The sequence below is a fragment of the Miscanthus floridulus genome, chromosome 8 (genome assembly GCF_019320115.1).
Source record: "Miscanthus floridulus cultivar M001 chromosome 8, ASM1932011v1, whole genome shotgun sequence".
Lineage (NCBI taxonomy): Eukaryota > Viridiplantae > Streptophyta > Magnoliopsida > Poales > Poaceae > Miscanthus > Miscanthus floridulus.
The window spans coordinates 17,374,135-17,518,313 of NC_089587.1; the positions used below are offsets into that span (position 1 = coordinate 17,374,135).

A 144,179-nucleotide genomic window follows, 5' to 3' on the forward strand; every position below is an offset into this window, starting at 1 on the left:
TTTGTATGACTTTGTTCGGAGCGCCTTAATAGGATTTGCCGAGTTGCTGGCTACTCTGCTTCCTTGCTTCTATGGCCTGCTTTGCTTGTATCTGCCTGCTCCATCGCTTCATTTAGTGTCTCTGTCTGCCTTTGATTGTCCTTGATGCCTGCGCTGCTGTCGTCTTGGTACCAAGGTCAAGCTGCTGCGGCCGTCGTGTACTGTTCCTTGTGTCTTTTTCTCTGAGTGCTTTAATGAAGGTTGGCCAGACTACTGGAGCGCCGTCCCTCCTTCACCCACTGCTTGCCCATTTCCCTGCTCCACCACATGTTTTCCTCTGCTTGTTCGCACTGCCATTTCCCGTTCCCCACACCGTGCCCCGCAGAGCTCCTCGGCCGCGACGGCCATGCTCTACCCGGTGGCCACACCACCGCACCCCTATCGTGCCTCACTAGGCCTTGCGTAGCTCCACTGCCAAGCCGTAGTCGTGCCCATGTGCCTTGCAGCACCGGCTAGGCCACGCCCACCGTCATCCAGCTTTCCTCACGCAGCGCGTCAGAGCCTACGCTATCCCGCGCCCCATTCACGCCGGTACTCTGCCCCTAGCGTTCGCGCCTCTCGTGTGGCCATGCCATGGCTGCTGCTCCAGACGTCCGTTCCCATGCCGCGTGAGCACAGGTGTCCCACTGCCGCAGTACCACGCCGCGTCCATGACCCACGCCGCGTCCATGACCCACGCCCGAGCCGTCGTGGCCATGCCACCGCCAGGCCGATGCGCCGCGTCCGTGCACCCGCATTCCCGTCCTCGCCGTGTCCGGTCTGTGGTCGCCTGAGCCTCCAGCGATGGTGCCCTCCCTCTGCTGGCTTTGCCAAGCCCTCGGCGCGCCCGGCCAGACCGTAGCGTTGGACCACGGCGGCCATGGCTGCGTTGCCGTCCGCACGTGTGAGCTTCCATGCCCACGTGCCTGGGCTGCCTCTCCAGCCGCGACCCCTGCCCTAGGTCTACGCCGTTCCCCACGCGTGTCGTATTGTGCATGACTGGCTCATTTTTGTCCTAGAGTTTGGTCTGCACTATGGCTTCTTGTTCTGCGTTTGTCGTGGTTCACGCCTGTCCTGACACACGTCTCCCCATACCCCTTTTCTGCATTCTTGTCGAACCCTTACCCTATAGTCGTACTAGTCAGTAATGTCCTCGCATGTCGCTCGCCTCAAACACGTGAAATTTGGTCGATTCGTCGTAGTGATCTCACGCGGGAACCTTGGTGAACCACGCCAGGACCACTGAGCGCTCCGCCTTTATAAGCAGAGCCTGACTTAGTCATTGGCACCACCACTCGGCACACTTTAGCTCACTTAGCTTTTCCTTGAGCTAGCTTTTCGCTCAGCCTTCCTTGCAACCACCGCCAGAGGCTAGAGATGGCAGGGGCCTGGGTTAGTACCTACTGCCTAAACGTTGAGGGTTTTCCTAGATTCCTGCATGCCACCTTGCAAAAGCTCAGAGTCAAAGATCATCTCGAGTATGAGGGCCGTGAGTATGAGGAGCATGGCACTGAGCGGTGTGAGGTTACCGTCTACATCGGGAAAAGTGAGGAGTTCCCCGACATCACTAAAGCCTGGAGTGTGACCACGACTGGGTTTTGCTTCATCGACACCTACCTGGTTATGGCCCGCAAAGCCTTGCGGTACCTCTGCCAGATCTATGAGGAGCCCATTACCTGAACCCCCATGCGGTTCTTTCCTCCTTTGGACAAGAATCGGTAGGCATGGAGGGCCCGCATGGAGGCTTTGCCAGGACGAGATGTGCAAGAGGACAGTCCCACCATGGTGCACTTGACCACATATCTGCTCACTCTAGATGAGCAGTATGACCATCAAGCCTTGGAACTAGGGGCGTGCCTTCAACGCACCGAGGAAGCCGAGATCTTCAACCGGATGCTCTAGGTGCAGCTCGCCAAAGCGCATACCAGCGCTGCAGCTGCTGAGAGCCGAGAGGCTGCCATGGAGGAAGTTCTAAAGGAGGCCGAAGATCAACATGTTCATCAGCTGCGGGTGGCCTATCTTGTCACCAGGGCCGAGCGGAGGACGCTGGCTGCTGAAAGGCAGGATGCCCCAATTTTGGAAGGGATCCCTATCCACCCGCCAGAAAGAAGAAGAACTGGTATTGCAGAACCGTCAGCACCTCCACCCTCAGAAGTGTCAGAAGTCAAGCCCTTGATTCCTCTCACTCAACCATTGCCATGAGAAGATGTAGATTAGTTGCCTTGGGATGTTGTACCTGTAGTAATAGTGTTTTTTGTCGATGTCCTTCGTATTATACTCTTGCCATTGTTGTTCATCCGTAGTTGTTGAGATCGTCCGCTAGTTGGGAAGGTGAATGTTGTATCGTGCATGGGAGCCTGAATGCCTATATGATGTACCCATATAAGACCGTTGGAACATGCATTTTATTTAGTTCACTATGTTTATTGCGTTCATCTATCCTCAGTTCGTTAGACGTGCTTAAAGTTTTCTAGGGTGATATTAAGCGAGTTACAAGAGAAGTTGACATTCAGATGCCAATAAATCAGCCGTGATGGGATAATATTGGACACTATATCAACTAATTGTGGATGTCCTAGTAGAACACTTGAATCTCTTTAAAACAAATCCATCGTTGGATTTGAATTCCTTGTCCCTTATTGTGAAGGGACCCCTTGTTTGAATTTTCCCTTGCAATACTCCCCTTACTCTGTGATCTATGACCCCACCGCCTTCATGGTGTGTAAGTTGGTGATAGTTGCCTGGTTAAAAGCTTATGTTGCCACGACGAAACCGAGGGCTCCCTATGGAACAGCTGCCACATGGTGACGCTGCTCGGCACGCGCTGGTATCATTGTTGTTAACCAAGTACCTTTACCAAGTTACACCGCCATACCGCTTTGTTTTTAAAAAAATTCTCCTTGGAAATGTTCAGGTGTTCAAAAGGGAAATCCACAATGGGTTGATGCAGAAGTGTTCCCTCTAGTAACAAAGAGGAGTAGTAAGGAAAGTTAACAGTGGATAGTCGAGAGTAATAGAAAAGTCTGAGTGGACGTCATGTCCCAAGTCCTATGTTTAGTTGACCATGCAATGTATGTCGGGTTATTTCGCTGTGTGCCCTATGAACGCTCCCCGTTTTTGCGTGGCCGCAGCATTGTGTCGTGCTCACTGTCTTTATGCATAGCGCGTTTCTCCTTTTCCTAGCATCCGGTCGGCTCTCGACTCTCATGCCTCATCCCTCGTACTAGACCCCCTGTTTCCCTCTTCTTTCTTTCTTCTTTTGGTGACACGATCGCCCGCACGCCTCCCTCGTCGAGCGCATCCGCTTATCTTCCCTCCTTTATTTTCCATCTGCTTGTTTGTGTAGGGAGCGCACCATGGCCGTATCTTTTTCCCCCTATGTGAACTGTCTGTGTATCCCATCCCCGCCGCATCCACTTCCTAGGTGTTGCGTCTCCCCACCGTGCTCCACTATAAAATCATCTTGGTCCTTGCTCTTCTTCTCCATCCCTTTCCCTCGCATTTTGAGTAGAGCTACAAAATCCAGTCGATGTTGTGAAGCTAGGTTTGTCAGTCTGAGGTGATGGTGTAATCTGAAGAGAAGGAAGGATCTGGTTTGTCGAAGAAGTCAAGTTTCCCTTTTGGTAGTCAATCTTAGGGTTCACAATGTTTTACTTCTCAGTCGACTGTTTCTGGATCTGTTGGTGCTACGCCATGTTTTGGATAATCATCTTCTTGTTGATTCTCCATTGTCCTCATCTATCCCAACTTTGGGAGTAGGTCTTGGTTGTATCAAGTTCCTCTTAACCAGGTATCCCTAGATCCCTGTGTGGTTTAGTGTTCGAAGTCGTGTAATCTTTCGTGTAATCCCTGATCTACGAAATGTAATCGCGTTTTTCCCTTTTCTGGTTCTAGCTTTGAATCTTGGGATGAGATTCTTTTTAAGGGGGGTTGGTTGTAACACCCTTGGTGTTATGAGCTTATTTAGCACCGATGTTTAGGCCTAAGAAAATTTTTCAAAACGAGTTTATCAGGTTTTTAGTTTAAATCGTATTTGAGGTGATAAGCGAGTCCGGTGTGCTTTAGTTTTGTGGACTCAAATAAACGCTTAACTTAAATCATGCCATGTCCTCGCTCTGCCGTGCAGTGCTGAGTAACCATTGCCTTTGGTGTCCCGTCTAACTGCTAACCTTGTCGCGCTGCCTCTGTCTCTGATTGTGTTTGCTTGCCCCGCGTGTCCCTTCTCTGATTGGCATTGCTGTTGTACTGGACGCGTAGTAAGCCACGGGTGCCTGCTTTCGTACGACTTTGTTCAGAGCGCCTTAATGGGATTTGCCAAGTCGCTGGCCGCTCTGCTTCCTTGCTTCTATGGCCTGCTTTGCTTGTATCTGCCAGTGTCGCTTCATTCAGTGTCTCTGTCTGCCTTTGATTGTCCTTGATGCCTATGCTGCTGTCGTCTCGGTACCAAGGTCAAGCTGCTACGGCTGTCGTGTACTCTTGCGTCTTTTTCTCTGAGTGCTTTAATGAAGGTTGGCCAGACTGCTGGAGCACCATCCCTCCTTCACCCACTGCTTGCCCATTTCCCTGCTCCACCGCATGTTTTCCTCTGCTTGTTCGCACCGCCATTTCCCGTTCCCCACAACGTGCCCCGCGGAGCTCCTCGGCCGCGACGGCCGTGCTCTGCCCGGTGGCCACACCACCACGCCCCTGTCGTGCCTTGCCGGGCCTTGCGCAGCTCCACTACCAAGCCGTAGTCGTGCCCGTGTGCCTTGTAGCATCGGCTAGGCCACGCCCGTTGTTGTCCAGCTTTCCTCGCGCAGCGCGTCAGAGCCTACGCTGTCCCGTGCCCTGTTCGCACCGATACTCTGCCCCCAGCATCCGCGCCTCTCATGTGTCCATGCCGTGGCTGCTGCTCCAGATGTCCATTCCCACGCTGCGCGAGCACAGGTGTCCCGCTGCCATAATACCACGCCGCGTCCACGACCCGCGCCCGAGCCGTCGTGGCCGCGCCACCGCCGGGCCGACGCGCCATGTTCGTGCACCCGCGTTCCTGTCCTCGTCGTGTCTGGACCATGGTCGCCTGAGCCTCCAGCGTCGGTGCCCTCCCTCTGCTGGCTTTGCCAAGCCCTCGACGCGCCCGGCCGGACCACAGCGTTGGACCACGGCGGCCATGGCTGCGCCGCCGTCCGTGCGCGCGAGCTTCCGTGCCCACGTGCCCAAGCCGCATCTCTAGCCATGGCCCCTACCCTGGGTCTACGCCGTGCGGCGTGTGCGGCTAGTCCGCTGTGCCCACCACTACGCTGTTTAGCCTCCTCGTCATCATCAACGAGCGTGTGGCCGGGTTTTGCCACCGACCGGTGGCTCTGCTCCATGCGCTCTGTTCTGAGATTGAAGAAGCAAGGTGAGGAGGGCATATATCCAAGCAAAAGAATTATACGGGGGTCCTTTTTGCTAAATACATGACTCAACTTAATAGTGTCCGTGGGCCTTGAGTGGAATAGAGGTAAATGTAGGGATGTTTTTGCATAATCGCTGGCCGATTTGGGCAAAACTCGGCGCTAGGCCGGCCTGTTGCTGGCTATTGAGCTTGCTGGGCCGTGCCACTGCGCACCTGGGCCGTCCGAGCCACTGCATGTGCCTGGGCCGGCCTGGTGCCTCTTGGGCCACTGCCGCGCGCCCGCTGGCCGGCCGCGGGCCGCACTGCTGGGCCACCGGTTGCGTTGGCCGCTGGGCCGGCTGGTGCTGCCGCCTGGGCTACTTGCTCGCTGGGCTAGGCCGAGCTGGGCCGTTTTAATGACCGACGGCCTTCTTTAGTTTGTAGAGTATTTGATAATTTAGATTATAAAGTAAGCTTGTAAAATTTGTAGAAAATCATAGAAAAATCATAAAAATGCCAAACCAGTTTTGTTAGTCTCCTAAAATCATGATCTACCTATTAGTATAGTTGGTTCACATAGTGTGATATTATTCTTGGAAGCTATATAATTAATTTAAGATACCTAATGTTGTAAAATATAAACTTGTAGGAATTCCCGTGATAAATTGGTAATAGTATTGGGTCTGGAATCTTTACAGTAGGTTTCTAGCAATTTTAGCTACTCACTGTAATTTTGGTAGCTCCAGAATAATTAGTTTGCTAGATAGATAATAATGCCCTATTTCAAATAATGATTAAATCGATAGGGCGAAATAAAGAAACACCTTGGTTTGTATAACTAAAATATTGTTGGGAAATAACGTCTTATCCGACAACGTGTATATGTAGCCAAGTACGGTCGTCGTTAGAACTAGCTCGTTCACTTGAGAGACGTAGAGCGTAATTACACGAGTCACGATTGTAGTTGATTAATTACGCCTTTGCATTGCACCGCATTGCATATCATATAGGTACGATGATGGATCAACAGATCGATCGAAGGACAATTGGGAATCCGATAATGAGGCAATGGGCTTCCTATTCAGTTGATGGTGGATGATCGGAAGATGCAGATACTAACTTTTAATATATATCTTACCCAGGCAAGCCCCGGTGCATAACCCCTACTTTTCCGCAGTTTAAATTATATATGTGCATTAAGTTTTAAGGAGTTGAATGCAACCCACTTGCATATATATCTTTATCCTATGAGTCTTACTAGTATGATAGGATCGGGTAGATTGCTATGCTACAGGACTCCGGTAGAAGTCGAGTGGTTGCCTATCACTCACGAGATATAGGAAATATGTTACTATATGATTATCACTTGGAATATATAAAATGGTGGAAAGGAAATTGGTGACCGGGTGGGGATATGGTTTGGGTATTGGTGGGTGTAAGAGGTTGTGTCGCTGTGGACATGGGGCATAGCTTAGTTACACTGCTTTCCCCGTCTGGTAAGTTAAGGACCGTTCATTGCATAAGATTCTAGGTAGGTCACAGACTTATTATCCCGAGCACATACTTGTGTATGGGCGCTTGGAAGACTTGTTGCTCGCTTGTTGTGGATCCGGCTCTTTCCGGACCGACTGTTAGGGTTTCTTTTTGGTGGAGGAGGTCCTTGCACCGCACTGAGTCCGAGACTTAGAGGCGGGGGCTTGGAGTCCCAGTTTGGATGGGGACCTGGACACCCAGGATAGGAGAGTGATGGGTTGGTCCTGCTTATGCCTAGGGCACAAGCGGGGCGTGTGTTTTCAGGGTACCCAGCTGGGGGCATTGATTCATGAATCGTTGGATGATCCGGTATGGCTTGTCTATGGTTTAGCATCGTAGTAAGAACTAAAAGAGAAAAGATGGAAGATGGACAAAGGAAATTTGATTGCTTACCACCTGCTTGAAAGTAGCACAGGTGCTTACATAGAATGGTTAGTTAATGAACCAACGCAGCTATTAATAAAAATCGAACATAAGGACGCACGCTTAGTAATGCTTCCTGCAAATGCAATAAACCCACAAGCCAGATAGCCTTGCATATCCTTGGAGTCTTTTCTTTTCTCCTATCGGGTAAGTCTTGCTGAGTACAATTGAGTACTCAGGGTTTTGTTCCCCCTATTGCAGGTAACAGGTGGAGGCTTGAGCTGACCATTGTGTGTGGAGTCCTCCTAGTGGGCTCAGAGAGGATTTCCTTTACGCTGCGATCGTAGTTGTTATTTACAACTCTCACCAAATACTTTTATAAACGAAAGTTTCATAATCTGTTGTCGTAGTCTATATATCAATACTTCATCATGTCATTAATAGATGTTTATTTCTGTTGTAACTCTGTTCGCATGTTTCTATTCCGCTATTCAATTAAATTGTTTATAACTCTGATAACATGATTTCATTTCGCTGTTATGTTAATAAATATTATACTCTGATGTTGTATTAAAAGTGATGTAAGAAATGGTTACGAATGATGTAAGCTTTATTCTCTCATTTGTGATCCTGAGGGCAAAAATGTGGATTTTTGGGTTCTCCCCTAGGGTGTGCCCGACGGAACTGAGTAATTTAGTGTTCTCCCTCGAGTGCTTAGTGTCTAATGGAAGACAAATACTCCTGTGAGGCATTAAATTAGGCGGTTCTACCATAGGTGGTATCAGAGCGCAAATGAGGAAATAAGACTTCGAAAACCTTTTCTAAACAAAAATTTGACAACCCATTTTTGCAAAAAGTTAGGACGTTTCCATGCGAAGTATATAAGTAAGCCCTATTACTATGGTTATGTAGCCAGGATAGATGGCACTCTGCTGACTTAGATAGGATTAATCAAGTTTTTCTACAGGTACATTGACTCATGCATAGTCCGATAGTATCGACTAGCTACAGGGAGAGAACGATGTGCCAAAAATCTGAGAACGGTTGCCCTATATGTTGGCAACAGTGAAAGGATGTATAGGACGTGCATTCATGCATATCCCGTTTGTGCATTGTAGCACTCGTATTGCTGGTAGATACGCCATCCCAACATCACCGACGTCGAGGCCATCGCTGCCTTCACCAAAGGTCTCCAACATGAGCAGCTCCATGGAAAGCTATACCGCTAGAGGCCCACAACCATCGATGAACTGATACAAATAGAAAACGGGTACGCTAACACGAAAGAAGCTGAACGGGCTACCTGCTCCGCCCACCACCAGCGCCACAACGATGATCGACGTGAAGACATACGCTATGACAACCATGACTGCTGCCATGATGATCATGACCGCCGCGATGGCCACGACTGCTGCCAAGATGATCGCGATCTCTGGCATGATGACCGCCCAGAGAGCTCTTGCCAAGTTCATGGCCATGTCGCACTATATGTACCTAGTGCTGAAGATGCCAACAGAGCAGGGGGTCCTCTCCCTGCGTGACAACCTTGATGTCGCCTACAAATATGAGAAGGAAAACTTAAAAAATACCCAAAAAACTATTTTCAGAGAAATTGTTTATGGACTACAGCATAGTAAACAATTAGTTAGTTAGATCTCACTTATTGCTATATAGGCTTAGCAGAATTATTAAGACATTGAAGTAATAAAGGAATTGTACATAGTGTAATAGCTGAACTTGGTACATAAAGTAGCCGAACCTGAATCAGAAACACTTTTGAATTCAAGTGCCTCTAATCATACATTGCTATAACCTCTAATCATACTTTTGAATTCCAGAGGATAGCTTGGCCCTTGGCCACTTGGATTGAAGGAAATGCAATGGCTTGTTTTTTACAATGACACTCCCTTGCCTTTTATAGGCAAAGGGGACTTCCACTTGCTACAACATATTCTAACCACTAAAGTGGATGCTGATAATATTTCTAACACTAGGCTTGGAAGCCAAGGAAAGTAAAAGTGTAGGAAAAGTAAGATACAAGTGCTTTAGCACTAGGCTTATCTATCAATTCTCCCCCCAAGCCTTGTGCCGAGCACTGGAGGTGATCTGCTGTAACCCAATCCTCCCCCTCATCTCCTGGAATTTGGACTTCCCTAGCAACTTGGTGAGAATGTCAGCCAGCGATCAGTAGTGGCAATGTGGCTTGCCTTGATGCTCCCGTCCTCCGAGCAATCTCTGATGAAGTGGTACTTGATGTAAATGTGCTTGCTTCTCTCATGGAAGACAGGGTTCTTGGCCAGAGCTAGAGCAGACTTGTTGTCCACCTTTAGCTCAAGCATATCTACCTTCTTGCTAAGGAGCTCTGCCAGCATCCTTGACAGCCATAGTGCCTGAGTTGCTGCAGTGGTGGTGGCAATGAACTCTGCTTTACAGCTCGAGAGGGCCACCACCTTCTGCTTGAGGGACTGCCAGCTGACTAAGCAATCACCGAGGAAGAACATTGTCTCGGTTGTGCTCTTGCTGGTATCCACATTGCTGGCGAGGTCCCTGTCGTAGTAGCCGATGAATCACACCATGTCGGGGGCCTTTCGTAGTGGAGACCATAGTTGAGGGTGCCCGCCATGTAGCGCAGGATTCACTTGATGGCCTACAGATGCTCCATCGTTGGTTGCTCCATGAACCGACTCATGTACCCGACGACAAACACAATATTCGGCCAGGTATGGACCAGGTAGCGCAAGCTCCCGATCAGCCACCATTAATAGGTTGGATCAACCTCCTCTGCTGTGCTTTCCTAACTTAGCTTGAGCTTCTCCATCGGGGTGTGGGCAGGATTGCAGCCTGTCATGCCGCCGAGCACGAGGATGCACTTGGCGTAGTGGGTTTGGTAGAGGGCGATCCCGTTGGTGTCCTGGCGCACTTCAACGCCGAGGTAGAAGCAGAGGAGGCCGAGGTCACTCATGTCAAACACCTTCTTCATCTGTGCCTTGAACACCTCCACCTTCTGCTATTTAGTGCCGGTGATGATGAGGTCGTTGACGTAGACACCGACCAGTAGAACGTTGCGTTCGCTGCGCCACCGGTACACCGCCGCCTCATACGCGCTCTACTTGAAGCCCATCTTCTTGTGTGTGGCATCGAGCTTCGTGTTCTAGGTGCGCAGTGCCTGGCGCAGGCCATAGAGTGCCTTACGTAGGCAGTACACCTTCCCCACTTCTCCGGCGACGGCGTAGCTAGGTGGCTGGCACACGTACACCTCCTCCTTGAGGTCGTCGTTAAGGAAAGCGGACTTGACGTCCATGTGGTGGACTTGCAACCCCTCTTGAGCTGCCAGCGTCAAGAGGACACGGACCGACTCCATGCACGCCACGGGGGCGAAAGCGTCATCGTAGTCAATCCCCTCCTGCTAGACAAAACCGTGGGCTACCAGCCACGCCTTGTGCTTGATCACCACGCCCAGCTAGTCCTTATTGAGCTTGAATACCCACTTCAGGGTGATGGGGCGGTCGCCGTCAAGCAGTGGCACCAGCTCCTAGGTGCGGTTCTGCTTGACGGACTTGAGCTCCTGCTCCATCGCCGCCCGCCATGCCGGATCACCCTGTGCCTCAGCATAAGTGGTCGGCTCACCGACGTGCGTCAGATGTAGCTGAGCGAAGAACCTCTCGGGCTAGTCCGGTGGAGACTGCTCTCCGAGGATGTTTGCCACCGTGCGGTACCGGAGGGGCTCATCGTCGTAGTATGCGTCCAGGCGGTCTTCATCATCCTCCAGTGGCGTCGCGTACTCGACCCCTGGCTGCCATGCATGCGCTGGTGTCGTAGGTAGCGAGCGAGGTAGAAGATGCCGAGGAGGTCGGCTACGGTGCTGGAGAGGTCAGAGCTGCTGCCGATGGACTGTCGACCACCGCTGATGGGCTGCCGAGCACCGCCGATGGGCTGCTGAGCTCCCCCGGATTTGGTGATGGAGAACGCGGCGGAGCTAATGAAGAGGTCGGCGCTGGTGATGAAGACGCAGACGTTGACGAGGATGCACCTTGTGCTCCCTCAGCACCGCCCACCCACGCGTACTCGATGGTGAAGTCGTGGAGCGCGGCCGCCGACCCGTCATCCACCGTCTTGCTCCATGCCCAGCCACATCCTTCATCGAACACGACGTCGCGCGCCACGCGCATGCGCCGTGACGCGGGGTCGAGCACGCGGTAGGCCTTAGCCCCCTCTACGTAGCCCAAATAGATCTCAGATTCAGATTTGGGAACTATCAGAGGATAGCTTAGCCTTTGGCCGCTTGGATTGAAGAAAATGCAATGGCTCGTTTTTTACAATGACACTCTCTTACCCTTTATAGGCAAAGAGGACTTCCACTTGCTATAGTATATTCTAACCATTAAAGTGGATGCTGAGCATATTCCTAACGCTAGGCTTAGAAGCAAAAAAAAAAAAAAAAAAAAAGTGCAGAAAAAATAAGATATAAGTGCTTCACCAGTGGACTTATCGATCATACTATCGTTGAAATGTCTTCAGCCAACTGAGATGTCAACTGTCAGCGATAAAGCCTGAGATGTCAACTGAGTAGAATTCCGACGACCCTGCAGCAGACGGCGATTAAAAAAACAAGTGTTAAAAATTAAATAAGTCAAAGCATGTGAACTATATACAGTAAGAAGTATGCTACTATTTACTACTAAATCAATGACCAAATTGCTCGACTTGCTTTAATTGGAACTTGTACAGGAATAATGGGCGAACTCTCATTGCAGTACCCCAAGCAACACACTCATGATCGAAACTTCAACTATCACTGCATTTTGTGAACAGAGAATAAAAAGCAAAAGGACAATACTTAGCACAGCAGTCAGAATGGAATCCGAGAAATGGATCAGTCACCTTGCGGAAAATTGCTACTGCAGTGAATTCACTGCACTACCCAAGCAACTCAGAAAAGGTGAAAAACGAACTTCCAAAATTACTCAACTTCAAGCACAGCACAGAACTGAAAAAGAATCCGAAATCACCAAAAGAAAACAATGCGTGAACACTGAAGTCCAAGTTCCGTAGAGAACATAAGCAAGGACAGACGACAAATTCTAGGCTGACACTATGCCTGCTCAACAGCAAGAACATACAGCTTGGTTGAGCCCACATGAAGCACCCAAACATCAACTCTTGGCTGGCAATAAGCTGAAATGGTTGTAAGAGAAGAAGTGGCCTAGGTGATGAAAGAAATGTGTGGAGTACCCGACAAGTTCTGGTGTGTGCATGGACCATGGAGTCGATAGCGTGCATTCTGAAAACTCTTCACAAAATGTCCTCTTCAGGTGTCAAACATCATTTATGAATCTATAATTCTAGTTGACGAGCATCAACCTAATTCTAAAAGTTCTGCGGCTGATTGATTTAGAAGAAGCCAAGTTCAGCACTACAATCGTCTGGAAAAATGATTTAAGTTCACAAAGCCAGCAGCATGGCAGGTGATCTAAAACCAGTTTCAGGGTTTTGGCAGAATTTGATATAATATAGGGAAATATGACCCCCCCCCCCCCTAAAAATGCTTTTCGTAACAGTGATCGTGTGTGATATAACATAGGCATGTTGACTTTAAGGGCAAAGATTTTGAGCTTTACACCACTTGGATCCGTCTCCAGGGTTTGACATTGCGGAACATGCTCTCTGCACTCCAATACCACTTTGACAAGTGTGCAATAATTGAGAAAACACGAGAAAAAAAAATTCAGAAAGTGTGCTAGAATACACACCAACATAACAAGACCAGGGTAGGAGAAGACATTTTTAACCTCTGTACCCTTTCTTTGCTGCTGACAGTAATGATCCATAATACAATAGCCAGCTGATGACACACTTCTTCAAGCACTCAAAAAGAAAAAAAAGAATATTTATATCTAGCAACACAACCATCATCCTTTTAACCAAAGCTGAACAATCTTTTTTTTCCTTTTGGTGATGCCCCATCCATGAACCAAAAGAACATAAAGAAATCTGAGCCTCAAAAGGAAAAAGGAAGGTAACAATTTCAGCTGCATCATTCCAATTGACATGCATAATATTCATGATACAGACATATGTTCAGTTATGATGCTATGGTTCCACAGCATCCTTCATTTGAGCACCAGCAACGAGCTCTTCTGTCAAAGAAAATAGCCCAACAATCTCCTTTTTAGCTTCAAGAATCACATTAATTTTCCTTTGTGGTTCCATTTTAGAAGCACCTTCACTAATGTTTGAATTTTGAGATACTACCAAATTGGTACCAGAATCAGTTCTACCACTTCTCAAGAATTCCTTAGTCACATTCGCAAGCTTCTTCAACAAAGTGCTAGCAGCTAGTGCCTCAGCCTCCACAGATTCCAATTCATGCTTTTGGAGCTCCACTTCTCCCACAATGTTGTCTTTTGTTGCCTCATCAGCAACGCTAGACAGTCCCCTGATGTCATAGGGGTCTACGGATAACTCTTCCAACTTGTCTAGTTCCTTGTCCCTAACATCTAACCTTCCAACTACTGCCTTCAACTCTCGATCTTTGGCGTCAAGCGCTTTATAAGCAGCACTCAGATCCATGTCCTTTTGTCGTAAGGATTCTTTTAACATGTCTATGTCAGACTTCAATTGGCTATGTTTATGCAAATTGGACTCAAGTGCTGTACTTGTGCTTAAAATTTCATCATCCAGCAAGCTATAAATGTCAACTTCTTCAATTTCGACAGAACCTATAAGATTGCCAGTAAGCTCAACTATCTTTTGCACCACAGATTCAGCTTGTGAGCGTCCTAATCTCATCTTATCCAATTCATCTTGCATTAATTGTATGCATTGCTCTTTATCCTGTAATTCAGTTCTAACTTGAACCAGTTGATCCTCCTTGCTATTTATCAGCTGCTGAAGTTCAATAACCTCACTGTTAACTCCATCAAGTTTTCTTTGTGTCTCCAGAAGCTCCAAATCCTTCTCTTGAACAGAAAATTGTATGGAATCCACCTTCAATTTCATATCTTCGACTTCATGTCTGGCCTCTAACAACTCAGTCTCTTTTGTTTCAACAAGCTTTTGTGAATTGAAGTAATCCTTCTCCTTCTGAACTAGCTCCTCTTGAAGCAAGTCTACTTCCTTAGTTTTCCATTCCAAGCTCTCCCTTTCTTTGGTTAACATAGCCTCTAGGGACTCAACCTTCTTCGTTTCCTCGAGTAACTGAGATTCAAGTTCACTACAGCGAGATTGTACAGCAGTGAGCTCATTTGTCTTTCCTTGAATCTCCAGCTGAGCAGCTTCCAAATTCCGGGTATAAGAAATAATTAATGCCTTTTGGTCTGTGAGTTCCTGCACTTGGTTACTCAACTGTGCTGCTTGATCTTTGACTTGTTTGCGCGAGAAGGTGAGAGCCTCTTTCGAAGCTATTAGTTCAGAACGCACAGCATCTAGCAAAGACCTCACCCGTTTGAAGTCACTGATTGTATTCTTGATATTATCCTTATCCTTGGATGCCATTTGCGCCAGTTCCTTTAACTCTTGCTGTGCTGCAATCCATCCTGAATTCTGCTTCTCAAGTTCCTGTTCTGCAACTTTCAGTTTCTCTTCATTAGCTTTCATCAATTCATTTAATCTCTCAATCTCAGTTTCCTTTCGTTTAATTTCACTTTGAAGCTCCCTAATTGTTGCTTCTTGACGTGCAATGGCCTGATTAGCTACAAGAAGCTCTTGTTCCTTGGATTCGATTTCTGAACGCATCAAGGCTGCTTCATCATTCTTCTTCAGCATCTCTTGTTTAAGCTTATCCATTTCAATAACCTTCTTAGAAAGTGCATCTTGTGAACTAACAATTTTTTTGTCTTGTTCCTCGACCAGAACCTTAAGATTATTGATCTGTCGAACTTGTAGAGTCAAATCCCTACTCGCCTTCATCAGTGCTTTCTCCATTTCATGTTGCCTCGAATATGCTTTGATGATGTCTTCCTCCCTCTGATCGAGGTCCTGCTTCGTCTGGTTCAACCTTGACCTATCCACAGAGACTTTCTTCTCTGCATCACGAAGATCCCTTTCTTTCTTCTTTAGGATTGATATGGCAGCCTCAAATTCAGTCTTCAGGACCTCAATGCTCATGCTCAGCTCCCCATCCTGAGAAGCGCTTGGATCTAGACTCTTTGTCTTGGCGAACAGACGCTCCAATAGTTCTCTTGCGGGCTCAGTTGTTCCATTGTCACCGTCATTGATATCTAATCTAGAACTTTTTACAATAGATCTGATCAAATGAGGTGAGCATTTCGCACGTTGAGCCTGGAATGCCGCCAGAAAGCCCAGCTTCTGCCTGAACAAAACCTGAGAGTTTGCAGGAAACAACGCATGGGAGGACTATCAGGATAATGCACATGAATTGCCCTTTAAGTAGAAGAGTTCAAACGGACTACAGAAAAATCCACAAGGACCACAACTATCTTTACTCGACGAATTTTGGTAATGGATTTGATTAATCTGAAATGCACACGAACCTACCACCATAAAATCGACTCCGGAAAAGATAAAGATACCAAAAGAGTACGAGTTAGGAATCCGAAATTCATCTTTTATCTTTAGTTAAACATAACTAAACAAGTACTACACGAAACCGCAATTTGGAAGGCATCCAAGAACACAATCGCCACTGAGCTCAGCAACCAAATACCATGACACATCATGAAAATTGATAAGAAACAGTGAAGATAAACGAATGCTCACGTGGGTGGCGGCGCGGAGAGGCGGCGAAGCGGTGCGGACTGCGGCGGCGGCGGCCGCCCCCGTCGCCGGCGAGGAGGTGGAGGAGAGGGGCATGGCCGCGGAACATGGGGGAGGGGATCGCGGCTGCCCGGGCGCGATCAGACGGGTGGCGACGCGCGCGCTCGCGGACTGCGGCCGAGGCGACAGGAGAGAGCGGCGGCTGCAGAGGGATGAGGTGGTGGAACCGGGCGAGCTCCCGGCCGCTTGTGGAGTGCACAGCGCCAGCGCAGCGTGGATGATGCGATCACGCGAGGAGCACGAGAGACGTGTTTTTCATTTTATAAACGAGAAATTGTTTTTTCTCATTTCCCCCCTTTCTTTGAGAAAAGAAAATGGAAAGGCTAGCGTCCCGAGGGACGCACCTCCCGCGCTCCGCCCGCATCGCATCTCATGTCTCCTCAGGTCCATCCCACGCCAGCTTCCCGTGTTCCGGATATAGCACCGCCGCCCACCCAGCTTCCCATCCTGCTCCAACACCACCGAGCTCTACGTCCAAGTTGAGCTCAAACTAGCACGGCGAGATTGAGGGAAGGCAAGGGAAACAGAGAAAAGGGCGAGGCGTGCCAAGCAAGGTAGGAACCGAAGCCCTACGGTAGGTTCTAATTTTTTTCAATTTAGTCTTTTTTCAAAGAAAATTTACGTTTAGCTCACTGAACGACGTAAACTGAATTTTAGACCCTAAGGGTCGGCGCCGTGTCCTATGGTGCTGAGGTAACATGTCTCGGCGTCGTAGATCTTAGCGCCGAGATGCCTGCGCGGCAACATCGGGTCATCCACATGTTGCTGATGTGGCAGGTAGCTCGGCACCACAGACCTCGACGCCGAGGTCTGTGGCGCCAAGGTCTTATACCTACACCTCCGGCCAGCTTCCTCTTCCTCTTCCTCCTCTCGACTCTAGGCCGTCGGCGCTCTCTCTCTCTCTCTCTCTCTCTCTCTCTCTCTCTCTCTCTCACGTCCCTGCCGCCGCCGTGAGAGCAATTCCGGCCGCCCGCGCCACCGTAGCAGGCCGCGCCTCCGAGCTCCGTGCCCCTATCCGCTCCCTCGGCAGCCCTCGTCGCCCCATCCTCCTTCGCGCGCACCAGTGGCGAGGGCGGCCCCCGCCTCTCCCCGGTGTCCCCGTCGGCCTTGCCTGGCGGGGCCCCCCCCCCCCCCCCACCACCACCACCACCGTCCTCCCTGTGAGGCCTCGGTCGGCCATAAGCTAGGTAAGGATTTTCTTTTTTCTGTAATTTTGTTTTACAATTTAGTTAGTTTAGATAGCTAATTTAATTATATAGTAATGTAATTTAGTTAGTTAATTTAGGTATTTAGTGAGACAATTTAGTTACGTAGAAGTTATATCTTTAGCTAATTTAGATAGATTGTTTGATTGTTAGTTATTTATGTACTTTTGTAGGTAGTTAATTTAGTTATTTAGTTTATTTGTAAGTTAGATAGTTAGGTAATTAAGTTATATATATAGGTAGTACTTGTAGTTAGTAAAATTACTTATATAGTTAGATAGATAGCTAGGTAGTTTAGATACTTATTTATTTAGATAGATAGTGGGATACTTAATTATGTATGTAATTTAGTTATATCCTTATTAGTTAAACCCGTATTTACTTTGATGTTATGCATACCAATTAGATGGATAACGTAGTCACCCTGTATCATGGAGGAAGTGTGGAGGAAGATGAGTTTGGGAATGTCAGTTTTGTTGGAATGAAAAGGGTGACTATGATATTCGATGATCGGCCGTTGTTCTGTGAGTTGTTTGGTAGGGCTCGTGATAAGCTTCAATGCAATTCAAATGATGATGCCATCTCAGTTGAGGGGGTACTTCACTATGGTAAATCGGCCCGTATTGCATCGGAGTCTCAATGGGACAAATATGTAACACTGTGATGAAGAATGAGTTTCAATGTTTAGATTTGGTTGTGCGAAAGTTGTCCAATAATCACACCCCTCATGGGTATTCACCCCCTAATGTGTATTCACCATCTTGTGTGTTCTCGCCAGAACCGGAGAATCCGGCAGCCTTTGAGCCTCTGTTACCCAACTGCGAGGTGGATGTAGAAGATGTGGTTGTGGTGCTTGATGCTCAATCCGCCCCGAATGAGGTTGGAGTATGTCCTGATGTTTGTGCAGAATGTCGGACTGATGATGTTGTTACTGCCCCTCAGGAGATCCCTTTGACCTAGAATCATCGTAGTAAGTGACGTAGTAACACTTTGGTTTTTCTTATTCTTCCTTCATTCCATTCATTTGTCTCAATTATTTCAATATTTTTGTTTCAAATGCAGGAGACAATCCTGATGGTTGTCCTGTTCCTCCATCAACCAACATGGACCCAGGGTTTATAGCCTCTAACAGTGTGGGTGTTGATATTGATGATGATGAGGAACATTATGGCACAACAAGGGCCATTGATTCTGATGATGACCACCCAGTTGTAGTTTTGAGCGAACAAAAAATGGAGCTGATAAGACGTTTATGTCCTGATCGTGATGCACTAGTTCATAAATTCAGCGACCTCAGTCATTCTCAACATGGTTATAGAGAAGGAAGAGACGACGAGCTGCTAGAGGCTCCTAAAGCTGGTGACAGTATGGAAATTCAGAAGGGCATGGTCTTCAAGAACTTGCCCACCTTGAGAAGGTGGTTACAGGAATATTCCGTGCGACGTAAAAGACCATTCAAGGTGAGGCACTCTTACGTGGAGCGCCGTTACATAGTAGTGTGCGAGAATGCTGATTGCAATTGGAGGGTTTTGTGTCCAGACATATATGAAACAGAAGCTCTACCTTTATTGTCAGAAGGTTGTACGCAACATTGATGCCGGGCTTTGTGACTCAGTCAAGTTGATGCCTTGGTTCGTCCCTAGAGGCGATCTGACTGACTGAATGAGCATGTGTCAATAGTTGAAATATTTGGCATTTCTCGCTTTTGACAAGATCAGGGTTCAAGAACGTGCTACACTGTTGTGACAGTGGAATTCATACAGTAACTGTGCTTGGCACTAGCTTCTAGTAGTTGTGCTCTCTGGTGGCGGTGTGGGGTGATGGTTTGAGTCTGGTACAGGGAGTGATGCGGTCGGCAGATTGTAAAATGAAAATATATTCTGATGAGAAAACAGCATTACAGAAAAAAATGAACATCTATAGCCATTGGTGAGAATAATAAGTTTGCGATTTGAGGTGTCGGGAAACAATTGCTTCTCAATAGAATAAGTTAAAAATATCTACTCTTATCAAAACAACTTGGTTTAGCCGCCAACCAGGCTGTCCACGGTAGCAAAAAAAAAAAAAAAAAAAAAAAATTGTCCGTTTGATCGCAGCTTTCACGGCCAGATTCTTGTTACCTCCGTACACACGTGGCTAAAAATATCTACCGGGGCCGCCGTCTTCTCGCCCCTTCCTCTCCCTCTCCCCCCCCTCTCTCTTTCTCTCCCTCCCTCCCTCCATCCAGATTTGGCGGCGCACCGGCCGGCCCGGCGCGGCGGCCGTCCTCTGGTGTACCGGAGCTGCCAGGCCTCAGCGCTGGGCGCAGCCGCTGGCCTGCGGCCGATGTCCTCTCCCGCGCGGCGCACGCATCTCTCTCTCTCTCTCTCTCGCCTTTGGTCCCGACATGGCGGCGTGCCGCCAGTGGATCCCCACGCTGCGATCGGGCGTGGAGACTGCGCCCCCACCCCTGTGCGGCACAGCGGCGCGAGCGCACCCACCGGTCGGTGGCCCCCCGGCAAGGGACCTCCGCATAGCACGGCGCCGCTGGCGCAGCATGCCCACCGACGTCGGCCACGGCTCCTCCCCACCCCCGCTCCGTGCGGGCTGCTGCAGGTGCCTCACGCGGCTCCGTTGTTCCTCGTGTAATAGGCTCGCCTGTTCGCTCCACCTACCCTTCTCTCTCTCCTTACCTCAGTGCGGTGATGTTGCTCCCTTGCATTATTTTTTACTGCATGTGACATTTGGAGGGGGGATCTTGGTGAAAGGAGGCAAATGAACAAGGCAAGGTCAGTTTCACCATAGATCTATTGTTGTTCTCAACAAACAATATATGTTAATACAAACTGTTTTGCGTTGTGTAGGGAGTGGCCTACTCGGTTCGGTGGGTCTTGAGAGCAGGCAACTGTTGTGCCATGGATCTGAGCATGTGACGCTGTCGATGGTATTTGTTTCAGGTTTCAGTGTACGATAAAAAAATGAGACTATCTATACTACGTTCCTGGTGATTTCTGGTTTACTCTTTGCATTTTGGTCACTTGCAATGATGAATACACTTTTCTCTTCCCGTGACATTTTACTTTGAGGGAATGGGCTGCTGCTGTGATGATTACACCATAAATTATGTTCAGTATTTGATGCAATGATTGCTCTTCCTTTCTTTTATACATGACGTATGAGGCAATGATCATGAGCTCTAAATTCTATTTTTGTCATCTCTTTGTCCCTGTTCCATAATAGTTGGGGTGATGGTCAATTGGTTGTTCCTTTTTTGGCATCTCTTCTTATCTATTCTAAGTTTGGAGGTACCAGTGAGAGTGATGATTTCATCCTTTCTGTACTCTCATGATTTCATTTTGTTTTCCACTCACACTTGCTTATGATCATTGCCTACGATGTCAATAAACACATAATTGTGTTGTCTGAGGTTGTGTTTACTGCCTGAGAAGTGATAGATATATTCTTGTTCATTCTGGCCTTGTGATCATTGTCTATGATCGTTGGTTGTGATGACAGATTATATATTGTTAGTTCTGAGCGCATGCACTATTCCCAACGATTACGTTCTTAGGCTTTTGGCTCTCCTGTTTGTTTGAGTTTTTGGTTCAATTATGTGCATTGGTCCTCTTTCAACTCAATTAATTGGAGTACCTGCAGCTGCAAGCCTAAGGAAGAAATACAACAAAGGTTAGTGTTTTCTTGCTTTGGAAGTTTATCTAATCTTAGGTTTATTGTATGTGGCTGGTAATGTCATTCGTCCCTCATTTCGAATTGGAGCAACCAGACTACTACTCACGAGAGTTCGTTATTGCATATAGAGGTTGATGATGAAGCAAGTGATGTATCCAAATTCACTCAGCCGGTTAGCCCATCTTGAAGCTATTGGGACATGTTAAAGTAGACATGCTCAGATGGTCTCTCCATAATACAAACAGGTACTCAGTCAAATAAAGGAATATGCAACAAAATGCCTAAATTTACTTGATATTCTATAATATGTATATTGTTTATGCCATCTAGTTCTATGCATGTAGTACTACCTGCTATTATGGGTTATTCCTTTTGATGGCCATATCTATTGTTCCTGTCCTACGGCTATAGATACATATCCGTCTGCACATGTATGCCCATCTTCCTTCTGTTATTTAGCTATAGATTTGCTCATCCTCCAGAGCTCATTACTATTTCTTCTCTAATAAATTACACGGTGCTAACCTTACATGCTGCTCTAGGTCATTTGTTAGGATGCTAAACCATGCATGCTAGCTTCTAAACCTGAACTTGAACATGAATCTTAGTGTTAGTTTTCCCTTATATGTCAAGGGCCTCTTTTTACCGTCTGTATTGGTTTCAAGCATCAATGCTTCAGCCTAGGTTTTTTGGGCGTTTCAGAATGCCTTATGACCAGACTTTTGAATTATTAGTTGATACCTCTACCATTAATTTGGTGTATTGCTTCCAAAATATTCTGTGGTTGCGTTGAAAGCCTTACGGGAGTATGTTAGTTTCCTTCAAAGTTTTGCATCTTGTGCTTATAGGCTGCTACAATTCAGATACTTTGTCTCTAATTGCCTTGGCGTGCTAGCTTTGCGTGGCTATTTACATTCATGGAGGTCTGTGTGTACGGGCTGCTGAAGCATTGTCATTTTCATAGCTCATGTTGTCGCTTGCCTTATGCAACAGAACATGCTCTTCCTACGTTCTGCTAAAAGTTTTAAGCTATATCGCCATTCCTGTTGCCAAAACTAGACTAAAACCTTAGCTATCTGATTAGCAGTGCCATTTAACCCTACAAAACGGTTGGAGTTGCCGGCTTTCGAGGCTATCCAAATAGAAACTGGGTATATATAAACTGTTGTCTCACATGTAATGTATGTATAAACTACCAAACAAAAAAATCTTCAGATGTGCCTTTTAACAATAGTAATTGTCTTCATTTTTTCGTGTACTATTATCTCAAATGGATTTTGTTCTCAGCACACTCCTATATATGGCTCACAATTTTTATAATTTGACTGTCACTAATCTCATTAGCACCAACTTTATGCACTCTGAATGTTGCTTTTTACTTACAGATCGATCCAAAAAATATGCCACTTCATGAAGTGTAGATAGCTAACGTTGGGGAACACATCATTTACCAGGTGCATGGTCGTACCATGCTTGCTGGAAAAAACAACACCACCTCATTTCAATTTCAAGGTTCGCTGCAATAAGGTAATAACCTGAACATCGTCAGTTGTTATTTTTGTGGCTTATTAGTGAATAGAGGGGCAAAGAAACTAAATATTTTTTACTGAAATGTCAGCTTATTGTATAAGAACAGGCTTTTGTCACAGTATACAAGTTTTAACATGTCATTTATCTTCCGGCATTTGATATGCCAATTTCCTGTAGGTTGTCTTTTGCCTATGCATATCCTATCTATTAATGCTATGAGACTTCTGAGCTCAACAAACTAGAGATTGAGCAGCTCATAGTTTGGTGTCACTATTCTAAGGTGTTTCAGTAAATTATGTGGTTGCAATATTGACTTACATGAACAATCTGCTAGATTTTAGTTTTGTTTGTTGTGCCTATGATTTAAGTTGCCCTATTGACATTTTTTAAGAGTGTGTCCTCTTGTTGCAGGCTACCGTTTTACTTGGAAGCAAAGCTGATGTTCTCTATATAATTATGGTACCCTAAGACAAATGTGCTTAGTTTGTCCTTTGCTTCTATCTTACAGTTTCTTTTAAGCATAGGGCTGATGCGTGCTTTCGGTATAGGGAACTACATCTATTTATGGGTTTTCCTTTAAGCCAGATATTTATCAGCATGACAATGAAATCGACTGGGGCCTCCTTCAGTTGACAGCTCGAGCCACTGATATGGTCATCATTTATTTCCAGAAGGCTGCTTCCGTACGACAGAAACACTCTTTTTATCCTTTTACAATCTTTTACCTATACAATATATTTTACATGCAGACAAACTGGCTTTTCCTAAATTTTAATATCCCATTACAAGTAGGTCAAAAAAAATGTTGAGCGCATCCGCACAGAGCAATTTGAAGATAATACTGAAACTGGCAAGGTAAACCAATGTCCTATCCCTATTCAGCTGTATTTATAGTCTCTGCAGGATTTGAGAACTCACTATTGTTGACACTGTTGAGACCATACATCCAAAATATAATTCCGTCTTTAAACTAAAGCAAAAATAAATGATTTTCCATGCCAAACTTACTTCCTCAGCTAGCATCTATGTTTCATTTTATTTTTTAACGGACAGATCTATTTGCTTCGTGCACTTTGGGTTTTCTTACATAAATAAAATTGTACCAGTTACTTGTACTACCCTTTTACTTTTTCCACTATCAGTGCAGAACATATAGCGCCAATCACTTCAGTCAAAAACTTTCAGAATTTGTTGACAGAAGCGGTCCATTTCAGATATGTTCGGAGGCCTGATCATTTATCTAAACCCATACTACCTATGATACCAAATCTTTTTTCTGCTACTATGACAGATTTAATAAGTGTCTTGCATACTCCTCGTACTACTAACCATTTTCCTTATCCTACAGGTATATGAAACAGTGACATGGATCTGGCATTTTGTGACATGAACAAGTTTATGCTCAGTGCATACAACAAGTCCATGTTCACTTTCCTATATCTAGCCTATGTATGTAATAGTGCCTCCTAGATGGCAGCCTGTTTACATACTTCAAGACACTACTGTCCACTGTATATTATGTGCTGAGTTGGATACTTAGAACTACCTGTACTCATCTATATAGACCTATCTTTTGCGCATCTAGCATAGAAAATGCTAAAGTTTCTGCTTCAGGAGCGCAATCTGCGATGTTTAATTGTTTTGTAACCAGAATTTATGTTGTCTGAACAGACTACGTCTAACTAACGACTTCCTATTGCTGACTACCTTGTGTTTTTCTCTTGTAGGATCTCCAATATTTGGCAAAAGGTATGGCAGCTTGTTCCAACCGTTTATAGCCAGCTCAGGTTAGTGTCCGTTGTTACGCTCCTCTTATCTATGTTTTGACTGTGCCTATTCTGGGTTTGCCTTTTAGCTTACATGACGACTGCGTTTGTTTACTGATGAAATTAGCATACTTAGTGATTCATGCTTCTCCCTACCGCTGCATGTTCTATGGAGTGAATTTAGCTACTACTGAAATTTGTGCCACCATGTCTGCAGTTAGGTTGCCTCCTATTGTCATCTATAGTCTTTAGACCATCTAGACTATAATTTGTGATTTTTATAAAAAATCCGGTTACAGTGTTGTTCATACCGTCCTACGGCCCTGGACGACATCCATTTTTTGTCATCTATAGTCTTTAGACCTTCTAGACTCTGATTTATGATTTTTTATAAAAAAAAATCCGGTTACAGTGTTGTTCATACCGTCCTATGGCCCTGGACGACATCCATTTTTTGATCCGATTTTTTTAGTTCGCATTTTTTTCTTTACCTAACTTGGCCCCCGGGCGGACGTGCACTTTTTTTCTTTACCTAACTTGCCCTTCTATCTGTTAAGTCACGCTTTGCCTCATTGTACTGCTATTTCCAAAAAAGAATTTGAAGTATTATCTACAAAATTATTTTTCTAAACAATTATTTTCCTAAACATTTCGCTGACCAACATCATTTAGATAACAAGCTTTGTACTATGTGAATAGCGTACAACACGTCTTGATGCAGTATGATAATGCTTAGTCATGCTCCAGTAACCAAATGTGTTTCAGATTCCATGTGTTCTTGTTCGCATACAAATAGCAATGTGAAGTGCTCCTGCTAAGCATCATATCCATCTCGTTGACTTTTAGGTTCCTAATTGAATTGACTGAAGCACATTTGCTAAGCATCATATCCATCTCGTTGCCTTTTAGGTTCCTAATTGAATTGACTGAAGCACATCTTTACTCACGGTAAATTGTTTTGCACATGCACACATCATATATTCATCTTTTTGTTGATAGACTGAATAGATCTACCATATTCAAATGTATCACCAGATTCACCCATCAAGCAGAGTTCAATGTCTTTCAGCAACAACCTTTCCAATCGTGGACAAAGATTACTAAAACACATCCCTTTGACATCTCAAGATGAAAGGATCAAACATCCAGAGGCGTAGTTAACACTTAGCTTGCTACCTTCCCAGGCATCTAGAATAGTGCTATCACTGATTTGTGTTGTCAAATATGTACAAAAAATACGTACTGCCCCATGTACAAAAAAACTGAAGTGTTCGAGTTTATCTGTATAAAATGTCTATATTAATCTCCTTTGCCTAATTCTCTTTCCATACAAAGATTAAACGTGTATTTTTCATTTACCAGCTAATTCACGTCGTGCGCCAGGTATTACAGTGCCAAGTATTTATCGTGTCCATGCTCTGATCTTATAAAAATATATACACACCTTCAGATCTACGATTGCATTTCCAACTGACTACCGACGCGCGTGAAAGAAGCAAGCGCTGGTAAAAATCCTAGCCCGGCCAGCTTTCAGTGGTCTATGGTATATTATATTTTCAATAAGTTTTAAATATACACATCCAGTATAGACAGTGCATGCTTGACATAATTATCTTCAAGTTGACCTAAAGAAATATGTTTGGTATTTAAGCACTAAATCATTTTCTACTCCACTCTGCCAAAATTTTGAAAAATTGATTTACATTCTACCATCGGGTTATAAATATTCAGAAGTTTGTTTCTTGGAATTCAAAAATGCTGACATCCATTTATATTTACCTACAGGATCGATCGTCAAAAGCAGAAGAAAGTGACGGACTTTGTGACCTTGCATTATGACTACATCAACCAGTGGGAAAACTTTCATGACAACCTGTACAAGAATGACCAGCCCCACATGAATGCCAACTTCAGAGCGTACCTAGCTTGGTACAGACGTGCAACAAGGACAAAGCTGAAGGTGCAATGGACCCAAGCAGACTACGCCGATATTGAGTCCTCCGATGATGAATACACATCTTACGACCTTGCGACGAGGGCAGGGACACAGGTGGAGGCTGCACCGATCTTGGACCGAGTGGTAATGTCAACTCTAACCCCATTATTTAAATACCATGGTAGCTAAATTTTTAGACATTCAGAACCTAGTGGTAAATACCATGGTAGCTAAATTATGTATGTGTCAATATTTGGAGGTTAGTTGATTAAGAATTTTAAGTTTGCATTAACATCCAGAAAAACCCTCCTATTCACATATATGCATGAAACTGAATTGACTGCTTTGTCTTCAACAAATGCTTGACTGCTTTACATATCTTTTACATTTCCTATCTTTTACAATGGCTTGAGAACTCAAAAATCCATATATTTGGCGATCCTTTTCTGCCAAGCTTTAGTGCTCTCAACTGCACATAGTTCTTTTCCCTAGTAGTGTGCATAATGTTAAATAGTAAGAGATAATATATAACGACCATGGTTTCTCTAATTTTAGTGGTGTAATTGTTAATGCCGTTGTTTGCAGGGCAACACTTTGAAACAGTCCGTGCTTGACATTGAACATTTCTCAATAACAGGCGTACACGACAGGACAATGACACAGAACTTTCTTACAGTAAGCTTTCATGACAACATTGACTAGTTTGAGATGCAAACCCTATTGAACTGTTTTTGACTAAAAAATTTGCAACTACAGAGGTTAGCACATCGGCTAAGCCGTGCCGCTGCTCGTTGTGGTTGCGGGACTAGCGTGGCGATGGACGTACACGCGCCGCCCACAGGACTCTCTGACACAAGTGTATGTCTTGGTACTTCTTCTCATGGAGGTACTGCTTCTAGAGGCCAGAGCTCGTCCCGCGCCACTATGGATACTTTTCAGGGGCTCAGAGACGAGGATGAGGACGAGGATGAGAACGAGGGTGGTTATGAGGAGCTTGGACCGTCTCAGCTACTGAATGCTCCTTCGACTCAACCTACACAACCTGATGGCACTAGGCGACGCCATCCGCCTGACCCTTACACTCCAGGCACCTGGGCTCTTGGCCACAAGGGTAAGGGTAAGACTAGGAGACAGCGAGGGCTTGTGGTAGACTTTCTGGTAGATGTTATTACGGACTATTATGGACTTTGCAAACTGTTATTATGGACTGTTATGTATTGTATGGACTATTATTATGGACTGTACGGACTCTATGCACTTTTAATATGCTCATGGATATGGTTTGAGATAAATGTGGTATATATTTGTGTATCTATACATGTTGTATTGTGGTCATATATTCATGTCATATTTGTGTAAGGATTGCATCAAAAAATAGGAGAATGCCAAAATTTTCTGGCTAAAGTACATTTGTGCAATACACGAAAATCATGTAGCCTTTTCAGTGATTGATTATGTCACCATCGTATCGTACACAGACTTTTACAGATGAATTGATTGATCGCAAGAATCTAGCCTTTTCAGTTGATTTTTCAAATAGGCTTTTCAGTCTAACTTGAAATAGTAATTCCACTATGGTTTCAAATAGGCTTTTCAGTAATCGAATCTAGCCTTTTTTAGTGTCCTTCAAAATAGGATTTTTAGTGATACCTAGTAGGCTTTTTAGGACCATTTATGCCATAATACAATGGCTACTAAATCTCAGGCTACCTATATATACGCAGTGCTGGATGCGTTGCTACTCACTTCAAACGAGTGCTGGATGGCATTGATTAAGAGACTAGTATGGATATGAACTTGAATAATGATGCTTACAATTACACCAATTGTTTATAGCAGGGATAAGAATGATATGATCAAGATAATGGACACACACATTTAGCATTCCTCAAAGGACAAAATAGAAAAGAAAGGATAAAATAATAATCCTAAGTTGAGTAGGCATTGATCTAATATAGTCATACATAGATTCATGAATAATCATACAAGTTACATAATTAGTCCTAGAGCTTAGTGTAAAGCAGGTCGGGAGGCCACTGAGTACTGGTCTGCCAGCAACCTCATGTGACAATTTAGACTCCTACACCCTAGTCGAACATGGGGGAATACAAGGGACAGACAGGGCTATCACCACCTGCCGCCTACCCCACTATCATGGAAAGGGACAATGCATTCACCTGTTCCTCCATACCCAAGCACCACGCTTGCGTATACAGAAACTATCCAAATCCCCCTGGGTCCCTGACCCTACAGATCGACGGGTAAAGAACTTCGGTACACCTGACGTCATGATGAACCGCCACCTCAACTTTACTCTAGTTCTATTTATATAATTTACATGATTGGTTAAGCATAAAGTTAAGTGTGCTACTCTCATGACACATAAACTTTGCACTAGTTCATATATCATGATCATAACATAATAACCATACTCTAGTTCATAAGCATGACTATAAATGTAATGTGAGAGCATAGCTTTGGAAGAACTCATAATTCTATTAATACCCAAAGGTCTCTTCTTCCAAGGAGTCAAGCTCTCCATGGCAGCTTTGCCTTGCTCTAAAACAACTAAGAAAGTAAAGCTACTACTAAAGAATAGAGTGGGTGAGAGGCAATGCTCAAGTGGTGTGTGTGTGTTATGAGAGGGGGGGGTACCCCCTTATTTATACACGGAGGTATGGTGGTGCTCTGGCTATATTTGGCGTGAAACCCTAGGATGCACTGCCATAGCATGAAGCCATGTTGCCGCTAGTCAAAGGAGAGGTGGAGAGGAGCCAGCAGGGGGCCGGCCGCCCCCTAGGACTAGCCGCCCCTTGACTGTGCTGCCTCGCCACCGCCTTCACGTGGTAGGCCTTGGGTTGACCATGGATCCTTGTTCCGTGGGTTTTTGCCCAATTGGACTTGGTTTGGTGGGCGTCTCCTTTGATCCTTTGCGCAAATCTATGTCGAAAAGCGCCTTTTGATAATTTCTTTCATGTATTTGTGTTTATGACCTACAAAATAATGTTCTCCAAATACATGTGGAACTTGGTTGGTAGTAAAAGCATATGTGATCAAGTTTGCTAATTTCTCCTCTTTTTGTTGCTTAATTGGTGGTCGGATTTGATCAGTAATGACTGCCAACAAGCTCCCCCAAGCTTAACCTTTGCTCGTCCCGAGCAAATAGCTAAGTTGTTTCGTTGTTGATCAGTAGTTGCTACGATGACAATTATAATTCATAAGTGCCATGCCTATAACAAAGTATTCTTCCTTGATTTAAATAAGTTTGGCATTATATCCTCCCTTTTAACTTAATCCTATGGGGCTTATTGCTTTTCCAAATCTTAGGCGGTTGCAAGATAGAACGGATATAGAATTACAAATCATTCATTCTTTGATCAACCTTCTATCCGAAGGTTTTACGAATTTTGTAAAATAAAATATAAGTTCCTCAAATGATTCACTCAATCGCTCAATGTGTATGATCCTTACCAAGGCATTTGTTTTGCCTTCTTTTCATCCTATCTCTAAAAGGTAGGTATGAACAAGAGGCATACTTACATCACATATATTGTTAAGTCAAAAACCGAATCCAAAGAGATGCAAGTCATACACTTTGATCAAGGTGTGCAAGTGTGTGGAATATTTTTCTAATCCTAATATTTTTGGTACTCCTTTGATCATGACTTTCTCTCTTTTTGATAATTGCCTTTAGAAGTATGGACTATCTCTTTTTTCAATACTTTGGAACCTTCATGTGTTCCATTCTTTTTCTTCTTTTCTTTTGCTTATTTTGAGAGCTTCATATGTCTCTCTCTTTTTTTAGCATAGCCTCATACTTTCTTTTTGGCGTATGAAAACTTTGGAGAGAAAGACTCATGACAAATAAATAGAGTTTATTTTAGGTGGATGGAAAGCATATTTTTGCGTAACTCTCAGTGTAAGAGTTAGCATTTATATATGTGGGTGTACGTGAATCTTGATCATGGGTGCATGAAAGAATCTCAACAAGGGTCACAACAATTTGACAAAACTCAATGTGAATATAAGTAGCACATGGCTAAGGTTTTGAATTTGAATTATGTCATATGGCCGTGGTAGGAATTCATAACCATTGAGGAACTTTTGATTTTAGCATTTTTGAAATAAAAACTCCGGATGTCTAGTTTCCCTTAGAATAAAGTCATAGCATATTATGTTTATCATATCATAACTTGCAACAGCTTAGAAAAGGATCGTGCTTTTGCAACTCACAAGTTTTGAGTTTTAGGATGAGACATTTTAGCCAACAAACTTAAATCTTGGGGAATTCTAAGTTACAGCCTAGGCACAGATAAATTATAGACAAAGCAACTATTTATCATCTCAACATAAGAGAGAAACTAAGCATTCTTAATTCACATATGAGAGTAGAATAAATATTTTAATTGTTTTTATCATATTTTATTTTTTTGGATTTTATATTTTTCTATTTTTTTTGTTGCTAGTAAATAATGCGAAAATTAAAATGCAGAAAATAAAGATAGTACTTACCTCCGTGGGGGTCCTCCCCCAAGCTTGCTCTTTTGCTTACAGTCCAGGATTAAATCCCATGAACCGCCAGTAGGCCACTTGATGTTCTCATTGTTGCTGTATCATCGCATTTATTTACGCCATTTGTTGCTGCTGTTGCTGATGCCACTGGGCTGAATCCTGCACGTAAGTATGGAGTGTGTTTTGAATCTCACCGGTGCGGATCTCTAATCCTCCAAGGCGGGCATGAATGTCCTCCCATCCCGAGATAGAATGTCGTGGTTGCACATGTGGGGGTAGCCCCTCAGAGTCAGAGGAGTGGAGTATCGTGGTGTCGTCTCTTGCCCATCCAGAGCCTCCTGCCTCATGTGTCTATGAAGTGTGTTCCTACTCGGGGTGATGCGTGGGTGCAATGGGAAAAGGCTGTGAACTGCTTGCGTCATTTCGGGTCATGCTCCGGGTTACCCTGCCATGTATAGAACTTCTGCGAGCTTCCTCTTGTGAAACAAGAGGGAAGGTTAGTGCAGGGGATGTATACAAACAAAGATCCAGGTTAGGTAACTGGATCTCGTTTGTATATCCTAGGAAGAAGAACACAATTTCCCCAGTAGCATTATGTTTTAGATGGTGTCCTTGTATCAAATAATGCTCATCAATGATAAGGCACGGAGTTGTTATATATTCCACTTCTTGATTTTCTAATGCACCAACACTATTGGCAATATGGGTGATAAGAGATGTGCATGATATTGAGGTTGAAAATGTTTTTTGTCATTTCTAACTAGTGTTTAAATATCTCTTGGACAGGAGCAATCTTAATTCTTCTAATCATAGCATAAAGTATTTTCATTTTAGTGTTATGAACAACTCGAATATCTTGCTTAGAGAATAAAGTCATTGCAATCCAACGGTGCATGAACCTTAGAGTGGGGTGTTGTATGTCCATGTTATGGGGTGAAAATTTTCCAACTACAACTTATCCTGAAATTTCATTCCAAAATTTGTGACAATTAAAACCTCTACAAGCATGATCTATGTCAATTAGGCATTTCCGACTAAAACCTATGTGTTGAGCAAGATCTCTCCAAGAGAAAAAATATTCTACTTCAAACAAGCGAAAAGTGATGCCATTATCGACTTCTTTTAGTGAACATAGAAATTGAATGGTTAAAAGACGAGAACCTTCTTCCTAAATAGGATTGATGTCTTCCCACCCAATGGTTTTCCAAATAGTGGTGAATTCATCATCCATACATATGGCTTGGAGAAGCACGGGGTTGTACAATGGCGTAGGCTCGAAGTTGCGGTCTTTGATGAGGCGGTAGGCCTCCATCTCCCGGCCTCTCTCCAAGTCAAGGTGGGGCTCGTTGTCTTCCTCCATCGATTGCTCTTGCACTTGTTCTTGTTCTTCCGTCGGCTCGATTTCTTCGTCTTCTCGCATCGGGCTTTCTTCATGCTCGGTGTAGCGTGAGCTTGAGCTTGCACGGGAATGCTTGGAGCTTGACCCTGTGACCTTTTTGATGGCATCAGCTATGGCCTTCCCAAACCTACCCATGGCAAAAACAATGAAACAACAAGTGAAAACTCGGGTGCGGTTAAGGGTTAGCACAAAAACAAATTGGTGAACCCATGAACTAGCTTGAGCTTGGAATTTTGCAGAGCTTTGTTACACTAGAATTTGTTGGAGAATGCTTGAAAGAAACTTGAGAGCAATTGAATGAGTGAGGAGTGAAAATGTGGGAGTGTGAGAGGGGTGGAGTGCTCCTCCCGGCCACCCTTGTATTTATAGGGGCCAAAACCAAGAGGGACGGGGAGTGGCAACGGCCACTAACCTGCTGTCCGAAGGACATAGCCAACGGTCAACTGTAGGGGCCGGTCGCTACCTGGGGTCAGCCACCCCTACGGTGGGCCCGCCTAGCCAGCCCTTTGTCAGGTAGCCTCCAACGGCTCTTTGCAGCCCGAGACTGTTGGGGCTTTGGTTTGCTTGAAATTGATTTTCCAACAAATTTTTATTTTTATTTTTTATTTTTTATACTTATTGCAAAAATTATAATCAGTAATGGTAAATTATTCTTATTCTGAAAATGATTTTTGTGAGATTTTTTGGAGATTTTTATTTTAACATAAAAATTCAAAAATTTAAAAAGTTTTTAGAGATGTTTAGTTTGAATATATATGTATATATATTTTAATAAAAGCATTTATTTATGTATAGAAGAATTTATTTATAGTTTTATTATTTTAAGATGTATTTCAATCCAAGCAAAAATTTAAGCAAATTATAAAAGATAACTACCAATTTACCTTTTGGCAAGGACTCACCTTTTAAGGTCAAATGAGTAGGACCCTTCTCCGTTCATTTCTTACTCGATGAGGATGCATCCGTGCTTGGAGAAGTAGACATGGATGCTACTCCTTTTACTTGCCATACCTGTTTAACCCTTTTAGGTGTTTGTCTCTTGGGTTGGCTTTTAACACATGTGTTCTTGTTATACCCATAAAATAGACATTTTATGTCTTGGTCTTTAATACAAAAGTTAACATACCCGGATCCCACATAGATAGTAGCATTAGTTGTGTTAAGAAATGGTCTCCCCAAGAGGAGAGGAATTCCTTCATTTCAGCCCATATCTAGAACAACGAAATCTATAGGGACATAGCTGTTTTGGACTTTTACCAAGATGTCCTTGGCTAGTCCCTCTGGAATTCAGGTAGATTGGTCCGCCATCTATAAGCGGAAATATGTAGTGGACAAAGGTCCCCCCAAAATTATATCATACACTACCTTTGACATGATGTTAATACTCGCCCCAAGGTCACAGAAAGCATTGTTAAAAGTGTGAGGGCCGATCGAGCATGTGATAGTCGGGCGACCAGGATCTTCTTTCTTTGCAATAAATGGTGGATCCAGGAAATAACCATAGTTTACCCGATGTGAAGGGTTAACAAACTTTATTGAGACCATTTTAATAGATTCACAAGAAGTTTCAAGTTGCCCTAGAATCTTGCCACTACTATCAACAGGAATTACAGCAGCTATTTGAGCTAGTTGTGTTTCTATCATTTTATTAAAGCTTAATTGGTTTTTGACTGCAGAAGTGAAACCTTCAATTTGAGAGTTTATATTTTCTAAGATTTTATCGTTTGACATTAATTTCTTTGTAATATTCTCATTTATTTTTTACTTGGCTTAATACTAGTTCTTTTAAAGAAGGCTGATTCAAATTGTAGTTTGAGTTATAGTTCGAATTACCTTGCCGGCGGGACTGGTTATTCCACCCGTTATTACCTGGTTGGCGAAACCCGTTGTTGATGAAGGCAACTTCTTTGTGGGTTTTAGGGCAATCGTTCCCCTGAATGGCCAACATTTACACAGACCTCACATGTCATATGTGAGTCCATGGCCTGGATGGTGCCCATCATGGCGTCTTTCTCTTGGGCCCGTTCCTCCTGTCTTTTCATCAGTAAATCTATTTTTATGAAAAGCATGTCCGTCTCCTTTATGGTATGCATTCCTTTTTGTGTTTTCCTTTCCTCCCCCAGCTTTGATTTGACACCATTTTATTAATGAGAGTCGTGGCTCCATCAACAGTGAGGGAAAGGAAGGTGCCTCCAGCAGCGGCGTCGAGGTGGCCCCTAGACATGGGTATTAATCCATCATAAAAATTCTAGAACACTAACCAGCTATCAATCCCATGGTGCGGGCATGCTTGGATGTAGTCATGTAGCCTTTCCCATGCCTTGGGAATGCTTTCCATGGAGCTTTGCTGGAAGTTTGAAATTCATCCCCTAAGGGCGTTGGTTTTGCCCATGGGGAATAACTTAGCGAGGAACGTCGTGGAACACTTGTCCCATGTTCTGATAGCTTCCTTTTCCTTCTAGAACCACTACTTTGCCTTCCCCAAAAGGGAGAAGGGAAACAAGCAGAGCCTGATGCTCTTAGGTGTGACATCTTTGATGACGATGGTGTCGCACAATTCGAGGAAGTGTTGGAGATGCACGTTTGCGTCCTCACTTGGCAAACCATGGAATTGGTTTGCCTACACCATCGTGATGAGGTTGGTATGAAGCTCAAAGCTCCCATCACCGATGTTGACAGTTGGCCCAACTAGTATTTTGGCAATAGCGGGGGTCGAATAGTCACGGAGATACTTCTAGGCCATAGTGCTAGTAGCGGATGGTGCTGGGGTGACTGGTTTGACTGACGGTAAAAAGTAGAAGAAGCGGTACGAGACCGTTTCTTCCTTAGGAGTGCCTTTGGATTTTGGATGTAGTTGTTCGGCAGGTCAAAACCGATCATACACAATCATGTTTTCATCCACTGGCTACCTTACATGCATATTATCATGATCATGTCCTACTAGACTCTTTAATCAATATGCCTTCCCTAACAACGGCGCTAGAAATGTTTGTTGGCATTTCTTAGCGACATCACTAGTAATGGAGTTCATCCTCGGCAACAGCGCCAGAAATGTTTGTTGGCATTTCTAAACGCAATCACCAAGTACAGAGTTAGAACCCATCCTTAGTAATAGCGCTAGAAATGCTTTGTTGGTATTTCCCAGTGTCTTCACTAATAATTTAGCAATGGCACTAAGTAATAGCCTTAATAGTTCCTTAACAATTTTAGATATTTATCCACAAGCACACGGAGCTATCATTGTAGTATTTCACCCAGAAGTATTCAGGGTATCGTTATTTATATTTTCCCAAAGGATGGCATTGATTAAGAGACTAGTACGGATATGAACTTGAATAATGATGCTTGCAATTACACCAATTGTTTATAGCAGGGGTAAGAATGATATGATCAAGATAGTGGACACACACATTTAGCATTCCTCAAAGGACAAAATAGAAAAGAAAGGATAAAATAATAATCCTAAGTTGAGCAGGCATTGATCTAATATAGTCGTACATAGATTATTGAATAATCATACAAGTTACATAATTAGTCCTAGAGCTTAGTGTAAAGCAAGTCAGGAGGCCACCGAGTACTGGTCTACCAGCAACCTCATGTGACAATTTAGACTCCTACACCCCAGTCGAACGTGGGGGAATACAAGGGACGGACAGGGCTATTACCACCTACCGCCTACACCGTGGAAAGGGACAATGCATTCACCTGTTCCTCCATACCCAAGCACCACGCTTGCATATACAGAAACTACCCAAATCCCCCGAGTCCCTGACCCTATGGATCAATAGGTAAAGAACTTGGGCGGACCTGACAGCACGATGAACCACCACCTCAACTTTACTCTAGTTCTATTTATATAATTTACATGATTGGTTAAGCATAAAGTTAAGTGTGCTACTCTCATGACACATACACTTTGCACTAGTTCATATATCATGATCATAACACAATAACCATACTCTAGTTCATAAGCATGACTATAAATGTAATGTGAGAGCATAGCTTTGGATGAACTCATAATTCTATTCATACCCAAAGGTCTCTTCTTCCAAGGAGCCAAGCTCTCCAAGGTAGCTATGCCTTGCTCTAAAACAACTAAGAAAGTAAAGCTACTACTAAAGAATGGAGTGGGTGAGAGGCAGTGCTCAAGCGGTGTGTGTGTTATGAGAGGGGGTACCCCCTTATTTATACATGGAAGTATGGCGGTGCTCTGGCTATATTTGGTGCGGAATCCCAGGATGCACCGATATAGCATGAAGCCATGCTACTGCCATTCGAAGGAGAGGTGGAGAGGAGCCAGTAGGGGGCGGCCGCCCCCCTAGGACCGGCCACCCCTTGACTATGCTGCCTCACCACTGCCTTCGCATGGCAGGCCATGGGCTGACCATGGAGCCTTGCTCTGTGGGTTTTTGCCCAATTGGACTTGGTTTTGGGGGGCGTCTCCTTTGATCCTTTTGCGCAAATTAGCGTCAGAAAGCGCCTTTTGATAATTTCTTTCATGTATTTGTGTTTATGACCTACAAAATAATGTTCTCCAAATACATATGGAACTTGGTTAGTAGTAAAAGCATATGTGATCAAGTTTGCTAATTTCTCTTCGTTTTGTTGCTTAATTGGCGATCGGATTTGATCGGTAAAGACCACCAATAGTGCCCTCTCAGAGGATAAGATAATCAGAAGGAAGATTGGTCAAAATGCATGCATGGTGAGGATTGCTTAGTGTAGATGTTCATCGAGGGGAACGACGGAGGTCGTCACTTCTTCAAATGCCCACGAGCATGGGTAAGTGCTAGTACTATTCGTTTGTTAAATATGTTTTTGAATACCCTTACAACTCATAGGACATACTTATTGCAGTCTTCCGAGTTCAAAGAAAACTATGGGTTCTCTAGGTGGGTCGATCCTTGACCAATTTATCTGCATTATTAGTACATCTACTACCTGTAGGACCGTATCTTCGATCTAGAAAGGGAAGTTAGCAACGGTTACAAGGAAGACGAAGATGAAGACACCAACAACAACAATGGTGTAGGTTCACAGGAGGCACTCTACAATGATCCATATTGGACCTGCCCTAATCATAAGAACAAGGGGCCTCTACCACCACCCCCGCCACCACCACCACCAACAATGGGAAGCTACTGTGGAGAAGGTGCAACACAATTTGTGATGTGGCCACACTACTATGATGAACCTATGTATCCTTGTTTGGTATATGTTCTCACATGCCATTTCATGTGCTTGTTGTTCGCTTCAATCACCTAAGGCATGTTAGGTTTAGTCGAGGACCTCTGTACTCTAGTTTGGCACATATTCTCACATGCCATTTCATGTGTTGTACGTGTTGAATTATGTAATGCACTAGTTCATTATGTTTTATTTGCAGTTCGTGAACTCGTTTCACTACCTACGCAATATTAAACTAAATATTATGACCACAAATAATGAAAACAACAAAACAATGAAAAGTGCAATACTAGGGCACATTAAACAACACAATGAAAATACAAGTACATGCTGACAAACTAAACAACGCAGTAAATAGCATTAGTACGTCCATAATTAAAGTGCAGTACATGACAACACAATGAATAGTCCAAGACTAGACAACATTGTTCATGAATAAACCATACAATTAGCAAGTCATGGAGACTACTGAGTGCAATGAGGCCACTTTCCCTTCCTCAGGGCATCGAGATTCTCCTCCATCACTGCTTTCGCTCGGCGTACACGCTCAAGCTTCTTCTCTCTCTCCTCCCTATACGCAGCAACATGCCTCATTTCCTTCTCTTCCTTGTGCTCCTTTTCTACAGCCACCTCTTTGCATCTCCTCTTGATCAATTCCTTGTCCTCTGCCTCCCACCATAAGAGTTTTTGCATCCACTCCTTGTCTTCCAGCTTGATCTCAGTATCGATCCACTGCTCAAAATCATAGAGTGGTGGAGGGGACTGCAATACATTCAAATATTACACACCAAATAAACTATGCATGACTTTATATGACACAAAATAATTATTACACAACATCTTTTTCCCACCATCTTGTTAATGCGGCGCTGACGAAGTGTAGGCTCAAAGGCAAAATTAGCACACATCCAATACCTCTGCCTATATGTGTCCTCTTGATCGAACTTCGCTACCTTGCAAGGATCACCACAAAAGCACATGGGCACTGGAACACCACTAGGCAGAGGCAATGGGTCGAAGGCATTTCCGATCATCTGGCCATAACTACAAATGAACCAATTTCGTTATAAGAACCTAAAGCAATGACCATTAAACCCTAAACGTAGGGTTTTCCATTTGTTGCACATAAATGAACCAATAATATAACACGATTGACAGAGATTACCTTAGTTTACTAGATTTACCATGCCTTAGCATCCTTCCATTACATAATACAAAAAAATAATAATCACTTCAAACAATAAGTACTAACGTATTTAGGGTTGCAAAATACACATAATATATACCAAACCAATGCATACAAAATGAGGAGGGGAGAGAACATACCTTGCTCTTGAAGAACTATGGATCAAATCCAACTTTACAAGGTCAAATTGCTCGATTCAAGAGATTAGGGGGAAGGGGGAGAGTAAAACCCCAAGAACAAGGAGGAAGATATGAAAGGAGACTCAGCTAGGGAAACCTTGGCGTTGGTTTTGAATACATGGTCGGCACCGAGATCCAAGGCTCCGAGGTCAGCATCGAGATCCATGGCTCTGAGGTCGGTGCCAAGCTCCATGGCTCCGAGCTCGGCGCCACAGACCTTGGCTCCAACCTCGGCGCCAAGATCTATGGCTCCAAGGTGCCTGCCACGTCAGCACCGTAGCTAGGCACCTCAGCGCCATAGGTAGTAGCATCGAGAAGTGTTACCTTGGAGCCATATGTTTTGGCACCGACCCCTAGGGTCCAAAGATCAGTTTACATCACCCAGGGGGGGCAAACATAAATTTTCTTAAAAAAGGGCTAAATTGAAAAAAATAGGACTGCAGGTCGCTGTCCACCAGCCACCGGCGCCATTGCAAACATGTGCAACACTAGATCTACTTTTGAAACACCTAGATGAAAACATTTGCAATATACGTCTGAAACAGATGAAACACTTGAAACATGCGTGTACATCGATAGCAATATATGTAACATGTATATCTACTTTTGCAATATTCAGATGAAATACTTGCAATATAAGTTTGAAACATCTTACAATATAAGTTTGAAACATTTGAAACACCTAAAACATATGCTCAAAACATGCGGTATATCCATAAAAATATATGCAACATCTAGATGAAACACTTGAAACATACGTTTAAAATGTCTAAAACACCTGAAAACATACGATTGCAGCATGCGTATATTGTCATTGTAACATATGTAACATCTCAGATATACTTTTGTGACATCCAGATGAAACACTTGAATAGGGTGTAAACAGGGAAACTATAGTAGGGTTTGGCATGTTAGAGTCAGCATCCCAGGATGAGGCAGAGTATGAGTGTATATGACCATAAAAAGACAAGGCAGAGTTCTTGGACTTTTAGGGGCATGGTCAATAGAAGGATGTCAAAGATTTTGGAAAAATAGAATGCTATGAAAGTTTAGGTTTTATGTGGCTAGCTAATAGCTATACAAGATACTAGGTTACAAGCTGGGGTGAATTTGAAAAATAGAAAATGGTAAGGAAGCAAAAATTGTTGTCTTTGTGAGGTAAATGAAACTACCGATCACATCTTCTTTAATTGCATCTTAGCTAAAATAATTTGGACTTGCTTTAAGGAAGCATTAGGGTGAGACAAATTACCTAAGAACATACAAGAGGTTTTTGACTTCCGGATACCTTTATAGTGTAGAAACTACCATATAAATTAAGCTCTCCATGTTCTTGATTATAATGTGGAGCATTTGGAATGCCCAAAAAGGGATTGGAAAGGCTTTTCTAGGGTCTTCCAATGAGTTTTTCCACAATGATGTTCTTCCTGCAAAAATGGAATATTCTATTGAGGGAGGGAGATGTCAAGTACATAGACAACAAAATCAAGACCATAAAGTACATAGAAGGACCTAAAAGTGAATACTACGGAATCATTTTTAGCGATGCCACCCTTTTCTATCAGAGGTAGTTCAACTAGCACGCCGTCTCTAACCGCGTCGGTGAGCACTGTAGCTCCATGACTACTTTTGAAGATACATCTTCATGGGTGGTTCTATTAAGAAAACCACCTCTGATAGACGTCTATTTTTCGGGGCGGTTATGTTAAGAGAACCGCCTCTGAAAATGGATCTTTAGAGGCAGTCCTCTTTACAAAACCATCTCTAAAAGTGATCTATTTTCAAAGATGGTTCATTAAGAGAACCATCCCTACAAATGTATTAATAGAGGTGGTTCTCTTTAGTCAACCACCCCTAAAAATGGCTCCCCCTAATTACCCCTTCTTCCTCCTCGGAACAGTATGCATGCTGAGCACCATTATCTCACTTGGAGGGCAAGAAATGGCAAAAATAGAGGGGGGAGGTTTTGCCCTTTGAACCTTCAAAGGAGTTGGGTTTGAGAGGTGAGATAGTGTCATACCTAAACTCTTTTCAAACTTTTCATGTTCATTTCTTTCACTTAGAGATCTAGAGAGAGACATGCATGATGTTAGATTTTTTTATTTTTCCTAGCAATTTAGACTAATTTTGCCCAACTTACTTTGGCTCACATGAACTCTAGTTAATTTCTATATTTACTTTATCATTTTTTAAGTTTTAGGTCTAGAATAATGTAATATTTGTATAGAAAAATAGACATCAATTGCTTCAACATTTATATGCGAATAATACCTTCATGCAAATATAACTTTTATTTTTGAAGGGCACATATGTACAGGTCATGGATGTACATGAAAAGAAGACATGAAGCTTCCTACATACAAGATGTGAATGGTTTTATTGAAGCAGCTAAAAGGAACGCTTTGATTAAGCAGACAAAGGATATATATTGTCCCTATGTTGACTGTCAGAACCGTATAGTATGCCGAGATCCAAATACGATAAGATCACACTTGGTAAGAAGGGGTTTCATGGAGAACTACAAGATTTGGGATCATCAAGGTGAGAGATGTACAGAAGTAGGCAACATGGAAGGTACAAATCCACCAAAAGTAAGGGAAGATGATGATGCCATCGTGTCATGATGCATGATGGTCCAAGAGATGATGCTGCAGGTGGTGGTGGTGGCGAAGGCTGTGGTGGGGAGGATGATGGCGAAGACAATGAAGAAGATGAAGAAGAAGAAGACTTCCTAGACGACATGTTGCGCCACGTGGAACAAGAATTACTATTGAAAGGGCTAGATAACTTAGAGATGGTGTAGAAGGCAAGGGAAGAACATTTGTACCCGAAGGAAAAGGGTTGTGAGAAAAGGTGGTCATTGCTACGTTTTGTGCTAGACATACTAATCTTGAAGGCTAAGTATGGCTGGTCCGATAGGAGCTTCAATGACCTATTGACTTTGTTGGCTGTTGTGTTTCCTAAGCCAAACTTTGTGCCTACCAACACGTATCAAGCGAAGAAGCTAATCAGTCCACTGATGATGGGTGTGGAACGAATACAAGCGTGTCCAAACCATTGTATCCTTTATTGTGTGGTGTTCAAAGGCCTAACGAAGTATCCAAACTATGGTGCTAGTCGATACAAAGTAAATGAAGATTGCAGTGAGGTACTAACAATAGGAAAAAGAGAAAGAAGGGCAGAAAGAAAAATGATGCTTCTCAGAACATTGAAGAGGAAAACAACACCTTAGCAGTAGATGATACTAACCAAAGAAGAATTCCTGCATTGGTTATGTGGTATCTATCACCGATTGATCGCTTAAGGCATTTGTTCTCAAACCCAAGGGGCTTAGAGCTCATGCGATGGTGGGCTTCGAATGAATGCAAGAAAGACGATAGCGTGCTACGTTACCCATCTGACGCACAATAGTGGAACGACTTCAATGCCAAGTACCAAGAATTTCATGAAGATCTAAGAAACATTAGGTTTGCTTTGAGCATTGATGGAATGAATCCTTTTGGTGACAGGACCAGCACACACAGCACATGGATAGTGATCCTATCAATCTACAACCTCCCTCTATGGTTGTGTTAGAAGAGGAAGTATTTATTGCTGATCATTATAATTTTAGGGCCCAAAGCACTAGGTATCGACATTGATATTTTTCTCGAGCCGTTGATGCAAGAAATGGAGACACTATGGAAGCATGGAGTGAAATGTGGGATGAGCTTGTGAAGAGTACCTTCACATGCAAAGCCATCACTTTTGTTACCATCACTGACTATCTAGGATAGTTTTCCCTTTTAGGACAGATCAAAGGATTCATGGGATGCTCAGAATGCTTGATTGACACTGTAGCTCAGTTCCTCGAGGGATCCCAAAAGGTAGTGTACATGCATCACCGCTGCTTCTTAGTGGAAGGACACAGGTACCGAAGCAAGAGGATGATGACATACTTCATTGGTAGTACTATTGAGGCAGGGCATACGCTAGAGAGGTGGGACGGGCATTACGTGTATAACATGGTGAAGAACATCAAAGTCGCCTATGGTAAAAAGAAAAAGGATGGAAAGATCAATAAGAGAGATATGCCTCCGATTGATGGTGTTCCATTCAAGAAGATGTCAATCTTCTTCAAGTACCTGCCTTATTGGCCGGACTTGGCCATGCGCCATTCCATCGATGGCATGCACATCAAAAAGAATGTGTTTGAGAGCGTCATTAGAATATTGATGGACATTAAGGCAAAGACAAAGGATGGACTAAAGTCATGGTAGGACCTAGTACATTTGGTATAGACCAGAGCTTCACCCAAAAGACATGGGGAACAGAAGACACTACCTTCCTACACCCAGCTACAACCTAACAAATGATGAGAAAAAAGCAATCTGCCTAAGCCTAAGGGGCTTGAAAGTGCCGATAGGTTTCTCCTCTAGCATCAAGAGACTAGTCTCGATGAAAGACCTGATGTTAACCGGTTTCAATGCTCATGATTGCCATATGATGTTGACATGTTTCCTTCCTATTGCTATTAGAGCTATAAAGCCCATATATGTGAGGATGGTCATCACCCGGATGTGCTACTTCTTCAACCAAATTACGTGGAAGGAGATCCATGAGGACGAATTAGGTGACTTAAAGCATTTCATGGCGGAGACTATGGGCCAAATTGAGCAGTGCTTCCCACCATCATTTTTTGATATAATGCCACACCTCATGATGCACATGGTTGACCAGGTTAGGTAGCTCGGGCCTATGTACTTGAATGAGATGTGGCCATATGAGAGATTCATGTCTATTCTAAACTGCTATGTACACAATTGTGCTCACCCTGAGGGATCCATGATAGAGAGATATTGTGCTATAGAAGTCATCGAGGCTTGTCAAGATTACTTGCGGGAAAAGGATAAACATGCACTTAGTTTGCCTATAACTCATCATAAAGGTAGGTTGGTGGGGAAAGGCAGCAAGGGTAGGAAAATATTCATCGACAAGGAATACACTCAAGTGGAAGAAGCACACTCCTGTGTGTTGCAATACCTATCGGTGATGGAGCCATTTATCAAAAAAACACATTGCACTCATAAGAGCATAAAATCCAGGGTGCTCGAAGCAATGGATTGTTCATGAGCAAAAGCATCTATTTGGCAAGTGTCTTGGGGAACAAGACTTACCGGAAGGGGAACCTTATAGAGGTTGGCTTAGGAGCCATCATCCTTGGTCACATCTTGGCAGGCATATGATGTAAATGGATACACATTCTACACCAAAGCAAAGGACCAAAAGACGGTGACTCAAAACAGCGGGGTTCGTATTGAAAATGTCGATGCATTTGGGGAAGTTCACACACACTATGGTTTCATAGAGGACATGTGGGAATTGGACTATGGACCAGATATACATATCACCATGTTTCGATGCCAATGGGTCAAATAGTCGGGTGGCATTGAGGTCAAGAAATTTGGACTCACACGTGTCAACCTCGACAATGTAGGTTACAAGGATCACACGTGGGTGCCTGCTACTCATGTGGCATAGGTCCTGCATTATACTAATCCCAAGAATTCAAAGAGGCATGTTGTTATATCTAGGAAACAAAGGATCCTAGGAGTAGACGGCGTTGAGGATTTGGAGGAGCATAATCAGTACTGCAAAATGCAACTATTCATAGACCTACCAAACAAGATCAAGCTTGTAGAAGCACAAGTGGAAAAAATCAAATGTCATTCCATACCTATGCACTGATATGGAATGCAGAGTTGTAACAACTTAATTATTCATTTATGTCTAGAACATTTGTAATAATATTAAGACCACATGCCACATTGATGAACCGATAATTTTATATCTATATTTTACTATGGTAGGGGCGGCCATGTGAAGGGTAAAGAAAATAGGAGCCGTAGCATGGTCCAGCCACCACTTAAATACAAATGCCAGAGAAAGTGGTCAACTACTTAAATTTTAAAAATGGAGCTGAAGGACAGTCCAGCCATAGTAGAAACACAAAGGCCAGACAATACTATTTGGCCGGACAATCATTTTCAGCAGTGGTTGTTATAGGAAACCGCCTCTAAAAATGTTTGGCTCGCTTGTTCGCACGTGAACATTTTCAGGGGAGGTTTCCTTTAAATAATCGCCTCTGTTGCTATTTTAGGGGTGGTTGTCTTTACATAATTGTCTCTAATGTATTCTGGAAGTTATCCACGCGTTACACATGCTCGGTAACTTCTCTTCTTTACTCTCTACGTGCACATGGTTACTCTTTCTGACAAGAGCGACGCTTTGCCGGTCATCTCGTGGAGACCAAGAGCGACGCTTTGCCGGCATCTAAGGAGGCAGCACAGGCGACGTGGACTCCTCTTTCCCTTTCCCTGATCTGGTAAGTGACTGCTCTTTCCTAATCTAGATTATTACCATCAAGTTAAGACATGAATGGTATTATTTTTCACTGATTTCATGTATTCATCTTGGACAAAATCATGCACGTGCATAGGGTATGATAGTGTAACTAGCACATGACAAATCATGCGCGTGCACAGTTTAGGACAAAATAAATAATATTTTAAAAAAATGTTTTGTATTATGGGATGGCCGGAGTAGGACAAGAATATATTATATTTTTAAAAAAATAATAGAGGAGGTTATTATTTTGTGTTAACATAAATTTAGGAGAAGAGACGGTCGGACAACTGCCTCCCCCGGATCTCGGCTTCATATATGACAATGGATTCGAACCAATCTTGTCGTATGCAGAGCACCCATATCCAAGCATAGTAAGGAACATGGTTTCAGTAAAATAATATGTTTTAAAGACACCTACGCATATATCTTTTTCCTAATATATATGATTCTTAAATTTATTATAGATAATTCAACCACTCCAATGGTTCGAACAGACGCTCTCAAAGTTTGGTGTTGATGAGATCAATGTTGAGAGAATCCCTACTATACAGGGTGGCTGCCAATGTCGAATTACCTTTTTAATCGAAGCTAGGCAGGGTGACTAAGGTGAGCTTGTACATATCAGTGAGACGGGCCCACGCCAACCCTACCAGGTTATGGCAGAAAAATATGCTGTGCTCAACTATTTAAGGGCGCTTGGGAATGTTGGGTACAATATTCCTTCATTCTCCTCCATCATGATAAGAGCTTTGGATGAGGGTGTCAGACATGACATGGCAGGTCTTTGTGCAACGGTTGCTCAACACAACCAATTTGATGTGGTAAGCTCAAAGTGAATCTCATAGCTCATACCTATATTTATTGGTATGTCTATATGCATAGTTCTCATATCTATTTTTTCAACACTTACAGGTTGAGGAGTATGATTTAACCTTTGCAACTTGTAGCTTTGAAGCAACTCTAAACCAAGCAATGCCTCAATTGGGTCTTTATGAGTGGGAATTTGTTGGGCCAATAGCCACTACACATGGAATCCAGGAACGTGTGCGTGTGACAAATTTATCAGCATCTCCATGAACTTTGCTAACAGTCGTTAGTAGACCTTGTGCTCGATCTTGTGAAGCACGAGAGAGTGCACTAGTGAATACGCTGCTCTACATGACACTCATGACAAAGGTTAGTACTTAGGTTTCATCAATTAGCCAAAACCAAACTAGAGCTTTCAATCTCCCCCTTTTTGGTAATTGATGACAACCTTTTCACAAAGATATTCAATAAAATCTTTTTGGATTCATGTTGCTTGCCCAAGTAGTTTACCATGTGTAAAGGATATGGACAAGTTTCATAAACCCAAAATTGGTAGCATTAGCTCCCCTTACATATGTGCTAAGAGTTTGGATTTTAAAGCTGGCACATATGCATGGAATTGAGTTGTGGGAGAGTGATATCTACCAAATGATGCTAAGGTGTAAAGAATGGACCTTTGAAGCATGATACCAATCAGAGTAGCCATTTGAACACCATCCTTAGCACCATGATTTTCTAGATATCACTTGAAAAGCAAAGACAAACTAGATACCTCATGAGATCAATATTAGAAGCAAGGTTCTAGTACCACTTATATAAGATCAAGTTATATCTAGCTATCCTATGCATGCTAGTTTTTCATTTCATCAATCATTTTCTACAATCTAGCATACACCACACAAGCATGGATATGGAATTTAAAAACTTGTGCCATGCAAGCAAACATATGTAATGCACATACAAATGCAACATACAAGTTTATTAGCTTGCTCCCCCTACTTGTGTGCTTTAAGTTTTAACTTATCCCCTTCCTTTCATCTATCTTACTATCTTTGGTCTCTCTCCTCCTTATGCTTATCTTTAACTTTACTTGTGTGTCTCAAGTTTTAACTTATCCCCTTTCTTTCATCTATCCTACTATCTTTGGTTTCTCTCCTCCTTATGCTTATCTTTAACCTCTCCCCGTTTGTCATTAATGACCACAAAAGTTGAGACTAAATTTTAGATAGGTTGTGTGAAACCATGATAAGTGAGGATCATTCTCCCAATTTGGATCAATCTAGATCACTTGCAAAAGACATTTAACTTGGTTTGATCCAAGGACAAGCTTCTTCACACCTCCAAATAAGGGTTATCTTGTATCATGTTGAATTAAACACTTATAGCTCATTTTCTAGATTAAACACTAGGTTCACAAGCCCACAACCATGTCATATGCTACCACTAGATCATTTCAAGCATACAAACAATAGTGGTACCATACAAGTATCAAATCCATTTGATTTTCATGAATGAGCCTAAGACATGCGAGGAATGACTAGATGCACTAAACAAGTCCTTAGCAATGGATGAATGACATGTCAATCAATTTTATATTGCTTTGCTCGAAGGAGAGGCATGTCATATAATGGGGGCGCATCAACACATATTTGAGAAGTCAAGTATGTTCAATTCATTCCTTAGCTTGCAAAACCTCTTCTTTTCAAGTGGCTTGGTGAATATATCAGCAAGTTGATCTTCGGTGTCCACGCTCTCAATGCAAATGTCCCTTTTTTGTTGGTAGTCTCTTATGAAATGATGGTGGACATCTATGTGCTTTGTTCTTGAATGTTAAACCAGGTTGTTGATGAGCTTCATGACACTCTCATTGTCACAAAGCAATGGCACTTGTTTGAATTTGATTCCAAAGTCACTCAAAGTAGCCTTCATCCAAAGTAATTGAACACAACAACTACCGGCCAAAATGTACTCCGCTTTGGCGGTTGAAAGTGCTACACTATTTTACTTCTTTGATGACCAAGACATAAGTGATCTTCCCAATAGTTGACATGTGTCCAATGTGCTCTTTCTCTCAACTTTGCATCCCGCATAGTCGAAGTTCGAATATCCAATCAACTCAAATCTTGCTCCTTTGGGATACCATAATCCAACATTTTGTGTATGCTTCAAGTATCTCAATATTCTCTTTGTTGCTTTCAAATGACTCTCTTGGTGAGGCTTAAAATCTAGCACACATGCATACACTAAACATTGCATCTGGTTTTGATGCGGTCATATAGAGTAGGCTTCCAATAATAGACCCATACATGTTTTGATCCACCGTGTTGCCACTAGCATCACTATCCAAGCTTCCATTTGTCCCCATTGGTGTACTAATAGCTTTGCTTTCATCCATGCCAAACATCTTGAGCATGTTTTTAATGTACTTGCCTTGACTCACAAATGTGCCATTCTTCATTTGCTGGATTTGAAGACCAAGGAAGTAACTAAGTTCTCTAATCATGGACATCTCAAACTCACTTGCCATCATCTTACCGAACTCCTCACAAAAATCTTGATTGGTTGATCCAAATATGATATCATCAATATAGATTTGCAGCACAGACAAGTCATTGCCTAGCTTCTTGGTGAAGAGAGTGGTGTCAACCTTTCTCATCTTAAATCTCTTAGAGAGTAGGAAATCCCTCAATCTCTCATACTATGCTCTAGGTGCTTGCTTCAATCCATACAAAGCCTTTCTCAACTTGTAGACATGGCTGGGTTTCCTCTCATCTGCAAAACTAGGAGGTTGCTCAACATACACAAACTTATTTATGTACCCATTTAGAAATGCACTCTTTACATCCATTTTGTACAACTTGATGTTGTGGGCACAAGCATAGGCTAACAAGATCCTAAATGCTTCTAATCTTGCAACCGGAGCATATGTTTCTCCAAAGTCAAGACCTTTAACTTGAGTGTAACCTTGAGCCACTAATCTTGCTTTATTCCTTACAACTATCTCATCTTGATCTTGCTTGTTGTGAAAGACCCACTTGGTTCCAATTATATTATGATCCTTAGGCCTCTCAACTAACTCCCATACTTGATTTCTTGTGAAGTTGTTTAGCTCTTCATGCATAGCATTTACCCAATCAACATCCTTCAAAGCTTCATCTATCTTTTTTGGTTCAATGGATGACACAAATGAGAAATGTTCACAAAATGATGTCAATCTTGATCTTGTTTGCACACCTCTTGATATATCATCAATTATAGAATCCAAAGGGTGATCTCTTGCAATATTTGTTGGTTGGAGCACTTGCACTTGATTGCTTGTATTTGGTTGATCATTTGGTTGAGATGATGTACTAGCCACTTGTTGTTGATCTTGCACTTTTTCTTCACTAGCACTCGCTTGAACATGATCATGAGAACCACTAGCTTACACTTTTGAGTTATTGAACACTTGAGTCTTGTCATCTTCAACATCAATCACCTCTCTAGGTCTTATGTCACCAATGTCCATATTCTTCATTGCATTGACTAATTGAGTACCTCTCACATCATCTACATTCTCATCTTCCTCTTAGGACCCATTGGTTTCATCAAATTCCACATCATGAACGTTCTCAAGAGTACCACTTTCCAAATTCCAACCTCTATAAGCCTTGCTAGTAGTGGAGTAACCCAGCAAGAAACCTTCATTATATTTCTTCTCAAACTTGCTCAATCTTGTGCCTTTCTTCAATATATAGCATTTGTTACCAAAAACCCAAAAATATACAATGTTGGGTTTTCTTCCATTCAAGAGCTCATATGGTGTCTTCTCCATCATGGGATGAAAATAGAGTCGGTTGCTATAGTAGCAAGCCATGTTGATTGCATCGGCCCAAAATGAATGACTCACATTGTACTCACTCAACATTGATCTTGCTATGTCAATCAAGGTTCTATTCTTCCTCTCGACTAGGTCATTTGATTGAGGATTGTACTTGGCCAAGAATTGATGCCTAATTCTAAACTCATCAATTCTTGTATTCTTGAACTCGCTTCTATTTTCACTTCTCACTTTCTTGATGGTTGTTTCAAACTCATGGTGAATTCTCTTGATGAATGTCTTGAAGATTACAAACACATCACTCTTGTCAACAAGAAAGAACACCCATGTATATCTAGTGAAATCATCCACAATCACAAATCCATATTTGTTTCCACCAATGCTAGTGTATGTGGTTGGTCCAAATAAATCCATGTGCAACAACTCAAATGCCTTAGATGTACTCATCATGCTCTTCTTAGGATGTGTGTTGCCAACTTGCTTTCTGGCTTGACATGCACTACAAAGCTTATCCTTCTCAAATGTGACATCTTTCAAGCCCTAACTAGTTCATGCTTAATCAACTTGTTCAATTGTTTTATTCCAATATGATCAAGCCTTCTATGCCATAACCAACCCATGCTAGACTTAGTGAGCAAATGTGTTGACAATTGGGCTTCTCTAGCATTGAAATCAACCAAGTATAGATTCTCATATCTAAAATTTTTGAATATCAAGTTAGAGCCATCTACACTCATGATCTCTGCATCATCAACTCCAAATATGCACTTGAAACCAAGATCACACAATTGAGCTACTGACAAGAGGTTGAAGTTCAAGCTCTCTATTAGTAGCACATTAGAAATGCTCAAGTCATTGGATATTGCAATCTTACCAAGACCTTTGACCTTGCCTTTGTCGTTGTCACCAAATGTGATACTATCAATCCCATTGCTATCATTTTCATTGATTGAATTGAACATTCTTGAATCACCGGTCATGTGTTGTGTGCACCCACTATCAAGCACCCAATGCCTTCCTCCAGCTTTATAATTGACCTATAAAAGAAGATCAATTCTTTTTAGGTATCTAAACTTACTTGGGTCCTTAAAGGTTAGTTATCAAGGTCTTTGGTACCCAAATGGCCTTCTTCTTTGGACCTACAATTGGTGTACCAATGAACTTAGCCTTTACACCATTGGCACCCTTAATAAGCATGTAACAAGAATCAAATCTAATTGAGGATATATTAAATTGCTTGTTCTTGTTAGTCTTGCAATATTGCTCTATATGCCCAACTTGCTTGCATCTATTACAAAACCAACCATTGCCCTTCACAAAACTAGTTTTGGAAGTGACAAAGGTTGCCTTGCCTTTCTTAGGGTATAGCCTAATCCCTCTTTGTTGAGAGAAAACCTTTGGCTACCCAAGCACTTTAGCAAATGGGCATCTCCACCATAGGCATTGCCTAAGGCACGAGTGAGCTTATTCACTTCCTTCTTGAAGGTCTCATTTTCCACCATTAGTGATGCATCACAAGTGAAACCATCACTCAAAGGTGAAGTAGAAGTGGTAGTGCTACAATAAGGGTTAGTGGGAGCAACAATAATGGGTTTATAAAAAGATTCATCAAGAATATCACATGTTAGACCCACATCATAAGGCACAATCACTTGCTCCTTCTTGGCTTCCTCCTCCTTGACTTGCTTAAGAAGAGAGGAGTGAGCCTTTTCAAGCTTAGAGTGAGCTTTGCCAAGAATCTCATGGTCTTCCTTTAGACTCTCATGAGAGGCATTGAGCTCATCAAAGGATTGCTCAAGAGATTTGATCTTCTTAAGCAATTCTTCGCACTCCTTTCTCTTCATCTCAAAGCAAGTGTGCACATGCTCACACATGTCCATGAGCTAATCCTTGGTGTACTCCTCCTCATCATCACTCCTACAATCATCACTTTCACAATCATCATCGCTCACATCATATTTTACCTTGGTAGGCTTTGCCATAAGGCATGTCAAAGGAGTGTCGAAGATGGAAGGCTTGTTGTTGATGGCGATGCTTGCTAGTACTTTCTTGATAGATTTGTTGCCATCATCACTAGAGTCATCACTATCTGAAGACCCATCACTATCCCATGTTACCACATAGCATCCACCTTTCTTTTTCTTTTGGAAGGTCATCTTCTTCTCCTTCTTTTCTTTCTTCTCCTTCTTATTCTTCTTTTTTTCATCCTCATCATTATCACTATTGTAGGGACAATCCATTACAACATGATCCGAGCTCTTACACTTGCAGCATCTTCTCACATACTCTTTGCTCTTGTTGTTGTCTCTTCTGTTTCTTGCACCATAGCCCTTTTTCTTCATGAATCTTCCTAACTTGCATACAAAGAGAGCCATGGCTTAATCATCAATGTCACTAGCATCTTCATCATCACTTGATTCTTCTTTCTTAGACTTGCCCTTGTTCTTGGATGATAAGCTAGCCTTGAATGCTACACTCTTCTTCTTTTTATCTTCATCTTCCTTCTTGTCATCCTTGTCAACCCCCTCCCTTTCCACATGGTATGTCTCTTATGTCATGACATCACCTAGTACTTGGTTAGGGGTGAGTTGCTTCAATCCTCCTCTAATGATGATCAATTTCAATGTCTCAGATATAGGAGGTAAGCAAATCAAGAACTGATGAGAGATATCATCATCATTAATCTTCTCCCCCAAAGCCTTCAAGTCATTGACAATTACTTGCAATCTATGAAACATCTCCGGAATGCTTTCATCATCCTTCATCTTGAAGCTTGTCAACTTGTCCTTGAGGATGTATAGCTTGACACTCTTCATCGCCGGTATGTCCTCATAGGTCTCCTCCAATCTCTTCCACACTTCACTAGCTTTCTCATAATCATTGATTTGATCAAACACCTTAGAATCAATGGCACTGTAAATAGTGTTGAGAGCCATTGTATTGCATTGCTTGTTGGCCTTGTCGATGTTGGTGAGATTGTCCGGATCAAGAATCACATAGTCCCTCTTGGTTACATCCCACACTTGATCATTGATTGAACCAAGATACATATTCATTTTTCTCTTCCAATAATCATAGCATGTGCCATCAAAGAACGGTAGTTTGTCCCTCACATGGTTGAACACAACTTGAGTCATAATTTGACGCTGAGGTTGTTAAGCCTTCAATCAAACGGTGACCACAGCTCTGATACCACTTGAAAGATCCTAATATGGCTAGAGGGGGGTGAATAGCCTATTAAAAATCTACAAGATCACAAGAGCAATTTGATTAGTATGACAAATAGCGAGATATAAATTTGCTCTAACTCTACAAGGGTTGCAAGCCACCTATCCAACAATTCTAGTTGCTATAATCACTAGCCACATAAAATTCTATGTTGATACTCACTAAGAGCTCTCCAACTTGCTACACTAAAGAGCTCCACTAGATAAACTTAAACTACAAAGCAAGCTCTCAACTCTAGCTACACTAAAGAGCATGCTACAACTAGTTTGCGGGAATGCAAATGAGTGAGTAGGGTAATTATACCACCGCATAGAGGAGTGAACCAATCACAAGATGAATACCAATTTAATCACCAGGAGAATACCAACGGGCAAGAGACAATCAATTTTCTCCTGAGGTTCACGTGCATGTTGGCACGCTATGTCCCCGTTGTGTCAACCAACACTTGGTGGTTCGATGGCTAATAGGTATCACACACCTAGCCCACCACAAGAGGCGCCACAAGAACCTACCCACAAGTGAGGTAATTTAATGACATGAGCAATTTACTAGAGCTACCTTGAGGCTCTTCAGCGAGGAAGGTGCAAGACCCCTCACAATCACTGGAGCCAGCCACGAACAATCACCAACACATGTTGAAGCTCTTCCGCTGCTCCAAGCCATCTAGGTGACGGCAACCACCAAGAGAAATAAGAAATCCACAGCCACAACAATCCCCAATTGCCACTAGATGCAATCACTCAAGTAAATACACTTAGAATCACTCCCAATCTCACTATGATGATGAATTAATGAAGGAGATGAGTGGGAGATGTTTTCTTAGGCTCACAAGGATGCCAAGTATGTCAAAGTGCCAAGAGAGAGAGAGCCCCAAGCTGGTACCTTTCTATTTATAGAGCCCTAAGACTTAAAGAGCCGCTAGGAACTCTCGAGCTAACCAGACATGACCCAGCGTCCGGTCGGCCATCATCTGATCACCTATGACCATCCACATGTCCCCATTTGAACCAAAGCTGCTCGATCTCAACAGTCATCTCTGGATCGTTCACATAGTCAAAAGATGATCGGACATACCGCTGATGCGACCTAACGCACGTACACGCAGTGTCCAGTCATTTCCAGTAAGGGTCCAGAGGTGGTTTTTAATGATCGAACATGATAGATCAGAGGCGACCTGACATGCCCTGATGTCCAATACTCTCTCTTCTTCTTTGTGCGCGCACCTAGCCCTAGTGTCTAATCACTTCTTCTTAGTCTTGGCCAGATAGCACGCCACACCTATAAATGACCGGACATGCCCAGGGTGAGTCCAGTCACCCCGCGATCAGTGTCTGGTCAAGGACTTTCTGCTCCTTTTCTTTTTCTAAGTCCTCAACTGCTTCACCCTTGCTTCCAACTTGCTAACCACAAAGTGTAGAACTTGTGTGCACATGTGTTAGCATTTTTCAAAGCATTTTACAAGGGTCAAAGTCAGCACACTAGGTTCCCAAATGCATATACTAGAATCATGTTACCTAGTGGCATTCAATAAATCATTTAGCCAAAGATTCTCCCTCTTTATAGAACGGCTATCGATCCTAAATACACTCACACCCTCTATGGTGTCTTGAGTGCCAAAACAAAAAAACTATTTGATACCTTTGCCTTGATCAACCTTGTTTTTGTTTTTCTCTTTCTTCTTTTCAAATTAGAGCTTGATCATCTTCAACACATGTCCATCTCTAACTCCATGGACTTCATCACCATGCTCCATCGCTTGGTATGTACCAACCTTGCTCACATGATAGTCATGACAAAGGTTAATACTTAGGTTTCATTAATTAGCCAAAACCAAACTAGGGCTTTCAACATGCTGAAGCAGCCATGGAGGCCATAAAGGCACTGTCACACCCAATTTTAAGGATAAAATTGAATGCACAAAACTCGTGTGTGCCCAGGAATCAATCACACACACAAGCTGACAAATTACAATAGTATCATCACAGTGTCTCATACATCAGAGTTATAAAAGAACTTAGTCTCATACATCACAGCGGAATAATAAAATAGAATGAACTCTCTCGAGGCCATCATCACAGGGAAGGTCAACTGGTTGACCACAAGCCTAATAATCCTCCGGGAAATCCTCATACCCGTTGTCATCTATTACCCATCCGGGATTTTTATCCAAGTAAAGAAAATAAACAAGTGTAAGTACATTCCGTACTTAGCAAGCTAACATGGGGTTATGAAGCTCAAAAAGGATAGACTCTAGTTTACTGCAGTTAGCATTTTTAATAGGTCAAACTTTTATTCTCAAGTATTATCAAGTTATGCTTAAGCTCCCATTTAATTCCCATAAGAACAAATATCGGTGTCAGGTGTACCATATATCATCATTGAACAACTTTAAATGATCATCAACAATTAACCAGTTATTCTGTGAGTTTTCCGGGCCGCTCGTAACCGTGAGCACGGCTGTTATAACAGTTTGTTACCCTCTGCAGAGGTGGTGCACATTCACCGCGAGTCGTGATCCCCATACGCCCAGGTTAATTACTCCCCTGTCACTACCAAGGTGAGCGGGCAGGGTACACTATGAAGCCATTTCATAGGTTTCCCTAACAAGTTAGGGCCGCTAGGTTTCCTTGGCAGGCAGATGTAGGGACCCCCCATTCCTATGGCACAAATCCATCGCGGCTATACTCATAGGAACAGAGGCAGCCCTATACCCAAAGTGGCAAGCCCCATTTGCGCCAAAAAAAAGGTAACCTCTAACCAGCTAGGAAAGGTCCTATTACTGAGCTAAAGTCAGAGCCATATGACTCTCCCGGTTGCACTGTCAGTCCTAGCTTTTGCCGACAGATAAGTCCTTATGGAGGGCCGGGAGCAACATGAACAAAGGTCATTTGCACTTTCGCCCTATGGAACAGTTGTTATAATTCATGTTACTCACTTTGTTCCATAGTATCATTCATCAATATGTATATCATGTTCAGTTAGAGCACTAGCCATCTACCCATATGCATTTAACCCATAGGAGACAAAAAACAGGATAACAATCACTAGGATGTCCTTACAGGTATCAAATTTAGACACATGCAAATGAGTAATTGATTAAAGTGAAGTAGGACATCAAGGAAGGCCCATGTTATACTTGCCTTGGTTCACAAACTCGTGCTAGTCCTGCTGGTTGTCGAAGAGTTCTTGGTCTCCAACGTTTTCCTCACCGTCTGAACGCGACCAACACGGCAACATACAACATTCCAAAAGCATTCATGCAAAGCAGACACTCCTATCGTTAGAACAGTACACCAACAGTATTGAAATCAAAATAAAATGTTTGTAAAACTAATCTACGTTTCGCTACGATCACGTCAACGCGAAGTTCACGAAAAACGGAGCTAAAATACGAAAGTTATGATTAAAATGGGTTTTCCAATAGCCCTATATTTAATTAATTCTAATCATGTAATTAAAAAGTTCCAAACTTGACTAACAGTAGCTCCAACATGTAGCTTATGAAATTACGAAGCTAACGCGATTTGAATGGATCAATTCGGAGTTAAAACGACAATTCTATAAGCGAAACAGTTCGAATGGCATTTCTGTAAATACTGAAAGTGTACTTTTGACTTAAACAGTGAAGTTTACGCTTTCTAAACGGGATTGCGCATTCGGGGAAATACGCTAAGGACGGCGGGTTAGGACTTAGAAAAGTCCAGGGGTTCTTTAGCAAATTTACCCTCGAAGGGGTATCTTCTATTTCCGGCCGTTGATCGCGTGATGGACGGTTCGGATTAGCCTGGGGGGTTTCGGCCGGCCGGAACAGGGTCGGCGGCGAGGCTAGCCATGGCCGGCGGCATGGAACACGCCGGCGAGCTCGGAAAGGGGGGCTAGGGTCCACCAAACGGGGAACCGAAGGCACCCGAGAGCTCGGGGGAAGAAGGGGATCGCACACGGGTCGAGAAGGCGGCCGGAGGGGAAAGCCGGGGCGCGAGCGCCATGGCCGGCGGCATGAAGCTCGCGGACGCTTGCGGAACGGGCACTAAAAGCCACAAAACTCGAATTGAAACGCATGGGGAGAGAGAGGGGGCCACGGCGAGCTCACCACGAGCGAGAATCGGAGGTGGAGACGGCTCGGAGACGACGGCAACGCGGACGGCGAGGTCGGAGGTCGGCGGGGCTCCTCCGTGCGGCAGTTGCGGCCGGGACGAGGCGAAAATGGAGCGGGGGCAGCAGGGGGCGCACGAGGGGGGGCTCGGCTGCCTTTTAACGAGGCCGAGGGCAACGGGAGGACGCGCCCACGACGCGCGTCGTGGCGGCGGTTGCAGCAGCGCCAGGAGCGGGCGGTTGCCGAGCCGCGTGGGGTAGGGGACGACGCCGATAGGTGGGACCCGGGCGTCAGCTGCTGGGCGCGGCAGTTGCCTGGTGCGGCAAGGCTGGGCCGGCACGGTGCGCGCGGCTGGGCTGGCGTGGCTAGGCCGGCGCGGTTGGGCGGCTGGCGCGAGCTGGGCCGAGCGGGAAAAGGGGGAGGCGAGCTGGGTTGCTGGCTGCGGTGCTGGGCCGCGGGAAGAAAAAAAAGAGAGGGGCCAGCGGGCCGAATGTGAGGAAGGGAGGAATGGAAGGAATTTTCCCTTTTTCTTTTATAAATAAAATTTTCAAACTCATTTTCAAAAGGTTTTTAGAATCTTTTAGCATTTGAATAAAACACCCGTCACAGAAATAAATACGCAATAGCATGAATGCATCACATGTTTCTATTCTAGCATTTTCTTTTAATTTTATAAAAGAAATATTACTTCCTAATTTGAATTGCACATATAATTGCATATTTAAATCAAATTTACTATTTTTAAAAGAATTTCAAATTTTAGGGTGTTACAATTCTACCCCCCTTAAGATGAATCTCGTCCTCGAGATTCGGGTGATTGCTTACTCAAACAGTTGGGGATAGGTCTTCCTCAGATCCTCTTCTCTTTCCCAAGTAGCCTCATCCTCTGTGTAACGATTCCACTGCACCTTGCACATCTTTACTGTTCGGCTTCTCGTAACTCTTTCGGCAGTTTCCAAGATCTTTATCGGGTACTCTTCATAAGTAAGATCTTCCTTGACAACAAGTTCTTCCAAAGGAATTTGTTCTTCTGGTACCCTCAGACACTTTTTCAACTGGGAAACATGAAACACGTCGTGCACACCGGACAAGCTCTCAGGCAATTCCAACTGATAAGCTACTTCCCCCCGTCTCTCTAGGATCTTAAAAGGTCCTATATACCTTGGTGCCAATTTTCCCTTCATATTGAATCTTCTCACACTTCTCATTGGTGACACTTTCAGGTACACATAATCATCAATCTCGAAAGTTAGTTCTCTTCTGTGGGTACCAGCGTAACTCTTCTGTCGAGACTGAGCCACTCTCAAATTGTCTCTAATCATTCTTACTTGTTCTTCCGCGTCTCTAAGGACATCGGGACCAAACACTTGGGTTTCTCCAGTCTAATTCCAGAACAAGGGCGTTCTACACTTACGTCCATACAACGCCTCGAAAGGTGCCATCTTGAGGCTCTTTTGATAACTGTTGTTGTATGAGAACTCTGCGTAAGGCAGACTCTTATCCCAACTATCACCATACTGAAGTGCACAGGCTCTCAACATATCTTCCAAAATCTGGTTGATCCTTTCAGTCTGTCCATCAGTTTGCGGGTGGTAAGCAGAACTAAAATTCAACTTTGTTCCCAAAGATCTATGTACTTTATGCCAGAATTGCGATGTAAATTGGGTGCCTCTATCCGACACAATTTTCTTGGGAACACCATGTAAGCACACTATTCGTTCCATGTATAACTCTGCTAATCTTGCACCATTATAAGTAGTCTTGACTGGTAAAAAGTGAGCGACCTTGGTGAGTCGATCTACTATTACCCATATTGAATCATAACCTCTTTGAGTGCGGGGTAATCCTACAATAAAATCCATGCCAACTTCTTCCCATTTCCATTCTGGGATCTTCATTGGTTGTAGTAACCCTGCAGGTCTCTGATGCTCAGCTTTCACTCTTTGACAAGTGTCACACAAAGCCACATATTCTGCCACATCTCTCTTCAAACCATACCACCAATACTTTTCTTTGAGATCCAAGTACATCTTGGTACTTCCGGGATGTATAGAATAAGCAGACTCATGGGCCTCTTGCAGAATTGCATCACGGATAGCTTTCACTTCCGGTACACATATCCGTTTTCCGAACCAAAGAGTTCCATTCTCATCCATTCTGAATCCGGGTGCCTTTCCAACCACTACATTCTCTGCTATCTCTTTAAGTTTTTCATCCTCCAATTGTCCTTTGCGTATCTCCTGCTCCAGTGTAGGCTCTATCACCAATTCCATTGCATTAGTGACCAGACTCAAGTTGAGATATTCCATTTCAACACACAACTCTGCTGACATAGATGTTGTCTGAATACCATTGGCATAACTCTTTCTGCTAAGTGCATCAGCTACGACGTTTGCCTTTCCCGGGTGATAATGCACTTCCAAATCATAGTCTTTGATCAATTCCAACCAACGACGTTGCCTTAGATTCAGATCTGATTGGGTGAATATATACTTCAAACTCTTATGATCAGTATAGATATCACTCTTATGTCCAATCAGATAATGTCTCCAGATCTTCAAAGCATGAACCACAGCTGCCAATTCCAAGTCATGAGTAGGATAATTCAACTCATGCTTCCTTAATTGTCTAGATGCATATGCAACCACTCTTCCTTCTTGCATAAGCACACATCCAAGACCCAAATAGGATGCATCACAATATATAGAGAAGTTCTTGTTTGAATCGGGCAAAATTAATACTGGAGCTATAGTCAATCTCTTCTTTAGCTCTTCAAAGTTTGCCTAGCATTTATCCGACCATACATACTTAGCATTCTTTTCCAACAAAGCTGTCATAGGCTTGGCTAGCTTGGAAAAGCCTTCAATGAACCTTCGGTAATAACCAGCCAATCCCAAAAAGCTTCGAATCTCACTTACAGTAGTTGGTGGTTTCCAATTCAGTACATCTTGCACTTTGCCTGGATCCACTGCTATTCCACCATTGGAGACAACATGACCCAGAAAAGAGACTTCCTTTAACCAAAACTCACACTTGCTCTGCTTAGCGTACAACTTATGTTCTCCAAGCTTTTGCAAGACCATCCTTATGTGTTCCACATGTTCTTCTTCAGTCTTGGAGAATATTAGTATGTCATCTATGAATACTACCACAAATTTATCCAGAAACTCCATGAACACCTTATTCATCAAAGACATAAAGTATGCAGGTGCATTGGTCAATCCAAAAGACATAACGGTGTACTCATATAATCCATACCGTGTAGTGAATGCTGTCTTAGGTATATCCGAGTTCCGAATCTTAAGCTGATGATAACCAGATCGGAGATCAATCTTGGAGAACACATGAGCTTCTCTCAACTGATCAAACAAATCATCTATCCTAGGCAAAGGGTATTTATTCTTGATGGTAACCTCATTAAATGAGCGGTAATCCACACACATCCGTTGACTACCATCCTTCTTATCCACAAAGATCACAGGTGCCCCCCACGGGGAAGAACTAGGGCGTATGAAGCCTTTTTCTTGCAACTCTTTTAGTTGGTTTTTAAGCTCTTCTAATTCATTAACTCCCATTCTATATGGACGTTTAGCTATTGGTGTAGTTCCAGGTAATAATTCAATAATGAATTCAATGTCTCGGTCAGGTGGCATACCTGGCAAGTCATCGGGGAAGACATCCGGAAATTCCTCCACGACACGATCTTGTTCATTGATTTCACCATCTAGCTGATTCACTGTGGCTGTAGGCTGAGCTTGCACTACTACTTCTACATAGATTCTATCCCCATTGAGTGATGTCACAACCACAGATTTCTCCTGACACTGTATCACTGCCCGGTGTTGTTTCATCCAATCCATTCCCAGGATAAGGTCAATTCCCGCTGTTCTCAACACAATAGGCTTCACCTTGAAGTCTACCCCCCTTAAGGAAATGCTAGTTGAGGGGCTCCAATAAGAAGCAGGCATACTACCTCCCGGGGAATTCACTAGTATTGGGTTTTTCATGGCACACAAAGGTATGCTATGCATTCTAACAAAAGCTTGGGAGATAAAAGAATGCGAAGCACCAGAATCAAAAAGTACGGTAGCAGAAATAGAGTTGACACTGAACGTACCCAACATGACCTTAGGCGTCTCCTGAGCTGCATCAGATGACACATAGTTCACCTTCGCTGTGAGGGGTGGTCGGGCGTTGAACTTCTGATTGTTGGCCTGATTCTGAGGTACTTGCTGGTTCTGCTTCTTAGGACACTAATGAGCATAGTGACCTACTTCTCCACATCGGTAACAGGCATTGGGATTGTTGGGTGCGCCACTCTTCACAGGAGCATTGTTAGGCACTCCCTGGCATGTTGCAGGATTGCTAGTCTGTTGCGGGGGACGCTGACTTCCAAACTGTTGCTGATACTGAGGGCGTTGCTGGAACTGGTTCCGCTGAGGATACTGACCATGGTTTCCCTGATGAGTTGGTCCTTGATTCCTCTGCTGGAAACCTTGCTGGGGAAAAGCACGTGGGCGAGTGTTGCTTCCAGAAGCTTGCCCTTGGAGCCTTCTCTTCTTAGCTTCCATCTCCTTGCGCTTATCATCAATCACGATTGCGCGATTCACCAAAGACTGGAAGTTAGGATAAGTATTAGACATCAGCTGGAGCTGCAGTCCATCATAGAGTCCCTTGAGGAAACAGCGTTGCTTATCCTTGTCATCTGCCACATCATTAGGAGCATAGCGAGATAGTTGTGCGAACTTGTCCCGATATTCCGCCACAGTCATTGATCCTTGCTTGAGAGATCTGAATTCTTCCTGCTTTAGTTCCACTAGTCCATCAGGAATATGGTATGATCGGAAATTGTCCTTAAATTCCTGCCATGTGATATCAGGAGCATTGTTGGGACGTCCAAACTAGAATGATTCCCACCAATCCTGAGCAGCTCCTTGGAGTTGCCCGGAAGCATACAACACTTTCTCCAGGTCGTTGCATTGTGCTATGTTCAGTTGTTTCTCCACAGCACGCAACCAGTCATCGGCCTCCATAGGGTCTGTGGCATGTGTGAACACCGGTGGACGACCTTTCATAAACTCTCCACGCTTATCTCTAACCTGGACAGGCGGTGGACCTCTTGCAGGTTCATTGTCCAAACGTTGCATCATAGCTTGCATCAGCTGCGCTTGCATACCCAAGATCTGCTCCATGGTCACAGGTGGCGGTGGCGGATTCATAAGAGCATCACGCCCACGACCACGGCCTCTGCCTCTTCCTCCTCTTGCGGCCATCTGTTGTCCAACAAATGTGCAAAGTTTAGAGATTTTTTTCCAATTATAGAGAACTTACAAGAGATATGAAACAATGCTGAAATTTTTCTGGGCAAGACTCAAATTCAGCAGTTCAGTAAAACTGTTATAACTCGAGTTTCAGAGGTCCAACAGAGGTGCACCAAGATTCGTTAGAAAGCTTAGGACATCAGCTACAACTTTCATTTTGACCACTTTTACAGATTCGAACTCACACATGGTCAAAAATAGAGTTAAACCGAAACTGTTCTGAGTTCCAGACAGCGCAGGAACATCAACTTGTGCCAATTAGATCTCCCAAACCTGAATAGCTATTGACGTGATTCCAAAGACACTTGAGAGATACAGAGGTCTAGTCATCACCACACAAATTTCAGAATTTTTATCATCCCCGATTTCGAGTTACCAGATAAAGAACACAGGCTGCTCCAGAAATCAGCACAGCAGAGATAAGGTAAAATGATACTTCTGCATTAAGATTTCATTCTAAATTTAAAGTTCCAATCTAAAGAAGTTGTGGACATGCCCACAAACTTTCAGCAATCAAGCAAAATACCAACTCAACCAAGTTCACAAATCAAACATCTAATCAACCAAGTTCACAAGACCAACAAGACTAAATAAGGACACGAACTAACGACGTGATAATCTAGATCAAGGCACCTAACACCTATGGAGCGGTGTCAATCATGGTGAAGGAACGGCGCTTCTTCTTGTAGATGGAAGGCTGTCCCAGCTGTGCTCGAAGTTCATCCACTTGTTTCTGAAGACGTCTCTGCGCCCTCTGAGATGCACGTAGTTCTCCTTTGATCTCATCATCCACTCCCTGCATAGCGTGGACATGCTGCACCGTTGCCTCCAGAGTTGGGTCATTCTCTGGTGGAGCCAAAACCTGCCAAACACCCTCATAATCATTTCGAGGAAGGAACCTGAAACGATCCTCCCTCATGGCCTCGAAGCGACGACCATGGTAGTGGATGTAGGCATTCTGTGCTGCATCCTCCATGCCATCCAAAGCATGGGCTCTCCTGGCAGGGGCACTGTGGACAGTCTCCACCTCATGTCCATTGATGATATCATTCCATGCGGTGACCACCAGCTCTACCTTCCAGAAGGTAGCCTCCAGTGGGTGCTTGTATTCGGCGCAGTGGTAGCTGATGGAGGCGTGCAAGTCGAGGAAGTAGTCGTCCAGCACGTGGGTGAGGAGAGTGTGGTAGTAGGCTGTCTCTGGAGCTGGCTTGAAGTAGTACTTGCACTTCCAGCCAATCTCATCTTCCTCCACGAGGGCAGCTGGGGCGGGTGCAGGTGTAGGGGAAGTAGCCGTTGACCCCTCAGGTGTAGCTACCACAGGGTAGACGGGCACAGCGACTGGTGTAGGAGTAGGTGTAGGCGTCGGTGTAGCCATCTCCTCGTCATCGGAGATGATCACAATCTCCCTCTCCGCTAGTGGGGCACGCGGGGTGAACATGGCACGATAACCGGTGGTGCTGAGTCGAGCAGTCTTCGGATTATGAGACATCTATAGATTTAAAGTGAGATAGAAATTAGAATCAACAATTTTAAATAATAGATTAAGGTATGAAAAGCATAAATGTTTTAATAAAATAACAAGGATAAGTCAGTAAGCAAGAAACCAGAGGAGCAAAGCTGCAAAAACGACCATTTTCTAACTAGGCTTGCGTCCTACAGTCAACACGGCTCCGATACCAATTTGTCACACCCAATTTTAAGGATAAAATTGAATGCACAAAACACGTGTGTGCCCAGGAATCAATCACACACACAAGCTGACAAATTACAATAGTATCATCACAGTGTCTCATACATCAGAGTTATAAAAGAACTTAGTCTCATACATCACAGCGGAATAATAAAATAGAATGAACTCTCTCGAGGCCGTCATCACAGGGAAGGTCAACTGGTTGACCACAAGCCTAATAATCCTCCGGGAAATCCTCATACCCGTTGTCATCTGTTACCCATCCGGGATTTTTATCCAAGTAAAGAAAATAAACAAGTGTAAGTACATTCCGTACTTAGCAAGCTAACATGGGGTTATGAAGCTCAAAAAGGATAGACTCTGGTTTACTGCAGTTAGCATTTTTAATAGGTCAAACTTTTATTCTCAAGTATTATCAAGTTATGCTTAAGCTCCCATTTAATTCCCATAAGAACAAATATCGGGGTCAGGTGTACCATATATCATCATTGAACAACTTTAAATGATCATCAACAATTAACCAGTTATTCTGTGAGTTTTCTGGGCCGCTCGTAACCGTGAGCACGGCTGTTATAACAGTTTGTTACCCTCTGCAGAGGTGGTGCACATTCACCGCGAGTCATGATCCCCATACGCCCGGGTTAATTACTCCCCTGTCACTACCAAGGTGAGCGGGCAGGGTACACTATGAAGCCACTTCATAGGTTTCCCTAACAAGTTAGGGCCGCTAGGTTTCCTTGGCAGGCAGATGTAGGGACCCCCCTTTCCTATGGCACAAATCCATCGCGGCTATACTCATAGGAACAGAGGCAGCCCTATACCCAAAGTGGCAAGCCCCATTTGCACCAAAAAAAGGTAACCTCTAACCAGCTAGGAAAGGTCCTATTATTGAGCTAAAGTCAGAGCCATATGACTCTCCCGGTTGCACTGTCAGTCCCAGCTTTTGCCGACAGATAAGTCCTTATGGAGGGCCGGGAGCAACATGAACAAAGGTCATTTGCACTTTCGCCCTATGGAACAGTTGTTATAATTCATGTTACTCACTTTGTTCCATAGTATCATTCATCAATATGTATATCATGTTCAGTTAGAGCACTAGCCATCTACCCATATGCATTTAACCCATAGGAGACAAGAAATAGGATAACAATCACTAGGATGTCCTTACGGGTATCAAATTTAGACACATGCAAATGAGTAATTGATTAAAGTGAAGTAGGACATCAAGGAAGGCCCATGTTATACTTGCCTTGGTTCACAAACTCGTGCTGGTCCTGCTGGTTGTCGAAGAGTTCTTGGTCTCCAACGTTTTCCTCACCGTCTGAACGCGACCAACACGGCAACATACAACATTCCAAAAGCATTCATGCAAAGCAGACACTCCTATCGTTAGAACAGTACACCAACAGTATTGAAATCAAATAAAATGTTTGTAAAACTAATCTACGTTTCGCTACGATCACGTCAACGCGAAGTTCACGAAAAACGGAGCTAAAATACAAAAGTTATGATTAAAATGGGTTTTCCAATAGCCCTATATTTAATTAATTCTAATCATGTAATTAAAAAGTTCCAAACTTTACTAACAGTAGCTCCAACATGTAGCTTATGAAATTACGAAGCTAACGCGATTTGAATGGATCAATTCGGAGTTAAAACGACAATTCTATAAGCGAAACAGTTCGAATGGCATTTCTGTAAATACTGAAAGCGTACTTTTGACTTAAACAGTGAAGTTTACGCTTTCTAAACGGGATTGCGCATTCGGGGAAATACGCTAAGGACGGCGGGTTAGGACTTAGAAAAGTCCAGGGGTTCTTTAGCAAATTTACCCTCGAAGGGGTATCTTCTATTTCCGGCCGTTGATCGCGTGATGGACGGTTCGGATTAGCCTGGGGGGTTTCGGCCGGCCGGAACAGGGTCGGCGGCGAGGCTAGCCATGGCCGGCGGCATGGAACACGCCGGCGAGCTCGGAAAGGGGGGCTAGGGTCCGCCAAACGGGGAACCGAAGGCACCCGAGAGCTCGGGGGAAGAAGGGGATCGCACACGGGTCGAGAAGGCGGCCGGAGGGGAAAGCCGGGGCGCGGGCGCCATGGCCGGCGGCATGAAGCTCGCGGACGCTTGCGGAACGGGCGCTAAAAGCCATGAAACTCGAATTGAAACGCATGGGGAGAGAGAGGGGGCCACGGCGAGCTCACCACGGGCGAGAATCGGAGGTGGAGACGGCTCGGAGACGACGGCGACGCGGACGGCGAGGTCGGAGGTCGGCGGGGCTCCTCCGTGCGGCAGTTGCGGCCGGGGACGAGGCGAAAACGGAGCGGGGGCAGCAGGGGGCGCACGAGGGGGGGGCTCGGCTGCCTTTTAACGAGGCCGAGGGCAATGGGAGGACGCGCCCACGACGCGCGTCGTGGCGGCGGTTGCAGCAGCGCCAGGAGCGGGCGGTTGCCGAGCCGCGCGGGGTAGGGGACGACGCCGACAGGTGGGACCCGGGCGTCAGCTGCTGGGCGCGGCAGTTGCCTGGTGCGGCGAGGCTGGGCCAGCACGGTGCGCGCGGCTAGGCTGGCGCGGCTGGGCCGGCGCGGTTGGGCGGCTGGCGCGAGCTGGGCCGAGTGGGAAAAGGGGGAGGCGAGCTGGGTTGCTGGCTGCGGTGCTGGGCCGCGGGAAGAAAAAAAAAAGAGAGGGGCCAGCGGGCCGAATGTGAGGAAGGGAGGAATGGAAGGAATTTTCCCTTTTTCTTTTTATAAATAAAATTTTCAAACTCATTTTCAAAAGGTTTTTAGAATCTTTTAGCATTTGAATAAAACACCCGTCACAGAAATAAATACGCAATAGCATGAATGCATCACATGTTTCTATTCTAGCATTTTCTTTTAATTTTATAAAAGAAATATTACTTCCTAATTTGAATTGCACATATAATTGCATATTTAAATCAAATTTACTATTTTTAAAAGAATTTCAAATTTTAGGGTGTTACAGGCACTTGCTCAGAAGAAAATGCAAGGTGAATTTAAACCTAGACGGGAGGTGGATGAGCTTAGTGTCGCCCTAGGCAACAAAGAACACCTTGGCCATGTGCAGGGCATCTCCTCCAAGCTAGGACTTAAGCATGGTTTTCCATAGGAGGCGGGTAGCTATAGAACAAGGCAACACTACAAGGATGACCTTTTTGACACCCTTTGCAAGAAGGCCGATGCATATATTGATGAAAAGATTAATCAGTTAAAAGCTTCATAAGGTTTTTCTACCTGTGGAGCCAACATTATCTACAGTGCTAGTGCCAAGTAGTGTTGCATCAATCATGCTTGAGACTTTTCCTTTGGACACCATTGATAGGCGTACACCTGTGTACTCTGCACATTCCATACAACAGGAAGGGGAAGATGGTAAAGGTTGCCAGCAAAACTACTTATCCAGGACGCACTATGCACAGCAATGTACTTCTGGACTGATTATGCTAGGGTTGAAGTGCTCTTGGTTTCTCTGAATCATCTCGATTATTAAGTTGAGATCCCTGCTCCTAATGGTGAGACGGTCTTGGGCAACCTTGTAGGCTATTTCATTGTTTGGCAACTAACGAGACATTGTGCTATTAACCACCCCATTGGGTGCACCTTCTGCTTCGCGCCAGCTGCAATTGCGTCAGGTAGAGGAACAAGCAGAAACAGGCCCCATGGACAAAGCATGTGTGCAGTTGTCATGGACATATGAGCAGCAGATGATGGATCCATCCATGGATGTTTCAGCAGTATAGGCAAACCCTAATCTCAGCTTCTCCTATGAAGAATTCATGGAAGATATCACCGTAGGAAGGAGAGTACCTGAGTTTGAGAAAGCATGCAATGAAGAGGCACATCAAGACCTCAACAAGGAACACAACAAGTGTTAGGGGCAGCGCTCTGCCATCTCTGCCACCTGCCACCCCCACCCCCACCAAAACCTGCTTCTGCAGGGAGGAACTACTGCACCAGCACTGCCACCACCGTCGCCACCACCATCGCCACCCCAACCGACACTACTTCCGTAGGTACAAACTATTGTGCCAGCACCACCATCGCCCTCCCAACCATCTTCGCAGCCACAAACGGTTGTGCCCCTACCACCACCGCAACCACAAACAGGGACGCTGCCACCTCCACCACTACCGTAGCTACAAATGTTTCCTAAGATGGTGAGAGAATTTGAGAAGGGTAGAAACCCTACCCAATGTTGGCATATCTACGATGTGGAGGTCTCTTGGCAAAAAGAACCCCTAGGATGCTTCTGCAATCAAGGGCAAGGCGGTGCCTTCGTTAGCTCGAAATACTAAGGCCAACATGGCTAAGGAAGGATCTGGAACAATCTTTGGTGGCCAACATCGTTTGAGCCAAACCATGGCGAGCGTCGAATTCGTTAAAGACATGATAGAACAAAACAGTCTCGAGTGCCCCTATGAATACGTGCTAGGCAAGGAATTCCTTCCTGATTTTGCCCTAGAATGCAACAAGAGATTGTTACACATGATGGTCTTTTAGATATGGTATTTGCAAAGTGGTACAACTCGGCTTAGAGTCAGTGCCGGTGAATTGCCTTGCTAACGATATATTCGCTATCCGATGTAGAATTTTCAAAACTGACCATATCTTTTGAGGACATTCAATTTTTATACCGACAGAAGAGACTTGATGTAAGTTAGATTACCCTGTGGTGCATGTAAGTAGTGTTTTCTTAAACTCATCCTCAAATTTGGTTTTAAGTGCTTGTGTTATCCTTTTAACCACACATTTGCCCTACTTTCATGTAGGAAAGAGTGGATGGATTCGGCCAAGTTGAACTTGAGGAACGCATACCTTGACCCAAATCTCATTTGCGAGGCACGTCATGCTAGACCTCTATTGTGGTAAAATGATCATCCTGACATTTAAGGGTGCCAAGGGCAAGGCGAGAGAGGCATTTAGGAAGGCTTCGTACAGGGAAGCAAGGGATGAAGGCTGCATTATATATTAGGAAGGCATTCATAGCTCATTAGAGATTCCAATATATAGCCCTTGTACAATTTCGGGTAAGATCGACTACTATTTTTTTCATGCTACTCCCTCTATCCCTGAAAGAATCAATTACTGGAGTTATCCTAAGTCAAAATTTTTAAACTTTGACCGAATTTATAGAAAACAACATCAAAAATTATGATATCAAACTAGTATCATTAGATGTATCATAGAATATATTTTATAATATACTTATTTTATGTCATAAATGTTATTATTTTTTTCATAAAGTTAGTCAAACTTAAAAAAGTTTGACTAGCATGGATTCTAGGAATTGATTTATTTGAGGACAGAGGGAGTATTTGGTAGATGGTTTACATTGACACTATTATCTTTTTTGTACTGATGCAGTGATCGCTTCACCTTAGCAAGCATCAATTTGAGAGTTGGCAGGATTTCCATCTTTGACTCTATGAGAAAACATAGAAAAATGTACCAAAATTTTATCAACGTGTTACAAACGTAAGTAATTGTAGTTCATTACTTGTGATACTATTTTTCATCCCATTATTGTTATATTGAAAGTGATTATTTTATTCCTTAAATAGCGCGTACAGATGGTACGTTAAAGAAGGTGGGGTTCATGACCCAATGAAGAAGGAGAAGATGGATGTTTGTGTAAATCAATGGGTACGACCATTTTCTAACTCAAATAGCTTCTCATATTCCTTATATAGAACAATGTGTTTCACTGTATTATTTTTGTACATGTCACTGACCTGTAGTGCTCGAAGCAGCCTACCGGAAGCGTGCTTTGTGGCTACTCCCTCCATCCCAAAAAGAGTGTCGTTTTTTACTTTCAGACATCTTGTTTGACCATCCGTCTTATTCAAATTTTTTTGTATAAATATCATATATTTTGTTATGACTTATTTTATCATTAAAGATACTTTAATAATAATTTATTTATTTTATAATTTACACAAAATTTTTGAATAAGACGAACGGTCAAACACGATGTCTAAAAGTAAAAAAACGTCACTCTTTTTGGGATGGAGAGAGTACTATGTATGTCAATGGATGAGAGCCAACGAGACTTACCATAATAACCCTGAAGACGTAAGCTGCTCTATCGAACCATATCATATGCATATGTTCATTAATATGAATCTAGCTAATTTGTTCCCCTTTTTGTGTAGTATCAAGTAACGAGGCCAAACGAAGTAATTACCCAAAGCGATGTTCAACTTGTTCAAGAAGATTTCTGCAAATTCATAGTGCGGGAGGTTCTTAATCCGAAGGGCTTATTCTATGATCATGACTCAGGAGTATGCAACACATCCCACAGTTTGAGTCCCTTCACCTAAAATGCATGTATCCCTTATTTTATTCTTTGGGCAGGAGCACAATTAATGTTGACTTGTAATTTATAATGTACAAATACTTTGTTGATCATGTGTGTATAACTAGTGCACTACTGTGTATTTATGAAGTTAATTTGAATCATTTGCAATCGGGTATGAAATTTGTTGCGAAAACGTAATTTCAAATTTGGCAGGAAATTTCAAATTCAAAATTTGAAAGTGATTTTCAGAGGTGGTTGATAACATCGTCAATGAAAATATATTTTCAGAGGCGGTTGCATTGCCAAAACCATCCTTGAAAAAAACATTTTCAGGGACGGTGAAAGGTCCTTGTTTGGTTTTAGGTAATTGAGTGACTAACCCTAGGTGGACTAATTAGTGTTTATGTGAGATACACAGGTAATTAGTCCACAGGTACATATGTGTGAGCAACATATGCTATGGAGGTGGAAATGGCTCGGAGATGTTGCAAAGCTCACACATGTGATGATGAAGGAGCTCATTGCACATGAGACATGACATTGAGTCATGTGATCAAGGTGGAGAAGATCAAGACATGACTTGGCTCGACGGACCAGGTTGCAAGTGTGAAGGGCAAGTTGAGTGATGACTTGGCGCCGATGGACCGAAGCAACTAGTGAAGAGCAAGTGAAGTTAAGATCGATGAACCAATATGGCCACGTGATGATATAGAGTGAATCATATCATTGTTGATCATGTTGGTGCATGTGTTGCATCGACATTAGAGAAAATGGAATGGAATACGCAAGGCAAATGTATAACCTAGGGCATTTCATTTCACCGGTCATAGGTGTATAGAGAAGTTGATAACCGGATTTAGGATAGATAGCTATTTACACCAAAATTTGGGAAGAAAGAACACGGGAACTCAAAGCTTCCAAGATTGTGTCATCAAGGAATCAATTGCATAAGGGTCGATATCAGCTGATTCAGATGCGGCACTAGAATCGGCTCTCTTCAGCTGATGTCAGTAGATAACGACAATAAGCTACGGTTGGCGTCAGGAAAGACATGTCGGACTCTACAAAAAGGGAAAGATTAGGGTCTAAGTTATCTTAAATTAGGGATGTTTTCTCTTATACCAAAGATTGTAATGAGTCATACTTGAGTAGAATTCATGCTTAGGCTCCGAGTATAAATATTGGACCCCGGCTACTGTAAAAAGAACATCCAATCAATCAATACCAATTACTTTTTTCGGCTTTACGCCAACCCTTAGGAGTAGGAGTAGTGTAGATCTCGGCGCGTTCTTCAACAAGAAGGGCTACATCGGTTCGGACGACCTCTGGCTTATCTGTAAGTACCGTCATGGCTTATACTTCTGTTTGTAAGGCTGCATTGGTTAAGTTCGACCTCCATTGCGAACTCTAGTATAAGCTAGTTATCGACTCTTATCTAGTTCAAGTACGGCTACATCGGTTAAGTTTCGACCTCCACTGCTCGAATTAGATTAAGGTCAAGTTATCAGCTCTACCTAAGGGAGGCGTCCTTCGGGTAGATTCATTAAGTTACCAATCTTGCTGATGTTCTTATTATCATTAGTTTCAGTAATATCAACCTGCCCGACCGAGATCGATCTAGATCGGCCTCACATCCTTTATAGGCCCATCGTTTATTTTGCTACATTGCGACGATTCTTACTTTAAATGATGGATTATGTTTCACCGGCTGTTCTACTTCGATCTTGATCGTGCATAGTACATGATTAAAGCATGTCTGATCTTGAGAAGGTTTACTAGCTAGTTGAATCTGGTTTATAGCTCGCTATTATGGATGTATTGATCTGGTCGACCCCCATTATTAGTACTTTAGATCGAAGGATACTAGCTGGTAGATTTGCTTTCGACCAGGCATGACCCTGGCTGTTTGCTATGCCTGCATCGGCTAAATAGCCAATCGCCTACGCTTTAACGCCTATAGTGTGTCTCTATGATTTTGTTAAACGTGAATAGATCTGTTTACTTTAAGGGGTTGATTTGTTGTCTTTATCATTGCTGCCATCGATCCGATCGAACCCCACTATTAAAGAAAATAGATTAGGTCTGATGAGTTCATAGATCTATGCACGTTAAATAGTCGATTGTTCACATGCTGTAGTCCCTTTTCTACCTGAATCGGCTATTTTAGCCAATTTTGCTTGTGCTTTCACGCATATAGCATGTCTTTAGAAAACCTATCAAGGTATAGACGGTTTTATGGATTCTTCGGTTTTAGTTTGTTATTATCATCATAGCTAACATCGATCCGGTCGAACCTCACTATTGATAGTAATGGATTAGACTCAGAGCGTTTGTAGATCTATTTGTACTAGACAGTCGATTTGCTTGCATGTTATATCCTTTGCGTTAGATTCATCGGCTCAATGCTTTACACTGGTAATATCCACCTAGCTGATGATTTTACTTATATCTACGTGCATTGTACTTGTCATCATAAAATCAATCGCAACCCACGAGCTTTATAGTCCTTAATAGCTGATTTTTTTGCGTATCGGCTGTTTAGTCAATTTTCCCATCTAGTTGCTCCCTAAGCGGCACACTTGGAACTATCTGGGTAAAAACCGGTATATTCCACCTTAAATTACTGATAAACTTTCTCTCCTTGTCAATTGTAGGTCAAATTGACTGGCATGCCTTTGAGAATTCACAGGATTGGCTAGCCCTATATTGAAGCCAAGCGGATCTCCTAGCCTTGCTCCATCAAGCAGATCCTTCCGGCTTGCTATGTGCTAGGGGCATCGATATGTTTTTGCGCCGACAATGGTCAGTACTATCAAGAGGGGCAAACTTGTTTGCATATCGGTCATCTAGTGACACTCGAGTGATCTAACTTTGCATCATCGCTAGGATCGAGTGGACATGGCAAGCTAAGTGGCTAACTCCTTAAAAATGTTTGTGAAAAGCTAACACACATACACATGGTGGTGTACACTTGGTGGTGTTGGCATATTTGCAAAGGAGAAAGAAGTTGGAGTTGAAACAGATCAACTCGACGAAGAAATGAAGGTGAAAGGAGGTCACTTGGAGGTGACCAGGACACTGGCTCTGAGGGGACCTATGCATCTGGTCATGCTCTGTAGTGAAGGCAGTAGGCTTCGGTCTTCGGTCGGACTGCTGGCAGTTGAAAGTGACCTGACACACAGGGGCCAGTGTCCGGTCATGCTGACGTATGGTGACTGTGGTGGCGTGAAGAACAACAGTGATGCGTGGCAGTCAGAGAATGACTGAACTCAAGTGCTACATCCGATCATGACTCACCTGACACGTCTAGTCGCAAAACAGAGGCTCGGAGAGCTCTCTAGAAATGACCAAACTCTAGCTGGTCTGCGTCCGATCGTATAGGAGCGGGCACATCCGGTCACGTAAATGCTTCTCTGGAACCTTACTAGAAATAACCGACTCATGTGTAGCAGTGTCTAGTCATCCTCGCGGTGCGTGTTCGGTCGCAACTTAACCATTGAGATCGAGCGCTCGGCATTTGAAGCCAGGGATGACATGGCAACCATTCGTTGACCAGACGCTGACAGGGTGCGTCCGGTCGATCCGATAAGCGCATCCGGTCGCCCCGAAAAATGCCCAGTGAAGGGGTAACGGCTATTTTAGCCTATGGGGCTATAAATAGAAGTGTTGTTCAGCCTTTGGCCGTGAGCTGAGCACCCTTGAGCCTTGGTGGCTTGTGTAGGTGTTCTTGGGAGCCCTCTAACTCACTTGAGCTTGATAGTGTTCATCTGATCGAGTGAGTGAGCAATTCTAGTGTGATTGCATCGTGAGGTTGATCGAGTGGCACTAAGTGATCAGTCTTGCAAGCTGGTGGTGCTTGTTACTCTTGGAGGTTGCCACCTCCTAGATGGATTGGTGGTGGTCTCCGTCGAAGCCTGCAAGAAGCTTGTGCGGTGCTCTAGAGAAGAGCCTTGTGAGAGGCATTGTGCTCGCCCTGCGGGAGCCATGATGAGCAACTCTAGTAGAGCGAGATGTGAAGGGCGACAAATGGTCCGGTTGGGTCAAGTGCTAGAGCTTGTGGTAAGCACTCCATGTGGAAGAGTGTGACTTATGGTTCACCACTAGCAAGAGGACCGACGGCAACCTTGGAGCTTGTCTAAACAGGGACTAGCGTGTTGGCAAGCACGTGAACCTCAGGATAAAATTCATCATGTCATCCTTGTATTCCTATTAGTTTGCATCCTCAGTTACACAAGCTTGTAATTATTTTCATATACATTATGCTTGTGTAGTTGCTCTTGTAATTAGTTAGCTTGTGTAGCTCACTAGTTACCTTCTTGCTTGTGTAGCATAGAAGTAGCTCCCTTACGTGGCTAATTTAGCTTGTGTAACCTTGTTAGTCACATTGCTTAGTTTGTGTAGCTAACTATTTGCGCTCTCTAATTTGGCATTAGTTGCCTTGTTATTGAGCATTGCTAGTGAGCTTAGGAGCTTTGTGCTTTTGCTTACTAGAATTATGTAGGGGCTCCCTGGTGTGTAAAATACTAGTGGCATAGGTTTGTGTGACCTTGCTCCTAGAATTGGATAGGTGAGTTCTAGCTAGCCTAGCACCTTTATTATATAATTATGATCTTTATAATATGCTTGTGAACTTAGATAGAGGGGTGTAGTCTTGGCTAGACTGTTAGTTTTAATTCTACGTGTATCTCGGTTAGCCAATGCGTTTAATTTTAGAAAGGACTATTCACCCCCCCCCTCTAGTCCGCCATCTCGACCTTACAAGTGGTATCGGAGCTAGGTCTCTCATTTGTGGTCTTCACCTACCCAAGAGGATGGTGACTTATGGGCTAGATGTTGATTGTCCACACATTTTTTATGGCACACACTTTGCACGGTGGAAAAATTGAATGATATGTAATTTCAAGTTTATTTGCCCTCAAATATGGTGGATGGTAGATGTAGGCTTTTCTCATGTGTTGGATGAAGAGAATCTAACTCAAGCACAAGAGAAAATGCCTAGATCTCGATATCCAAGCTACTAATATCATGTATAGATCTTTGCATGATAACATCATTTGGTGAGATCATTGACATGAAGACCGCTCATGAGATTTGGAGTTATCTCAATGAGAAGTATGGGATGGTCTTCTATGATGATGATGAGCCCAAGAAGGAGGCACATGAGGATGTTGAGCATAGCCACAATTCGGTAATTATGGAAGATTGCTCCGCCTCATGGTCAAGTGATGATGATGATGATGATCATACCACAAGATCACTTGACAAGATTGATGATGATGCCACAAGTGATGCCAATGATGATGCTACTCCAGGCACACTTGATGGTGATAATGATGGATCATGCTCGGGCTATGAGGGTGATGTTTCTTCAAGCTCTCCAACTACATCACATTACTTCATGTCACAAGGTAACACTAAGGTATCTAATGCAAATGTGATTGATCTTGATTCATATGAGGAGCTTCTAGATAGATATGGTTGCATGATCAAAGCTTTAGAAAAAGAGATGGCTAAAACCAAGAAATTGAAAAATGAAAACTCTTTTCTAAAGAACACATATGAACAATAAAAGCATCTACTTTATGTTACTACTTGTTCACATGAGGAGCTAAAATTAGCTCATAAGGAACTTAGTGTTGCTCATGATAACTTGGTACAAGACCATGCTTTTCTCACTAAGGAGCTTTCCAATGGAAAAACTAAAACTAGTGGGAGCTCATCACATGGGTCAATTGATCAATCACATATTGTTGCTAACCCTTGCTGATGTAGGCAAGAAGCATGTATCCACCTCTTGTGATGATTTATTAGAAATGTCATGTTCTTCACAAATATATGCTTGTTCTACTTCTATGTCTTGTGAGACTACCCTTTTGAAGGAGAACAATGAGCTCAAAAGTGAAGTGAAGAATTTGAGCAACAAGTTAGAGATGTGCTACAACTCAAAAGTCATCTTTGAGCACATGTTGAAGACTCAAAGAAACTATGGTGATAAGTATGGCCTTGGCTTCAAGAAGAAGATAACAAAGGGCAAAAGAAAGAGAGAAACAAAGATGAAGAAGCTACAATAAAGAAAGCTCTCTCATTTCATGTGCTTCAAATGCTATGAAGTGAGACACCTTGCAAATGGTTGCCCTAACATTGAGAAGCTCAAGAAGATAAAAGAAGAAGAGAGGCTCAAGCATGTGAAGTGTTTCAAGTGCCGCACTTGGGGTCATCTTACCTCAATGTGCCCAACCAAGCAATTGGTGAAGCAACTAGAAGAGCCTCAACCAAAGCCACAAGTTGAGCAAGAGAAGACACCCCAAGAGTAAGTCAAGATCTATCATGAAGATGGTGGTGAGTTGATGACGAAGAAGAAGAAAGCAAGAAGGGGTGGAAAGGCAAGGCATCCAATGTAAACTCAAGATGCCAAGATGATGAGCAAGACACAAGATAAGAAGAAAATCTATGCTCACATCAAGTGCTTCAAGTGTGGAAATACGGGACACTTTGCCACTAAGTGTCCTACCAAGCTTAAGAAGAAGGCTCAAGCAATCCATGAGAGGCAAGGCAATGAGAAGCACCACATGAGCAAGGAAGAGAAGGCTCAATCAAAGAGAAAGTGCTACTCATACCGGGAAAAGGGACACATGGCACATACATGTCCTCTAGGTAACATTTCTAAGTCTATTTCAATTATTAATAATAATATGCTTAGAAAGGATGGCAATGGTACCTCATTGGTTGCAATTGCAAAACATCCCGCTACTCATACTAAGTCTATGCCTAAGTATGTTGCTCCTAACTTGAGAGGACCCAAACTTGTTTGAGTACCATCAAAAAGTGGATGATTGTTTGTAGGTACCATTGGCATTGGAGACTTGATTCAATTGATTTCACATTGATCATCATATGTTGAGCAAAGTATTGAAGCTTAGTGTACATCCAAACTCAATGCCAAGTGAAAAATTAAGTGAAGTACAAGTGCTATCAACATACAAGTGTCATATTCAAGTTGTGGTGATTTATTAGATTATTTGATGGCTTAAAAAAATATTTCAGTTGAAGCTTGCTAGTTGGATAATCATGAGCTAACCAAGGTATATCTCTTGTTGATCATTTTATTTGAGTGCATATGAGTTAATTGAATTGGAAATATATGCATATATTGCTTGCTATAAGATGTTTGAATGGATAAATTGATTAGTAGTCAAGTTTGGATTAATTTGTATTGGATAAATTCATGAGATGACTTTTAGTAAGTGGATTGAATGGATTTATGTCTTGTGAAAGTATTCAAACAAGTTGATTTCAAGTTTGATTCACATTTGATGAAATATAGCCCAAGTGATTGAAATATGTCCCATATTAAAATCTAAGTGGGCTATGATCTTAGCCATGTTTGAGTGATCAAAACTTATGTATTGGCATAAAAATTGATGTACATTCTCTGGACATATGGTATAAGACGCTATACAAATTTCATAAGAATTGGATAAAGATGCTTTGGTTTTGGAGTAGATCTTGTCAGCTATAGTGTAGCAGTTTTTAGCATGTAATAGTGGTGGAAGAATTGAAATCTGGTAGCAATCTAGAAGTCAAATGAATCTCAATTTTTTACAGCTACTAGATAACTTAGTGAAGCACATCTCCACCAAATTTCGTGGTATTTAGATTTATACTTTGGGGGATATGCATTTTTCTTTGAAGTGTACAGAATCTGTCAGAAAAGTGACAATTATTGGATTTATTTAGAGTCACTTTGATTGAAATGCCCTCAAGTTAAAACATGTTTATAAGTAATTGAGGCACCTAAGTTTGGTTTTGAGATGATCTAGAAGTATGACAAGCAAAGAGTACAAGGGCATTTGATTGTGGAGTGTACTTTGCACATATTCGGTACTCAAATTGGAAGATCAAGATCAAACTTAATATGAAGATGAAGTTTAAATTCTAGTGACTATTGGAAATCATTTGGTAGAAAGAAAAATACTTAAACAAGTAGAAAGAAAAGGATTTAAAGAAGGAATCAAGGTTACTCATCAAATTAAGTCCATCACTTGGGTCAATCAACAAATTTATTTCAAGTGAGTGTCAAGAATGATTCTTGGAGAGAGGTCACTTCTCCCTAGTGTAGGGGCTTGCCGCCTATGTGTAAGTAAACCAAGTGTGTTACTTGGAAGGCTAACATGGAAGTAGTGATCCGAGAGACATTTAAGATGCTTAGTTAAAGCAATCAAAAGGGTTTATCAAGAAAAGCAAGCAACACCCAAAAGAGAGCTAGTCCTGATATTTCAAGTGCTATTCTCATATTGATGCTCTTATACAAGCAAAGATGAAATGAAGAAGTAAGCCAACCACATCATGATAGTGCGCTTGATCATTAGTGGTTCTTATTTCATATGGGTGAAGAATAGACTCTATCTATGATGATTGGTCTTCACCAAGCTATAAATTAGACTTCACATTGCTATTAGAGTAATGAATTGGAATCTATGTGACTATCCTCTACTCCAACATAGCAAATGTATCATTGTAATGTGCATGATTATTTCATCCCTTACTAGTATGCGAATAGTGCATATAGTTCATACTTCATAGGATCATGTATAACAAATGAAAGTTTTAAATCCATAGCCTACCACTATTGCTTGAATGATTAGTTGATCTAGTGGTTAGTATATGAATTTATTTATGAGCTAGTGAACTCAAGTACTTGATTTAATTTAGATTGCCAACAAGTGACAAGTACAACCTCGATAAGATAACCTCCAAATGAGTGTGAAGAAGCTTAGAGAGGGTTCAAACCGGACTTAGAAGCTTAGGCAAATCAATTTAGTTTAAGTCAACCATAGAAGCTCATGATAGTGATAAGAGTAGAAGCACAAGACAACAATATAAATGGATATCTAGTCTATTTGTTTTAAGTGATATCTAGACTCAAGTATTTCATCAAAAATTCACAAGTGATGTCTAGATCAACTCACAAGGGATATCCTATAAGTGGTACTCATGAAGATAGCAAAGGTTCAAGAAATATTTTTTATTGATAAATCTAACAAGTGGTTCCATACTAGAAAATTCTTTCAAGTGGTATCACATCTACACATGGTATCAATCATTGAAGACGATGGTTCCACAAGTGATCCTCAACTTTAAGTGATCATCAAATGAAGAATGTATCCCTCACCTACAAGAGCTCAAGTTTATCAAATGGATGACCCATGCTATGACATAGGGAGAGGTGTCCCACAAATTGGTATGAAGGTCAAAGATCCTATGTGTGGTATCTCAAGGGCTACAAGTGGTGTCATTCCAATGATCAAGTGATGTCCATAAAAAATGAAAGATTCAAGCCTCAACCATCTACCCCAAATGCAAACATTTGCATCAATGAGAAGCACACCTTTTATGAAAATTGATGACAAAGGGGGAAAGATTGTACAAAGATATGAAAGCTTTAGGAGAGATTGAGACAAAGAAGTAGAGGTTGGACATGGACATGCACAAAGAGGGAGAAACATTGAAGCAAAGAGATAGATCAAAATTCTTGGATAAGAAAAGCACACAAGTAGGGGGAGCAAGCTCATGAACTTTGATTGATTGCATTTGATATGTGCATAGTCATGTTTGCATTGCATAATTTTTTTTAAATTTGATATGCATGCTTGTGTGGTATATGCTAGTTGTAGAACTTGAATGATGATTTGATAATTAGCACGCATAGGATGGTAGCTAGACTTGTATTTTTACACGTGGTACTAGAACCTTGCTTATAATGATTGATCTCATAGGGTTTCTAGTATTTTTGTTGTCTAGCTACTCATGGTGTTAAAAGTGCAACTCCAATTGGTATCATGCATCAAAGGTTAATTCTTTACATCTTAGCATCATTTGGTAGTAATTACTCTTCCACAATTCCAATCTATCCATATGTGTGAGCTTCAAACCAAACACTCTAGCACATATATAGGGGGAGCTAATACTACCATTTTGGATTTATGGTACTTGTCCAAAATCATTTACTGTCGGTAGAATATGCTCGGCAGTCCACCGAGAGGTATCCTGCGATGGTAGATTTGTCAGTGGGGTGCACGACCTAAGTCTCAAGTTCTGGCAGGAGGCTGGGCCCATCAACTGTGTCCAGTCACGTCTCAAGACGCTGGCGTTTCGTGACTTCCATGGGGATGAAAGTGAATTTGCTTTCCTTATGTTTATTGCCGAAAACGCCCAGGTATTGGAGAAGATGAATATTGTGCTGGAATTTCGAAAACCCTATAAACCAGAAGAGCTGGCCTCGAAGATGATGGCATTGGACAATGCAAGATGGGCAAGCGGAAGCAAGAAAGTGGGGTACAAGTTTTCCCAGCTTGGTGAGGGAGGAGGCAGCGTTTGGAATCACAGATTAGCGTTTGATTTTAATTGCAACGATCCTTTTCTGTACCTTTGAGTTTAGAACTCAGACACAGTAAATAAACAATTAAATTAGACACTACATGCTAATGTCCCACTGCTCTACAGTTTTTTACCAACGTATGTCTAAATTAGAGATATCGCAACTAGTTGTATTGTACTAACTTATTCACCGCTGCTATATGGATGCTAAGTGAGTGTGCTTTACGCTGCTTTTGTTTACCACATTTGAACTGTTTCTTTGTCTTGTTGCTGTTTTCTAATACCGAAGATGACTAACATTTTAGTTAATTATATTAGCATAGTAACTGTACTGGAAGTGCACCTTGTACCTCCTCTTTTGCATCACACCATTTCCGCTAAGAATTATCTCAGGTCTGTGGTGAACCACATCAACCTGTATGCAGATGCCACTGCACTGCCCACCTGGTTATGGCCTTATGGGCACTGATATTCTCATATGATCATGTCGGGTGTGGCTCGATCGGTCTTGTTAAGTTGTTCCTTGAACATTAGCATGCGTTCTTACAGCTTCTGAGCCTTCCCTGGGAAAGGGTAAGGCGGGTGGACTAGCATGATTGACGGGGGGTCATTTCAGCAGGAGCCGGCTACTAGCCAGCCCTGGGGACTGTTTTGTTTGCAAACTCCATTGCAGTGCTCGTGCCTGAAGAAATCTCAGTCTTGCATTTTTTGTGACGATCGTTGCGGAAGAAGCGCCTAACAATAAATTCATGTGAAAGTAGTGATAATTATACATGACGAAAACCTAAAAAAATGACATATTATGGACTTGCACACAAATCATTAATGGACTGAAGTAGCTAAACGCTAACAGCAGTGCAGTGAACAGCTTGCTACAGATGGAATCAGGCCCAGATTTACAGAATTTTACAAGCCAATAGAACCTATGCCAACACGAAGAGATGACAGCACATAGGAGAACTAGGCAAGGAAGCTCCCAAATTAACTTGCTAATAGCAAGGAATAACCACAAAAATACACTGATAAACACATTTGTCCCAGGCAGGGAGCTCAGGGCACCTACTGACAATACCACTATGCATCACACTACCTTGCTGAGGGAACTGTCTCACTTGAATCAACTGCCTCCTCTATCGCATCAGCTTTGGGACTCCTCTCCTCGGTGATGCAATCTGAGCTATCAGGTCCGGATGAGCTCTGAAATGAGCTATCAGGCTTGAACAGATCATCGTTCTCCAGGTTGGAAAGCTTCTCAGTAGATTCTCCTTTGAGCAGCTCAACGACTTCAGACATTATGGGTCTCTGCTCTGGTTTGTCCTGAGAACAGGCGAGCCCAACAAGCACCATTCGCTTCAGCTCATCCTCGACGAAGCTATCCTTGAGCTTTGGATCAGCAATTTCCTTGAACTTCTTGTCACGAGCTAGAGGAAGAGCCCACTCAGTTATGGTTTTCTTCGTGGTGGGGTTAAGCTTCTCAACTGGCTTCTTCCCGCTGGCAAGCTCTAGGAGCATAATTCCGAAACTGAAGACATCGCAGCTTTCAGAGGCCTTCCCAAGCATTGCATACTCTGGTGCGAGATAACCGAGTGTGCCTTTCACCTTTGTGGTGACATGCGTTGCACCATCTGGAATTAGCTTGGCAAACCCAAAGTCAGCAACCCGAGCTTGGAAATTCGAATCCAGGAGAACATTGCTCGCCTTGACGTCTCTATGAATGATATGCGGCGTCGCATAGTGATGCAGATAACTACAAGATGAAAGAATTTTAAATAATAAGATTGCTGAAGTTTGGTAGGCATGAATGATGTTCTGAGGATAAACATGAACAATGATGTTGTGTGGCTTACGCGATCCCTTCTGCAGAATCGACGGCGATCTTTATTCTTCTTTCCCAACTGAGATTGCACTCTGCCTGCGTGCTGTCCATGAAGTTGAGAGTGTATGCTCAGGTTTTGCATATAATCATAGACTATCAAGCGTTCCTGGCCTTCAGCACAATATCCGCGCAAGCTTAAAAGGCTCTTGTGCCTCACTCGTGCCAAAATCTCCACCTCGACAGCAAATTCTTTTTCAGCTTTGTTGCTCCAACTCTTGAGCCTCTTCACGGCAATCTGTTTGTGTCATTAAAGAGTGAAGTGGTAAGTTCCAGAGGATATGAAATCCCATTCATGGAGTAAAGAGTAAATGAAACATACGGTGTCCCTTAAGAAACTGGTATTGAAACACTCAAAAAGTGTGCAGCAAAAGCATATCAATGAGCCCACAAGGAGCACGTAGCTCAAAATCCCACAGAAAAGAAAAATATTTACCTTATGATACACCAATTTAGGCAGATTGTTGCTTATAAAAAAGGCAGATTGTTGCAACATAGCATGCCCATGTGTCAAGAACCCTACTTTTTATCTAGCCATAATATATATAGGTATAGCATGAACAATGCAAACTTATACGAGCATAGGTTTACCATAGAGTAAAAACAATTAGCTGATGTGGTCGTATTTGCCAGGACTCTGTGATTGGCTGAAGGACAGCTCTGAAAACTACCATTTTAGATTTCAATTACTGCTAGAACTAGAAATAGCACTCCAAGATGAGACTGAATCAGTTAAGATACAATCATTAACGTCAGGAGGTTCCATTGATGGCACTGTCCTGCTCTTACCCCAAAAACATGCCAGTTGCTTTCGTTCCCCCCAAAAAAATGCGAGTCCCCAGAAGCTAACACAGCAAAAAAGGCTGTGCACACAGGGACACAGTAGAACAGATTATTTTGGTTGTTCAAGAGAAAGACTGCACCTGTGACCCATCCCAGAGCTGGCCCCAATACACACTGCCAAACCCACCCTCGCCGAGCTTGTTATCATAATTGAAATTGTTCGTCGCCGACTGAAGCTCCTTCAGTGAGAAGATCCGCCACGTCGTGTCCTTCTTCTTCTTCCTCCTACCAGGTTCAGCCCTAAGAACACAACAAACCAACAGTGATTCAATCAAGTGACGGGCAGCAGTTACTAGAAGAATGCATGGTACGAAAAGGAAAGGTACTAATGGAGCCCCCAAAGGTAATCACTTCACCCAACTCCTCCCCAAATTGCAGCACATTCTGAACAAACTACTTAAAGTTAACTTTATGTCCTCTTCAACCTGATCTGCCCGCAATTCAACACTAATATTTGCAGTGAAACACAGACAAACAGTGAAATTTGAAACGATGCAGAAGTTCAGATATTCAATCTTTGTCCTTCCATTCGATCCAAACAAGATGTGATTACTCATTGTATTTATCATTCAACGATTACTGTACTAACCAACCCACAGAAATATACATCAAGCTCACACGATTATCTCACATCTCTGATCCTTTCTCGTTAACCAAATCAATTGCCACCGGAGACACCACCCAAATAGATCAATTTCTCTCTGTGTTGAAACTGAACACAGGTGAAGCACACAATCAGTTCCCCCAAAATCCCAGTCTACAAAGTGACACACAAACCAAATAAGGAGGAAGAAAAAAAAAGGCTGCTACCATTTGACCATCCCCTTCTCCGGTTCTCCCCCAAACCGAGCACAACCCAAACTCATAGCCCCAAACCCGCACCGAGACCTCAATTGCAAGGAAAAAAAATCGGCGGGCACGGCTAGCCGGCAACCACTCACCCGTCCGACCAGCAGCAGGAAGCCCACCCCATCGCCCGCCCGCCAGCCGCTTTCAGCGCCTCCAGAGCTTCCAGGTCAGCAAGAGAGCTAGCTCACCGGACAGACACGTCCCGCGGCCAGGCGCTCACCCGCCGCCGCCTTCTCTCGAGCCTCGACGCCGGCGGGACGGACAGCAACGGGGAGGACCGGAGGAGGGGAGGGAGAACCGGAGGGAGAAGGGGCTTGCGCTGTGTGTCTGTCGGCTGACTGGCTGAGCGCACCACCACTTCCCCACTAGCGTACGCAAAGCCAGGCCAGGGCCAGGTACAGGTAGCCGGGTCCGGGGCGCGGTCCGCTCACCCGCGGCCTCCCGAGCGGCCGTCCACGTGGCGGCGCGCGGTTGGCTGGTTTTGAACAGGCCGCGGTAACGGTCGGTTCTAAATCGGCGGGGTAACGTCACGCGGCGGGTGACGGGTCGCGGTCGAGATGGCCACTGACGTGCGGGCCACGCGGGGGTGGACGGGCACTGGAATGCGGGCCCCGCGGGGTGTGTTTAGAATGCTGGCTGCTGTTGGCCTGTTGGGCGATGGCTACGTTTGACCAAAAGAAAAAGGATACCCCGGGGAAGACTTGGCCGAGTATTATACTGTTCGTATGTAACAAAACTCATGTGAGTTCTCCATGGATTGGTGAACAGCTTGCTGTTCTTGACCGTCTCAACGAGCCACCTCGTTGGAATTTTTCATGAGTGACTTGTTCGTGGTCTCACGGGATACAGGAGGTAATTATAAGTTATAATGCTATGATTCATGGGTTGTGTTTTGGTCTCTTTTCGGTATAGTTATGTATAATAGGAAAATGTTCAAATTACACTCTAAGTTTATCCTACGTCTAGATAATCCCGTAAAACTAATTTGACTTACTATCTTATTAGTTATTTTAGTTGGTCTAATTTACCTCTTAAAAATTATTTCTTTTTATTTCTCTATGTGAAAGTTGAGTTTTAACTTGTATGTGGAAAAACATAAAAGACGACTTGTTAATGGGTAAATTGCACAAACTGATATCGTTAGGAGAAGTAAACCGAACTAGATATTAGTTTATGGGCTATCTAGCCATAGAGATGAGTAGTTTAGACGCTTTTCCTTACGTTAACCAAATACTCATAATATTTATTCTGGAGTGATAATACAGCTTACCTTGTGTCGGGTTTTTTATACATTATTACATCGACATTTTTAACTCATGATAGCGCGCAGAGCAAACAAAACCTAACATAGATAAAATAGTGAGTTAATATCGCCTTTGCTTGTTAATCCACCTTTGCCCACGCAAAGCTAAAGGGTAATGAAAAGAATAGCCAAAAAAAGAAGAAGCAAGTGTCCCACACTTTAAGGGGTGTTTGGTTGCCCCTCCTAAATTTTAGTCACTGTCCCATTAGATATTTGGACACATGCATAGATTATTAAATATAGGCTAATTACGAAACTAATTGCATAGTTTGTGAGACGAATCTTTTAAACCTAATTAGTCCATGATTTGACAATGTTTTGCTACAGTAACATATGCTAATGACGGATTAATTAGGCTTAAAAAATCCTTCTCTAGAGTACTGACGGATTATGTAATTTATTTTTTTATCAGTATCCAAACACCCCATACAACATCCCCCAACACACCTCCTAAATTTAAGTAACCGAATCCAAACACCAAATCCAGCCTTCGACATCACTATCAGCAATCAGCAATAATTAACAATAGGACAGAGAGCTCTTGTCGGCCTCATTTATTAGTTTGGCGCGCGCTACACACACAAATATGCTATCACAAAGCGATCACAAAATGATTTGCACGCTCGACGCTCCCCATCACGGGCCCATGTGTCGATTTGTATTATTCTGGTGCTTGCTTGCAAAAAAGGAAAAGAAAAATGGAGCAATCGAGCGGGGGTTCCGTCAGTTTCGCCGCCTGAAGCTCCGGCTGCGTCGACCTGTTCTAACCACCCTGCTCATGACATCGCAGATTACGCACATAGCAGGACAGAACATGACAACTGATGTTGGACCGATGGTGACATGTTGAATTTTGTCGTTAGACAGACAGACGCCTTGTTTGTTCATTGAAGTTCTATTCATTCCGTGAACCGCACCGTGTGTGTATTTGCATGACCTTTTGCATCTATACAGCCTGTTCGGGAGACTGTATTGGATCATGGATTATTTACTGCTGTCTGATTTGGTGTGAGAGAAAAACACTGTTTCTGGTTAGAAATTTACAATCGTTTACGACCAAGCGAACGGGCTGAATTGTTGACCTAAAGCGGTGGGTTTATTCCATTAGTACGGTACGGAGTTTAATGACTGATAATAACAGAAGGGTCCGAGGGGGGTGCGCTATCCATGCTAGGCGGATTTATTGAAAGGATTTATTAAAAAGTTTCCATGATTTGATTGAATCCTATGCCGAGTCATAAATATGATAATTACAACCAAATGCCCTGGTGGTAGCCTTTTTGGAGTCAATATTTCTAAAAGTTAATTGGCAAGTAACTTTTTTATGCATTGGGTTCGGATTTTTTTAAAGGAAGCAGCTAAATTACGGGTTTTTTTTTTGTAAAAGTACAATTATTCTATTCCTTTTTCGGCAAGGATACTAATTAGCGTTTGTTTGTTTTTTTTGGCGGGATGCGGCCAGGACCAGATACCGACCACACATTTGCACATCTATACGTTCACAAAAGAAGGCAAATAAGGCCCAGGCCTATGCTTTTACAGCCTATTCGTTTGGCTGTGGCTTGTCGTAAACGATCGTAAATTTTCAGCCGGAATAGTATTTTTCCCTCACACAAACCAGCCAGCAGTACTTCTTCACAAACCAGCAACAATATGAACTAGCCAACCAAACAGGCTGGTAGGTACTACATATATACGTTCACAAAAAGACAATGTTTTCAGAAAAAAGAACACATCTCAGAAAAATACATTTGCATCTGCTGTTTTTCACAAAGCATAACACTATACATCTAGTCCCACACATTTGCACATCTTCTCTATACTGGTCCACATCTTGCTTCTATGTACATGGCCTGCATTCTTGCATGTTAAAAAAAGATAACACATGTCAAAAATTTGTTGCTGGAAGGAGATAAAAAAAAGGATGCTTATGTTCCTGGAGCCTCTATTGGTGATGAGCAGGTTGCTGCTAATAATGTTGTGGTGGATTCAATTTTCCTAGACAATTTAAGTGTCTTCAATAGGCAACAATGTCTTTCTAATTAGGCAATATTTGTATTCTGTGTTCATTTGCAACCCACAGCCTCACCCCAACCCACGGTTTATTTGCAAAAATGCATATCAGACAAAGGCAGGGTGATGATATCAATAACTACCTTTTTGTACAAAAGGCAGATTAATTCAATGATTAAACAGAAAGGATCATTATAACAGTAGAAAAAAAAGGAAAAAGAATTATATCTGAACAACAATATGTCACCTGCATTAGTCAGCACCCCACTCCCAATCTGCACTTCCCAACTCGAGAAAATGGAATCCCAGGCTTCCCCTAGTCACCTGCGCATGGTTAAATTCACTTAGAGCACAGAGTAACTGTCATGTGCAGGCGGGTGTACGCCCGGCGCAGGCGCGCCCGCGACATACGCAGGGCGGCCGAGCGCGCGTCCCAGGCGCGAAACGCGCCCAGCGAGGCCGATCAGGCACGCTGTGGCTAGGAGGCCTCAGTTGGAAAGTTATCAGGATTAGTTTCCTTATTATTAGCATCTATTTGTTACCTTAAGATTAGGAGTTTGTTTTCCTTTTGTTGGCAGCCGCAAGGCCATATATATATATTATTGTAACCAGACTTGAGGGGAATTAAGCAAGATTATTATCCCATCTCCCATCTAATCTCAAGCCTGCGGTAGGGGGGCATAACCTCACCGGAGAAGACGGCCGAAGGCTACGAGCTTCGCAGCCGAGGCCCTACGCGTCGAGGGCTCGACGCCCTTGACAGCCTGGTATCAGTGGTCAGCCGCTCATCCTCTTCGCGTTCACAGTCCGCCGCGCCAGCACCCTCCCGCAACCAGCCGCCGCCCACCCACAACCCACCCACCGCGCCCAGTCAGTCGCCGCCCATGGCCGAGCCTACCCTGACCGATCTCTTCAACGAGATGAAGAAGGTGTCCGCCAAGATCTCCACCCTAGAGGCCGATGTCGCCTCCCTCAAGGAGAAGGCGCCCACGGCTGAGAGCTCCGACAACCGTCGCGACAACAATCAGCGCGATCTCGAGTTCCATCCGAAGCACAAGAAGTGGGATTTTCCCCACTATGATGGCACGTCCGACCCCATGCCGTTCCTCCACAAGTGCGAGGCGTACTTCCGGCAACATCTCACCATGCCGGAGGAGCGCGTGCGCATGGCGGCCTACCACTTGGACGACGCCGCACAGCTGTGGTTCATCCAGCTGCAGGAGGACGAAGGCACGCCGTCCTGGGGGAATTTCAAGGATCTCCTGGACCTGCGCTTCGGTCCCCCCCTGCGCTCGGCCCCCATGTTCGAGTTGGCGCAGTGCCGCCGCTCTGGCACCGTGGAGGAGTATGCCAACCGGTTCCAGGCCCTGATCCCTCGCGCTGGCCGGCTCGACGAGGCGCAGCGAGTCCAACTCTTCACCGGCGGCCTCGGACCTCCGCTCAGCAACGCCGTCCGCATCCACCATCCGGACACCCTCGTCGCCGCTATTAGCCTCGCCCGCCAGGTCGAGTTGATGGAGCTGGACCGACCGGCGCTTCCTCCCCCGAGAGCAGGCGCGCGCGGCCCACCACCGCCTCCACCGGCCGCGGCCAGAACCGTCCTGCCGGGTCCGCCGCCCCTCCTGGCTCTCCCTGCACCGCCGGCGGCTGCGCAGCCGGGCCGACCCGAGGGCTCCCAGCGCCGTCTCACGCAGGAGATGGCCGACCGCCGTCGCCTCGGTTTGTGCTTCAACTGCAATGAGAGGTACACCCGTGGCCTTAACCGCTTCTGCAGGCGCATCTTCTTCGTCGAAGGGGTCGAACTGGAGGCCGAGGGCGAGGACGCCGCCGCCGTGGACAACGCCGAGGCGCCCTGTTTCTCCCTGCAGGCGCTGGCCGGGGTGCCGATGGCGGGCACCATGCAGATCACGGTGGGCCTGGGGCCCCTGCGGCTCGTGGCTCTCCTCGACTCGGGCAGCACGCACAACTACATCGCGGAAGACGCAGCAAGGCGCTCCGGCCTGGCCCTCCACCAGCGCCCACGCCTTACGGCGCTGGTCGCCAACGGGGAGCGTGTCGCGTGCGCGGGCGTCCTCCGCGCCGCACCCCTTCTCGTCGACGGCGAGTCGTTCCCGGCCGACCTCTTCGTCATGCCGTTGGCAGGGTACGACATCGTCCTCGGCACACACTGGCTCGGCGCGCTCGGGGCCGTCGTCTGGGACCTCAGCCGCCAGCGCCTGTCGTTCCAGCGCCGCGGCCGCACCTTCTCCTGGACCAGCGTCGCCCCACCGTCGTCTCCGGCACTGCGCGCGACACTCGATACCGACTCCCTCCTCGAGGCGCTGCTGCTCGCGTACGGGGGGGGGGGGGTCTTCGCCGACCCGACCGGTCTGCCCCCTGTGCGCGCGCACGACCATCGCATCATGCTCAAGCCGGACGCGCAGCCGGTGGCCGTCCGGCCCTACCGGTACCCGGCGGCCCACAAGGATGAACTGGAACGCCAGTGCGCCGCCATGATGGAGCAGGGCATCGTCCGCCGAAGCGACTCCCCGTTCTCGTCGCCCGTCCTCCTCGTCAAGAAACCGGACGGGTCGTGGCGTTTCTGCGTCGACTACAGGGCGCTGAACGCACGGACAGTCAAGGATGCCTTTCCCATCCCGGTGGTCGACGAACTCCTCGACGAGCTCCACGGGGCTCAGTTCTTCACCAAGCTGGACCTGCGCTCGGGCTATCACCAAGTCCGCATGCGCCCAGAGGACATCCACAAGACGGCGTTCCGCACCCATGACGGCTTGTACGAGTTCCTGGTCATGGCGTTCGGCCTGTGCAACGCCCCGACGACCTTTCAAGCCCTGATGAATGATGTGCTCTGGCTGTTCCTCCGCCGCTTCGTTCTGGTATTTTTTGACGATATTTTGATCTACAGCACGACGTGGGCGGACCATCTGCGACACCTCCGGACCGTCCTCGATACACTCCGCCGCCACCAGTTGTTCGTCAAGCGGTCCAAGTGCTCCTTCGGGGCGCCCAGCGTTGCCTACCTAGGCCACATCATCTCGGCGGCTGGGGTGGCCATGGACCCGGCGAAGGTCCAGGCGATCGTCGACTGGCCCACGCCTCGCTCCCCCCAGGCGGTGCGCGGCTTCCTCGGCCTCGCCGGATACTACCGCAAGTTCGTCCACAATTATGGGACGATTGCGGCACCGCTGACGGGCCTGCTCAAGAAGGATGGCTTCTCGTGGGACGACTCCACCGCAGCGGCGTTCGCGGCTCTCAAGGCCGCTGTGACGACGGCGCCCGTGCTCGCCATGCCCGACTTCGACAAGCTCTTCATCGTCGAGTGTGACGCCTCTACGTCCGGGTTCGGCGCCGTGCTAGTCCAGGAGGGCCACCCCGTCGCGTTCTTCAGCCGGCCGGTGGCGCCCCGCCACTCCTCGCTCGCCGCGTACGAGCGTGAACTGATCGGGCTGGTCCAGGCGGTCCGGCACTGGCGGCCGTACCTTTGGGGGCGGCGCTTCATAGTCCAGACAGATCACTACAGCCTCAAGTACCTCCTCGACCACCGCCTCGCTACGATCCCCCAGCATCATTGGGTCGGCAAGCTCCTCGGGTTCGATTTCTCAGTGGAGTACCGATCGGGCGCCACCAACGTCGTCGCCGACGCTCTTTCGCGACGCGATCAGGAGGACGGGTCGCTGCTGGCCATCTCCGCTCCTCGCTTTGACTTCGTCGACCGCCTCCGTCACGCCCAGGCCACGGATCCGGCCTTGGTCGCCATGCACGACGAGCTGCGGTCGGGCGCCCGTTCTGCGCCGTGGGCGCTGGTGGATGGCATGGTCGCCCACGCAGGGCGCCTGTACATCCCGCCAGCGTCGCCGCTGCTGCAGGAGATTGTGGCCGCCGTCCACAATGACGGTCACGAGGGGATCCACCGCACCCTCCATCGGCTCCGACGCGACTTTCATTTTCCCAACATGCGCGCTTTGGTGCAGGAATTCGTCAAGGCCTGCGTCACCTGCCAGCAGTACAAGGCAGACCATCTGCAGCCGGCCGGCCTGTTGCAGCCGCTGCCGATGCCATCGGCGGTCTGGGCCGACCTTGGCATCGACTTCATCGAGGCGCTTCCCAAGGTCCAGGGCAAGACGGTCATCCTCTCCGTGGTGGATCGCTTCAGCAAGTACTGCCATTTTATTCCTTTGGCACATCCCTACACTGCCGAGTCCGTCGCCAACGCCTTTTTCGCCGACATCGTCCGCCTCCACGGGGTGCCGCAGTCCATCACGTCGGACCGCGACCCAGTCTTCACATCGGCGTTCTGGCAGGAGCTCATGCGGCTCACCGGGACAAAGCTATACATGTCCTCCGCCTTCCACCCACAGACGGACGGCCAGACGGAGGCCGCCAATCGGGTCATCGTCATGTACCTGCAATGTTTCACCGGCGATCGCCCCCGCCAGTGGATCCGGTGGCTGCCGTGGGCGAAGTACACCTACAACACCGCCTTTCAGTCGTCCCTGCGTGAGACCCCATTCCGTGTGGTTTACGGCCGAGACCCGCCGACCATTCGGTCCTACGAGCAGGGCGAAGCTCGGGTCGCGGCCGTCGCTCAAGAGATGGAGGAGAGGGCCGCCTTCCTGGACGACATTCGTGTCCGTCTCGAGCAGGCCCAGGCGGTCCAGAAGCGCGTCTACGATCAGCACCATCGTCGCGTCGTCTTCACCGTTGGGGACTGGGCGCTGCTGCGTCTCCGGCAGCGTCCTGCTACGTCCATGCCCCGTGCGGTGCGTGGCAAGCTGAAGTCGCGCTTCGTTGGCCCGTATAAGGTCACCGAGGTCATCAATGAGGCGGCCGTGCGCCTGGAGCTACCCCCGGATGCCCGTCTCCACGATGTGTTCCACGTGGGCGTCCTCAAGAAGTTTGTGGGGTCGCCGCCAGCTGCTCCACCGGCGTTGCCGCCCCTCTCCAACGGTGCCGTCGTGCCTGCGCCATCGCGGGTGACACAGGGCCGCCTGGCTCGTGGAGTTCGCCAAGTCCTCGTCGAATGGGAGGGTCACGACCCCGCTGCAGCCTCCTGGGAAGACCTCGACGATTTCCGCAATCGGTTTCCTTCGTTTCAGCTCGAGGATGAGCTGGACTTCGAGGCGGGGAGAGATGTCATGTGCGGGCGGGTGTACGCCCGGCGCAGGCGCGCCCGCGACATACGCAGGGCGGCCGAGCGCGCGTCCCAGGCGCGAAACGCGCCCAACGAGGCCGATCAGGCACGCTGTGGCTAGGAGGCCTCAGTTGGAAAGTTATCAGGATTAGTTTCCTTATTATTAGCATCTATTTGTTACCTTAAGATTAGGAGTTTGTTTTCCTTTTGTTGGCAGCCGCAAGGCCATATATATATATTATTGTAACCAGACTTGAGGGGAATTAAGCAAGATTATTATCCCATCTCCCATCTAATCTCAAGCCTGCGGTAGGGGGGCATAACCTCACCGGAGAAGACGGCCGAAGGCTACGAGCTTCGCAGCCGAGGCCCTGCGCGTCGAGGGCTCGACGCCCTTGACAGTAACGCTTGACGGTAAAAAGAGTAGAGGTTACAGGTACATTTTTGGTGTTAGACACAAATAAAATTCCCACCAGATTACTAATAACTTCCCGGACTAATGATATTAAATTGCTTAACTAAATTTACATGCACATTTTTCGTTGGTACTGTATTGCTCGTCTACACTTTCATCTAGCCCGCTGCACACTCCGCCTTTGGTGTTGGAAACAAATAAATTGCCACCAGTTTAGTTTGCTACACTAGCAGAGGTGTGCTCATGCTGCATTCTGTGCTCAAGTTCATCTTCTACCTCTAACTGTGAGCTGTGAGAGGGTGATTATAACGTGATAAATAAATTTCACATACCTTGCGCCATGGGTGAGCTTTGATCTGAGGAAAATCTAAACTCGGTGTACTTTGGATTCATACATCGGATTTCCTCACATGATGAAGTACCAAGAACCTGTCAGCAAAAAGCAAATCCATTCAACTACATGGAAATAGAAAAAACACTAGTTAGCACATTTCTTTAGAACTAATATTAGTGCAATCCGCAGAACAACCAAGTACTTTTATTATCTCAACAAGGTGATCCACAATACTTTCACCAGGGAAGAGAGGCTGATAATTTTAACAAAAATATGTTTAGTTCTAAGTTTGTTGTCTAGATGGATACATAACCACACTAACCCACAAGAAATCTGTGGGAAAAGCAGAGAAGCAAAACTGACCTGCAATCTAAGAACACAAAAAACAAAGAGAGGTTGGAGAAGAATGATGTAAAAATTGCCTAATGATTTAAATTATTTTGCCTTGATCTTGCCACAATATTGCCTAGTCAGAGTACATTTAGTTGCTTATTCCCAATGAAGTTCAGTAACTAATCAATTTGGCTTGTGAATTTATCTGCAATGATTTAGAAAAGACTTAATACCAAAAAAAGAGTCTATCACCTAACACACAAAACGTTCAAAAAACTGCTTCAGCCTGCACATGAAATGTGGACCATAATGCTGTAGTGGATTGCATTTTTTTTAGCCCAGCCGACCGTAACTCCTAACCTATCACACAATTCTGTATTGGCGTCGGATCAGCCATAGACTACAGGACTGAAATAAAAAAATAGTGTCCTTGAACATTCCACAAACTAATAGACTCTACATAGTAGAATACACCATCTTATTTAGGCTGAGGCACGGGTACTTACGCCATGCCCAAAGAATGTCTAATTGCTAATTATTCAGCTCTAAATGCTGATTATTGACACCTCCATAAAACCGAACACCAGCTGCATTTTCTTAGGAAATTTAAGTTTCATTCGTTAGGCAACAATACCTTCCTAAATAGGAAATTTATGTATTCTGAAAAAGCAAGTATAGTGTGCTGCACCAGCAGAGGTGTGCTCGTGCTGCATTTTGTCCTCAAGTTCATCTTCTACATCTAATTGTGAGCTGAGAGGGTGAGTGTAATGTGATAATTAAATTTCACATACCTTGTGCCATGGGTGAGATTTGATTTGAGGAAAACAAACATGGTGTAGTTTCAATTCATACATCGGATTTCCTCACATGTTGGAGTACCAAGAACCTGTCAGCAAAAAGCAAATCCATTCAATACATGAAAAATAAAAAAACACTAGTTAGCACATTTCTTTAGAACTAATATAGTGCAGTCCGCAGAATAATCAAGTACCTTTATTATCTCAACAAAGCTGATCCACAACACTTTCACCATGGAAGAGAGGCTGATAAAATTATTTTGACAAAAATGTGTTTAGTTCTAAGTTTGCTGCCCAGATGGATACATAACCACAGGAAATCTGTGGGAAAAGCAGAGAAGGGAAACTAACCAGGCTGTTGGTGCTCAGGTTCCTAAGGTTGTAGCGGTGGTGGACGGGTGGACGAGGCTTGAAAGCGCGGCGGCAAACCTGCGGCGCCGTGACCGGCGCCGGAGCTAGGTCTGCGACGAGTAGCAGTAGGCAAGGGTTGGGTGCCCAAGGGAGATAAGAGTATCTCAATCCCAGGCTAATCTATTCAATCGTAATTGTTCAATACTTATACAAGCAAATCTTCAACCGACTCAACTCTAACTTAATCAAGTAACAAACTTGAGAGATAGGTATCCTAGATTCTAGGACTTGATAACTGACTGGACCGAATCGTGCAGTCCAGGCCCATGACGACCGCACACCAACTCAGCCTGGGCTCCTAGCCACGGTGCCTGCGCCTGTAGACCGTACCGGTCATAACACAGGCCAAGAAGCAGCTCAGCAAGAAAAATCCATCACTAAGTTAACAAAAAGTTAATCTCTGCTTGTGGTAGAGAAGAAGCAATGCTTCAAGGAAACGACATTGCCATGATCCATGGATCGCATGATTTGCAGCTCCCTATTCTTGTAGCGCTTGTCCTGCAAAAACCCCTAGGGATGGTTTTTCATATTAAGCAGAAGTTTTGAATTACTCGTTACCATGTGATCTACTAGGTGTTACGAATGAAAGTCACATCTCCAGTGTTAAATAGTGTTTTCTGCAGTAAAGATAAAGCAAATAGGAGCAGAATTAAACCTGTACCAGTAGTCATCAGAGTAGTACAACTAAAAGCAGTACATGCTAGTTGTCATCAGAGTACTCATAATCTCATATGGCTATAAACCTACGACAACACATACAACTGATAAAGAAACTTTGCATAACCAGCAGCCATCGAACAAACAATACAGAGACAAGATCAAGATTACATGCGTACCTTCTGCAAAGAGAGAGCAGGGGCTGTACCTTCTGCTTCTTCGTTAGCCGAAGGTAGACTCAAGGTGATAGCCAAAATTCATCTACTACTAGAATCCTACTCTCTCACAGACTAGCTTGCTAAACAGCTGCAGAAAACATCAGATTAAGATGGATTGTGAGTACATACTAGTTTAGTATGTCTACTACTGTCAAAAGCTTGAGAAATAATCCCTCGAAAATTGGAAGCTTCTATACCAGAGCTAATAGAAAGACTTTGTGAAGCCAACATATAATTTCTGAACTACCTTGTATGTCTACTAAATGCTTAGTAAAGCCAATTTATATGGTTCTGCATTTCACCAATTATATAGCCTTGCGCAGCCTCTGCTGCCTCCGTTATAGGTTTCTATATACAGAAAGACTTCAGTACCAGAAAAAATTGGTTTCAACCAAGTCCGCCCAAAGAGAAAATAGCAAGCTGGGAACCATATCAATTTCAATGGAACAACATTATTTCAAATAACATGCTTTAGCAGAACAATATTAAGGCCAAGCACGCCTTAAAAACACCAAGCCTAAAAATGCATGCTCTGGGGAATTTGCATACTAAAATCGAGGTATTATCCTTATCCCTGGTTCTTGGCCGTATTGCTCTCTTAGACTAAAACTGAATAGAACTCTACACCCAACTGTTATAATCTCTAGCATTAGCAAATTTTGAAAGGGCTGAGCGAGTGGGCGGAGGATGCACCAGACCTGGCTTTCGGGGGCAGGGACAGGGGCAGCGCTTGGCCGACGTCGCATGGCTCCGTGTCCCTGGGCGGAGGGCAGAGCAAGTGGACGCTGCGCTAGGGGCATTCCAGGCTGTGGCCTGAGCGGAGTGCCGGCGATGTCACAGCAGCCACGGCATTAACCAGTATCCAATGGGCATCCCTGACCCTAGATTCAGAATCCATAAATCAACAATCCATCATCCATACAAGCACATTCATCGGGAGTAGAAAAGAGCGCACATCCATCGGGAGTAGAAAAGAGCAGCTCACCAAAGCAGTGCTATGCCCGATATAGAAATCGTGACATGTGTGGAGTGCGGCAACGACGGCGACGGCGCGACTTTGGCTCGCCATCAGGGCCAACTTGACTCGGAGCAGCGCATTTAGGGACGAGCGACAGCCCCGCACGCCACGGCTACCCAAGGCGAAGCTCAACGGCGTCAGGGCAGGCGAAGGACAGGAAAAAAACCCGCCCACCTTGGCGTCGGCGGGGGCGTGTGCTGCGGCTGCGGCGGTGGGGAGCGGCTGGTCGACCAGTATCGGGTCCGCGGCGGCGGGGAGCGGCAAATCCACCTGCATCGGGTCCGTGGCGCTGGCGGCGTGGGCCTACCCCCGGCAGCGTGGCCATGTTCTGGATGGGGCTGCGGGCAGAGACGACTATAAATGTCACATGCAGCCCGAGTCACAACACCACGACACGAAGCCCGTTTTTTAGCCCGATAAAGCACGGCACGGCCCGGTGACATGCGAGCCCAGGCTGGCTTGGGGGCGCTGTGGGCTTGTGGCCTGCCTGAGATACGGTAATTATCGACTATAGAATACTGGTCAATTACGGTATTTTTCGAAAACGGTCGGAAGTGAGGCAAATCATTTTCGTTTTCATTACCAGTATAGTTTTTACCGTTCTCATTTTCGTTTCCTTGGTTACCGTCACCGCTTCCATTTAGGAGCAAAAGTGGGTAATTTTTCAAAAATGATTCCCGGTAAACGGAAATTATCGTTACCGTTTTCAGTCCTAAATCCAGTAAGATGATGTCAGGTTAAGAAAATTTGGTAATGTAAAGTGGCAATAAAAAATCAATCCTATTTGCACATGAACAAAAGCTAAAAATAAACCTATGCAAAAAAAAGGGTGCAAAATCATGGGTTATAAATAAATTCCTACATGAACCTCTGAAATTGATGTCCCCTTGTTTAAACAAATGTATGGCTGCACTCTTAAAATTGTTCAAAATTTATTGAAAAGGGAAATTTGAATTTCATTTTCCTTCCAAGAGATTAAAATAATACTGTAGATAGCAAACATAACATTAACATGCTACTTCTGAAGGTCAATAAAAGGCTCAATAAATTTACTATACAAAATATGATGTACACAACACGCCAATGAGAGAGGTTTTCCAGCACCATTTACGACAAGAAGTCCAAAACATTGCCCTTGATGGATAGAAAGTGAGAAGCTTTTGACAGTAAATTTCTCAGCATTTACATCTTTTGGAGGGTAAACTTTCCCTAATGTTGTCAACTATGACCGAATAACTACAATCTGGTGGTTGCAGCCCTCCCTCCCTCCCTCAAGAAAAAAAGGGGACACCACATCATAATGCAACAGATTTAGTGAAAAGACATTCATGCAGGAGTAATTTCAAACAATACAATCAGTAACAAAATTTAGTTTACATAATCTCACACTATATACAGCATCCAAGCTTGAATGTGTGTATCTGCTGGGGAGGGGGACTAAAGTATTAAATAGATCAAGTTAAGCATAACATTAAAATGCATATTGTTATGTGTTGAGGATTACTGGAGGGATTAGAAGAACCATTGGAGCTCTTGCTAGTGTCTTTGTTGATAGATTGTATCTTTTTTATATATAAGGGATTACTTGACCCCTATGGAACTAATGAATTGAGATTAATATACTCTTAAAAGACCATATCTAAAAGACAAAAGAGAAAAAAAAAACTTTCAAATGATCAAACCTAATACCTGGTCACTTATGGGCACACAACTGCGTCTTATGGATGTGGGTGAACCCTGAACAGTATCTGCAGCTGCTCTTCTAAGCCCTATGGCCCACATAACAGAACACATGCAGATAGAAAGATCTGGGCTGCGCCTCTCTCAAAATATATGTCCTGTTTATTTCAATTGAAGCTTGAAACTCTTGAGGCTGTGTGGACAGCTTGTTAAGGGTCTGATGGCTCCTGTCTGGGCGAGAAGCTATGGACAACTTTCTAATTCCATTTTGGAGGCAACCAAATTCATCCGAATACGATGTCAACAAAAGAAGCGTAGCCCAGTCAAGTACCATTGTGATTAGCAGGACTAAAATTCCATTTTCAGGATCACTCAAGTCTCCCAATTGTCCACTAAAGAAGTTGGGCTCAGACTTGAGGCAATCCTTGCAAGTTAATAAATAAACTTGTAAGGATGCCATCACATCAAAAGTTCTTTCTCAGAAGGGAGGCAGCAAGATAGAACCTGAAAGAAATATACCACTAATTGAACATTTAATAACACTTAAGTCAGTTACCAATAGCAAAATGCTAGAACATCAGATTTCAAAACGACTGGCCATGGGGATGAAAAACAAAGCTTGCAACAGGTTCCTAATGGTACTTCCCAGAACAAGTGTCAGCTCTCTCTATTTTCGCCTGTCATCTTATATAGCTGTTCCCATTGGTTTTCTCCAGCACGGCTCGAAGCAAAAGCAGCAGCAAACCCTGGAAAGCTCTCCTCGTAAGGATGCACGTATCGTCGTCGAAATATATCATCGCTTATAGAGGCAACAGAAAAGAAGGTAGGCTTGTCATTGAACAGCCCCTTTGCCCTGAGAAAATTCATCAGACAGTTCCGTGGCAGCAACCGACGTTCAATGCTATAATTTATCAGCGTTGGCCTTTGTGCGATGTATGGTACCTCCAATCCAACAACCCCGATCAAGAATGCCATGCTTCTTCGAACCCTTTCCTCGGTGAAACCCAATATATTCGGGTCCCCCTTCACCGCTGATACTATTTGACCATCCGAAGCTTCTCAAACAGCTGTATACTCTTGGTTATCCTCTCACTGCCAAGGATTGCAAATGTACAAAGCCCGAGGAAGAACGATTGCGAGCCCTGCTGGATTCTAAACTCATGAAGGCGAGCCAAAGCTTCCTGCAGGTTCTTAGGGTCCGCGGTGAGCACCCGGGGCATGAAGCTGTTGGGGATATCAGAAACACTTATACCACATTTCTGAAGGAGCGCCAAGTTGGGCTTGCACACCTTCTCAATGCTTTGGCTGAGGAGAGCGGCGTTAATTCTGAGCGTCCTGCATGAGCTCGTCGAGGGAGCCAAAGACCAAGATCCAAAACTCAAGATTGAGGCGAAGCGAGCCGTGGCGGAAGTGGTTCATGCCAACGATGAGGAGGCGGATGTTCTCTGGACGTGACAGCCCGAGGTCGGTGAGCTCGGCGACGCGGGAGGTGAGGGTTCTCTCCACGTCGGAGCAGAGGACTTTGGGGTCTCTGGTGACGGCGGCGGTGACCTCGGCGCTGGAGAGGCCGAGATTGGAGAGGAAGGCGACGACCGCGTCGGGCCTCGAGGCGTCCTTCAGATAGGAGACACTCTTCGACGCCTCCAGGGCCTGGGCTCGGGTGAGGCCGCAGGTGGCGACGAGGTAGTCCTCGACGGCGAACGGGGTTGCAGCGACGCATTTGGTGGCGGAGAGGAGGCGGTGGGGATAGAAGAGAGGGGAGATGTGGGGGCAAGGGCCGCGGGTTCGTGTCCGGGTGAGGAGGGAGATCATGCGCTTCCGGAGGTGGATCATGGCGCTCCGGCGCGGCGTGCCGGCGTGAGGGTTACCGGTGTCCTCTCTTCCACTGTGTCATGTCAAAGGCCGAAGGTGGCTTTCAGTCGAGCCGCATAGAATAGGCCCAAATCTGCATGTGCTCAGAGCCGACAAGATTAGCAAAGCCCAGGCCCAGCACATATACGTTCGGTCTCCTCTCTTCCACTGTGTCCCAAAAGCTTGAAGCCCTCCCGGCGGCGGCGGCGTGTACCGCCAGCGGAAGCTCCCGGCGCTCTCATCCGGTGAAAGAAAAGAGGGAAAAGAGACAGGAGCCGGCTCAAATGGACAACGGAAGCGATTCCTGACGGCGCCCCAGAGGAGCTCACCGCCGTCCAGGTACGTCTAGTCCTCTCCCCTCGAGGACCCGAGAGTTACGATTTGCTTGTGTATTCCGCTCAAGCAGACGATGGGTATATGCGCAGATATTCCCGTAAGAGGATTATACAGCTCTGTGCCGTCGATTTGGTTGGTCGAGTACTTTTTTTTTGGTTGGATTAGGGTTGTTAGCTAGCCTTGCCGGTCATCCTGTTTGTTCTTCACACTTCAAGCTCCATGTTGATATATGTAGAAAATACTGAGTGCTGTGCCTTGTTATTGTCTTTTAGGGTGTTGAGAAGCACGAAGAGATCAGTAAAGTTGAGAAGGACAGTGCTATCAGGTGTGTTTTTATGCTTACTTTACAGCTGATGACTGGATGGACCTTCTGCTGCCCAATGTGCTACTTTGATCTGTTCTTGTTTCTGTAGACTGTACGCGAGTAGATGCCACTTGATGCTTGCTATGGAGACTAGTTCTGCTTGTCTTCGTGGACTATGCTAGATTCCTTAGTGGTTCTCTTGGTTTCAGTAGATGCAAGTGCCATTACAAATTTTGTTTTGGACGGTAACCTAATGAAGTTGAGATGCTCAATAATCAGGGAAAAGTAACTCCTTGTACATATTTGTTAGTAATGTTTATGCCTAAATGTAGAGCTTTTAACGTTTACAGTTTCTTTGTTTTAGATGTTTATATAGTTTTGTGTATTACTCATGGTGTGTTCCTTGGCCATCCAATCCAATGGTATAACTGTTATTGATTTGTGGGTAACCTTTTTGTGTAACTCATATGGATTACCTATCTGAATCTTGTTTTCTTGAGGTCATCAAGGTGCTATGACTTTTTTTATTATCTGTTTTTTGTATCGCGGAGATAATTATGCCATATGGGCATGTGGGATGTGTCCTTGCAGAGCAACACTGGGAAGGAAAGGAGCGGAGGAAACGTTGGGCCCAACGAAGAGCATCCTCTAAACCAGATAAGAAGGCGCCCAAGGAAGTAGAAGATGAAGATACCAAACAAAGTGAGGAGAATGAGGAGACAAATACAATGCCTGGAATGCTCCCCACTAGTGTAATTGAAATTCTAGCAGCTCGTGAGAAGTATGTGCACTTCTCTTGCTCAATCAATTTTTATTAAAATCTTTGTTTTTGACTTCAACTTCATTGGTTACTTTGTCTTCATCTCGCACTCTCAGGCAAACTTTCGCATCAGATTCTGAGGAAGAAAATGTAAAGCAGAAGGTTCAGAAAAGGAAGAAGAGAATGAAAACTGATGGGTATGTTTAATGTTCCTGTCGTCAAATATAAAGTTTCTGAAATGATACTTATGCCAGTGGTCGCTGTGTTTATCAGGCCTGAAACTATTCTGCTGAAAGATGTCCGGTCAACGCAACACGTGAAGAATGCCCTTGATTTCTTGGAGCAAAGGAGAAATCGGGTTCCAAGATCAAATGCAGTTTTGAAGAATGCCAGTAAGGCTTTGCGTCTCCTGTCTTCAAAAGGCAATTTTCTAAGTTAAGCATGTGGTAGAATAGCACATTTTCTGAATCTGTGTCTAGACCATCATCTCAACAGCAGATATGGTCAAGAGACTTTGGACCGATGTTGTTTGAATGGAATCAATCTGGCATGTGAGATGTGATGATTAGCACACATGTGAATTTTAGTTATCTATTTTTATGGATTTGTGCTGCAAATTTCTAAAGAAAATTCTGAAAGATTTTCAAATTTCGATAGCAATGTAACACTTCTTTTATCAGACTATCAGACGGTTGTTGTATTGACTTATTGTATACTTTTGCTATTACCGTTCGTCTGGAAATGTTTTACTGGTGCATTTCTTTTAGGCATGCTGATAGTACTTCTTCGGTTTTTATTTTATTTTTTTAAAAGGATAGCACTCCTAATTATTATATTCTTCCGCAACAGTACGTTTGTTGTGTTTGTAGAAGGACGTGTCAAAGAGGATTTCTTTAAAGACCTGTTTGAATGGACTAGGACAAACAACTAGTCTAAGTGGACCGGTGAACTAATAATTAGTCCATGACTAGTAAACTAATAATTAGGCCGCATGTTTGATACTAAGGGACTAAAAATTAGTCAACTAGTTGTGGATCCAAACAGGGCCTAAAGTATTCGAAAAAGGTTGTATGTGTTACGAAGGTATTGTGGTTGATCAGAACAATGTAGAGCTCCAACATTAAAAACGAAATATAGTAAAATAAATAAGATTAGGACAATAGATCAGAGGAATGATTCCGTATGAACTCAAGCATGAGGGTGTTCAAAAAATAAGGATGCATATGTAATATGTTGCCAGTCTCAGTTTATCTGAAACAGAGGTTACAACATAAGACGTGGCTCAACATTCTGTCACAAAAGGCTCTTTTTATTTTTGAGATTCTGTCACAAAAAGGCTCTAGATATATAGATTTTGTAGTTTGGAGACCTAGGTAAGAATGATTTATGATAGTTTAGAAATCGTGGCGTAACTTACTCTCTTTTTTCTAGGGTGCGGGACGCGCTTACAGGGTGGTTCTTCCACAAAGATATAGACCACAGTACCACCCATCTTTAGTCTCGCTTTTTTTTTTTTTGTGAATTACACCAGTACAAACGCATGAATACACGTACACAAACCTTACCCTATGAGCATCTCCGAAAGACTGTGCCGGCACATCTCGAGATTGACAAAGACACCACAGGCGCCACGCTGTCGACGGAAATGCCGACTACCATTGAAAACACAACGTTGTTAAATCCTAGAATAAAGTCAGGAAAATGCGAGCACCCGTGCCAAGTTAAGAACTTGAACCTGGGTAGACATGTTCCACCATAAGGAACCTAACCAACTGAGGTAGTCTCAGTTTACATCTTTAGTCTATCGCTAATGCTACGGTGAGGGCGTTCGTCCGGGCGTGTCCGTCAACAAGGCAACAGGTTGCCCCCTCCATCACTGCCTAGCGACCTTTTCTAAAAAAACGCATTTGATAGCGTGCGGCTTCACCGCGCCGTCATCCGCCCTTGCCACCACGAGCCGTGGGGGCGCCCCCATCCCCGCCGCGGCGCCTTCCTCCCAATAACGCGGTCTTCCTCCCAATCCACGCCACGCCAGCCGCAGGTGCTCGCCCTGCCATCGTGTTCACCAGGGGTGCTCGCGGCCTCGCACAGGCGGTGCTTGCCCAGGCCACCGAGCAAGTGCTCGCCCTAGTCGTGCAGTGCTCGCCACTCTCGCTAGCGCATCGGCGAGCTCCATGCGCTCCACCGACCTCTGTGCTGGCGTCGAGCTCTACAACGACGAGCTCCATTCGTCCAAGCAGCAAGGTGACATTTGCACTGAAAAGCATGTTGCAAGCGTATGTTTCAAGTGTTTCAGTGTATGTTGCAAGTATTTCGTAAGGATGTTGCAAAAGTAGATTGTGATGTTGCATATGCTGCAATGGTTGTACACGTATGGGCAAACGTTTGTTTCCAATGTTGTAAGTGTGTTTTCTCTAGATGTTGCATATATTTCACGCATATATTGCAAGTGTGTTTATCTAGATGTTGTGCATGTGTTGTAATGTTTTTCAAGCGTTTCGTGTGTTTTTGTAAGCGCCAGTTTTAAGCGTTTCATCTGTTTTCAGATGTATGTTGCAAGTATTGTATCTAAATGTTTCAAAAGCAGATCAAGTGTTGTATCTTCCTCCACGTCTTCTGCTGCCTCGCCTTGGTATCTCCTCCTCGCCTTCTGCTACCTTACATCCTTCTCAGACTGTGGAATGGTGCGGCTGGGGTGCACCGCGGGATGGTGGTGCGGACGTGAGCGCACGCTCTTCTCTTCTGTTACGCGAAAGGTAGCGCTTCGGTCCTTCAGTTTTTCTGTTACGCGGGATGCTGAGATGAGACCACCTCGCTGGCGCGCCACCGCACCGAGCCCTGCGCGACCTGGCGTGACGCAACGGCCCGCTAATGCTGCTGCGCTTCTGCGAGCTCCCCGTCGTGGTCGCCTCGTCCCCGGACGCGGCGCGCGAGATCCTGAAGACGCACGACGTCAACTTAGTGTCACGGCCCGTCGGGCCTATGCTGCAGCTCGTGTTCCGGCGGGGCGCCTAGGGCGTCATCTTCGCGCCCTACGGCGAGGGGTGGTGGCAGCTGCGCAGCGCAGGATCTGCGCCGTCGAGCTCCTCAGCGCTCGCCGCGTGCACTCCTTCCGCCCCATCCGAGAGCACGAGGCCCGCCGGCTCCTCAGCTCCGTCGCGACCGCGGGGAAGCCGGTGAACCTCACCGAGCGGCTTAAGGCGTTCACCGCTGACACCACGGTGCGCGCCATCATCGGTGGCCGGAGCCAGCACCGCGACGCGTTGCTGCGGTTCCTGGAGGAGGCGCTCAAGGTCATCCCGGGGCTGAGCTTGCCGGACTTCTTCCCGTCGTCACGGCTCGCGATGCTCGTTAGCCGCGTCCCCGGCAAGATCGAGCGCCGCCGCAGCGCCATGATCGCCATCCTCGGCGATATCATCCAAGAGCACCAGGACAGGAGATCAGCCGGAGCCCGGAGGCGTCGACGAAGACGAGGACTTGCTTGACGTGCTGCTGAGGCTCCAGAAGGACATGGATTCTCAGGACCTTCTCACCACTGGCAACATCAAAGCCGTCATCTCTGTAAGTACAGCTACCCGAGGACTCTCGCCGGATCGTCACGGATTGCATTCGTCCCTCGTTCAAAGGCATTTGCTTTCGCAGGATTTGTTGAGTGCGGGCAGCGAGACGTCGGCAACGACGCTGCTGTGGGCGATGGTCGAGATGATGCGGACCCGTCGGTTTTGCGGAAGGCGCAGGAGGAGGTCCAGAGGGCACTCGCCGGCCACGACGCTATTAGCATAAAACCACGTCATGTACGTGCATGGCTTGTGTGTCAGGTTGAGTCATCCATGGCGCGCGTGTTCGAGCTCGCGTTGGAGTCCATTGGCCAGGTTGAGTCCGTCGTGTGTGCGACGTGTCGATGACGAACCGACCCTTCTGTGATGAAGCGTTGAGTGCGCAAGTCAAGATTAGGGGAGGCAATGTTGAAAATAATCATGACTTGATTTAGTTTGTGTCATTCAGATCACGTTCTATTATTAGAGTATGTGTTAGTCACGTATTTGTGACGCTGCATGTAGTTGAACGAGATGTTCTCGTAGAAGAACAATTGGCATCAGATCCATGGTTAGGGAGAGCAGAGCAAGCTGAAGATGTCGACGTCGGAGAAGGTCGGAGACTCGAGCCCGAGCAGCCTTGACGATGGCGCACCATGTACGGTCGTGGCGGAGCGCATCATCGGCAGCACGGTAAAGTCCCAAAGCCGTCGACGATGGGAGGTGTAGCGTCCCATCAGGCGCGAGCAAGAGTCGACACAGCTCTGGAGACAAGTGCTTCGGCTGTGGTGAGCTGCCACTTCTCGAGGGAATGCCCAAAGCCAACGAAGGAGGAGGCGTTGTTTGGCAACGCCGTCGATGAACTGATGCTCCTGTGTGGCGGGACGCACAGTGATGCCATGGTTTAGGGGGAGCACTACCGGAGGCTGTGTAGTTACCGAGTGCCTCGACAATTACCGAGTGTCAAAAGTCGGGGCACTCGGAAAACAGTACTTACCGAGTGCCAACACTTGGAAAACATAAACACCCGGTAGTCGACCTCTTTACCGAGTCAACACACTCGGTAACTTTAGACACTCGGTAAAACTACAAGTTTACTGAAGGGGCGCACTCGGTAAAAACAGCCACTCGGTATTGAGGTGCCACGTCACCTAAGATAGCAACCGTGCGCCAAACGGCGTCACGGCATGACATGTTTACCGAGTGTTATGAGCATACACTCGGCAAACATCACGGTAACAACAGCTCCGCCCATCAAGCGCTCATAGCAAATAAAAAAGACCGAAAATGTTTACCGAGTGTCACACTCGGTAGAAGTATTTGCACTCGATAATAATAAAGTTTTACCGAGTGTAAGTGCACAACACTCGGTAAACACTATCTTTTACCGAGTGTATTGGCGCAACACTCGGTAAAATTCAACCAAATTTCTTGTTTTTCCCTTCATTCTTTTTCCTCTATCCACATATGATATTTAGTACTCCATTCCAAAATATGGTGTTTATTTCGATTTATTTACTATATTTCACAAAATTTTCATTCTTTATGAAAATTAGGTACATATCGTGTAAATTTAATTGTAATAATTAAAATCGAACTCGATAAGTCACGAGATTGGAAGAATTAACATTGAAGCATACATCTATGTTATAGAAAAATTTTCATAACATTTCGGAAGTATTTTTACATTCGTTGCTGCCGAACCGGTACATCTCCCAAAGAGACGCTAAACATTCACAATGACGAGTAGGATTTCTATTAAGAGTGAAATTCAACATTATGATATGAACTTGGAATTTTTTAGATAGTAAATAGATGACATGAAATAGTTCATGTGAAAGTTTGGTGAATTTTAGGATTAAATTGGCATTTTTTTCTTTTTTGTTTTGCATGAAATAATGGATACTTTTACCGAGTGTGACCTCAAACACTCGGTAAAGGTTAGCCACGGCCCACCTGTCTGCCACAGTGGGCTGCCATGCTTCTGTTTACCGAGTGCCGTAGATCTGGGCACTCGGTAAACATGTACCAGGCCCACATGTCATTGGGCTGCGGTGCTTGAGTTTACCGAGTGCCGTACATCTAGGCACTCGGTAAACAGAAGCATTCAACACTTAGTCGTTTCTCCCTCAAATCGTGCACAGACACACACACACACCACACACGCCCGCGCATCTCCACCGCACCACCGCCGTCCCCCGCGCCGGCGCCTCCCCGCCATCGCCGGCGCCTCCCCGCCGTACCCCGCACTTGCGCCCGTGCCTCCCCACGCCCGCGCGCTCCCCGCCGTCGCCGGCGCCTCCCGACCACCGCGGCCACCTCCTCCCCTCCACGCCGTCGCCAGCGCCTCCCCGCTGTCGCCGGCGCCTCCCCACCACCGCGGCCGCCTCCTCCCCTCCACCACCGCCGCCATCGGGCGGTCCCCCACAGCCACCGCCACTGGAGAGACGGAGAGAGAGACAGCGGCACCGGCGCACCGGACGACGATCCCCTCCGCGGACGCCGCCCCGTGCTCCCTCCTTCGCTCCCGTTCCCGCGAGGTGGGGTGGGGTGGGCCCCAGCAGCAGCGGCGACGGCGAGCACTCTCTCCCCTCCCCTGACCGCGGCCTCCCCTTCCGTACGTGCTCCCGCTGCACTGGTGGCGACAAGGGACCCCTGCCTGCTCCCGTCGACGCCAGGTACCTGCCCTGTTGCCCACCTCTCCCCTCCATCTAGTGGCGCCGTGATGCGATGGAATGGAAATGGATGGATCCGTGCGGGACAGCCCCCGTTGCCTGCACTGGCCGCTGTTTCTGCTGCTCGGACTGAGCGCTTGGCGTCCATGGACCTTTGGGGATTGCTTGCGTGCTCGTCGTGCCCGTGTGGAATTCATGTCAGATAGGGGATGTAGCAAGTCCGGCGGTTTGTCATTTTTTCTTCTGAAAGTGAATAGGACACACGGACTGTGAGTTCCCTTTCAGCGTGGTTGGATAATTGGGCTGGGAGGATAAACAGTCATTCCGATCCTTCTTCTTTTTCCCACTGCAATTCTCTGTAGTGCTTTAGTCGTTGTGAGAGGCCTTTGCTTCTGTTGTATGTGTTCATGACATACATAACCGTCGTCACTCTTCTCATGCAGTCACGCCATCAGCTAACCCAGCGAGCGACAGCACCGTCGGCAGCGGCTTCCAGCTTCAGGCTGGGATCCGCGGCAGCGTCGCGCTCACCGTGATCTCTGCGATCGTCTCGTCAGTCTTCTGATCGATCTCCTCAAAGGAGAAGCGGCAGTTTTTACCCTTTAGTGCTGCGACACCGATAATAATTTTCATAAGCATACATGTTTATATATTGGTTGCCTTTTTGTCCAAAATATATGGAAATTATCCAATCTTTTGTTAATTTTTTTCCACATGATCCAGTCCAAGTTTCTCATGCTATCAACAAGTATGTACCTATCTCATCAACATGTATTCCACTTGCTAAATACATCACTCTTGTTGTCCAAAATCTTTGAACAATCTATTCATTAGTAACTAGGGCTTTTCATCGGTGATTTGTTTGTGGTAGTGTCATGCCATGTGACCTATAGTGCTGCGACAGAACCTAGTGCCCCTTTGTGTGCTAGCCACATGGTTGTGCTGCTAGGCGCGCGCTGGTGCTCGGGTATATGGTTGAGACACGCTACAAAACCTGCTGATGCTCTACCTCAATCTTCGATAAATCTTGCTAGTGATGTTTGTGGCTACAAAAAAAATGGTTCCATGTATTCCTCCATCTACAAGTGACATAGCGGCCTTTCAACCTTAGGTAAAATCTCATCATCCAATCTAGCAAACATCTTCTATGTGAATCGACCAAGAACATGAATGTCTCTTTATCATCTCATATGGTTTTTCTCTAGCACTACTACTCTATTGCTCTAAACTACAATATCGTCTATATGTTAGGATGGATGACCGTTAGTGGATGTACACGGGCTATCAGAAGAGGGGTCAATACACAAATGAATGGATTGAGAAGGCCAATGATTTCATGACGAAGGCATTTGCAAACGGATGGCGACATGCCTGGTGTCCCTATAGGAAGTGTAAGAACAAGGCAATGAAAACATAAGAGGAGATGACTAAAGATCTTGTCAACAATGGATTTGTAGAGAACTATACCCAGTGGACCATGCATGGTGAACGCCATCATGCGAGAGAAGAGGTCGTGAGACAATGGATCGAGGAGTTTGATTCTGAAGCTGGGGTGGCAGAAATGTTAAATGACCATGACATGGCTTTCGATGAAGGAAGTGCAGAGCAGGAGCCAGAGCAAACTACAAAGGCGTTTTACGCCATGTTGGATGCTGCACAACAACCCCTTCACGGGCGCACCAATGTTTCTAAACTGGATGCCATTGCACGTCTAATGGCTGTGAAGTCCCAGTTTAGCTGGAGTAGAGAATCCTTCGATCAACTGTTGACAGTAGTTGGCACCCTACTTCCAGATGATCACGTTCTGCCAAAGAACACGTATGAGTCAAATAAAATCCTTCGTGCACTCAAGATGTCGTACGAGCAGATACATGCTTGTCCGAACGGATGCATCTTATTCAAGGGAGAACATGCTGACGATAAGTACTATCTGAAGTGTAAGGCATCTAGGTACATTGAGTTATAATCTGGTGATGGTCGGAAGACGCAAACAAAAGTCGGCGCAAAGATCCTAAGGTACCTTCCTTTCATACCGAGGATCCAACGGCTTTTCATGAGCGAGGAATCCGCAAAATAGATGACGTGGCACAAAACTGGATGCCGATATACTGACAAGATGATACATCCGTCCGATGGTGAATCATGGAAAAGCTTCGATCGAAAGCATACCGACAAAGCTGACGAGGCTCGTAATGTACGCATTGCATTGGCAACTGATGGGTTCAATCCTTATGGAATGGGTTCTTCACCATACACATGTTGGCCCGTATTCGTCATCCCTCTCAACCTCCCACCTGGCGTCACCTTTCAACGGCAAAATATTTTCTTGTCACTTATAATTCCAGGACACCCGGGGGCTAATATGAGTATGTACATGGAGCCTTTGATAGACGATTTGGTCCGTGCATGGGACGAAGGGGTAGTGACATACGACCGATTCACAAAGACAAACTTCAGAATGCATATTTGGTACCATTATTCCATGCATGACTTCCTGGCTTATGGGTTATTTTGTGGCTGGTGTGTTCACACGAAGATGCCATGCCCGATATGCAAGTCAGCCGTGGAGTTCTTTCGGTTGGAGAAGGGGGGCAAGTTTTCTTCGTTTGACAAACATCGACAATTCCTCCCTCTTGACCACCCATTCAGGAGAGACAAGAAGAACTTTCAAAAAGGTGTCATAGTGGAAGACTCTGCACCGGAAATGATGACAGGTGCCCAGGTTCTTGAGATGTTAGATGGTCTTGTGGTCGACAATGAAAAGGGGGGCTTCATGGGATACGGAAAAGAGCATGCCTGGACACACAAGTCGTGCTTGTGGAAGCTTCCTTACTTTAAGGACCTCCTTCTTCCACATAACATTGATGTAATGCACACTAAAAAGAATTTCATTGAGGCGATCCTTCACACAATCATGGACTAGGAAAAGTCAAAGGACAATGTCAAGGCTAGATTGGATCAAGCAATGCTGTGCGATAGACCAAAGCTAAACATGTTGCCTCCCTTACGCGGGAAGTCATGGAAGAAGCCTAAGGCCGACTTCGTCCTAATGAGGGCCCAAAAGAAAGAAGTTCTTCAATGGTTCCAATCGTTGATGTTCCCTGACGGGTATGCAGCGAATTGGAGGAGGGGTGTGAACTTAAGTACCATGTGAATCATAGGGCTCAAGAGTCATGATTACCACATATGGATTGAGCGCCTTCTTCTGGTGATGGTTCGTGGCTATTTCCCTGATCACATCTGGCGAGTGATGGCAGAGTTGAGCATGTTCTTCCACAAGCTATGTGCTAAGGAGATATCTTGGACCAAGATTGAAGAAATGGAAAGAATGGCCCCGGTGTTGCTCTGCAAGTTGGAGAAGATCTTTCCCCCCGGCTTCTTCAATCCGATGCACCATTTGCTCTTGCACCTACCATATGAGGCAAAATGGGGGGCCCTGTGCATGCCCGTTGGTGCTATCCAATTGAGCGATGCCTAAAGGTTCTTAGAACAAAATGCAAAAATAAATGCAAAATTGAAGCTTCTTGTGCAGAGGCATCCATTGTGGAGGAGGTGTCATACTTCACAACAAGATACTATGCCGACAACCTTCCTAACGTGCATAATCCACCCCCTCGTTACAATGCTGCCGATAATCAGTTGACCCTCAGCCTTTTCCAAGGGTAACTCAAAAGTGCAAGTGAACCTACCTTGAAGATGTGCTGTTACCATAGACACGGCCAACACTCAGACACTTGCCCAGATTAGAGCCCAGAGCACGAGTTCGAGTCCGGCCATACACCCACGCTCACAGCCCCAGGTGGTAGCACTCCAGGTTAGTTCTGTTGCATTCGTTGTCCATTCATTTTCTATTCGTTCTTTATTTGCATTCTAACTATGTGATAAATAATTGTAGGCCCAGATTGAAGCCCTACAGGAGTCACAGCAGGCCTCACAGAGCCAGCTTCAGGCCCTCGAGCTGTCGCACTAGGCCGAGTTGGCACAGGAGAGGGCGCGAGTGCAGGCCTAGCTTGAGGCCTTCCAGCAGACGCACAAGGACTGGTACGAGTACATGGCCCATTTTTCTCAGAGCATGGACTAGCCTCCACCGCCTCCACCGCCGCTGATGATACCGTTGGTGCCTCCACCTCCGCGCGATGGCACTCCTGTGAGTCACTTAGATGCACTCTTCACTTTCGTGTCATATAGAGCTACCTTCGACTTCTACCTTAGTTTGACCTACCATAGCTTAGACCTTAGAATTTGCTTTGATCCAGATAACTCACATGTGTAATCTCATTCTAGGGACTTTCTATAGCTGGATCGAACAATGATATGCAGGGTGATCAAGACCTAGACTTGACTCCGTTTCTCCATAGGCCTCCGACCATGTGACAGGCCATCCGACCTTGTTTGATGGGTTTGTATGTTGAACTATGGACTTGGTTGAACTTTGTGGACTTTGGACATATGTTGATGGTGTTTGTGGACTTTGCATGGTGCTTGTCGACATATGTTGGTTATTGTGAGTGGATGTGACATTTGTGGACATATATGTGATATATATTGCCTATCTGTCATGTTATTATAATTTCCTGTGATTTTGTTGCTTATTGTGACTGGATATGCAAACAAACAAAAAATTCTGTGGACATGTTTTACCGAGTGTAGCACTCGGTAAAACAGAGATTCTGTCAGTTTTACCGAGTGTAGCACTCGGTAAAACAGCGAACAGAACCAAATTGGTTCTGATTCTGTGAATTTTGCCGAGTGTGCCATTTTTTACCGAGTGCCACGTCCCCACTCGGAAATATTTGACTACTTTTACCGAGTGGGAACACTCGGTAAACATTATTCCTGAAGTTTATTTGTGGAATTGTTTTAATCACGAAAATGGTTATTCTTTTACCGAGTGTTAGGAGCTACACTCGGTAAATATTATTCAAAAAATTTATTTACGGAATTGTTTTAATCATGAAATGCTAATTTATTTACTGAGTGCTGCTAGTGACACTCGGTAAACGTCGCCGTTAACGGTCAGTTTGGAGGCTGATGACCGTCAAGTCATAATTGTTTACCGAGTGTCATTGTAGCACTCGGTAACTCTCTGCTCCGAGTGCGCCGATATTAGACACTCGGTAAAATAACTTCACCGAGTCGTTGTTTGCCGAGTCCACTTTACCGAGTGTGGCACTCGGTAAAGAGTTTGCCGAGTGTTACTCACACTCGGTAAATACACAGTATCCCGTAGTGGAGATTGTTAGCATAAACCACGTCATGTACGTGCATGACGCGTGTGTGTGTCAGGTTGAGTCATCAATGGCGTGCATGTTTGAACTCGTGTTGGAGTCCATTGGCCAGGTTAAGTCCGTCGTGTGTGTGACGTGTCGATGACGAGCCGACCCTTCTGTGATGAAGCATTGAGTGCGCAAGTCAAGATTTTTGTTACTTTTTCTGAGGACGTTGACATCTATTTGGAAATAATCATGACTTGATTTAGTTTGTCACGCCAGTCACATTCTATTATTAGAGCACGTGTGAGTCATGTATTTGTAAGGCAGCATGTAGTTGAACGAGATGCGTTGTCGTGAAAAAACTAGATAGTCATTAGTTTGTTAGGGGACGTGGCTGTCAACTTGGACATCGGACTGTGGAGCGTGAGTCGTGTGGTGCATGCATGAGGTGTGGCCTATGCAGGCGTGTCGATGTGCACGCGCATGAATGAGTTCCGGCCAGCAGGTTGTTGCTCGATAGTGCGACGCTGGGCTTTAAAGATACATTGTGACCAAGGATAAGGGTTGGATAAATTGTTTCAGGCGTTTTCCACCGACATATCTATCTTGTTTACTGTTCATCTTCTACCTTCGTCCAACGAGAGTTAGAGTGACTCGACTCCAACAGACACGGTGACTGAGGACAGCTTGGGCACCCTACACTACCTTCGGCTCGTCATCAAGGAGGCACTTCGAGCATTGCTGCTGCCATGGGAGTGCCGCAGCCCGTGTCAGGTGCTCGGCTACGACGTGCCCCGTGGCGCCATGGTACTCGTGAACGCATGGGCGATAGGCAGGGATCCAACGCACTAGGAATCGGCCGAGGATTTTGTTCCAGATCGGGGCATCATCCTCATCTACGGTGGCCACGGGTGGAACTCCAGTAAGCTCGACTCCTCTCCTCCCTCCTTCTCCTCCCTTTGCGGCTTGAGCGTGGGCTGTTTGGGGTGCCACTAGTGGTGGCGAGGCATTGGAAGGGCGCTAGGGCACCAGGCTAGCCCTTCTATAGGTGGGGCATCCATGGCGCGGTGGTGGATGGCGGGGAGAGGTAGGAGGGGTACATGTAGGGTGGATAGGGGCTCTAGGTTAGGGTCCAGGGCTCTAGGTTAGGGTCCAGGGCCTGGCGCGTCCAAATTTGAACGTCGGTGGTCAAGGGAAGGATGGGGTGGCGTCATGGTGCGGGCCATAGTGGCGACGTCAGTGCGGTGCGGGTGTGAGCTAGGGAAGGGCACGGAAGCCACGGATCGTGAACGTGGCGTGCATGCACGCGCGTGTGGCCAACGACCTGAGCATGGATGGCTAGGGTGAGCGGGCAGCTAGGATTCCTCCACAGCGCTATTGCTCTGCCTTGGCGCAAAAGAGGGAGGGGGTGGAGAATGACTGGGGGTCCATGGGGCCCGCTGTCAGCGACGCCGTGAGAGAGGGGGAGTGAGGCGTGGGCGCGGTGCTAGGCCGAGTGGGTCACGGCCTGGCTGTGCGTGGGCGAGGGCATGGGCGAGGGCATGGGTGAGGCACTGGGCCATGGTGGAGGGGGTAGCTAGGCCGCTCGGCTGGCTGGGCTGCTTTTGATTTTTCTTTTTCCTAATTCTTCTCTTCTCTTTTCTATTTCTAAACCCAATTTCTATTTTCTAATTTCCACCCTATGTCCTTATACTTGTATACATGTATCCCAAGCATGTATACCACCCTAGGTGGGTCCAATAGGTTCACATGGGTCCAAGCTTGGCTAGGTTAAAGGTGCACACACAAACACAAGTTTTATTTATTTTAATGTTGATCAAATTTTATTAGCAAACATAAAACCCAAAAGAAGCAACTCAAGGTTTATTTAAAATGCATATGCTCACACATGCCACTATTCGGGGTCTACTTGTGCAACTATAGGGTTTTTTCTAGCATGATCACTCACCAATCATGGGTTTGTTAGGAAAATTTTTGAAAGTTGGCATTTTTTATTCTTTGGATTTTTCAGGGATGTTACAATCATCGACCTCCATAATCAACAAGTTAAGGAACCTTCATCATCGACTCCCAACAACATCAATGTACCTTCTCCAACATTCTGGAGAAGGTACCTTCATCATCGACCTCCGCAATCAACAAGTTAAGGAACCTTCGTCATCAACATAGACGACATCAACATCACCTTCTGCAATAGTCTAAAGAAGATATGTTCTTCATCGACCTAGGCGACATCAACATAACCTTCTCCAACAATCTGGAGAAGGAACCTTTGTCATCAACCTCAGCGACATCAACATAACTTTCTCCAACAATCTAGAGAAGGTACCATCATCATCGATGTAGGGTCAAGATGGCAGACTAGAGGGGGTGAATAGTTCTTTCTAAAACTAATTGTGTCGGCTAATCGAAACAAATACGGAATTAAATCTATCGGTCTAGCCAAGAATACACCCCTCTATCTAAGTTCTCAAGCACCTTAAAAAGATCCTAATAAGGCAACAAAAGTGTCGGGCTAGCTAGAGCTCACCTAAACAATTCTAGTAGCAAAATCACACAAACCTATGCAACTAGTACTTTGGCAACCGAGGGAGCTCCTATATAAACTAGTAAGCAAAAGCACAAAGCTCCTAAGCTCACCAGCAATGCTTAATAATAAGGCTACACAAGCCAAATTAGATAACACAAATTACCTAGCTACACAAACTAAGTAATATGACTAACAAGGCTACTCAAGCCAATTAGTCATGCAAGGGAGCTACTTCTATGCTACACAAGCAAGAAGGTAACTAGCAAGCTACACAAGCAAACTAATTACAAGAGCAACTACACAAGCACAATATATGAAATGTAAAAACATGCTTGTGTAAATGGGAATGCAACCTAATGGAAAGACAAAGATGACACGATGATTTTTATTCTGAGGTTTCACTTGGTTGCCACCAAGCTAGTCCCCGTTGAGACAAGCTCTAAGGTTACCGCCAGTCCTCTTGCTACTGGTGACCTGCAAGTCACACTCTCCCACGTGGAGTGCTTACCACAAGCTCTAGCTCTTTGACACGGCTAGACCACTTGTCACTCTTCGTGTCTCGTTCAACTAGAGTTGCTCTTCGTGGCTCCCGCGGGGTAAGCACAATACCCCCTCACAATCACTTCTCTAGAGCACCGCACAATCTTCTTTGTGTGCTTCAACAGAGACCACCACCAAGCAATCTTAGAGGTGGCAACCTCCAAGAGTAACAAGCACCATTGGCTTGCAACTCGATCACCTAGTGGCACTAGATGCAATGTCACAATGCAACGCACTAGAATCACTCACTCGCAATAGATTTGCACTTCTTGCAAGCACAAGTGAGTTAGAGGCTTCTCAAACCAAGCACACACAAGGGCAACACATTCCCAAGGTGCTCAACCTCAGCCAAGCTCAAGCTCCACCTCTATTTATAGCCCCCAAGCCAAATAGAGTTGTTGGAGCCAAGTAGCACATTTCTACGTGGTCACCAGACAGCAACGTGCGGGCACTGGACAAGGGGTGGTGGTGCCCCAATGGTCGAATTTCAAAGGGCATTTCAAACTAGCCGTTGGACATGTGGGCACCGGACATAGGGGTACGGTGCACCACCCTAGGATTTCAACACATTGAGCTATTCTTCAACAAATGTGAATCAAACTTGAAATCAACTTGTTTGAATACTTTCACAAGACATAAATCCATTCAATCCACTTACTAAAATTCATCTCATGAATTTATTCATTCAAACCAACTCAAATTTGATTACTAAGCAATTGATCCATTCAAACATCTCATATCAAGCAACATATGCATATTTATCCAATTCAATCAACTCATATGCACCCTAATGAATAAGATCAATTAGAAATATACATTGGTTAGCTCATGATCATCCATAGCAAGATTTAACTCAAATATTTGCTAGCCACCAAATATATCCAATAAATCACCACAACTTAAATTATAGCACTTGTATGTTGTAGCACTTTGGACTTCACTCACTTTTGACTTGGTATTGGGATAAGATTAGCAATAGGCTTCAATACTTAACTCAAAATATGATGAACAATAAGAATTCTATTGAATCAAGTCTCCAATGCCATGGTACCTACACACATTCATCCACTTTTTGATGGTGCCCAAACTAGTTTGGGTCCTCTCAAGTTAGGTGCAACATAATTAGACAAAGCCTTAGCATGGGTAGCAGGATGTTTTGCAATAGCAGCCACAGAGATACCATTACCATCCTTCCTAAGCATAGAATCATCATTAGGCTTAGGAGTGTTACCTAGGGGACATGAATTAGCCATGTGTCCCCTCTTCCGGCATGAATAGCAAATCTCTTGGATTGAACCCTTTCTTCCTTACTCATGTATTGCTTCTCATTGCCTTGGCTTTTGAGAATTTCTTGAGCCTTCTTCTCAAACTTGGTAGGACACTTTGAGGCAAAGTATCCTATATCTCCACACTCGAAGCACTTGATATGAGCATAGACTTTCTTATCTTCTTGATTCTTGCTCATCATCTTGGCATCTTAAATAAGCATTGGATGCCTTGCTCTTCCACCCCTTCTTGTCTTCTTCTTCTTTATCCCCGAATTACCACCATCTTCATGGTTGAACTTGTCATGCACTTGGGGCTTCTTTTTTACTCAACTAGTGGCTTTGGTTGAGGCTTTACTTGTTGCTTCACCAATTGCTTGGTTGGGCATATAGAGGTAAGATGACCCCATATGCGGCACTTGAAGCATTTGACATGCTTTAGCCTCTGTTCTTCTTTCTTCAACTTGAGCTTCTCTATGTTGGGTCATGAATCATGAAGATGTCCCACTTCATAGCATCGATAGCACATGAAATGAGATAGCTTTTCTCAAGCTTGCTTCTTCATCTTTCTTTCTCTTTTTCTCTCCCCTTTAGTCATGCTCATGTTGAAACCAAGGCCACACTTGTCATCATAGCTTCTTTGAGTCTTCAACATGTGCTCAAAGGTGACTTTTGAGTTGTAGCACCTCTCTAACTTGTTCCTCAATTTCTTCACTTCTCTTTTAAGCTCATTGTTCTCCTTCAAAATGTTAGTCTCACAAGACATAGAAGTAGAACAAGCATCTAAATGTGAAGAACATGGCATGTCTAATAAATCATCACAAGAGGTGGATACATGCTTCTTTCCTACATCACAAGGGTTAGCAACATTATGTGATTGATCATTTAACCCCTGTGATGAGCTCTCACTAGTTTTAATTTCTTGGAAATCTTATTAGTGAGAAAAGCATGGTCTTGTACCAAGTTATATGAGCAACACTAGGTTCCTCATGAGCCAATTTTAGCTCCTCATGTGAACAAAAAGTAACATAAAGTAGATGCTTTTGTTGTTCACATGTTTTTCTTTATAAATGAGTTTTCATTTTTTTCAATTTCTTTGTCTTAGCCATCTCATTTTTTAAAGCTTTGATCATGCTACCAAATTTATCTAGAAGCTCCTCATATGAATCAAGATCAATCACATTAGCATTAGATACCTTGGTGTCACCTTGTGACATGAAGCAATGTGGTGATGTCGAAGAGCTTGTAGAGACATCACTTTCATAGCCATCATCATCATTATCAAGTGTACATGGAGTAGAATCATCAATTACATCACTTGAGCCATCATCATCAACCTTGTCAAGTGAACTTGAGGTAGTATCATCATCATCATCATCATCATCATCACTTGACCATGAGGTGGAGTAATCTTCCACAATCACCGAATTGTGGCTATGCTCAACATCCTCATGTGCCTCCTCTTTGGTCTCATCATTATCAACATTGGAGACCCTCCCATACATCAAATTGAGGTACAACCAAATATCATGGGTGGTCTTCATGTACATTATCTCCACAATATCTTGTCACTCAAAGATTGATAAAAAATATTAGTAGCTTGGCAATCGAGATGTAAGCATTTCTTTTGTGCTTGAGTTGCATTCATTTCATCCAACGCATGAGAAAAGCCCACATCTACGATCCACCACATTTGAGGGGAAATAAACTTAAAATTGCATGTCATCCAATTATTCCACCATGCAAAGTGTGTGCCATCAAAAGTGTATGGACACTCAACATCTAGCCCATAAACCGCCATCCTCTCGGGTCGATGAAGACCACAAATGAGAGACCAAGCTTCGAAACCACTTGTAGGGTCGAGATGATGGACTAGAGGGGGGTGAATAGTCCTTTCTAAAAATAATTACATTAGCTAACCAAAATAAATGCAGAATTAAATCTATCGGTTTAGCCAACACTACACCCCTCCATCTAAGTTCTCAAGCACCTTAAAAAGATCCTCATAAATTTAACAAAGGTGTCGGGCTAGCTAGAGCTCACCTAAAAAATTCTAATAGCAAGGTCACACAAACCTATGCAACTAGTACTTTGGCAACCGAGGGAGCTCCTACACAAACTAGTAAGCAAAAGCACAAAGCTCCTAAGCTCACCAGCAATGCTCAATAACAAGGCTACACAAGCCAAATTAGAGAGCGCAAATTACCTAGCTACACAAACTAAGTATTGTGACTAACAGGCTACTCAAGCCAATTAGTCACGCAAGGGAGCTACTTCTATGCTATACAAGAAAGAAGGTAACTAGCAAGCTACACAAGCAAACTAATTACAAGAGCAACTACACAAGCAGAATATATGAAATGTAAAAACATGCTTGTGTAAATGGGAATGCAAACCAATGGGAAGACAAAGATGACACGATAATTTTTATCTAGAGGTTTCACTTGGTTGCCACCAAGCTAGTCCCCATTGAGACAAGCTCCAAGGTTACCACCAGTTCTCTTGCTAGTGGTGACCCACAAGTCACACTCTCCCATGTGGAGTGCTTACCACAAGCTCTAGCACTTTGACACGGTCGGACCACTTGTCACTCTTCGTGTCTCGCTCAACTAGAGTTGCTCTTCGTGGCTCCTGTGGGGTGAGCACAATACCCCTCATAATCATATCTCTGGAGCACTACACAATCTTCTTTGTGTGCTTCAACGAAGACTACCACCAAGTCATCTAGGAGGTGGCAACCTCCAAGAGTAACAAGCACCACTGGCTAGCAACTCGATCATTTAGTGCCACTCAATGCAATCTCATAATGCAAATGTCACGACCTGGCCCTGACACCCTTGTGAGCATCAGCATTATGAGCATCCTTGCATTTGAAATCAAATAGTTAGGAACTGAATTCTACATTCAAATTGCTCACTATTGGATTGATAGAGAGTCCGCCAACACCACCGGACTATTCGCCAGTCCATTAGCATGTGCTGACAAGTTCAGACTCTATCAGTCAGTAACCCGACACCACCGGAGAGTCCGCCATCATGACGGACTGTCCGATAGAATCATCCCATGCAGAAATGTGAGGTGTCACTTTGAGAGTCACTTGGTCCCACACATCACCACAGCTATCCAATTCATGGAGTCACCAAGGTAGAGCATTCACCAGCCCACTCACTCACTCTCACACTCCCACTCTCTCTCTAGTTCATCTCTCTCTACTCTCCCACACTCGAGCAAGGAAGAGGAGAAGGAAAGGAGGAGAAAAGAGAAGGGATTGGAGCTTAGAGGCAGCAAGAGATGGCCATGGAGATCACCTAGAGGCCATCATCCACAAGCGGTAGGGGTTAGAAGGGGGAGGAGCCCTCTCACCCTTGCCATAAGGAGCTAGGAGGAGGAGGCAAGAAGAAGAGGATTTTTAGTCACCAAGGAGGAGATCCAGCTGCTCCATCACCTTGGAGAGCTTGGTATCTTATTTTTGCAGCCCTTGATAAGGATTTAACCAAGCTAAACCTAGGATTGCATCTTTTGGAGCCAAAACCTAGGAAATATCGATTTGTGGCCTAGAGTTAGATTGCACCCAATGTAGCTAGAACCAACTAGCTAGATATGCTCCATAGAACCCTAGTAGCCTACCCTGAAGATGGTTTACACATGCAAGCACCCTAGGTGAAGATTTGGATTTTGAGTTGCTATGAAGTGTTCACTATTAGTATTGACGGAGGGTCTGACATCATCAATGGAGTGTCCATCAGTACTGAATATCTCTCTGTTCACCTACACATAACATGTCTGTAACCCACCGGTGTGTCCGTCACTACACCAGGGTGTCTAATGAGTTATACACCTAAGATAGAGGAGTGTCCAGAGAACTTAGATCACATTTTTTGGGTACATTGGAGCATCCATCGATATTATGGAGTGTTCGCTAATATTTAATCCAAAAACCCAAGAGCAACCAGTTCATACCTGATGATCTATCACTCACACAGAGTATCTGATGGAGCCTAAACACTTAGCAACCCACAACACCCTACAGACTTGATCTGACGGATGGTCCATCATAGTTGATAGAGCCTTCTAATAGGATCATATTTTACATAGAGAGGTTCCCGAGAGCACAAACTCTGTACCAAAGGGTCCAACCCTAGTTTGGATAGTCCAATGGTCCTAGAGAGCCAATTTCCCACTAAGTCCTAATAACCACCGGACCATCCGACATCCACGCCGCACTATTCGATAGTTACCAGTCATTAGACCACTAGTGTATAACTACACACTCACTCTTGTGTCACTAAAGCCTAATCAACTAAGAACCCTCACATAGCATGAGCATGTACTCTATGCAATTCACTCGTCAAGCATTATGCATGTATAGGTGACGCGATTCCTGAAGAACCCTTTTAGGTGGAGCCTTAGGAGGAAGAAGCCATCGAGCCTAGCAATGACCTCCAAGGTAGGCCCCTATGCATCCCTATGCTTTACAAGTTCATAATGAACTATGGTTATCTATTGCATCGCTAAGTTACTATATGACTAGTGAACTAGGAGGGATTCACCTATGCCAAGCCTTATCCATTTATTGCCACACCAATCAACCATGAATGTCTTATTTAATAATCATGCTTAGTATGCTTAGATCTTAGAAGTCGAGCTAATGATGGGTTTCTCATTACTCGCATGATGATAGGTTGATAATCTACTAAGCAACACCTTGGGAAGGGATCAACACTTGTTCTACTTGGGTATGGTATTGTTGGTATTTCTTAACGCATATAGAAATAATCCACAAGCGTACAGAATTACCGTTGTAGCATTTCACCCAGGAGTATTCAGGGTATCATATTTCCACGAGGAACGGAGGTATAAGAGTCTCTTAATCTAGTTCACCTAATGATAATAAGAAGAAGGATGCTTGGGTAGCGAGGTTTTCTAAGGATAGAGATCCTAAGCTAAGATAGTTTTGCCACTATATACTTACTTCGGGCACTAGAGCGCACCTAGTCTGCTAGGCGATATCGGCTTGTAGCCTACGTCGAACCTAGATGTGGGGAGTACAAATGATGGATAGGGCTGTCACCACCTGCCGCCTACCCCTCAACCATAGGGAACAAGGCAAACGAAGGTAGCCTCTAGCCTAGACACCATGTCTACGCTATCGACTACTGCTCTAGCATTGATCAGGGTTATCCATCTCTATCAGGGCCCTTTACTAGAGTATTCATCACAAGGACGAACGATGAACCCACAAGTAAATAATGAACAAGACTAACTTAAAGTAGAACTCACCACCAAAGATAAACATGAACCTTATACTCCAAGTAGTATCCAGAATGTAGAGGTACAAATGGAGAGAAGTCGATGATTCCCAGCATTCCTTCTGCTAAGTGTACAAGGGGCCCTGAGTACACAAGAGGAGGTAGCTGACAACTCCGGTACTTCTCCACTCACTCACTCCCTACACTAGGACTAACCAGAGAGCTAAGATATGAATGGAGCTCTTCTCTCTTCTTGCTACATTGTGTCTCACTTGTGTTGTGTGTCTTCTAGTGTTGTTGTAGAGGGGGGTTGCCCCTCTATTTCTACATGAAGGAGAGGTGGTGATTCTATCTATCTTTGGCGTGGAGGCACAGGATGCACTGCCTCAACATGAAGCCATGCCACAGCCAGAGGAAGCTATGGCTAAGGTGCACCAGGAAGGGGGCGGCCGCCCCTAGGGAGCGGCCAGTCCATGACCGAGTCACTCACCACCGCCTTTGTGAGGCAGGCCTTGGGCTAGAGATGGATTAGTGCCCCATGGTGCTTTTCCCATTTTGAGTTGATTTGGTGGGTGTCTCCCTTATTCTTTTGTGCAAATCAGTGTCGGAAAGCACCTTTTGGTGATTTATTCCATGTATTTGTGTTTGTGACCTACAAAATAATGTTCTCCAAATACATGTGAAACTTGGTTAATAGTAAATGCATATGTGATTAAGATTGCTATTTTTCCTCTTTTTGTGACTTAGTTGGCGGTCGGATTTGGTCGTTAAGGACCGCCAATAGGTATGAACATGGGTCAGCAAGGGGTATGGTCATGGCAAGAGGGGGATTCTTGGATGACATAGCTTGCTTAACGATTAAGGACCATGTATCTATGGTAGTGAGTATGAACATAAAATTGTACAGACCACTTGTCGCCAATGGGGGTGATAAGCTTAGTAACTAATCGTGACCGTCTTATCCATGAAACTGGCAAGGGGGATGGCATCAGTTGAGAATGTTTGGGACATTGACCGAGCATCTAGTCGAACCATTCGTCAGGCATCTTGGCTGGGTTAGGGAAATGTTGAAGCACCAAGATATCCCTTCTGTACCGATGGGTCTTATGGACGATATCCCTTGTTTCGAGTGGGGTTAACTTGTACCCCTCTATAGAGTATAAAAGATTGAAAGCTGTAAGTTCTACTTCTAGATATGGACTAGTGTTGGGATTGGAATTCAAGACTCGTGGAAGATCAAGTTCCCTTTTGCTAATGCTTAACTTGATTACCTATGCTATGCTTAATTCTACTACATCATAGATCACCTTTACTTTCTGTATAAATGCTTTTATGCAAAGATACACATTCCTTGCTACTACCCAAATGTTGTTTACTATATTCGATAAGTCCTACAGAGTACACTCAAGTACTCACCCTGTGTGATCTTAAGTTTCACATGTACCATAGCTCCTATGCATGGATTCTTCTATGCACCCGAACCCTTGCCGGATCAGGAGTGGTGAAGGATCTCGTGTCCCGTAGATATAGGGATGTGGCACACCCATGTATCCATTATCATGAACTATGTTATGTTGAAAGACTTCCACTAGACTTCGATGTAGACTGTGATGTGTGACCGTGTGATGAACTAAGTGTGCGAACCAAGACTTGTAAACTTTAATGCTTGAACTTGTAATGTGATCTATGCACTGTTGTGATGTATTCTCTCTCTCAAATTGATCCTAGATGAGGCGTAGCCCAAGTACATCTTATGGGGGGTGTACCAGGATGACCTAGTAAGGGATGTGTCCAACTTAATAATCCCTAGTGGATTATCATGTTGGATACTCACTTAAGAGGGCGTTGATCTTGACAGTGGCACGCACCGGGCTTGGGGTATCGAAGCACAGTTTGAGACGATCGAGAGTCTTTACAGCTTTGCCTTAGATTGGGGATCATAAGCAACTAAAATCTTACTTCACTAAATGAGAAAAGTTTTGGAATAAAACCTAACTTGAGTGCTAAGTTTGCCACTTATTATGGTTACTTAATTCTTGCCTATCTTAGAGCTAATCCTATCCTTTTCTACATGATTTGAGTTTTACAAATCAAATGTTCTAACTTTCCTTATTCTACATCACTAGATGGAGTTGGGATGTCTGGTGATGGCCACCCATGGGGAGAACATTGAAGGTTTTCTGGCCTTGCTCAATGAGGTGATGTGGGAAGCACTCGTTACCCTAAGTGAGCTGTTGTTCCAACACTTCCCGGAAAATGATGTAGATGAATGTAGTTTTTAAGTTCTCTATGCAAACTGCACCCAGTACTCTATATGAGAAGTGGATGATGAAATTAGTAATGTGTCAGCACATATGATTCGTTGTTTGGAAGCTGAGCTTTGGACTACTTGCTCAAGGTTTGTCAACTTGCAGCGTCGAGTGGAGCCATATGTGAGGATGACTATAGTGCCATCTACCATTCTCTATTATCCTCAAGGGGATGATGCCATGGTGTATGAAGTGACTGAGTATCCTTACCGCTATCCAAAAGCTCAAGGAGTTAGGGTCCCTCAAAGCTTAATGCGACCCTCAAGGATATCTTTAGGATTGCTAGTCAGGCACATGTCCCACACCACTAGTACACCAGCGGATTTGCTTGGAGACACCCCAGTGCATCTTCTTCATCCTGAAGCCCTAGGATGTGATGGTGACCTGGCAATGCAGCTGCTCCCGACCAACCGCTTTCCAATAGATTTCCAAAGGCCACCGTGCGACTCGCTCGTTCCATCAATGAACCTATCACCTTCTGAAGACCTGAGCGGCGCTTGATCCATGTGATGATACGTTATCATGAGCTTGACTCACCCCATCTTCAAAACTTTTATGTAATGTTAGCTTGTTGTAATGTTGTGAGACCTGAGAGTGCACTTTTGTAAGAACTAAAAATAATGTGTGCTTCGATCGCTTGTTCCTAGTGCGCGTAGAAGCATATGCAGTGCACTCATGTCATATGACCTTGTGATTTGTGTGTAAGTCAAGACATGGATGGTAATCTTAAGATGGTGTTTAATAATGGCCTATGTCGCTCCTTGTCATGATACATTATGTGTGGAATATGATGATCTATTTAAGCATGTTGATGTTCCATTCCTCCATGAATGCATTATTCCTACCTAACCCTTTTTTTTGTCTTGTCTTGTCTTAAACATATCTAACGATGTATCTTGGACAGGATGGTTGACACCTGAGGTTTCGCATCTAGGGCAGGAGCTGGAGGTGGAGACAATCGGCACAATCCACCACCACCACTGCTAGGAGGACCAGTACCATCATGGGTGGACATACTTCAGAGGGACAAAGCCCATCGTCAGGCAACTCACCAAGTGATGGGAAGGATGGCCTAGCTCATGGAGAACATGCAAGCCAATTAGCACAGAGCCCAGCCGCCACTACTTTGTGGGTATCATGGTTTTGTGCAAACCAACCCACCCATCTTCTTTGGAGCTAGAGATTTGATGGGAGCTGACCATTGGCTAAAGACCATGGAGCAAAAGTTCACTCTTATCCAGTGTGATAATAATGAGAAGGTCCACTTTGCCACGCACCAGCTTTAGGAGGCCACTAGCAATTGGTGGCATGACTACCTAGCTTGTTTGTAGCTGAACGTATAGCTTACTTGGCAGTAGTTCAAGGATGCATTCCATGGGTTCTTCATACTCAAGGGAGCCATGCTCATCAAGGCTGCTGAGTTTCACAACTTGGTGCAAGGAAGGGTGTCGGTAGTGGAGCGCACTCATAAGTTCAATGAGCTAGCCCAATATGCTCCCAATGAGGTTGGTACCAACAAGGCTAAGAAAGTGAGGTATGAGCACAGTCTTAACCCAGTGATGCAAGACAAGCTATGCAACATATCGACCCCAACTTTCAATGAGATGGTGAATGTTGCTATCAAGGCAGAGACCAAGAAGAACATGATGGACATTGACAGTCACAAAAGAGGACCGTACAACACCAGCTATGGACAGGGTTCGTCCACTAGGCAGAAGACCAGCTGAGCCCCACCAAGAATTCAAGGCTACTCAGCGCCTCATCTAGTGTGGATACAACCGCGTCCATCTCAGCCACGTCAGTAGTAGCAGCCAGTCAGGCAAGCACCCGTAGCACCTGGAGCATGTTTTGAGTGTGGTGGCTTTGGCCACTTTGCTTATGAATGCCTAGTCAAGCAGCAGCCACAAGCCACACCTCGAGCCACAGCTCCCAAGCACACTGGTGATGTGCCCAAGAAGAATGCGTAGCTACACTTCGTGACCGCAGAAGAAGCTCAAGTGAATGATGAAGTGATCATTGGTATGTTACCCATGTACTCCATTTCATCTAGACTGTTGTTTGATTCTAGAGCATCTCATTCATTCATTCATGAGGGTTTTGCCCGGGATAATAAGCTTCCAACTATGGAATTTGGGAGGGGATTTCAGAATAGTGCCCCTAGGGTCAAGCATGAGTCTAACCAAATAGTTAGCCAAGCTCGGATTGAAATAGTAGGTTTGGAGTTCTTAGCCAACCTAATTGTCCTCAAGCTGGGGAATGATGTGGATGTTATCTTGGGAATGAAGTGGATGGTTAAGCATTAGTGTGTCATTAGATGTGTACCTAGATACGTAGAAATTCACCACCCTTTAGGAAAGTCAGTTACCCTTTACTCTTCTTAGAGTCAGCACGTTGCTTTGAATAGTTTCAGAACCAGGCCCAATGTGTCAAAAGGTGTTGAGCTAGTACTAGTTGTGTGCAAGTTTCCTGATGTGTTTCTAAAAATGTTAACGGGAATGCCCCCCAAAGAGTGAGGTAGAAGTCCTAATCCAACTAGAACCTAGAACCACGCCTGTGTCTAAACCTCCATACAAAATGGCACCGCTTGAGTTGGAAGAGATGAAGAAACAATTGACAAGTTTGTTGGAGAAGGGTTACATTAGACCTAGTTCTTCTCCGTGGGGATGTCCAGCCTTCTTTGTAACCAAGAAAGACCACAACCTAAGAATGGTGATAGACTACTGACCACTCAATGCGAGAACCATTAAGAACAAGTACCCACTCCCAAGGATTGATATTTTGTTTGACCACCTTAATGGAGTGCAATTCTTCTCCAAGATCGATTTGAGGTTGGGGTATCGTTAAATTTGAATCCGAGAAGGAGATATACCTAAGACTGTGTTTTCTACATGGTATGGTTCCTATGAGTATACAGTCATGTCCTTTGGATTGACTAATACTCCAACATACTTCATGTATCTCATGAATTCCATCTTCTTCGAAGAGTTGGATGTGTTTGTGATTATCTTCATCGATGATATCCTAGTATATTCAAAGACTAAAGAGGATCATGTGAAACACTTGAGAGTCATGTTGCAAAAATTAAGAGAGCATAAATTATATGCTAAGTTTAGCAAGTGTGAATTTTAGCTCATCGAGGTTTCCTTTTTGGGACATATCTTATCTCATAACGAAATCTCCATGGACCTAAGTAAAATCAAGGATGTAGTGGAATGGGTTACTCCCACTACGGTGAAGGAAGTTCGAGGCTTTCTTGGATTGGTAGGATATTACCATCGATTTGTGCCAGACTTCTCTAGGATTACAAAGCCATTGACTAAACTCACTAAGAAATATGAACCATATCTTTGGATGGAAAAAAGAAAAGAGGCTTTCCAAACTCTAAAGCAAAAGTTAGTTATAGCTCCCGTGCTAGTCCAACCCGACATCACTAAACCTTTCAAAGTATATTGTGATGCATACAATGTTGGATTGGGTTGTGTGCTTATGCAGGAAGGACATGTCATAGCTTATGCGTCTAGACAATTGAAGCCTTTAGAAATGAACTATCCTACTCATGATCTTGAATTAGCAGCGGTAGTTCACGTGCTGAAGATTTGGAGATACTACTTGTTTGGTCAGCCATGCACCATTTATACTGACCACAAGAGCTTGAGATACTTTCTCACCTAGTCGAAGCTCAATACGAGACAAAGGAGGTGGTTGGAGTTAATCAAGGATTACAATTTGAATATCCAATACCACCTAGGAAAGGCAAATGTAGTAGCTGATGCCTTAAGTAGAAAGGCTAATTGTGGTTGTACCCTGATGGAGAGAAATGTGGATTCACTATGTCGAGATATGCAGAAGATGAGTGTATCCCAAGTAGCTAAAGGTTCCTTGTCCATGTTGCAAGTGACTTCTCACTTGTTGTGGGACAATAAGGCGGGACAACAACTTGATGAAGATCTTGTTACCATTAAAGAGAGAATAGGCGATCCAAAGTATAAGAGTTTACGGTTGGATCACTCAAATACTTTGTGGTTTGGAAAAAGACTTGTAGTACCTAACCAAGAGAATCTGAAGAAGCAGATCCTAAACGAAGCTCATGAGTCACTTTTCTCTATCCACCCTAGAAGCAACAAGATGTTTAGACATTAAGGAAAAGGTTTCGGTGGAAAGGTTTGAAATAGGATATGGCAAGGTTTGTAGCCAAGTGTGATGTTTGTTGTAGAGTAAAGGCTGAGAATCTTAAACTAGCCGGAACTCTCCAACCTTTGCCCATACCAACTTGGAAGTGGGAAGACATCATCATGGATTTTATCACTGGCTTACCAAGAATGTCAAGTGGATATGATTTCATTTGGGTAATTGTTGACTGACTCACAAAGTCAGCGCACTTTCTGCCAGTCAAGGTCACTTATCCAGTTTCCAAGTATGCGGAATTGTATCTCGCTCAGATTGTTTGTTTGCATGGAGTTCCCAAAACAATAGTTTTAGATAGAGGTCCGCAATTCACGTCTCAATTTTGGGATGAGTTGCATAAGGCAATTGGAACCACATTGTTGTTTAGTATAGCATATCACCCATAGACCGGAGGCCAAACGGAGAGATTTAATATAATTCTAGGGGATATGTTGAGATCCTATGCTCTAATATATAGCTCTAGTTGGGACACTTGTCTACCATTTGTCCAATTTGCCTATAATAATAGTCATCAAGCCAGCATCAACATGAGTCCATACGAAGCCCTATATGGCAGAGATTGTAGAGCACCACTCAATTGGTCTAAAGTTGGAGAAAGAAGATTATATAGAAATAAGAAGGTTAATGAAGCCGAAGAAAAGGCTAAGCAAGTGAAGATTGCTTTAGAAGCCGCATGAGATAGGTACAAAGCTTACGCCGATGACCATAGGAGGCATGTGGAATATAAAGTTGGAGAATATGTGTATTTGAAGGTCACACCTTTTAAGGGCACCCAAAGGTTTCAAGAGAAAGGAAAACTTGCCCCAAGGTATATTGGCCCATTTTTGGATCTATGATAAGAGGGGGGAAGGTTGCTTATGCACTAGCCATGCCCGATTTTCTTTTGGGAGTATACAACATCTTCCATGTATCTTAACTGAAAAGATGTTTGAAGGCACCTGAGGAAGAGGTCAATTTGCAAGATATTGATATCAACAAGGATTTGAGCTATAAAGAATATCCAATTGCTATTCTTGACTTTTCGGAGAGAAAGACTAGAACAGAAACCATCAAGATGGCGAAGTGCAATGGAGTCGTCATACAACCGAAGAAACCACTTGGGAGGTTGAGGACAAGATGAGGATGGAATATCCACACTTATTTGAGCTGAGGTACTAGTTTTGAAAGAGTTTTAGTTTACAAGATGAGTCTCGAGTTCTTAGTGTTGTTAGAAGGGAATTAAAACCTATTTTTCTTGAATTTCCTCCCTTGATTGCATAAAACCTACTTTTGGAGAATCTCAGGACGCGATGCTTCTAAGGGGGAGAGTTGTCATGACCTAGCCCTGACATCCTTGTGAGCATCAACATCATGAGCATCCTTGCATTTGAAATCAAATAGTTAGGAACTAAATTCTACATTCAAACTGCTCATTGTTGGATTGATAGAGAGTCCGCCAGCACCACCAGACTATCCATCAGTACATTAGCACGCGCCGACAAGTTTAGGCTCTGTCAATCAGTAATCCGACACCACTGAAGAGTCCGTCATCATGACGGACTGTCCATAAGATTGTCCCATGCAGAAATGTGAGGTGTCACTTTGTGGGTCACTTGGTCCCACACATCACCATAGTTGTCCAATTCATGGAGTCACCAAGGCAGAGCATTCACTAGCCCACTCACTCACTCTCACACTCCCACTCTCTCTAGTTCATCTCTCTCTACTCTCTCCCACACTTGTCGGGGACCAATACTAGGGTACCCAAAGAGAAGGAGCTAATGGTTATCAGTATTGATTCATCCGAGCAGTCAAGAGCATGACTACAGCTCCAATAGACCCCTAGGTGCGCGGGCTTAGCCTCGCCTGACCCTAGAGTCACGAGCTCCGCCTCACCCGACCCCGAGGCCACGGGCTCCACCTGTAACAACCCAAAAATCTATACACCAAAAATACCAGCTACAAAATTTTTTCTCAAGAATCCCATGTGATGATGAGTGCCATGTATAGAAACCCAACCTAAGAGATGCATTAGGTCTAACCTAACCCCAGTCAACATATAAGCATGGCATGTCATTAGATAATTGAGTTTATTAATTTCCAACAAATATAATGTTGCATACATTGTTAAATTCAAAATGTGATTTGAATTTCCATTTGAGTTATGATTGCTAAACAACTCCAATAAAATAATAAACCATAAAGTTATTATTAAAACAAAATTCCCTAAACTCCAATGAATAAGTCACCTCAGTTGTGAAATCAAATTTCAAACCAAATTTGAATTCAAACAAATGGAAAAGAAATGAAAATTAGAAAAGGAAGAAGAGAAGAAGGCCTCCCAGCCAGCTGTTTGGCCCAACCCGCACGACCAGCAACCGGCCCAGCTAGCCACCGGCCAGCCCCGCCAACGCGCTGCAGCCAGCCTACCGCTCAGCTCACGCGGCCTAGCTTGCAGCCCAGCGTCGCCCGCGCGCTCGTCAGCCTCACTCACGGTCGCTACCACCTTGGCCCCACGTGTCAGCCGCATGTTGCCCATGCCTGTGCGTCTCCCCGTCTCCGCTTGCAGCCACTGCCTAATGGACCCTGCACGTCAGCGCTACTGTGCTTCTTCCCCACGCCACGCTCAAACCACCGCATGACAGAGCTCCGACAGTAATGGTAGGGTGGGCCAGGGGTCATGCCCGGGGCATGGTCCTGTCTCCCCTTGCGTCGTGCCCACGCAACCCCACGCACACCGTTGGATGCAAGCTCGCGCCCCGATCGCCCTTGAATTCCCAACCGCCGATCACCGGGCTCGCCGATCCCCGCTCGGCTATAAGAGCCTCGGCTGAGAGCCCTAGCGCTCATCCCGTCGCCCGTCGCCACCTCGGTGGCCAACCTCAGCTCACCCGAACCAAGAGAGAAGAGGGAGAAGGGGAAGAAGGGGGAAAGGGAAACGCCGAAGCCACTGTCGGGGAAGGACCGGGAGCACGCCGGAGTTCGGGGCACCGCCATGGGTTGGCACTGCATGGCTTTCGGAGCTACATGGCCACAACTCGTCATGGCACCGCTATCCTCTCTTCCACAGCACCCACGGTGAGCCCTCCTTCCAATCCCTCTGCTTGCCGCCGGACTCTGTCACACCGGCCATGGCGCTCCACACTAGGAGCGTGTAGGCCAGGGCCATCGCCGGCCGCTGGGAACACCCGTACCCACGCACACGTCTGTGACCACACCATGACCACCCCGCTGGAGCCCCGTTGATCACCCGCACGCCTCGCCGTCGTCTCCATGGCGCCGTGGCCGCCGGGAAATCCTTGGCGGCCACATGGAAATGCCGAAGCCCCACCTTGAGCCCTAGACACTTCATCGTGCCCCCATGGACTCGCAGTAGCCTATACCCGCTCAAGCCGAGCCACCCGGAAGGCCACACGCGCGACTTCACCGTCGGCAAGCACTGCTGAGCCACCGCTCACCGTGGCTAGCACCTTGGAAAGCTCTAGCCGCCACCTTGACCCCACAGACGCAGTTGCCGTGGCCCGAGGAAGCTTTTCCCCTCCCCAATCGGACACCAGAGCCACCACATGGGCTCACCGCAAGCTCGCCGCTGGCAGGAGCACCACCGCGGTAAGAAACGGGGGAACACCCCCCTCACCGGCCACCCGTGCGTAGACTCGGTGCACGTGAGCCGAGCCAAGGAGAAGAGACGGTGGACTTGGTCCACCATGCGCCCTGCTATAGGTCCATGGACCATGAGCGCTGGTCCACCGTGAACCACACGGTGTGAGCCGCGTTGTGGACGAAGCCCAATAAGGGCCCATGGCCGTGACATGGCAGCATCACAACGCACCACGTGTCTGGACCGACCTGGCCCAGACCGGCCCAACCCGAACCCACCAGAGCCCAGTTCGGACCCAGCCCGTATTGACCGTTGATCGGTCAACGTTGACCATTGACCTGGCCCCACATGTCAGCGACACAGTGTTGCTGGATCCACACGTCAGATGATGACGTCATGCTGGTGTCGTGCTGACGTCACGCGGGACCCACATGTTAGAAGCTAGCACAGCCGAGGTGATGTCATGCTGACGTCACGCTGACATCAGCTGATGACGTCAGTAGCCCTGGCCCCACACATTAGTGACCCTGACCATTGACCAAAGACGTTGACTGTTGACTCGTCGTTGACTTTGACCGGACCCACCTATCAGTGACTCAATAGCCTCTGGCCCCACCTGTCGGTGAGCATGACGTTGATGACGTCATGCTGACATCAGCTAGACCCCACCTGTCAGCTCGGAATCGTGATGCTGACATCATGCTAACGTCAGCAAGCCACATGGACCAACCACAGCGTGACACGTGTCAGCCCAGGATTAATTCAGCCTTTTTCATTTTCAGAAATGGAATTAATCTTCGGAAATTCATAACTAATTCATACGACCTCAGAAAAATAAGAAATTAGGACCAAAATTCATCTAAAATCGAGCTCTATGCAAGGGACCCATGTTTGAGTGCATTTGGCTCTTTTGAATTTTCATTGCATCTTTGTGCTATTCTATAGACGTCGCTAACGCGAATATAATGCGGTCGTTTGTAGACTCAGAGGAGAACCGGACGAACGAGGATCGTGAGTACCGTGAGGAGTACGGAGATGACTACACTAAAGGTGCCACATCCCACCCAATCTCATAGCACCTATTACACATGGTTAATATAGAAATGCTAGCACTTACTTTATTGTCATGATCACATTATGGTAGGACTTGCATGGTAGTATGCTTTCTTGATGGCCTTTACCTTGACGCAACCTTACCCCTGCTCACCCTGCTATTAGGCTAGTCACATGCTTGCTAATATATTTCATTGCTTACTACTTCTACTACGCTTGCACTATATGGAGGCGTGGTGGAAACTGGTGTTATCTGGACCATGGGGAGAGTGCTGCGTGTGTGACTTGGGTGCATGGAGGGTGAGGGTTGTGTCGACCAAGTTGGAGTATACAAAGAGCCTGGGGCAAGTCTTGCCGTGGGGTGCTACCTGGGCACCCCTAGAATGGATACCTGTGGTGGGTAAATGTTATATAAGGTGGCCCTAGGTGTGAACCTATGATGGGAGGAGCCCAGGGTGGAGGTGCTGTGGTGGCATGGTAAATAGAAACCCTGATGAAGACATTCTAGCTTGGTCATCCCTAAGGACTTACTAGTACTTAGATTCACCGGGAAGCCTTACGTACCACTCGCCCTATATGGTGCGGGACGGCCGGACTACTTGGTAGGATATTGCCACTACTGCTAGGTTGTTAGCGGACAGTGTAAGGAGGTACGGGGTGCGGAGGATTTCCCCCATACCCTTCTGAGACTTCATGGAGACCTTATGGACCTAGCTCATGACTCACAGTTTCAGCCACCCCAGACTGGACTTGGGGTGTACCAGGGCTGAATGGTAGAGTGGCATTATCCTAGGCTAGCAAGCGGCTGAAATCAGCCTAGTTGACGATGGTCAGCGAGGAAGGTGGATCTTGTGGTTATGTAAAACCTCTGTAGAGTGTATGGTTGATCGATCGATACATATGCCGACTTGTCGGCTATGGACCTGCCCTAGGTTTTTGCTTAAACTAGATAGAGAGATGAGTCTTTCTTTTCTCCCACTGGGATGAGTGTTCGGACGTAGCCAGGGGCTACGGGCCTTAAGACAGTGCCGAGAGGGAGTTGGCCTATCGATTGAGCGATGGAATGAGTGTGGTAGGGTGATGGTGTGGATATGGTGGTATATCAATCCTAGGATTGAAACTTGGCTCTGGAATGGGAATGGGGTAGAATGGGTGAGAATGGTGTTAAAACTTGACCAACCATTATTATGAACTTGATATGCTAATACATAGGAAACCCTAGCTTTATAGGTTCCTTTTGATTATATCCAACTTGCATCCAATTTCCACAAAGCAATGCTCATAGGGTTGGGAGTGGCCAGTACAAATTATACTGATAAATTTTGGCACATAGGTTCTGCTGAGGAGTATAGCTCTGAGGAGTTTGACGGTTGAGGGGTTCGTTCCTACGCTCGAGTTTGGCGATCTTATCTTCAAGTTGTTCTGAATGAATGCTACTGTTGATTCCGCCAATGTGGCGATGTAATAAATTATGTAATTCCGCACTATTTGTACTCTGATATTATCGTTGTATGGATGTGATATTCGACTGGAATTTAGGTAATATGATCTACAACGGTCTTATTACACTTTGACTCTGTGGATTTCCCTTCATGGAAATCGGGGTTGTTTCAGTTGGTATCAGAGCCATACTTGACCATAGGACAAAACCCTTAGAAATGGATGATAGAATAGGACATGGACAGCCCTTCTTTTGGTTATATACTGACCCTGCATTTACTTTTATGCAAGGCTTATCTATTTATTGACCTGCTAACACCTGTTCCTTAAAACATGCAGATGGCAATGAACATCGAATGGCCACCTCTAGGACCGCTATCTCTAGACCACGCCAAGCTTACCTTCGACCTACGTGAGCTCGGGGGTTTTGCACAGACCCTCTGTCGAGTTCTCGTCACGTTAGGAGTCCCTGACGAGCTTGTCAAGGTCACCTGTACTAGGAAGTCAACTCAGGGAGGAGGAATTGAAGGACTAGTTGTCACCTCAGTCGAGTTCCCAGCTAGCACCACCTTACCGACTGTCCCAGCTTCCACTGAGTTGACTATAGAGGACACAGTTGAGGAGGGACTGCGAGCTATCTCACACAAGGCACTTCATAGAGTGATGAGGGATTACTACGAGCACCTAAAGACGATAGAGTTTCGTCTACTTCCCTAGGCCCTCAACCTTAGCCTTACCCCCAGTGAGCAGAGTTTCGCAGCAGGCAAAGTTATCCTTGTCGAGGGGGATAGATGCCTTCGTGTCTCAGCTATTCACCTACTGGAGCAGGACAGGTACGTGACCCAGTTGGAGCAGAGGAGATGTCAGGACCAGGCCCTCTGGTGGGAGTACTAGGAGCGAGACTCGCAGGGAGCACAGGAGCGAGCTAGTCTACTGGAGACAGTTGCTAAGCTATAGGACAAGCTCAATCGTCGTGAGGAGGACCACAGAGCCAAGGTCGCTGACTTACAAGACAAAGCCGCCGACCTAGGCAACAGGAACTGCTACCTTGACAGCAAGGTCTTGGAGTTACAGAGTGAGTTGGACGACAAGAAGGCTGAGTTCAACCGTAGAGGAGACAGAGAGAGATCCAAGGGGATTGATATGCTAAAAATCCAATCTCGGAACAAGACCCTGACCCAGGAGCTGGAGGAGTTCAGGAAGAAGGCCATTCATAACTAGGGTCACCTGATCGAGGCACTCAGGTAGACCGAGTACCTACAGGACAAGTGTGAGAGGACATGGCAGGCTTGGTAGAAGTCTGACAAGAAGCGCCTCAGGGAGATGAAGGGTATGTGGGATCAGCTACCTAAGGAGATTCACAGCAAGATAAAGCCTAGGATGGAGGAGTTTGAGTTAGCCCCGACTCGCCTCAACCTAGATGCCTGCCCTACCCTACCTGGAGCTAAGCCTACTAAGGAGCTTGCTGAGGCCTTGAAGTACGTGTCCCGACTTCACAAGTCTGATGAGGAGATTGAGATCAAGAACAGTCTATCCTAGCTACGGTGTACGAGTTAGAGTAGATGACCCTGCGTGGTCATGAGTCCTGTCAGTATCTTCTGTAAGTTGTACCCCATGATGTACCCCTTATGAGATGTATTATGAGACACTATGATTAGAACGATTCTCGCACGTCTTCAAGTGTAGCTACTGGAGATGATGCTATGTAATAACAACCATGTAATGAATGTTTCGGATCTTATTACATCTTTATGAATCTTATTGCTTCTTTTGTAATGAGTGTTGGATAGCATAAATGTTTTTCTTTAAATTGTCAAAATCATGTAATCATATTGAATTATAAGCACTTATGGCACAAGCACTAAACTCTCTATGATCCGTGTTGCAGATGCCGAACCGCTGTTCTAATCGCCTAATGAATAGAGGATGTGCGCCCACCCCTGAACCAGTTGAACCTAATGGGGGACGTGGCGGCAACAACCGTGGTCGTGGCCATGGCCATGGACGTAGAGGGATACCCTTCCACCTAGAGAATACTTCGCCGCCTAAGGAGAACATTCCTCCACCACCACCACCGAACCTGGCAGAAGTGATGGCATAGCAGACCCAGCTTCTTGCAGCTCTTGTTGAAGGAGCAAACCATTGCCAGGGAGGTCAGCAGAATGACTTCTAAAGGAAGCTAGAAGGATTCCTGAAGCTAAGGCCACCTACCTATGATGGCACCAATCCTGACCCGCTTGTAGCCGATGACTGGCTCAAGGAGATGGAGAAGAAGCTTGACCTCACCACTTTCACCGATGATGAGTGTGTTGGAGCTGCCGCACACCAGCTCATAGGAGCAGCACGCACCTGGTGGGATAGTTTCAGTGATTCCCATGAGGACCCTGCCAATATCTCGTGGGATGAGTTTGCCGAAGCATTTACTAAGTATCACATTCCCAAGGGTATCATGGAGGCCAAAGCCGAGGAGTTCCACAACATCAAGATGGGAAAGGACAAGGTGACTGAGTACACTACTCATTTCACCAACCTTCTACGCTATGCACCATCCTATGTTGTGAACTCTGAGAAGGAAAAGCTATACTATTACCGCAAGGGACTTAACCCACACATCAAGCTGAAGTTTGGCGGTATTGAGAGTAACACACTGCGTGCTCTGGTGGATCGCTGCATCCAGATTGAGAAAGACCATGCTGAAGCTGGAGATGAGTATAGGGAGAGAAAGCATAAGCCTGAGGAGTCCTTCCGTGGCCATGATTGCAAGAGGTTCCGTAGAGATGCACCATCTAGGGAACGCTCACGCCACAACAGGGATGACAACCCTGGATCGAGTGAGGGAAGTGGAGGCTACACCACCAAATACTCTCGCCCTGCTCAGGATCATTACACCAGGGACCGTTATGCTTAGGACCGCAACACTCAGGATCATTTCAACCGTTCTCGCTCAGCTAATGAACACCCAGCATAGAACCGCTCTGCACCAGGCACTGGAAACTAGAAGGCACCCACGCCAACCCCTACAGGTGGTGTGCCTTTCACCTGCTTCGCTTGTGGCCAACTAGGTCATAAAGCCACTGAATGTCCTCAGAACTCAGCTACTCAGAAGTCTTAGTTCAAGGGATCTGCTACCCATGGACGTCTCAACCATCTGGACGCTGAGGAAGCACAGACTGCCCTTGATGTTGTGTACGATATGTTTTTAGGTAATGGCTATACTGCATTAGTTCTATTTGATTCTGGAGCAACTTGTTCATACATATCATCCAAGTTTGCACGAGAGCATGACCTGCCTGTAACCCCACGTGAAAAGCCTATCATCACCAGCTCACCTTTACGAGACCTAAAATGCACCCACATCTGTAAGGGAGTGATTCTTACCATTGAGGGTCTTACCTTTAAAGCCGACCTAACCCTATTACCTTCCACAAACCTAGATGTCATCTTAGGCATGGATTGGCTAACCATTCACCGAGGTATCATATCATGTTCACCTAGATACGTCCAAGTGACCCATCCATCAGGCCAAATTATTAGATGTGAACCCCAGTCTAGAAAGTCCACCTCTATCCTATGTGCCCTTAAAGCAAGTTTAGAATCACAAGAAGAGGAAAAGACAGTTCATGACATGCCTGTGGTCAGAGACTATCCCGATGTATTCCCTGAAGAATTACCGGGAATGTCACCAGACTGTGATATAGAGTTCATCATTGATCTTTTGCCAGGGACAGGACCCATTGCCAAGAGACCCTATCGCATGTCAGTAGATGAACTGGCTGAGCTCAAGAAATAGCTTGATGAGCTCATCTTGAAGGGATATATCAGACCCAGTGCTTCACCCTAGGGATCTCCTATTCTATTTGTTAAGAAGAATGATGGCTCAATGAGAATATGCATTGATTACCGGAACTTGAATGCGGTCACCATCAAGAACAAGTATCCCCTGCTAAGGATTGATGATTTGCTTGATTAGCTTAGAGGTGCCAAGTATTTCTCCAAGATTGATCTTAGATCTAGATATCATCAGATGAAGATTTGAGAGAGTGACATACCGAAGACAGCCTTCATGACTAGGTATGGACAGTTTGAGTTCACTGTGGTATCCTTTGGACTCATGAATGCTCCCGCATACTTCATGAACATGATGAATAAGGTTTTCATGGATGATCTGGATAAGTTCGTGGTAGTATTCATTAATGACATCCTTGTCTATTCACCTACCGCTGAAGAACACGAACATCATCTGAGAACTGTACTTGAGAAACTAGCCCAACATCAGCTCTACGCAAAGTTTAGCAAATGTGAGTTTTGGCTATAGGAAGTTGCTTTCCTAGGCCATGTATTATCAGCTGAAGGTGTTGTAGTTGACCTAGCTAAGATTGAGGCTATGAAAGAATGGGAACAACCCTGTAATGTGACAGAAGTCAAAAGTTTCTTGGGATTGGCTAGATATTATCGCCGATTCATCGAGAACTTTTCCAAGATAGCCCGTCTGATGACTAACCTTCTAAAGAAGACTAAGGAGTTTGAATGGATGCCCAAGTGCGAGCAAAGCTTCCAAGAATTGAAATAGAGGCTTACCACAACTCCTGTGTTAGCATTGCCTGATATCAACAAAGATTTTATGGTCTATTGTGATGCATCCCGCCAAGGGCTTGGTTGTGTACTGATGCAAAATGGAAGAGTGATAGCATATGCGTCTCGACAGTTGAAAGAACACAAGAACTATTATCCAACTCATGATCTTGAGTTAGCCGCAGTTGTGCATGCCCTGAAGATCTAGAGGCACTACTTGATAGGTAACAAGTGTGATATCTATACCGATCACAAGAGCTTGAAGTACTTTTTCACTCAGGAAGACCTCAATATGAGGCAACGCCGATGGCTAGAGTTGATCAAGGACTACGACCTAGAAATTTACTATCATCTGGGGAAAGCTAATGTAGTCGCAGATGCTCTCAGTCGAAAGAGTTACTGTCACACTTTGATCACTGAATCCGTACCACCTGAGCTCAAGGAAGAGATTGATGATTTCCAACTGGAGATACTACTGCATGGTTTATTGAATGAGCTCCACATATAGTATGATCTCACAGATCGCATCTGTCAAGCTCAGAAAAAATGTGAAGAGATCAAATATCTTTGTGGTTTGATGAAACTAGGCTACAAGACCAACTACCATGAAGATGAACAAGGAACCATTTGGTTCAAGGACCGAATCTATGTACCTTCTGATCCAGCCCTGCGAGAGGAAATTCTGTCAGAAGCCCATGATTCTAAGTATTGTATCCACCCTAGAAATTCAAAGATGTATCAAGACTTGAAGAAACACTTTGGTGGAAAGGCATGAAGACAGACATTGCAGGACATGTGGCATGATGTGACACCTATAATAGAGTCAAGGCTGAACATCAAAGGCCTGTAGGATTGCTAAAGCCTCTTGACGTTCCCGAGTGGAAATGGGAGAGCATATCCATGGATTTCATAGTTGGATTGCCCCGTTCACAGAAAAGCAACGATTCTATATGGGTGATTGTTGATCGTTTAACCAAGATTGCTCACTTCGTACCAGTGAAGACCAAGACCAATGCAGAAAAATTAGCAGATCTATATATTGAGCATATTCTCAGACTCCACGGAGCTCCCTCTAGTATTGTATCTGATCGTGGTCCTCAGTTTGTGTCTTGATTCTAGGAAGCTCTACACAAGTCTATTGGAACTAAACTTGATTTCAGTACCGCTTACCACCCGTAGATAGATGGACAGACAGAACGAGTAAATCAGATCTTAGAAGACATGCTTCGCGCTAGTGTGCTGAATTATGGCTCTGATTGGGAGAAATGCTTACCCTATGCAGAGTTCTCTTACAACAACAGCTACCAAGCTAGTATCAAGATGTCACCATTTGAAGCCCTATATGGCAGACCTTGTACGACACCTTTGATGTGGTCTCAACCGGGTGAAAGATCATTCTTTGATTCCACTAAGATTCAAGATGCCGAAGAAGGAGTTGCTCAAGTAAGAGAGAATTTGAGAATTGCTCAAAGTCAATACAAGAGCTATGCTGACAAAAGGAGAAGAAAACTTGAGTTTAATGTGGGAGACTTTGTCTATCTCAAGGTATCCCTGCTATGTGGGACTGTCAGATTCCATGTAAAAGGGAAGCTTGCCCCTAGATTTGTTGGCCCATACAAGATTTGCAAGAGAATTGGGAAGCTCGCCTACAAACTCGAGTTACCTGAAGAATTGATGGGTGTACATCCCGTATTCCATGTCTCATAGCTACGCAAGTGTTTGAGAGTGCCCGATGAAGTGATCCCGACTGATACACTTGACATTCAGGATACATTTGAGTATAGAGAACATCCTATCAGAATTCTGGGCAGAGATACTAAAGAAACCCGAAGCAAGATTATTCCTATGTGTAAGATCCAATGGAGTAATCATACTGAGAGAGAAGCAACATGGGAGAAAGAGTCTGACCTCTGGCTACGATATCCTTACCTCTTTGAAGAGAACGTTACGCTTTAATCTCGAGGATGAGATTCTGTTAAGGGGGTAGGACTGTAACAACCCAAAAATCTATACACCAAAAATACCAGCTACAAAATTTTTTCTCAAGAATCCCATGTGATGATGAGTGCCATGTATAAAAACCCAACCTAAGAGATGCATTAGGTCTAACCTAACCCCAGTCAACATATAAGCATGGCATGTCATTAGATAACTGTGTTTATTAATTTCCAACAAATATAATGTTGCATACATTGTTAAATTCAAAATGTGATTTGAATTTCCATTTGAGTTATGATTGCTAAACAACTCCAATAAAATAATAAACCATAAAGTTATTATTAAAACAAAATTCCCTAAACTCCAATGAATAAGTCACCTCAGTTGTGAAATCAAATTTCAAACCAAATTTGAATTCAAACAAATGGAAAAGAAATGAAAAATAGAAAAGGAAGAAGAGAAGAAGGCCTCCCAGCCAGCTGTTCGGCCCAACCTACACGACCAGCAACCGGCCTAGCCAGCCACCGGCCAGCCTCGCCAACGCGCTGCAGCCAGCCCACCGCTCGACTCGCGTGGCCCAGCTTGTGGCCTAGCGTCGCCCGTACGCCCATCAGCCTCACTCGCGGTCGCTGCCACCTTGGCCCTATGTGTCAGCTGCACGTTGCCCATGCCCGTGCGTCTCCCCATCTCCGCTTCCAGCCGCTGCCTGCTGGACCCTGCACGTCAGCGCTACTGTGCTTCTTCCCCACGCCGCGCTCAAACCACCGCGCGACAGAGCTCCGACAGCAATGGCATGGTGGGCCAGGGGTCATGCCTGGGGCATGGTCCTATCTCCCCCCTTGCGCCACGCCCACGCAACCCCGCGCACACCGTTGGATGCAAGCTCGTGCCCCAATCGCCCTTGAATTCCCAACCGCCGATCACCGGGCTCGCCGATCCTCGCTCGGCTATAAGAGCCTCGGCCGAGAGCCCTAGCGCTCGTCCTGTCGCCCGCCACCACCTCGGTGGCCAACCTCAGCTCACCCGAACCAAGAGAGAAGAGGGAGAAGGGGAAGAAGGGGGAAAGGGAAACGCCAAAGCCACTGCTGGGGAAGGACCGAGAGCACGCCGAAGTTCGGGGCACCGCCACGGGTTGGCACTGCACGGCTTCCAGAGCTACATGGCCGCAACTCATCACGGCACTGCTATCCTCTCTTCCACAGCACCCACGGTGAGCCCTCCTTCCGATCCCTCTGCTTGCCGCCGGACTCTGTCACACCGGCCATGGCGCTCAACACTAGGAGCGTGTAGGCTAGGGCTGTCGCCGGCCGCTAGGAACACCCGCACCCATGCACACGTCTGTGACCACACCGTGACCACCCCGCTAGAGCCCCATTGATCACCCGCGTGCCTCGCCATCGTCTCCATGGCACCGTGGCCACTGGGAAATCCCTGCCGACCACATGGAAACACTGAAGCCCCGCCTTGAGCCCTGGACACTTCACCGTGCCCCCACGGACTCGTAGTAGCCTATACCCGCTCAAGCCGAGCCAACCGGAAGGCCGCACGCACGACTTCACCGTCGGCAAGCACTATCGAGCCGCCGCTCGCCGTGGCCAGCACCTTGGAAAGCTCTAGCCGCCACCTTGACCCCATAGACGCAGTCGTCGTGGCCCGGGGAAGCTTTTCCCTCCCTAATCAGACACCAGAGCCACCGCGGGGGCTCACTATGAGCTCGCCGCCGACAGGAGCACCGTCACGGTAAGAAACGGGGGAACACCCCCCTCACCGGCCACCTGTGTGTAGACTCGGTGCACATGAGCCGAGCCAAGGAGAAGAGACGGTGGACTTGGTCCACCATGCGCCCTGCTGTAGGTCCATGGACCATGAGCGCTGGTCCATCGTGAACCACATGGTGTGAGCCGCGCTGTGGACGAAGCCCAATAAGGGCCCATGGCCATGACGTGGCAGCATCACAGCGTGCCACGTGTCTAGCCCGGCCTGGCCTAGACCGGCCCAACCCGAACCCACCAGAGCCCAATTCGGACCCAGCCCGTATTGACCATTGACCGATCAATGTTGACCGTTGACCTAGCCCCACATGTCAACGACACAGTGTTGCTAGACCCACACGTCAGATGATGACATCACGCTGGCGTCGTGCTGACATCACGCGGGACCCACATGTCAGAAGCTAGCACAGCCGAGGTGACGTCATGCTGACGTCACGCTGACATCAGCTGATGATGTCAGCAGCCCTGGCCCCACACGTCAGTGACCCTGACCATTGACCAAAGACATTGACTGTTGACTCATCGTTGACTTTGACCGGACCCACCT

At 45.1% G+C, this 144,179-nt stretch overlaps 4 protein-coding genes, 2 long non-coding RNA genes, 1 other non-coding gene and 4 pseudogenes across 16 annotated transcripts; 5 read left to right on the forward strand and 6 right to left on the reverse strand.

Moving 5' to 3' along the window:
* Positions 1 to 13,044: 13,044 nt before the first annotated feature.
* Positions 13,045 to 16,267, reverse strand: LOC136475847 (intracellular protein transport protein USO1-like). Its single transcript, XM_066473491.1, has 2 exons — positions 15,989 to 16,267; positions 13,045 to 15,592 (listed from the first exon to the last, which is right to left on the reverse strand). The coding sequence occupies exons 1-2, from the start codon at positions 16,079 to 16,081 to the stop codon at positions 13,361 to 13,363; spliced, it is 2,325 nt and encodes a 774-aa protein (XP_066329588.1). The 5' UTR covers positions 16,082 to 16,267; the 3' UTR covers positions 13,045 to 13,360.
* A 4,254-nt stretch (positions 16,268 to 20,521) lies between these two features.
* On the forward strand, positions 20,522 to 22,436 carry LOC136475855 (uncharacterized). Its single transcript, XR_010763311.1, has 3 exons — positions 20,522 to 20,916; positions 21,048 to 21,164; positions 22,305 to 22,436. It is a non-coding gene; the product is annotated as an uncharacterized lncRNA (long non-coding RNA).
* A 3,556-nt stretch (positions 22,437 to 25,992) lies between these two features.
* Positions 25,993 to 27,710, forward strand: LOC136468634 (uncharacterized; the record flags this gene model as incomplete). The annotated part of the gene is made up of 4 exons (XM_066467130.1): positions 25,993 to 26,295; positions 26,737 to 26,826; positions 26,908 to 27,309; positions 27,630 to 27,710. Coding segments are annotated over 4 exons (876 nt in total), but the record flags the coding sequence as incomplete, so codon positions are not given.
* A 4,121-nt stretch (positions 27,711 to 31,831) lies between these two features.
* LOC136468635 (uncharacterized) lies at positions 31,832 to 52,003 on the reverse strand. Its single transcript, XM_066467131.1, has 5 exons — positions 51,593 to 52,003; positions 38,434 to 38,447; positions 38,203 to 38,293; positions 37,839 to 38,011; positions 31,832 to 32,189 (listed from the first exon to the last, which is right to left on the reverse strand). The coding sequence occupies exons 1-5, from the start codon at positions 52,001 to 52,003 to the stop codon at positions 31,832 to 31,834; spliced, it is 1,047 nt and encodes a 348-aa protein (XP_066323228.1).
* LOC136478769 (small nucleolar RNA R71) lies at positions 34,333 to 34,439 on the forward strand. The gene has a single exon (XR_010764479.1). It is a non-coding gene; the product is annotated as a small nucleolar RNA R71 (small nucleolar RNA).
* Positions 52,004 to 52,177: 174 nt separating the features above from the next.
* On the reverse strand, positions 52,178 to 52,765 carry LOC136468636 (uncharacterized). The gene has a single exon (XM_066467132.1). The coding sequence runs from the start codon at positions 52,763 to 52,765 to the stop codon at positions 52,178 to 52,180; it is 588 nt and encodes a 195-aa protein (XP_066323229.1).
* A 28,654-nt stretch (positions 52,766 to 81,419) lies between these two features.
* LOC136475849 (PTI1-like tyrosine-protein kinase At3g15890) lies at positions 81,420 to 84,567 on the reverse strand (annotated as a pseudogene).
* A 2,570-nt stretch (positions 84,568 to 87,137) lies between these two features.
* LOC136475852 (uncharacterized) lies at positions 87,138 to 97,389 on the reverse strand. Of its 10 annotated transcripts, none has more exons than XR_010763309.1 (10): positions 96,812 to 97,389; positions 96,525 to 96,707; positions 95,788 to 95,914; positions 95,613 to 95,712; positions 94,892 to 95,461; positions 94,735 to 94,786; positions 94,535 to 94,629; positions 93,409 to 93,505; positions 87,778 to 87,854; positions 87,138 to 87,377 (listed from the first exon to the last, which is right to left on the reverse strand). It is a non-coding gene; the product is annotated as an uncharacterized lncRNA (long non-coding RNA). The 10 variants fall into 10 exon arrangements; XR_010763307.1 differs by having other exon boundaries at positions 95,607 to 95,712; XR_010763308.1 differs by having other exon boundaries at positions 87,139 to 87,377; positions 94,892 to 95,449; positions 95,607 to 95,694.
* Positions 97,390 to 99,029: 1,640 nt separating this feature from the next.
* LOC136475848 (uncharacterized) lies at positions 99,030 to 100,508 on the reverse strand (annotated as a pseudogene).
* Positions 100,509 to 100,644: 136 nt separating this feature from the next.
* LOC136475851 (uncharacterized) lies at positions 100,645 to 102,495 on the forward strand (annotated as a pseudogene).
* A 2,094-nt stretch (positions 102,496 to 104,589) lies between these two features.
* On the forward strand, positions 104,590 to 114,125 carry LOC136468637 (premnaspirodiene oxygenase-like; annotated as a pseudogene).
* The last annotated feature ends 30,054 nt before the right edge of the window (positions 114,126 to 144,179 follow it).

Excerpts from the sequence above, each read along its gene's own strand:
- LOC136475847 (XM_066473491.1), bottom strand. The coding sequence starts at position 16,081 with ATGCCCCTCTCCTCCACCTCCTCGCCGGCGACGGGGGCGGCCGCCGCC. Across the intron at positions 15,593-15,988 it reads CTCTCCGCGCCGCCACCCAC|GTTTTGTTCAGGCAGAAGCT; the intron begins GTGAGCATTCGT and ends GCAAACTCTCAG.
- LOC136468635 (XM_066467131.1), bottom strand. The coding sequence starts at position 52,003 with ATGGCTCTCTTTGTATGCAAGTTAGGAAGATTCATGAAGAAAAAGGGC. Across the intron at positions 38,012-38,202 it reads TTTGTGGTGATCCTTGCAAG|TCCCCTCCACCACTCTATGA; the intron begins GTAGCGAAGTTC and ends AATGTATTGCAG. Across the intron at positions 32,190-37,838 it reads AAGGAAGAGAAGGAAATGAG|GTTTGGGAAGGCCATAGCTG; the intron begins GCATGTTGCTGC and ends TGCCATGGGTAG.
- LOC136468636 (XM_066467132.1), bottom strand. The coding sequence starts at position 52,765 with ATGACTCAAGTTGTGTTCAACCATGTGAGGGACAAACTACCGTTCTTT.